Source organism: Theobroma cacao, chromosome 5 (genome assembly GCF_000208745.1).
Source record: "Theobroma cacao cultivar B97-61/B2 chromosome 5, Criollo_cocoa_genome_V2, whole genome shotgun sequence".
Taxonomy (NCBI): Eukaryota; Viridiplantae; Streptophyta; class Magnoliopsida; order Malvales; family Malvaceae; genus Theobroma; species Theobroma cacao.
The window spans coordinates 29,834,922-29,974,875 of record NC_030854.1 but is presented as its reverse complement, the minus strand read 5'-3'; the positions used below and the strand labels follow the sequence as shown (position 1 = coordinate 29,974,875).

General features: G+C 33.2%; 15 protein-coding genes, 1 long non-coding RNA gene and 2 pseudogenes across 26 annotated transcripts; 9 read left to right on the top strand and 9 right to left on the bottom strand.

The window, feature by feature from the left end:
• LOC18599278 lies at nt 949-4,899 on the top strand (annotated as a pseudogene).
• Nucleotides 5,559-8,528, bottom strand: LOC18599277 (flavonol synthase/flavanone 3-hydroxylase). Its single transcript, XM_018120770.1, has 3 exons — nt 7,989-8,528; nt 7,408-7,735; nt 5,559-5,951 (listed from the first exon to the last, which is right to left on the bottom strand). Exons 1-3 carry the CDS (start codon nt 8,453-8,455, stop codon nt 5,739-5,741), a joined length of 1,008 nt encoding a protein of 335 aa, XP_017976259.1. The 5' UTR covers nt 8,456-8,528; the 3' UTR covers nt 5,559-5,738.
• Nucleotides 27,099-28,048, top strand: LOC18599276 (protein TIC 20-II, chloroplastic). Its single transcript, XM_018120722.1, has one exon. It carries the CDS (start codon nt 27,197-27,199, stop codon nt 27,806-27,808), a length of 612 nt encoding a protein of 203 aa, XP_017976211.1. The 5' UTR covers nt 27,099-27,196; the 3' UTR covers nt 27,809-28,048.
• Nucleotides 28,846-36,056, bottom strand: LOC18599275 (putative RNA-binding protein Luc7-like 1). 3 transcript variants are annotated; one of them, XM_018122036.1, is made up of 14 exons: nt 35,741-36,053; nt 34,880-34,932; nt 34,324-34,492; nt 34,158-34,221; nt 33,025-33,104; nt 32,708-32,861; nt 32,275-32,336; nt 32,035-32,097; nt 31,261-31,319; nt 30,861-30,942; nt 29,760-29,806; nt 29,394-29,639; nt 29,070-29,132; nt 28,846-28,995 (listed from the first exon to the last, which is right to left on the bottom strand). In XM_018122036.1, the coding sequence occupies exons 1-13, from the start codon at nt 35,885-35,887 to the stop codon at nt 29,117-29,119; spliced, it is 1,242 nt and encodes a 413-aa protein (XP_017977525.1). In that variant the 5' UTR covers nt 35,888-36,053; the 3' UTR covers nt 28,846-28,995; nt 29,070-29,116. The 3 variants fall into 3 exon arrangements, with proteins under 3 accessions (XP_017977525.1, XP_017977524.1, XP_017977526.1); XM_018122035.1 differs by having other exon boundaries at nt 28,846-29,132; nt 35,741-36,052; XM_018122037.1 differs by lacking the exons at nt 28,846-28,995; nt 29,070-29,132; nt 29,394-29,639 and adding an exon at nt 30,514-30,569 and having other exon boundaries at nt 35,741-36,056.
• On the top strand, nt 37,651-44,886 carry LOC18599274 (ER membrane protein complex subunit 10). The gene is made up of 8 exons (XM_007029175.2): nt 37,651-38,065; nt 39,658-39,720; nt 39,816-39,911; nt 40,628-40,675; nt 42,585-42,656; nt 43,813-43,871; nt 44,160-44,250; nt 44,338-44,886. Exons 1-8 carry the CDS (start codon nt 37,751-37,753, stop codon nt 44,494-44,496), a joined length of 903 nt encoding a protein of 300 aa, XP_007029237.2. The 5' UTR covers nt 37,651-37,750; the 3' UTR covers nt 44,497-44,886.
• LOC18599273 (nucleolar GTP-binding protein 1) lies at nt 45,841-50,233 on the top strand. The gene is made up of 3 exons (XM_018121940.1): nt 45,841-45,992; nt 46,393-48,435; nt 49,997-50,233. Exon 2 carries the CDS (start codon nt 46,406-46,408, stop codon nt 48,428-48,430), a length of 2,025 nt encoding a protein of 674 aa, XP_017977429.1. The 5' UTR covers nt 45,841-45,992; nt 46,393-46,405; the 3' UTR covers nt 48,431-48,435; nt 49,997-50,233.
• LOC18599272 (iron-sulfur cluster assembly protein 1) lies at nt 51,391-53,947 on the top strand. Its single transcript, XM_007029173.2, has 3 exons — nt 51,391-51,840; nt 52,128-52,182; nt 53,365-53,947. The coding sequence occupies exons 1-3, from the start codon at nt 51,543-51,545 to the stop codon at nt 53,522-53,524; spliced, it is 513 nt and encodes a 170-aa protein (XP_007029235.1). The 5' UTR covers nt 51,391-51,542; the 3' UTR covers nt 53,525-53,947.
• LOC108662127 lies at nt 55,013-56,003 on the top strand. Its single transcript, XR_001927910.1, has 2 exons — nt 55,013-55,663; nt 55,764-56,003. It is a non-coding gene; the product is annotated as an uncharacterized LOC108662127 (long non-coding RNA).
• Nucleotides 56,591-57,447, bottom strand: LOC18599271. The gene is made up of 2 exons (XM_007029171.2): nt 57,051-57,447; nt 56,591-56,958 (listed from the first exon to the last, which is right to left on the bottom strand). Exons 1-2 carry the CDS (start codon nt 57,381-57,383, stop codon nt 56,791-56,793), a joined length of 501 nt encoding a protein of 166 aa, XP_007029233.2. The 5' UTR covers nt 57,384-57,447; the 3' UTR covers nt 56,591-56,790.
• LOC18599269 lies at nt 61,033-61,784 on the bottom strand (annotated as a pseudogene).
• On the bottom strand, nt 62,595-75,263 carry LOC18599268 (gamma-tubulin complex component 2). Of its 2 annotated transcripts, XM_007029164.2 has the most exons (21): nt 75,146-75,263; nt 74,819-74,880; nt 74,685-74,730; nt 72,707-72,841; nt 72,052-72,183; nt 71,486-71,569; nt 71,313-71,411; nt 71,101-71,192; nt 69,760-69,832; nt 69,532-69,684; nt 69,334-69,453; nt 69,116-69,169; nt 65,675-65,758; nt 65,399-65,473; nt 65,181-65,309; nt 64,617-64,742; nt 64,431-64,538; nt 64,002-64,064; nt 63,688-63,762; nt 63,164-63,366; nt 62,595-63,078 (listed from the first exon to the last, which is right to left on the bottom strand). In XM_007029164.2, the coding sequence occupies exons 1-21, from the start codon at nt 75,215-75,217 to the stop codon at nt 62,952-62,954; spliced, it is 2,112 nt and encodes a 703-aa protein (XP_007029226.2). In that variant the 5' UTR covers nt 75,218-75,263; the 3' UTR covers nt 62,595-62,951. The 2 variants fall into 2 exon arrangements, with proteins under 2 accessions (XP_007029226.2, XP_007029230.2); XM_007029168.2 differs by lacking the exon at nt 75,146-75,263 and having other exon boundaries at nt 72,707-72,792; nt 74,819-74,837.
• On the bottom strand, nt 75,950-81,051 carry LOC18599266 (putative metallophosphoesterase At3g03305). Of its 2 annotated transcripts, XM_018120499.1 has the most exons (5): nt 80,656-80,737; nt 79,986-80,162; nt 79,255-79,496; nt 77,139-78,710; nt 75,950-76,647 (listed from the first exon to the last, which is right to left on the bottom strand). In XM_018120499.1, the coding sequence occupies exons 3-5, from the start codon at nt 79,468-79,470 to the stop codon at nt 76,531-76,533; spliced, it is 1,905 nt and encodes a 634-aa protein (XP_017975988.1). In that variant the 5' UTR covers nt 79,471-79,496; nt 79,986-80,162; nt 80,656-80,737; the 3' UTR covers nt 75,950-76,530. The 2 variants fall into 2 exon arrangements, with proteins under 2 accessions (XP_017975988.1, XP_017975987.1); XM_018120498.1 differs by lacking the exon at nt 79,986-80,162 and having other exon boundaries at nt 80,656-81,051.
• Nucleotides 83,719-85,809, top strand: LOC18599265 (ycf20-like protein). 4 transcript variants are annotated; one of them, XM_007029161.2, is made up of 3 exons: nt 83,719-83,834; nt 84,699-84,883; nt 85,202-85,809. In XM_007029161.2, the coding sequence occupies exons 2-3, from the start codon at nt 84,702-84,704 to the stop codon at nt 85,647-85,649; spliced, it is 630 nt and encodes a 209-aa protein (XP_007029223.1). In that variant the 5' UTR covers nt 83,719-83,834; nt 84,699-84,701; the 3' UTR covers nt 85,650-85,809. The 4 variants fall into 4 exon arrangements, 3 of the variants coding, with proteins under 3 accessions (XP_007029223.1, XP_017976231.1, XP_017976230.1); XM_018120742.1 differs by having other exon boundaries at nt 83,735-83,834; nt 84,684-84,883; XM_018120741.1 differs by lacking the exon at nt 83,719-83,834 and having other exon boundaries at nt 83,853-84,883.
• Nucleotides 86,308-90,128, bottom strand: LOC18599264 (protein FAR1-RELATED SEQUENCE 5). Of its 3 annotated transcripts, none has more exons than XM_018120748.1 (4): nt 90,015-90,128; nt 88,719-89,368; nt 87,230-87,463; nt 86,308-86,677 (listed from the first exon to the last, which is right to left on the bottom strand). In XM_018120748.1, the coding sequence occupies exons 1-3, from the start codon at nt 90,052-90,054 to the stop codon at nt 87,275-87,277; spliced, it is 879 nt and encodes a 292-aa protein (XP_017976237.1). In that variant the 5' UTR covers nt 90,055-90,128; the 3' UTR covers nt 86,308-86,677; nt 87,230-87,274. The 3 variants fall into 3 exon arrangements, with proteins under 3 accessions (XP_017976237.1, XP_017976238.1, XP_017976236.1); XM_018120749.1 differs by having other exon boundaries at nt 86,308-86,566; XM_018120747.1 differs by lacking the exon at nt 86,308-86,677 and having other exon boundaries at nt 86,991-87,463.
• On the top strand, nt 93,699-101,347 carry LOC18599263 (beta-glucosidase 42). The gene is made up of 13 exons (XM_007029159.2): nt 93,699-93,850; nt 94,856-94,922; nt 95,113-95,171; nt 95,403-95,478; nt 96,225-96,299; nt 96,382-96,469; nt 97,868-98,093; nt 98,418-98,533; nt 99,433-99,647; nt 99,741-99,775; nt 99,885-99,987; nt 100,245-100,353; nt 100,912-101,347. The coding sequence occupies exons 1-13, from the start codon at nt 93,731-93,733 to the stop codon at nt 101,105-101,107; spliced, it is 1,485 nt and encodes a 494-aa protein (XP_007029221.2). The 5' UTR covers nt 93,699-93,730; the 3' UTR covers nt 101,108-101,347.
• Nucleotides 101,874-106,037, bottom strand: LOC18599262 (AP2-like ethylene-responsive transcription factor BBM). The gene is made up of 10 exons (XM_018121249.1): nt 105,791-106,037; nt 104,918-105,596; nt 104,713-104,795; nt 104,457-104,465; nt 104,265-104,353; nt 103,775-103,848; nt 103,623-103,673; nt 103,224-103,300; nt 102,456-102,965; nt 101,874-102,395 (listed from the first exon to the last, which is right to left on the bottom strand). The coding sequence occupies exons 1-10, from the start codon at nt 106,035-106,037 to the stop codon at nt 102,076-102,078; spliced, it is 2,139 nt and encodes a 712-aa protein (XP_017976738.1). The 3' UTR covers nt 101,874-102,075.
• On the top strand, nt 117,659-120,074 carry LOC18599260 (pentatricopeptide repeat-containing protein At5g66500, mitochondrial). Its single transcript, XM_007029156.2, has 2 exons — nt 117,659-117,716; nt 118,039-120,074. The coding sequence occupies exon 2, from the start codon at nt 118,257-118,259 to the stop codon at nt 119,910-119,912; it is 1,656 nt and encodes a 551-aa protein (XP_007029218.2). The 5' UTR covers nt 117,659-117,716; nt 118,039-118,256; the 3' UTR covers nt 119,913-120,074.
• On the bottom strand, nt 121,364-132,401 carry LOC18599259 (phospholipase A(1) LCAT3). 2 transcript variants are annotated; one of them, XM_018121828.1, is made up of 11 exons: nt 132,083-132,401; nt 131,079-131,170; nt 129,063-129,190; nt 128,770-128,941; nt 128,556-128,607; nt 127,042-127,142; nt 125,540-125,719; nt 123,805-123,962; nt 123,000-123,054; nt 122,680-122,733; nt 121,364-121,674 (listed from the first exon to the last, which is right to left on the bottom strand). In XM_018121828.1, exons 1-11 carry the CDS (start codon nt 132,300-132,302, stop codon nt 121,507-121,509), a joined length of 1,380 nt encoding a protein of 459 aa, XP_017977317.1. In that variant the 5' UTR covers nt 132,303-132,401; the 3' UTR covers nt 121,364-121,506. The 2 variants fall into 2 exon arrangements, with proteins under 2 accessions (XP_017977317.1, XP_007029217.1); XM_007029155.2 differs by having other exon boundaries at nt 128,770-128,905.

The following is a 139,954-nucleotide window of genomic DNA, read 5'->3' as shown; positions in this document are numbered from 1 at the left end:
ATATATATATATATATATATATGAAAAAGTCATCATCATCTTCGAATAATTGAAAAATAAAAAAATACAAAGAATATCATAATCTAATTTAATTGAATAATGATGACTTAAAAAATAAAAAAGAGACACATAATAATAAAAAAGAAAAATTAAAAGAAAGAATTAAATTATTTAAGATTATTTTATATTAACAATTCATAAAAATTTATAATTTTGAAATGAAAAGACAGAAATCTAAAAAAAATTAAGTAATGATAATCTAATTAAATTAGGCATAATTTTTTAATTGTTTTTTTTTTTTTTCTTCCTTATTCTTTCTCTTCTTCTCGTTCTTTTTTTGTTGGTGTCGAATAGCATAATTGTTTCTTTCTTCATCTCTCGCAATTTGATCTCTCCCTCCTTAGATCTCCACGCATTACTATGACTACAATTCAAAATTATTAGCACCAAGATATCCCCACCATATAGTGAATTTTCAACACAATTACAAAAATTTAATAAATTTACAATATTTTGCTAAAAATAATAACTCAAATCTTATAAAATTTTACTTGAAAATGCTTTAAATTTAAAATTGATCTCACAAAAACTTGGTTGAAGTTAGATTTATAATCTATTGTTTATGAAGTTAAATCTACTCTCACATGTGCTTCAAATATTCTATTCAGTTTATCATTTCATTAAAGAAGTGATTTTATTTTAAAATTTTTGTTAAATTTTGTTGCCATTGGGCTTTACATACAAAAACAAAAAAAGAAAAAAGAAGGTAGAGATGGAGGTAGTGATTGATACTAGCCAAAAGTAACAAATAAAGAGAGAAAAACTGTAAAAAGAGAATATGCCAAACAAATACAAAAAAAAAAAAAAAAACAAATACAAAACAAAGCACCGAACAGAACAAAAAAAAGGCCACGTTCACAAATCTTTTCACATAAAACCAAACCAAATATGCCAGTTGACAGCTCTTCCCCTTCTAGCCAAACCGTCTGTGTCACCGGTGCTGGTGGCTTCATCGCTTCCTGGATTGTCAAGCTTCTTCTTGAAAAAGGTTACACTGTCAAAGGCACTGTAAGGAACCCAGGTCGGTTTTCCCCTGTTTTTTGCATGCAAAGAGGGAGAATTTTTGTGTATATCCTTGTGTCCCAAGCTTTGGTAGTTAACCTTGTTATAAACTTCACCTCCTCGCCTTCTTTTTCTTATAAGTTAAAACCTTGTTAACCTTTCTAACTTCTGTTTCAGTTGACTACTTTTCTCCTGCACTTCTTATATATATATATATATATATGCTTGCAGAGCATATGGAAGATTTAGCGAATTTAGAAAAAGAAAGGAAGATACGTCCAGTCCCAGAGATTGATGCTTTCATGAAGGTCACCTGTGCATTTATTCTTCAGTGTTTACTCCTTTCCTGATTTAACTGTCAGATTCTTATCACTTACACCGTCCACCACTGCAGCTAGGGCGTTGCGTTTCAAATCTTAATGTCCTTAGACAGATGAGGATTTTACTAATTTTCTTATAGTTTTATTATAATTGGAATTCATACCAATTATTATTGATGGAATCCATTATACCTTGCATTTGTTCTAAGACGGCTTCATGGGAAGATTTGATGTATAATGGTGAAATTTCCATTCTCTATAGGTTATTCTCACACCGCAAACATGTGCACTGTAGGAGGACGGTTGGTTGAGGACAGTTAACTAATTGGTTAAGGTTTTTAATGCAATATAAATTAGTTCTACAAAAATAAAATGCTTTATTGAGGCTTATCATTCATTTTGAACTTTCATTTAGAGAGTTTAAAGGTTGATTGATTTTTATGATCCAATCTCCATTCTGTGATACTCCCCGTCAAGTTGTAACAGTCAGCACTATCCTTATGCAGGAGAGATGGTTGTTGGGCCGAGAAAAACTCTTTTCATGAATGAAATATCTACTGGACTTGATAGCTCTACCACATTCCAAATTGTAGAATATGTGCACAATTTTGTTCATCTAATGGAAGGAACTGTACTCATGGTTCTTGATCTACAGCCCGCCCCTGAGACATTTGAGCTATTTGATGATCTAGTGCTATTATCAGAAGGATATATGGTGTATCAGGGCCCTCGAGTAGAACTTTTGGAATTCTTTGAATCATTAGGATTCAAATTGCCACCGCATGAGGGTATTGCAGATTTTCTTCGAGAGGTATTTATTTTCCTCACTGCTCCTTCTATAGTTAGTTCTTTTTTAGGTACTTGCATAACTAGTTACAGTTTCCAGGTAACCTCTGGATAGGATCAAGCTCAATACTGGGCTGATCCTTCAAAGCCATACCTATTCATTCCTGTTTCAGAAATGGCCAACGCAATTAAAAATTTCAGATTTGAAACTCTCTAGAGTCAACACTTAGTGTTCCATGTGATAAATCCCGGAGTCATCCTCCAGCTCTGTCCGAAAAAAGATTTGCTGCATCAAAATGGGATCTTTTAAGAACGTGCTTTGCACGAGAAAAACTACTAATTAGCAGGCATAGTTTTCTTTGCATTTTCAGGACATGCCAGGTATGCCTTGGCTTGCCACATCTGTGATTGTTATATATGATTACCTCTGAATTTTACTTGACAATGTGTATACCAATATAACCATCTATGATTGGATAATATATGATGAACTGTTAGTCTGTTACTTCTGCCTTGTTCTTTTGTTTTTGGATAAATGGGCATTTTATTTATCCAGGAAGCGGAGCAAATAACCTGCTACAAAAAATTCTTCTGCTTTGTTCATTCTTTAATAAAGAGTTTAGAATTGGCTGAGTATTTCCTAGGAGGTCTTTTAACTTGCATCTTCTCTCCATTTGTTGACTACTATTACTCATCAACTTAGTACTATGATCCTTTATTATTTTTTCTTTTCAAGTTTTTCTAACTGTATTTCGCTTTTGAAATCTGTGTATTACGCATGTTTGAGGTTGCATTTGTCGGATTTGTCACAAGCACAACTTTGTTACAAACAAGACTACATCCGGTAGATGAGACTAATGGCAACCTCTACCTCTCTTGCCTTTTCTTTTGGTCGGTGCATAAGTTGTTTAATGGATTTTCCGAACTACCCCTTCTGATATTCAATGATAGCTCTCAGAAAAGCCTAGGCAATTATTCCACCTGATGACTCAGAAAAAGATTCTGTTAGGGAAGATAGTTAGTCATATTTGATATATGTAACATCAATTTAATTTGAAACATCTAGGGCATCTGTGCCTCTTTTAAACGAATCTGATCGTTCCTTCACAAAATTATCAGTTATCTATGCAGTTGAAAGTGAGGAGTTGAAATTAGGTGTTCCATCTGCTTTGCTGCGACAGTAAAAGGAAGGGAATGATTCTGCCATTTCAACCATTAGCAATGATTTTTCATTATGTCAATCACTATATGTTGATATGCCCAACGTATGTTTGTCTTGTGGTTTTTGGTTCTTGGAGTTTTGGATATCTTTCTCTAACGTAAAACCTTCTTTTTCCACTTTCCTGTTTTCTTTTGGTTGAATATCTCAGGAAATGAGTGCACATGGCGTACCTGAACGGAGATTGCAGCTCGTGTCAAATGTTAGTGGAGTATTCTCACCAGGTGTTCTTACAGCATTAGTCGGGTCAAGTGGAGCAGGAAAGACTACCTTAATGGATGTGCTTGCGGGAAGGAAAACTAGGGGATACATTGAAGGGGATATTAACATATTAGGGTACCCAAAGGAACAGAAGGCATCTGCCAGAGTTTCAGGATATGTTGAGCAAAATGATATACATTCTCCTCAAGTTACAGTTGAGGAGTCTCTCTGGTTTTCCTCCAGTCTTCGCCTTCCGAAAGAAATTAGCAAAGTCCAGAGACGTGTGAGCTGATAACTCTCGGCACATTTATATTTGTTTTAATCTAGTAGCTTTCACTGCATTTTTTATATAATTTTTCTGCAGTTCCCTACAGGAGTTTGATGAAGAAGTGATGCGTTTAGTGGAGGTTGATACACTAAGGAATGCTTTAGTTGGTTTACCAGGTAGCTATGGCGAATCAACAGAGCAGACAAAACGTTTAACCATTGCAGTGGAGCTTGTTGCAAATGCTTCCATTATTTTCACGGATGAGCCTACATTTGGACCTGATGCACGGACATCGGCAATTGTGATGAAAATGGTTCGTAATACTGTTGATACTGGAAAGAACTGTGGTGTGCAGTATTCACCAACCCTTTTTAAAGCATGTGATGAGGTGAGTCTGATTATAGTTTAATTTTATTTTTCAGAGTTGTGCATAATAAAAATTTTTGCCTTTTCATCTGAATTTGCCTATTAATTTTCATATGCAGCTGCTGCTTCTGAAACGAGGAGGTCAGGTTGTATATGGAGGAAAGCTTGGACCAAACTCGCAGATTTTGATAGACTGTTTCCAGGAGACCTTGCATTGTCATTGTTATAATCAGACTGATCATCTCATCAAATGCTTCCAAAATTTCAGTACTGGGTTGGTGACTACTGCACACCAGAGTTCCTTCCAGTATCAACAGTATTACGAACCGTTCTTATCACAATTGCGGCTGCCCGTGCATCAAGTCCAAATGTAGGCTTATTCATGAAAATAATGGAAGGATTTGCAACAAGCTCTGCTGCAATACTGAAGCGTTTTCTCTGCTTTGTTGATAAGCCACTGCTACCTGGTAAACCAACTAAAGCATTCCTTAGTGTAACAACCTCTTCTAAACGCATCACTTCTTCAACAAACTGCCGTAGGGAAGTGCAGAAAAATTATATGAAAAAAAGCAGTGAAAGCAACTAGGATAGAACAAATATAATGTACAAAGAGTCTCTCTCTCCTACAAAAAAATATTAACAAATACTTTGACTTTGCTGTCTTTTAAAAAAATTTGTAGCCTTCTTTTAATATAAAAAAATTTATAGTATTGATAAACTATTATTTTTAATGTTAAAAAGTAAAAAAAAAAAAACTCAAATAATATTATGAAACATAAAAAAAAAAGAAAAGATCGTAGGTATTTAAAGAACAAAAATGGACATAATTTTTTGAAATGTCTTAAAAAAAAAAAAGAGATGAACATTCAATTTAAAACACAAAGAGTATCAATTCGGGCAAACTTGAATAACATGAGTTTAATCAACTTTAATCTAAATTTAAATAGCCTCCTCCAACATGAGATTCATGGAAGGACATGGAGGCAAAATTATTTATTTATTTCTCTAATTAATGTGGGTGAGAAGCTGGAAATACATAAAATTTTATGCATGATTTTTATTCTCATCTCTTTTTTTTTTTTTTCGTTCAATTTTCCATCTTAATTCTCAACTTTGGTACCAAATATTATATACGTTGCAAAACAAGTTACCTTCATGTCAAATCATGCATTAAATTAAGTGACAAAGTTCAAATCATTAAATTGGTATAAAAAAAATCGGTTGAGAGTACCTAAAGAAGCAATCTCCAGATAATATTTACATATACTTAGAAAGAGTGAAATAACTATTGCCATGCAAATTGAAATTGAAAAGAATTTGATGATGAAAGGGATCATTATAATATATATTGAAGTTGAAATTTTTATTTCCATAAGAAAATATTCCTCCTGCAGGAAGATGACCAAATTGCAGGAGTTGTAGTGGCATGCAAACTCATACCAATTTATTTATTACTGGTTTTAGTGAGTGGTTATATAGAGTAAGACACTTAATGGGTAGTAAAAAAGGCTGATTATTACTGGGGCAGCTTGTTCAGTTTACAATAACTATAGTCCTTGAATCTCTTGGCCTTATATTTGGGAGGATTTTGTTCGTCGGCAAGCTGAGGAAGCGGCCCAACCACAAATTCCCCTGGCGGTTCCAAGAATACCGGCCATGACATCCTCGTTTTTTCCTTGTCCACTGTGGTCCTGTGCAGTACAGCCTTGTATTTTCCATTGCTTAGTATCTACAACATTTATGCAAATAAAATCAACAACAATTACATTGTATTGTACATTTGGCTTACATCCAAGGCCGGCCCTTGGGTAAAGTCATCCAAGGAAGGACTTTAGGTATCAAATTTAAATAAGTTTCGTAATTTTATAATAATTATAATATAATTAATTATATTAAAAATATATAAAAAAACAAAATAATTAATAGAATATTTATCTATTCCCTCATACTTAATAAATATCTATTTTCTCTCATTTTCACATGAAAAAAAATGTAAAAGTTGAAAATAATTAACAAAAGGACATATTCTCTTACTTTCCTAATTATGTGTCTAATAAATCTCAATTTTTTATCACTCTTATAATGTTATAAATTTTCAACTATTTTTCCTATTTAAAAGGTTTCTTCCTTTTTTTTCTTAAAAAATATAAAAAAAATGGATTGGCATCTGCTATGATTTCTTCGAAAGAAATTATATCTAAAATGAGCATAAAACTTAAATTTTGTGATACACGTATCATTCATAAAAAAAAAATAATTTGATGAGAATGTTGATAATGAAATAATAAGATCTTAAAAAATCATTTAGACTTAGATCAAATAATTTTTTCACTCTAAAATAGATTTGAACAATTTAAGATATATAAAAATATTTTTAGTTTTCTATTTAGCAGTAAAAAGTTAAAGTTATTAGACGATAATAGTTTAAAAAAATTACCTTAATCTTAAATGTTACTTAAAATATAACAACTATTCTTATATTAATAGTTTAGATTTATTTTCAAAACTAAAAACTTTTTAAAAAATTATACAAATAAAATATAACAGTCTAATCGACATTTTTACTTATATAAGAAGATTCAATTCTTTTCCAAATGCATGTATACTTAATTATATAAGAAGTCTCAATTATTTTCCAACTGTATATATTGCTTTTAAACTAATGTTAATAATTCTAGTAAATGTTACGTAAAGAAGATAGAAGTTTTTTAAAACTAAAATTAAATTAAATTTTATTTAAGATCAATAATGTTTTAAGAAAAATTAAATAGATTGACTATATTATCAATTGAAAAAAAATATTTGAAAAATTTGATTATAAAGGTTGAAATTTTACACCTCAAAAAGTTAAAAGAATAAAATTTTAATAAAATTATTTTTTTAATTTCAATAAAAAATGTTTTATTTGAATATTTTATTTTAAGCTTTTGAGGTTATTGAGCCGATCCTGATTACATCGCTGTCCACATCTTGACTTGAATGAAGATCCATGGATGGCTTCTCTTTTTGGTAAATACTATCAAAATTCTTTGTTTCCAATCTGACTTTTCCATGTCTATATATATATATGCCTTTCGAAATTCAAACAGTAGACGTTTAAATCCAGTTGGAAGTAAGTTTCGGAATTAATTAATGCTAGTAATAAAGAAAATAGAGCAAATTAAAGGACGAATAATTAAGGTAACCTCAATCTGGTCGCCAATGTGAATAATGAGGGCGCCAGGGATGTATTTGGCATCGATCCAGAGGCCATCCTTGAAGACTTGCAACCCAGGGACGTCGTTGGGCACAAGAACGGTTATGGCAGAAAGATCAGTGTGAGAAGCGACTCCCAGAGCTAGATCGGGACGAGGACATGTCGGATAGTAGTTTATCTTCATCAAATACTCCATCTCCTCACCTCCTGCTCCTTCTTTAATGGCATGGGGTGCAAGCCCTAGCCCTATTGACAGGCATTTGAACAGCTTGTCCACTACCCTTCTCATGTACTCTGCATACTCCTCGTTCACCGCTCTGCAACAACATAAATGAAGCTCGTTTCGTAACTCATACCATTTGGTAACCAAATTTACTTAAATTGTGCCCCCAAATAAGGCGCAAATAAAGTATGAAATAAGAAACAAAAGAAATATTTCCAAGAAACAAACATGCGACACGAAGCATGTATATTTCCTAGCTACTTTTATAGATCTTTACTTGAATTTTGCATGCATGCTTGATGCATAGTTATAAGAAGTTAATTATAAGTGGGAAGGGAGAACCAAACCTGTAAGAGGGGGGGTTCTGGGGCCAGAACTGGTAGTTGATGCGTGAAGGAGGCCATATCCTGTGGAAAAGGTGATCAGCCCAATTCTTCTTTCCTTGAAGATCTTTTCCAAGCTTGCTTCCATAACCTTCAATTGTCTGTGCACCACTTGGCTTAGCATACAGTTCTTTCTCTTCCTGTGGCAGATCAAAAAACTCCTTGCCCACTTGTTGTAGCTTTTCAATGAGATCAAAGGGTATGCCATGGTTTACAACCTGGAATATCCCCCAATCCCTGCTAGCATTGGCAATCAAACGGATAACCTTTTCCTGATCATGGTCATCGAGATCGATGACGGGGATTTCAGGGACCGGACCATGAAATGTTGTGATTGCAGGTTGTTCCTCCTCTGGCCGAATAAACTCTGTTGGGATACTGTCTTTAGTTAGAGACGACAAAGCAATAGCTTGGACTCGCTCCACCTCCATATTTTTCCTACCCAAAACTCCTTCACTCTCTTTCTTTCTCTCCCTTGGAAAACTGCTTTGGTAGGTTGGTCCAACGTTGAGTGCATGACTGCTGTTTTATAGCGGTGAACTTGTCTCCTAAGTTACATAAATTAATGCTTATCAAAAATAAAAAAAGTAACATACTGAATAAAATCATATTGAGGTTAAGGGAAAAGGACGTGCCCCGGACCAAAGAGACAGCGGCCTAAATAGACGTGGTGTTTCGGTGTTCACTTGTTAGAGTTGCCAACTACGTAAAGGACACGACGCAGACACTACTGATATTGAAGCGGGGGTCTAAGCCTATGCCCTATGGATTGGCTTTCGAGTCGAATCATACGACCTGATTTATGAACATACTTTTCAACCTATCATTTTATGGTTCTGGCAACAAGTTACTTTTCGTCACCAACTTTTGCTGGCTCTGCATGTCAGACTACGGCACATAAATTTCTCCTGCTTTTTTTTTTATTAGAAGGAAATAAAAATAATATATTTATGACCAAATAACATATGAAAATAAAATTTTCATAATATCGTTTAATAAAATTGAAACATTGTTCCTAATAAAATTTTGAAAAGCATCAACAGAATATTAAAAAGTCATATTTACAAAATGATCAAATTTATAATACACCTGAATAACATTGGTTTGTCATTTTTTCTTTAAAAGGTCTTTAATAGCCAAAATCTAACAATTTTCAACTGAATTATTTGAAAATTTCACATAGTGCATCTTACATTAAAAAATTTAAATTGATCCTGAGAGAGAAATGAACCAAATTAATGATGGAGGTGGGCTAATATGATGAGCCTGCAAAAATTCATAGATTCTCAGGCCACAAGAATACAAGACATAAGCAATAATTGTATACAAAATGCAGGAGATAAAAGATGGATCAAATAGGCTATAGAGCGTTGAGAGAGATTTCGAGTAAAAGCAGGAAAATTGAGAACAAACGATAGGAGACAATGAATGAAGTGCGTTTTGCCTTCGATTCTTGCCTCTCTTAGAACTTGTTTTGTTTGGGTTTTTTTAGCTTAAAAATTATTATAAAGTTCTTATAAAAAATTATTAATTTTTAAAATTAAGCTAAATCTATTTGATTAATTTACCTTTATAAACTCTTTTTTATAGATAAGTTGTTTGATAAAATGATTTATATAAACTTTAATTTTGATTAAAATTACCATAAAAGTATTTAATAAATAATTTTTTATTAATCACGAATTCTTTTATTCACAATTAAAAAAATTAACTTTTTTTTTATTTATTTAAAACAAATTTTTGAAAATATAAAAAGTATTTTTATATNAAAATTTTGAAAATATAAAAAGTATTTTTATATAACATAAAGTTTATAATTAATAATAAATCATATAAAAATAAAAACGAATAATATTGAGATTATTTTTAATAGATGAGGATATTTTTAAACAAAAAAATATTAAAACATTGATTTACTTTTAAAAGAAGAGAAGAAAAAGCTCATCTTAGGAGTTATTCCTGACGCTCTTTTCTTTTTTAAATTTTGTTCTTTAGAAAAAAGTTACTTTTTTAAAAAAAATTTCAAAATTCCTGTTTAGTTCGACTTATACTTTTAAGAGGTAGATAAGCTGAAAAATGTTAGGCCAAACATGCACTTAGTAGCTTTGAAGTTTTCACTAATTTTAACACTCTCACTAATTATGGTAATCTTGTTTTAGACTTTTATACATTGACGGATGAGAAAGGGTTTTTTTTTTTCTTAAATAAAATAAAATGGGAGGAATTTTTTTAGATAAAATATCATGATCTTCTTAAGTTTTAGTCATAATTTTATGTAAGTCCATTAGTGTTTGAAATAAATAGTTCATCTCAAACGTGTAAACAACGTTAATAGGTAAACGTACAATACCCTTTTTTTTATCTTTTTCAAATCTTTTTCACTATTTTTTTTCTTTTAGGTCGACCGGCAACGTTCCCTTACACCGATTGACCACCTCATGGGTTACGATATTGGCGCTCCCCAGATCCTACTGCAAGGTGATCGACTTGCAAGAGGTACGGTATAGATTTTTCTTTTTTTTGAATAGGAGAGAAAAGAATTTTAAAAATGAAAAATTATAATTTACATAGTGTGGTAATTTTTAAAATTAATAAAGGATAAAATTATTCGAGAAATATTGATACGTCATTAAATTAATGAAAATATTAACGATTGACTAACGACTGGACTTATGTATCTAGTGAAAGATATTCTTTTGGAGCGAACTGTCCATTTCAAATACTAATAGACCAGTATGAAATTATAATTAAAATTTAAGGGTCAAGGTATTTTATCTTTCTTTTTTTTATCATAAGGGCTATGATCAATGTGGCAACTAAAACTATTAAAATATATCTTTTTATAATTTTAAAAAAACTTACCACTAATGATATCTATATTAGGAATGTTAATGAGTATATTATATCAGGTATCTATAAGTACTAAATTTGATTATATGGAGTTTGAATATCTTATACTGGGATTTACATGAGTTTAGGTAATAATTTTACTACTCATCTCAAGAATGAGTAGGATACACGTTTACCCTTTGAATACTCGAATTTATATATATATGTACACAATAATATGAAATCTTTTCAAAACAAAATACAACGATATGAAAATTTGAAGGACAGCCTTAACCTGATTTTATATGTTGTTCTTGTTGGGATAAGCCTTGCAGCCAATTGGAATTGGTTAAGGCTTGATTCCAATCATGCAACAACATCATTCATATTAAATAATTAAAGGATTTCCTTCATCAATAAGACATCAATTATAACAAGTTATAAGTCTAATTGGATGAAGTCCATGAGATTAATATGCTTTGCAAGGAAACTGTAATGGGTTGCAGTTATGAGATCCTTATGCATAAAAGCGTAATTTCAAAATGTTCCTAGTCAATGTATCATTAAGATGATACATCAATGATACTTAAAGACTGGTACATTCTATATTCCTTACTTGAGAAGTAAGCAACCGATCTCATTGGTTGAAGTATAGAGATACTTGGAACTAGAATGTAGGTGCTTGCCTAGGAGAGTAAGTTCACTGAACATGACTGGTCATGAGAAGTGCATTTGGTATTTCACTCAAGTGTCTATACAATACTTCTTATGTATCAATTGTGTAAATACTCCCTAGACTTGAGACATCAGGTTGTCTTATGTGTGGAGTACTATGCTTTGATTTCATCCCTATTAGTGCCTAACCAAGGATGCCAAAACAGGATGCTTTTGGGTATAGTATAAAGCATGTGAAGGCAAATAAGTGGTCCAGATAAGAATCATCACCCCAAGTGATGCAGGAGACATATCTTAGTTGTTCTTGGTTGATATTAGCTTATTGAAGTCCTTGGTCATGGTGACTTGAAGATTATGAAAGGAGTTTCATAAGTCTTTATAAAGCTGATGATTAAACTTTAAGAATGAATATGGAGATCAATAAGAGTAGACACTGCACCATACTCTTATCATCTCCGTGATATATGATGAGGGAATGAATTACACTGAAAGGCTGATCACTGAAAGATTGAGTCAAATCATCTTGTCTCTTCTAACATTTAGGTGGCCATGATAGATTGCTAGATCTCAATCTTGATCTATGAACTCTAGGTAGTTAACTTAATCAATGATAAATTTAAAGTAGTTTAAATTTATCTAATTCTAAGTTTAACTTAAGAATTATATGTTGAGTTCATTGCCAATATGTTAGAAGCCTAATAGGTCACAAACCTAAAATGAATGTTGAAAATAAAATGAGAGAGGTGATTAAGTTGGACTTAATCAAATTAGAAGTTATGAGCTTCTCAAGCACTTGATTAAAATTGTTTAATTAAGTTGTGCCTAATTAATTAAATTATTTAATTAAATCATTAGGCCTAATTAATTAAATTGTTTAATTAAGTCATTGGGCCTAATTAATTAAATTAAACAATTAAGTTATTGGGCTTAATTGATTAAGTTTGTTTAATTAAGTTATTGGGCCTAATTGATTAAAATTTTTTAATTAAATTGTTTAATTAAGTTATTGGGCTTAATCGATTAAATTAAACAATTAAGTTAATTGGGCTTCTTAAAGACTTAATTAAATTATTTAATCAAATTATTGGATTAATTGGTAATTACAAAATAGTTTTGTAATTAAGGTTTAAAATTATCCAAGGTATAAATACCTCACTATAGCCTCCAAACAAGAATGTGGAAAACGGCTGAAAAGAAAAAAAAAAAGTGAGTGAACGGCACATTAGAAATTCTTTTGTCTTGCCATTCCTTGTGTGAAGAAAAAATAGTTTTTCATTCATTTCTTTTGTGTGTTTAGCCCCACAATTTTGTGTGGATTATGAATTTATGAAACTCATCTTTGCTAACACATTGTCAAGGCATAGCACTCCCAATCGTTAAAGAAGGATTTTCTCATTCATTAGTGTGGATCACCATTAGAGGCTGCACAAGGATTCCTTTGACAGCTTTGGTTTGCAACAACCGGGCTGAGGTGGTTGAGCTTTTTGAAGGTTGATTAGGTGGTTTAACAAAGAATTCATCAACTTTTATTATTTAGGTAAAGTGATATGATCACATACTTTTATTTTAATTTAATTTTGTACTTAATTTGATATGAAAGAGATCTTAGAAAGGTGAGGCGTAATTTAATTTTTTAAATTTATTTTTGTTGTGTTTTATTTGTATTTGATGCATGATCAGTCCTCACCCAACAATTCTTAACTTGCAAAAGTAATGTGTTCAAAGCCATCCTCAAATCTCAAAGGAAATTTCCCTTTTATCTATCTGTTTTGGTTTTATCAACAATTTAAATGGTTATCTAGTCTTTGGGCAATTTTCTTTTATTTAAGTTAGGTTTTTATACATATGCCCAAGGAGTAGCATTCAAGCCACAACTTAGAATTACTTTACATGACTTGATTAAGAAGAGAATTTTTGGGTGGGGAATTAAGGCGCATTTCAAATGTATTGATGTGTATTTATATAGCATGTATAAATATAGGGATTAAGGTGAAATTTATCATTATACTATGACTTAATATTGAACTTTGCTAATGTATTTTAATTTTATTAAATTTTATCACTATATTTTCAATTTTGTTGATATTGATATAAAGTAATGGAATTGGAATATTTCACGAAATATTTTGGTAATACAAATGACAAATTTTGTAACTATACTTTCAATTTTGATGATTTTGAACAAAAATATTATGGAATTAGAATATTTCATGAAATATTTTATTAATGTAAATGAAAATTTTCCATCACTTTTGTTTATTTTATGTTGAAAAGTTAATAAAATTAAAAATATAATGGTAAAATTATTCAATATTAAACCATAATAAAGTGATAAATTTGACTTTAATCCCATAAATATAAAAGATATCTACAAAATGGAAGAACAGAATACATGTAGGTGAATATGTCTCTTTAGAAATAAGGTAAGCAGAAATGAAGATAAAGTAAAGTAACTAAGGATATTTTCATCAAGCATGGAATCAATCTGTCTTGAGACTACATGTTGCCATAATGACTGGCCTTAAGAGGCATTGGCTATCACCCTATTACAGCCTCTTCATACTTGCAAGGTGCATCATCATTAATACATGAAGTTTGTTTACTTTGGCGATGCAGCCGCTAGGAAAGTGTGGAGGCTGCACCCACGGCAATTTTATGTAGTGGATAAAAAATAAAGAGTTTAATTCATTAATTCTGGAGAGGAAAGTGGTGCCCTGTTCCCCACAGTAATAGCCTTCATTTCTCGAAAATAAGGGAGGGGACCCAAATTGGACGATACGAGTTGATGGTGAAATAAAGGACAAGAAGGCGGTGGTGTGGCTCTAGTTGGGCCATGTATCCCTCGTAGCATTCAATACACTACCTTAAATTCGACAACCATAATAAATTGGGGGCTTTTCTCCTTACCTACCTCATGAACTCCATCTTTTAATAAAACACAATATGTATTTATAATTATATTATATTTGATCAAATATTGAAAATGTATCATATGATATGTGATATGTATTTTATAATACGGAAATATATCGTACGATATAATTGATATATTTTTTATAAATTTAATTTTAATTAATTATTAAAAATTTTATTTTTTTATTATTTTTTGAGTTAAAACATGAAAAATTATATTTTATAAATTTTAATCTTTAGATTTTAAACAAAAGAAATGCTAAAAAAATCGAATGCTCTTTTAATTTTAACATGATAAATGTTTTTTATTTTTTAATAAATAAATTAATATAAAATATATATTATTTAAAAATCTATATTATTAAGGAACAAGTTAAAAGTTTAAATTAAAAAATAATCATCTTTTCAATTTACATCCTGTAATCTTCAATTTTGTTAAAAAATATAATATTTTTCAATTTTTTTTATTTTACATGTATAAATGTTATTTATAATTAATTTTAAAATTTTTTACTATATATTACGAAACGATATGATACTCGATATTCGATTCTAAAAAATAAAATTTTGGTACACGATATGTATCTTGATTTAACAAGTATGTCTATACCAAATCTTACACAATTAGGTCAAAATCTTTTGTCCCTAGTAACATCAATCAAACCAATGTTTTTAGAGTCAACAACTATAGTAAGATCTAAAACAAAAAAAGGAAAAAAACATGGCAAGAGTTTTATCTTCATAAACAAATAAATTTAACACAAACAAAGCAAGTTGGAATCATGTACGCTACTTTCCACAAATGTTACGTCTTTGGTCTCAAAAGCTTAACTAACAAGCAAGTATTAAGAGATGGTTGGATCTTCTGTATTGAAAAACCCATGAAATTGATTACTGATTATTGTATATCACTGCAAAATCAACGCTATGGCCTAGTTCATCATGGTTTGTTATTGTAACATGATGATGTATGTTATAAGAGACTGATTGTAATTAAACCGTGGTATCCAGGACATTTGAGGGTTAGAAATTGGAGTTTAATTAAGTAGGAGTATAATAAGATAAAAAAATATTTGATATTATTTTATGTTATTCTTAATAAATAGATAGAATGAAAGACTTAAAATTTGTTAAATGAAATAGTAAGTTTTTGAAATGAATTGTTATAAATATTTTTGTAAATATCCATTTATATTTTGTATATCTAAATTTGAATGTAAATTAGATTAGATTAAGATTAGAATTAAGATTTAATCCATCCATCTAATTTCTTAGTATTATCTTCATCTTGTAAATTCTATTCAGTTAAAGGGTTATTAGCCTATAAATAGGCCCTTCACTTCATTTGTAAATACACACTTGAAAATAATCTTCTTACTCCACTAAATTCTTTCTCTATAGTTGTTCTTTTAAGTTATATTTCATAACACATTATTAGCATGATTCTCTAATCTCTCACGTTTTGATATTATTTTATTTTAATAATCTTCAAGTTTCAGAAGAATTTTAATGGTTGGTTTTTGATTTCTGGTTTTAGCAAATTAGGTAAGTGACTTGATATCTCTATGATGTTTTCATTCCCTAAAAATCAACCTTCATATGAATTTGTTGTTATGTAGTATATATTATATTTTGTCCCTTGATTGGAAAATATGATATTTTGGGTAATCTGAAAATACATTTTGTTTTGGATTCCATGTTTTTTTATGGCTAAGCAAAATAGCAAGCTCCTAATGAAAAATCATGAATCCATCTATCAACTGTAGTGAATGCGACATCATTAATAATTATGATCATAAACATGAAAAAGATCATACTTTACCCACCAGAAGTGGATGAATAATTATGAATCAGTCTATTCCCTATGGTAAATGCGACATCATTTACTAATTATAGTAATGGACATGGAAGAGATCACACTTTACTCGTAAGAAGTGAATGAATAACTTTACCCCACTAGAAGTGGATGAATGATCATAAATCTGTCCATTCTTTATAGTAAATGCGACATCGTTTAATAATTATGGTTATAGACATTGAAGAAATCACACTTTACCTACCGGAAGTGGATGAATAACTTTACCTTACCAGAGTTGGATGGATAACTTTTACCCCACTAGAAGTGAACGCATACTTTTTACCCCACCAGAAGTGGACAAATAACTTTACCCCATTAGAAATGGATGAATAACTTTACCCCACCAAATGTTGATGGATAACTTTTACTTCACTAGAAGTGGATGCATACTTTTTAAGCCACTAGTGGACAAATGCTTCTAATGAATACTTTTAATTCACTAGGAGTGGGTGAAAAGTAAAAGGATATAGGAAAAAGATAAAAATGTATAAAATAAAAAATATAGAAAAAATCTTATCATTGATGCGACATGTAAGGCCATTAGTCATGTAGTTATTATACATCTTGAATTTTATCAAGCATCACTAAAAACTAACCATGACTAAGTTGAAATAACATATTAAGATGTTGATTTTATTGCTCACCATGAAAAATGAATTGATCATATGATTAGTAATGAAAATATCTATTGTTGATTTTCTTGTCCACTGTGAAAGAGAAATTAATCATTTGATTGGTGATGAAAATATCCAAAAATGAAATTTCTTAGTAGTTTGTTGGTATATATTTAGTATAACTTTATTATGAATATGCTTTTATATGTTCTCATTTTATTAAATGATATGTTCTTATTATGTATTTTAATTCTATATTTAATGTTCTTTTATTTTAACTAGTAATGTATATATCTTTTTTTTATTAAAGAAAATATAAATATTCATATGATTGGATCCAAGATCAATGATGTAAATATATGTTTAGCAGATAATGTTACAACACACACACACACACACACACACACTATATTTTAAGACAAGAAATATTTTTCCTACTTAATAATAGAAGAAATCAATGTCAATACAATATTTAGTAGTACAAAATTAATTGAAGACTATAAAAGAGCTAATATTTTACTACCCAGAGAAACAAAGGCTCAAAAAATTTATTAAGTTTTAAAGATATTCATCTGAAATGGACATCATATTGAGGCAACGAATGAAAAAGACATCATATTGCATTTATTATCTCAAGTAGGAGTGTGTGTTGGAGAAATTATCCGTTTTGTTATTTGAACTGTACTACACAAATATTAGAATGAATGGAACTCATACTATAATAAATCAGAAGTTTACTAAATATTTTAATATTTGACATGATCGGTTGGTCCATTCGGGATCAATAATGATGCAAAAATGATTGAAAATTAATGCGATCATCTATTGAAAAATCAGAAGATTTTTCAATCTAATGAAATATTTATGTGTTGCTTGCTCTCAAGGCAAATAAATTATAAAGCCATCACTAGCTAAAGTTAGGACTAAATTTCTTAAAATTTTAAAATATATTCAGGGTGATATATGTGGATTCATACATCTACCATATGAATCATTTAGATATTATATAGTTTTAATTGATGCATTGACTAAATAGTCACATGCGTATTTATTATCAACTTGCAATTTAGCATTTTTAAGATTAATTGCCCAAATCATTCGTTTAGAAGTATATTTTTCTAATTTTGCAATCAAGACAAATCTTCTTGGCAATGCTGGTGAATTTATATCAAGTTTTTAATCAATATTACATATTAGTTGAAATAACTATTGAACAACCTGTTGTTTATGTTTATATACAAAAAGATTTAGCAGAATCGTTTATTAAATACTTCTAGCTAGTTGCAAGGCCATTGCTTATGAAATTTAAACTTTCAATTTTTTTTTAGGAGCGTCATTCTGCATGAAGTAGCATTTGTATGCATCATGCCAACGAGTTATCATAAATTTTACCATATACAATTGGTTTATGGTTAAAAACTAAATATTTCCCGTCAAAAAACTTTTGGATGTGTGTTATATGTTCCAATTGCTCCACCATAATGTAAAAAGATGAGTTCTCAAAGGAAGTTAAGAATATATGTTGGATACAAATCTCCATTTGTAATTGAATATTTAGAACCATTAACAGGGGATTTATTCACGAAAAGGTTTACTGATTGTCATTTTGATAGAACTTAAAGTTTCTTGGAATTAGCAGCTAAAAAAAATAAGCAGTAAATTAAACATTATGGGAAGAAAATAAGCAGCTAAAAAAAATTTCTTGGAATGTATTATCATTAGCTAGTTTTGGTCCTCACACAAATCAATATGAACTTAAAGTTCAAAAGATAATTCATTTGTTAAATATAGCAAATCAATTTCTAGACGTATTTACTAACCCAAAGAGAATAACTAAATCTCATATACCAACTACAAAAGCTCATATTAGAATTGATGTTTTTGTAAACAAGGCATGCCGAAAGCATGGAAAACCAATCGGTTCTAAAGGTAAAATCTTAAAAAAAAAAGGAACAAATATTCAAATAGTTAGAAAGAGGAAATAAAAACTCTAGAAGAAACCCCTAACATAATTAATAAAGTTCTTAAAGAAATTCAAATTCCTGAAATCAATGAAAATGAAAAGATCTCAATAAATTATGTAATGATAGGGAACAGATGAAAACGGAATGAAATAAACGTCGAAGATATTTTTGTATATAATGTAGCGCTCAATATTATGAAAGAAAATGAGAATCTTGAACTTATACATATTGAAGAATGTAGAAATAGAAATAATTGACCAATGTGGGAAGACGTAATAAAGGTGGATTTGAATTGCTTGAAGCACATATACTTCTGAAAAAATTTATTCGATCAAATTAAATAAATATGTTTATGAATTAAAGCAATCCAGACACATGTGGTATAATCACCTTAATAAATATTTGTTAATAAAAGGTTATAAAAATGTTCCTGAATACCCATGTGTTTTTATAAAGAGATTTTGATGTGAATTTATCATAATTGTTGATAACTTGAATATTATTAGAACTCTTGAAGAGTTATTAAAAATCATGGATAAGTTTAAGAAAAAAATTGAGATGAAAGATCTCAAACAAATAAAGTTTTGTTTAAGTCTTCAGATTGAACACTTAATAAATGAAATTTTTTTTCGACAATGAAATTATATAGCCAAAGTGCTAAAATGATTTATATGGACAAAACACATCCATTGAGTTCACAAATAGTTATAAAGTGATTAGAAGTGAAAAGATCTTTTTTGATCTTGTGACGATGATGAAGAACTTCTTGGTCCTGAAGTACTATATTTTATTGCAATTGAAGCACTAAGTATTTTGCTAGCAATACACAATTTGATATATCATTTGTTGTAAATATTAATGTGATATAGTTCTTTTCTAACTCAAAAACATTAGAACAAAATTAAACATATACTTCGATATCTCCAAGAAATAATGGACATGGGTTTATATTACTCAAATGTATCAAAATTAAATTTAATTGATTATGCAGATGCAGAATATTTATTTGATCCACACAAAGCTTGATCCCTAACAAGTTATTGTTAGGAATTTGAGAATATGGTGCCCTGGAATACAAGTATATTCTCATGTTTAATTTTATTTAATTTATTTGTAATGAAAGTACATTTTGATAAAAAAATGAAGAGTTTGTTTTAAGTAAGCATTCTTTATCTAGTTATTAAGGTATTTGATTCTATTAAGATACTAATATACATTTATATGAAGAGTCATACATAGAAGACATGTATTTTAATTGAATCAAAAAATTGTTCGTAGCTATATAAAAAAGTTGGTCACTTTATTATGTTAAGGTTGGTTTATCCAAATTACTTTCAACGAAACGAATGTAATTCACTTCAAGGTAATGATAAGTTTCAAATCATCGGAATGGTTGACTTCGAGTAAAGACACTATAACATGAATGGGAATAACGTGAGAATCAAATTTAAGTTTAACCGTTATTTAACTCTTGATCTTACACTTATGCATTTGCTTATGGTAAAATCGAAATCCTGATAGACAGTGGACTCGTATTTTATTTCCTTATAATCTTTGATATACCATGGGCATGATCATCATAAAGCGTTGATCTAGACTCCGCATGTTTAGATTATAATTGACGTGAACATCTGAGAACATATATCTAAATAGTAGAGTTTATAGCATTACTATCACTTCTAGTGATTTCAAGAAAATTAGTGATTAATCTAGGCCCAGTGGATTGATGAATTAGCTACTCATCATTTCTTGATACTTAAAAGATTACATCTAGAGTATTAGATCACTAATTGAATGAAATCTGAGACTAAGGGACAAAATTGAAATAAAAGGTAATGATAATTTCATTTTTTGTCATTAGATAGTTATGAGGGTTCACAATATAAGATTTGCAATTAGACAATCAATATTGAATATCAAATATTGAATTATTTCTTGTAATTATAATTAATCCAAGAGTGTAACTATGAATCTATGGTGGAGTGATTTCATGATTAATAAACTTGAATTATCTTAATGAGATTAAGAATAATTCTAAGTTTATTTGTCACGACCCAAATTTCGAGCCATGGTCGGCGCATGGGCCCAATGGGCATAGCCCACTAAACCCAAGCAAGCCTATTTATGTGACCTATTCATCATTCCATCAAAAGTTCCTAAAGTCACATTTCATAATTTCAATTCAAAATAATGCTAACCATTGCCAACTCATAGTGGCATTACCAATCAAAATATACATATATTGTCTAAAGCATACATCTTAATAATTTACATCGGGTTTATCTATACATAATAAAAGGGATACTCGACTTCCAACGGAGAAACCCAAGCGAAAGTACAATTATTGAATGTCGAGATACTTACCAAGGAGACGAATCTGAAAACATGAAGTTGAACACAGTGAGTATAAACCTAGTGAGTGAACAAATGAAGGGAACAAGCAAACGATAAAAAAAGTTTAAAAAAATCATGATGCACTTATTTTAAAAAACAATGCAATTTAGTTTAGTTCTTATTAATACCCCTCATTAAACCCTTAATTGGTTAATCACTTGATGATGAAGGATCCATGCACAATAAAGAATTTAGAGAGTGAAAACTTTAGTAGCATTCAAGCAAGTCAAGCGAAATGACTGATCCTCGTTGTAGCAAAATTTGGGCACAAATCATCAGCTGACCGAGGGTTTCTCACTAAAACCCTCATTTCAAACTTAATTAATTAATTCCTTGATGTTGGAAGTCCATGATCAACTATGATGTTAGAGAAGTGGAAAATATGGCAGAAACCAAACAAGGTAGCAAGCACGACAGAAGGTTTCTCGCTGCAGTGAGAATTTATTCTCGTTGCAGCAAGTTTCAGGACTACAGCTAGCCTCCCAACCTGAGAGTTTCTCGCTGTAGCAAGAAATAGAACACCAAGAAGAAAGTTCTCATTATATCAAGAAAAGACCATTCTACTGCAATGACAAAATCAACTTGAAAATACTTAGCAATTTCTAAGGTTCAACATGCAAGATTTCACATATATTAATACCATATACCATATTCATGAACTTTCTATTGCACAAATATATATGTATATATATATATATATATATACATATATAAACATCAATACCACCACCGCCTCACCCAGCTCATGTGCAACCCCCACATCGCGCACATAGCTGGAGTCATCGTGTGCATCCCCCACATCGCGCACAAGCAACATCATCATCCACACTTTTGCTCCCGTCATCACTGACATGTGCATCCCCCACATAGTGCACACGCACGGTTATATTTATTACACAATATTAACTATCGATACACAATATATATATAAACATCTTATATGAGCACAAGGATTCATCATATTGCACACTTACCACATAAAATGTTTTAATAAAGGCTTGTCTCATACATAATATTTAAGGAAAAATCAAATAAAAATCATTCACATGCTTCATCCAAATACCAATACATTTCCCAAAATATTTTAAATGCAAGTTCACTCACCTTGGTGGATTTGTAATTGAATTTATTTTCAAAATTCTTCCAATCTAATAAGGGAAATCACTCCATCTCTCTCTCTACACGTCCAACTAGTGAGTGAATGTACTTAAGAAAGACTTTTGAAGGCTGTTGAGGTGTAAAAGTGGAAGAGCATGAAAAACCCTATAAAAAGATGTAGAAAAACATGAGAAATAAAGTTAATTTGGGGAAGTTTTAAAGGTTTCAAAGGATATTTCCATGAAAGGTGCAAAGAAACATGGAATGGAGAGAAGGATAGGAGGAAGAAGAAGAAGAGAAGTTGTTAGGAAACTGAAGAAAAGCTACTGGAGATTAGATATTTATAGTTAAAGTTTATCCAATTGTCATACAATTTACAATAATGCCCTTAACAAGGCCACTTGTCTTCCTCCTTTCCTTTATTCACTCTTTTTACTCCTTTAACACTGAGACAAAGTCCATAACAGTCTAAAAGTACTCGAGTTCACGAAAACTTAAAAATTTAGGCTCGAGATTGTAGACACCTCTAAAAAATAATAATAAAATATATAAAAAAAAAGAGAGGAATGGCTGAGCGTATGCCCAGCCATCCCTTCCCCAACCACCATGAGTGATGGGGCTCTGGCTACCAACTCCTTGGTGCCAGAACCCCATTACCGGGTTGTCCAAATTTTTGGACAACCCCATTTTTAAAAGAGGGGGGAGCAAAAACAAAAAGAAAAGGGATTAATCTCCTGCAAAAAAATCCCTCCACCAAAAAAATAAAAACACAACAATTAACCCAAAAAAAGCCACAATCAAACACAAAAAGATAGAGCAAAAAGAAAAAAAGAAGAAGAGGAAGAGAGAAGAGGAGAAGAGTGCGACGCCAGCAGGGAGAAAGGAAAGAAAGAGAAGGAGAAAGAAAGAAAGAGGAAAAAGAAAGAAGAAGCCAGCCGGGGAAAGAAAGAAGAAGAAAGAGAAAGAAAGAATAAAGAAAAAAGAAAAAGAAAGAGAGAATAAGGGAGGAGCGGCTAGAAGAGAAAGAAAGAAAGAAAGAAAGAGAAAGAAAGAAGAAAGAGAAAAGAAAAAGAAAGAGAGAAGAAAGGGGGAACGGTTGGGAGAGAAAAAAAGAAAGAAAAAGAAAAAGAAAAAAAAAAGAAAAAAAGAGGGAGAAAGGTTCAAACGGTATTGTGCTTTCTTTTTAAGGAAGAGAGATTTTTTTTTTTTTTTAGGTTTTCAATAGCTCAATTAATTGAAAGGCTTGGTGGACTGTACACAAATTGTTTGGATCATTGTTAGAATCCAAATCAGGTAAAAATCTAACCCTTTTCTTTGTGAATGCATTATGAATTATGTTACTTGGGTTTGGTCCAATTTATTAGGTCGAATATGTAATTAGATGGTATAAAATTAAGCTAAATTATTTAGTATAGTGTCCTAAGATTTATTTTAGATAATATTTTAAAGTATAGTATTAATAGTAAAAAAGGAGAGATGTCTAAATAGAAGGAAATATTTATAGTATAAATATATTAGATACTTGTAAGTATAATAAAATATAATTATTATAAAATTACAACGATTATTTTGAGTGACTCGATGATAGAATTTCACTTAAAAAAGAGCAAAGAGTTGCTTTTTTTTAGGGTGAATTTCTTAGGTGCGGAGTTCGGAAGGATTTTCACCGAAGCGTCGGGATGAATCCGACTTCAGCACTCCAATACTTATTAACTCAAATAATCATTGCTAAAAGATTGGTGGCGACTCCCACACCACATTATTTTCACCGACGTTTGGCGAATGGGTTCTCGGACCCGCACGTTACGACAGAGATGCAAAATGACCAATTTGCCCCTACCTTGGAAATCATCATTATTTATATTTCTTTCGTCATTTTATCCTTATTTTCATCATTCATTTATGCCTTAGGCCTACTTAGGCCTTAACAATGTTTGAAAGCATACTTCTAAGGGCTCACTAAAGAAATGACGAAATTACCCCTAATTAGTGATATTGCGTCTACTTCTAGCTACGAGTCTATAAAGATCAAGGTCTCACATTATTGGAGCTTGGACTATCTATGGCCAAATAGATTCCCCACTTAACTTCGTAGAATTCAAGTTGTTTAAGTTGGAATGCATGTTTTATTTAATTAATTAAATTTATGTACAAAAATGATAGCTTTTACATGTTTGTCTTAATTTAAAGAAAAAAACATCTTTTGTCTTAATTTAGATAAGAAAACATGTTTGGTCTTAATTTAGACAAGAAAATATGTTTCGTCTAAAGTTAGACAAGAAAACATGTTTCTTTTAATTTAGACAAGAAAAATATGTTTTGTCTTAATCTAGACAAATAAACATGTTTGTCTCTATTAAGACAAAACAAGATGACATGTTTTTTTTTAATTATAGACAAAAGTTGTCTTAAATAAAGGTAATACTAGGAGGATTCTTACAAAATGAATATAAACATCCATGTTGATAAAATGAGACTCAATTTTTGACTAGAATTTTTTTATTTATTATTAATTTTTTTAAATAAAAATAGATAATAATAAAATAAAAATTATTATTTAATAAGGAGTTTATTTTATCACAGACTCTAAATGAAAATTAAAGAATTAAATTATTTATTTTTTAATTTTAATTTTGATAATTATGAAGCATGTTTGATACATTTATAATTCTAAATAGATGGTCAAGATTGATTCAAAGGTATTTGATTTTGATTAAATCTTTAAGGTAAGAGTTTTAATAAAAAAGATAAGATAATTGAAGAAAAGAGTAAACGTATCTCTCTTGAGAAAGCTTCTGCCACCACTTCTTTCTTTCTCTTCCTAACTTTGCCGCATTCCTTCTTCCCATTCTTGGTTGATTTTTTAGAAGAAAAATAATGATTAATTTTTAGGAAGAAAAGAGAGACAAAATCGGTTGCCATATTGCATAGCATTCCACATCTTGTCCACTTAAAGTTCAAGTTGAAAAGTATTCTTGAAGAAGAAATGGTAAGTTTGTTTGGTTGAGAAATTAATCGTTGGTGTCATGGTGAATTTACTACAATTCATTAGGTGTTCAAAAATAAAAATCTTGAAATAAAAAGTACGTTTATCCTACTTTAATATATTCTTATTTTTTAGGATGTAATTATGTTACTGAAAATATGAATGATGTGTTTTTCCACTTCTGTAATTGAATTGTTTGCATTTTTAGAAAAGAAATTTTTTTGAAATTCATACTTTACACAAACACATCAATGCACTTAGATCCAACTCTATCATTTACTTGTTCACTTGTAGAGGTACGACCATTTCATAATGTTATGTAAAACAAACTATATTTGCTTCTTCTTCTAACTTTGTAGAAATTTTGAGAATTCATAAGGAAAATCGTTGTAGAAATTTTGACCATTCATGAGGCAAATCGTGCATGTGTTTGGTTAAGATATGTAACTCAATGTATTCTAGAAATATGTGGCTTGTCAACTAAGAAGGAAATGCTAACGATATATAAAGATAATATTGTTTGCATAGCCTAGTTAAAGGACAAAACATTAAAGGCGATTAGACAAAACATATTTCATCAAAGTTCTTCTTCGTTATGATTTCCAAGAAAAATGTGATATTAATGTTCAGCAAACCTGTTCAAGTGACAATCTATTAGATTTATTCACCAAAACTTTTATTACTGTAACATTTGAAAAGTTAATATAAAATATTGAAATATATCATTTTAAAGATCTCAATAATGCAATCATCAGGGGAGTGAAATACGCACTGTACTTTTTCTCTTTATTAAAGTTTTTCCTATTAGGATTTTCTTAATAAGGTTTTTAATGAAACAGTATTTCAAAAGCATATTTTTGAAAATAATTATGTACTCATTTTTCTTCACTCAGATTTTTTTCCCATAAAGTTTTTTCCTAGTAAGGTTAAGGTATATTCTTAATATCAATAGATATTCAATGGAGAGATTTATGAATATTTTTGTAAATATCTATTTATATTATGCATATTAGATTGAATTAAATTATGATTTAATTAATCCATTTAATCCCTTTGTATTATCTTTTTTTTGTAAATTTAGCTAAGTAATAGGTTATTAGCCTATAACTATGTCTCTCACTTTATTTGTAAATACACACTTGAATAAGATATCCTTACTCCTTCTAAATACTTTTTCTATAATTGTTTTTTCAAGTTATATTTCATAACAAAAATAAATAAGTATAATAAATAAAAATTTTGTTAAAATAAAAATTTTAAATACAATAAATAAAATTAAAATAATTCTCACAATATTTAAACTTAACACAAGAGTTTTCTGTCACATATTAATAATTTATTATATAAATTGTAACATCATAAAATGTTACTTTCTCATTTTATTTTCTTTATCAATACCTTTTCTAAATGTTCTAAATTTTTTTTATTTTTTTTAACATTTTATACTTTTCATTTCATACTCTAACATATTTTTGTCATATTTTTATTTTTATTAAAAATAAAAAATTATATTATAAAAAATATTTTTTATATAAAAAATAACAAATCGAGCTTAAAATTTTATCTAATTTTCATCACTTATGTTAAATATGAATAATTATTTTTAATCAAAAAAATATATATATTAGAATTTTTATAATGTCTTAAAAATAAAAATGAAGTGAAAAGAACGAAAATAGGACAGAAAGAGAATATTTAAACTAAAAAAAACGAAGACAAAAACAAATCTAAACGATGCGTTTTTCCTCTGAACAGCCCTAAAATTCGCAGTTATCACACGGAACCGAGAAAATTGAACTCTAAAAGTCCATTTTCTTTCTCCTCTCAGAAAGAAAAAGAAAATGGCGTCTCTCTGTTACTCTCTCCACTTAGCCCCAAAACTTTCCCGTAAAAACCCAAAACCCTTCCCCAATCTCACCTTCCTGAACCAATCAAAATCCAAGGTCCGACTTGCACGAAGACCCACCATCACCCGCATGTCACTGAACCCAACTCCGGCCACAGATCGCCTAATCTCCGCCGCCGCCTACACTCTCCCGTTCTTCAACTCCCTCCAATACGGCCGCTATCTCTTTATTCAATACCCTCAATTGGGTACCCTTTTCGACCCTCTTATACCCCTCTTAAGCCTGTACAAATCCGTCCCTTACGCCAGCTTCGTCGCCTTCTTCGCTTTGTATCTGGGGGTGGTTCGAAACCCGAGTTTCAGCCATTACGTGAGGTTCAATTCGATGCAGGCGGTGACACTGGATGTGCTGCTGATTGTGCCGTTGTTGCTGACGAGGATACTGAATCCTGGTCGCGCCGGGTTGGGATACCAGGTGATGGTGTGGGGGCATACTGGGGTTTTCGTGTTTAGTTGTTTGTGTTTTGTTTATGGAGTGGTTTGGAGTATCCTGGGTCGGACTCCTTACTTGCCCTTCGTTGCCGATGCTGCCGGTAGACAAGTTTAGGCTTGTTTGTACGGTATAATTCTGTTCTCACCACAAATTTGTTTTTGTTAATTTGTTTTTTATGGAATGCATTTCTGTTTAAATGCAACGGCTGAAATTAGAGGTTTATTCATATGTAGGCGAATTTTGTCTCTGTGCAATCTCCAATTTGCTTTTTGGGGGACATGCATTCTAGTCCAATAGTTTGATTGTATGCTCAACATTGTAGCAGAGAATTTGATTTGCAGGATTTTTTTGCCACTTGCTTTTTGTTATTTACTTTTAATTTTTTTTAAAAAAAAAGTTGCTATAAAATGAAATCAAAGTTTAAAACAATATTATAAACTTGTAATTGTTTATAAAATTGATAAATAATTATAATGTAACCTCTATTGTAACATAATCTATCTATCCCACTTCTGTTGATAAATTGCCCAGTGGTAGGCCGAATTTTGGCCTTAATAGCCTCGCATTTCCCTAGTAAACGAACCTTAAAATTACCTAGGTTTCATTTTAATTGAGACATATGTTCAATATCATGCGGAATAAAATAAAGAGGTACCGTCTTTACCCAAATGAAAATGGATGTTTTCAGATTCGGAGTTTAGACCCGACCATTCACACCTATTCTGAGATTCAAACTCTTTTTTCTCGTAAAATTTTAAATTTTTATTTTTTAAAAAAAATTTAACTTTTTTATAATTTAAATTACATTTTCCTTACCTCCATAGCATATTGGAAAAAGTATTAAGTTCTTATCTTAGAACTACTGCCCTGCCCTGGCAACAGTAAATTAAATGTCCATAATCTGAGTGTCACCCTGAAGAGTTTTTTCCACACAAGTTCCCTGAATGACCACCTGACTCTACCCTGATGCATAACACAATAACCACTGTTCGGCCTTTCACGGCTCCAAGTTGAGTCCATAAGTCCAACCAAACACAATTTCTCTTCTTTTACTTTCTTTCCCCTTTCGGAGAGGTAGGTTTACTAAAGCATGCAATTGCAGACAAACCAATTAATTCTACTTCAAAAATCTATCGTCATAAGAGAACATATGGGCATAAAGAGCAGTTTGGAAAAGCTCTTCAGAAAATTCACAGCAGTAATCAGTAAAAGTAATTTTTTTAACATAAAAGTGACACATACCTCTTAAAAATTTTAGTCAAGAAACGAAGCAGTTGATACATCCAGCAAAAAAGAAGAAACTGCCAAACTCCGCAAAAAGCATCAGTACAATCACACAATTAAATATTAATCCCTACATGATTTCACCACTGACCTAAACAACACTGATTTCATATCCATCCACTTGATAGCAACAACCATCTAGTATCGATCACGCCTGACAAAAGAGAAACAAAGTTTAAAGAATAATCAAATACCTTATCACAATGTCCTAAAATGAGAGAGAATTAAAGAATAATCAACATCACTCTCAGAATGTTTTTTATATCATTATCTACAGCAGGAATAAGGCTGAGCCCCCTGTTGACTATCCTTTGAAAATTTACTTAAGAATATCAAATCATCATTTTAAAATCTGAATTCGTGCATAAATTGGCAGGAAAACAAGCTTTATAAGACCTATACAACGAGCAACTACCTGTGGCGATCATAATCCCTAGAACGTTCCTTAGACCGAGAACGTGACCTGCGACGACTTCTTGAATCATAACTGCGTGAGCGCTCGTAATCTCTCTCACGATCCCGATCATATCCACGATCTCGATCATAATACCTGTCCCGGTCCCTGCTCCTACGATCATAATCCCTCCCTCGGTCACGGCTATCTCCTCGGTCATGATCCCGACTAGATTCTGTGTCACAATCCCTACTTTGTTCCTTTGATCTATTTGATCAGTAACACAGAACTATTAGAGGAGAATGAAAGAAAACTGAACCATCTCACCAGGCCCCTTTTCCAAATAAGATAAAAAAAAAAGAAAAAGCCAGAAAAGGTATAAATTACCTTCTGTCATCATGCCGATCAAGTTTGCGGCTCTTGTTTCTTTCTTCCTGACAAAAATAATTACCAAGAAACTGCTGCTGAAAACATTCTTCAAATAACAGAAAACGCCACCTAATTTTTTATGTAATTGCCATAAGGACTATAAGGGAAATTTTCTGATGGTAGGCATAAATCAGTAAGCCGTAAACCATTACACTGAAAAATAGCAACGTAAAAGCAGATACAACCTCCAAATACCTCGTATAATAACTTAAGCAACAAAACTGAAAGCACCATGCACCGTCTCAGAACATCTGCATCTTCTTAGCAGCAAAATGGAACAAACTACGGAAACTAGTTTGGAAACCAGCACTAAATTTGATCATATGGCACCAGAGTGTAAAATACATCGTGCATGCAGTTCTCGATTATTTTGCAAGTTATATTTCACTTTCTGTAGTCCCAGTCAATGACATAAGTAAAGAGTTGTACATTAGGTTTGTAGAATACAAATTTCTTCTTCTTCTACTTCCTCCACCCCCTCCTCCGCTCTTTTTCTCTCCTATATTAATTGTTTCCTTACAGCAAGTGCATTATGTGTTTTAATAATAAGTGAGTGCCAGTGTATGTCAGATCTGACCAAATCCCAAGTTCAATATGCAAAGGTACATCTATGAAAGGATACTCTGTTTGTCAGAGTCCAGTATCTAAATTATAACCAGAAAGATTAGAAAATGGGAGGGTATTATTCATCTCCGAGGTTAGAAAAACTCACAGAGGGCACACTAACTGAGAATCGGTATAGAAGAATGTGAAACATTATACCAGCACCTGAACCAACATATTCACAATACCAACTTAAGGATGTCTCAAAACAAGATGAATAAATAAATAGATCTATCCTACAAAGCACAGCAGCATCTGTTTGATAAATTCATTCAATTCACTATCAAAAAGCATTCAAATGACATCTGATAACTAAAACACAACAGTTAACACTGGGATCAGAAGAAGTTGCAAGTGAACTCTGTTAATTGTGAACATCTTCATGGCAATCCCTATTTGTATTAATTTATATATATGAAAAAAAGACAACATTACTGAGTAAAATAATCATCTTACCTGAAGCTCAGCTAGTTTATCCCGGATTTGCATATAGCCTAAATGAAGTTTGCCTCCAAAATGATCTGCTAAACGTCGGTCACTGAAAGGAAGAAAGAAAATCAAAATACTTCACCTCAGAAGATAAAAATACATGAGACAAGCACTTAATTGCTTCCTAATAATTTATTATCTAGCAATAGCATGATCTACAAGCACATAAAACAGAAAAGACGCACATTATGTAGCTGCAAAAGTTATCCTCGTAAAACTGGGCCCAAAAGCCTGCTGGTGACAAGGAGGTATAATAGTCGGGTCAAAAGCTGAAGCACTTGAAACCCCAAACACTAATTTCTTTGAAGCCCTCAAAACAAGCTAAAATAACATGGTAATAGCTAGGAGAGACAGGATCAACATTTACCTGTCATAAACACTCAAAAATGCTCCACAAATGTCACAAACACGAAGCTTTTGATCAGTCTGTACCAACCATTGCAATTCAATGGATAAAATAGGAAACGTTAGAACAGATCAGCAGATGAAAACAACCAACACCTAAATGCTCTGAAATTAGAATCATTGAATTGAATGGAATCATGCAGGGTAATCATCCACAAATCTATCACGTCTTATCCACAAATTTTAGGACGTATTAGTATGTTATGACTAGTTTTATATAATTTACCCAAGAAGCTCATAAAACAAATTAGGAAGAACTAAGGCAGTAGCCTATGAAAGAAACAATCATCTTAAATGATTGTATCCTGTTTTTTCTTTTTTTCACAAACCAAAACAAAACCAAGCTCAACAAGTCATGCAGATATACCCAACTTACCTGTCTCAGAACAGAGACATCTCTGTATCCAAAAGTGAAGTCAAATAAATGTTTTAAGTTACCGAGCAGGAGGAAGCAGAATGCTACTAAAACTCATGTACTATTTCAACATTTTGATTTTTAAGGCTCTGATTCTAAGCTGCTTATAGCAATGCATTGAACTAATTTCAGCAAGTCTGAGCTTGCATATGCATCTTTACATTTATGTGCAGCAAATTATTACAGTCAGGATGGACAGGACCAAGTTTTACATTCCAAACATCATCTCAATGTGTGCGCTGTGTGATTTCAAACAGCACCCTAATTCCAATTTACATATTAAGTTGTATTTGGTTTAGATAGATAGGAAAATGGACTCACGATGCGGACATCAGCAGCTGTGTACTTCGAGGAATCCAGAACAGGCTCTTGTCTGGCAGGTAGCTGAACAGAAAGGGAGAAACCATTGTAGACAAAAAGGATATTTAGCCAAAGAATAAAAAAAGATAACTGGAAAGGCCTTTTTCTTTGCCAAAATAAGTTAAGCATGAAAATTGAAGTAACAAATATATGAAAAATTCAAGAAAACAAAAGAGATGCCAAAAGTCAGAAATTGAAAACCTTCTTAAGCGCTTCAGCCTCTTCCAATGCTTTTTGTGCTTCATCCACCATTCCTTTCTCACCTAAACAATCAACAGAAAGCTTAGAGAACTACAATTAAGCAAAACTGGGTAAATAAGAAAATAAAATAAAGCAGCACAACATTGGTTACTACATTTACAAATTACTAAAACAGAAAATAACAAGCATAAATCCTTATCTCAAGGAATATGCTCAGAACTCAACTCATCAATAAAGGGCTAGCAGTTTCTATCAGAAGAAAAACGAAATAGAGGCAAAAATGCACAGAACATAAGCAAAAAGTGGTCAAATTGTTAATTTCAAAAACAACTAACTTAAATATGGCCATTATCAATCCATAAACATACAAGCATAACCGATTTAAGTTTTAAGTTGAGATATCATTACGAAGTTTGATAAAAAAATACTTTACCAAGATCTTCTGCTTTCTTTAGCTTCTCATTGATCATCTCCTGCGTACGGGGATCAGGTGCAGGTACAGGTAGAGGTGCCAATGCTGGTGGATTTGGGAGGGGTTGAGGCAGCGATGCTCTATCTTTGTTGAATGCATCCAAAAGCAGCATGGACTATCCCAAGCAAAAAATGTCACAGGTGCAATGCAAGAGTCAGATTACAATCTTAGAATCAAGATCAGAACTACCCACACAGCACAAATCAAGAAATTTCATTCATAGCATTATCATTTTCACTGGTTTTAATTCCTAAAACTCCAAAAAAACTATAATATACCTGCTTGTCTGCTCTTTTGGTTCTAAGTTCTTCTACTTCTTCCAGAGCTCGAATCTTAAGATCTGTCTTGCCTTCAAGATCTGCATAACAAAAGCAACCATGTATGAGTGGAAAATTTATAAAATTCTTCCATTACAATCAGTAATTCCAGACAAACTGCAGACAATTGCAAGGAAATGAGCCATTAAGAATTTCAAGCAAACAAATGCCAATGATAGTTCACACTTCTTTTTCAGAATTAAAAACCCACACATGCATACACATACTTTCAATCTATTTTACTAGAAAATTGCAAATTTATAGACTAAACACATCATTAACACTCAGTTTCAACATGCTTAACTCTTTACCAAAAGAAAACTTTCATAAATTATTACAACCTATAAATGTGCCTTTAAACCAAGGAGAAATAAAGTATCAGTCTATTATTCATCCCTCTGCTATTTTACACACTACCATATGATCTAGATGATTTACCAGATATCTCGGCTAAATAATAACCCTATATATAATTAAAAAACAAAACTTTGAATTTTCTGCTGAATCCATCCAAAAATATATGATTCTAAAGTACCCATCCAAATCTCCCTGTTTAGAAGCACCCTTAAACAGTGACTTTTCACTTCATTCCATCTATAAGCTACTAAAAGCACCTTAAAGTTAAAACATAGGGGGGAGAATAAAGTCAACGCACCAAAACAGTTCATCCTCTCTACATGAAACCTATAAATCTGTAAAACCTATCAAAACATTCAACTAAAGCCTCAACAGTCAATTGGATGGCACCTAAGACAAATTCTTTAGAGGAAGAAACCATGATTTCTTAACAACAACACACTAAGTTGGCCTCCTATGACTGTAAGACATGAACATGCAAGAAAAGAAACATACGTACATAAGAATAAAAATGAAATAAATTCTTAAACATAGTGTCAGAAATTGAGTAATTTAAACTGAATTGAAGTCATGAATGGTTAAGCAATAAGATCCTAATCATAATATATAAAAGTCTGATGTTTGCTAAGGTCATTTTCCATCTGCAGAATATTAAAAGGCTTAAAATAACAATTAATCACATCATGAAATATGTTCAAGCAAAAAATAATTCCCATGCCAGTTCAAATACACATTACCATGTTGATCAGCTTCTTTCAGTTTCTCCTTTATTTGCTTTGACAGCTCAAGTACTTCAGGCGTCTGCAATGTCAACAACAATAATTTTTCAGAATCCACAAAAAAAAAAAAAAAGGAATAACATCAGATAAAACTAAGAAGGTGCATTAAGGAACTTGGCCTCACCTGTGTAACATCAGAAACTGATATAGCAATAGCAGCTTTGGCATCCTCATCTTCAAGACGCTTTAGAGCTCTGCCAATTTTCCTATCACACTCAACAATGAGTCTATCAATGGCATCTTCCAATTCTCTGTCATAGTTATCAACACCTTTTGCCTTGGCTTCTTCATATCTAGAAAGAGTTAAGCAAACAAATACACACATACAATCTACCAGACCTTATTGCTTTATAGCATAAGGATACGCCATCTGCTAATGGTCCATTAGCATGCCACTCAGACTCTTCTTTCTTTTAACATAGCCATGTTAGAAACATATCAAATACTTTAAAGTTCAAACTAGAGGCTGGTTGAAGATATGTTGGAAATAAAAGTCAAACATACCCACGTCCAACACTTGCAACCAAGTCTGAGCAACATGATAGAGACCTCGCCATTAAAATTTATGACTAAAGAATACCTACTGATGTACTCCAGGGCTCAAGAGAGTACATGTCAGACATTACTAACAATGTTATGTCATTACAACTGATTGATAACAGTAAGAGTTAAAAGGATACTCTTTCCTCAGCTGCAAAGAGTGGACCTTTGGGCATGGCCCCATATCCATTTTCTGAGACCAGATAAGAAACAAATTTAGATCAGCAATGTTAAGAACATAATAACTTCACTCAGAAAAACTAGAAAACCAACATCAAGAGCTCCATTCCAGCATGGTACTAAAGCTGAACATTAAACAGTCAAAACCTAGCTAATGATGGCCACAATTGACCTACCATGTAACTGAATACAAATAGCATCTTTAGCAATAAATGATTTCAAAAATTTAGCGTCATAATCCTTTGTTCTTCCCTAGACGTCAATGGAAAACTTTTAGTGAAGTTTTATTTGCTTCCTTAAAAGTTATTAAAAGCAAAAGAAAAATCATATTTGATTAAAAATGAAAAAGAAATGGCTAATATGCAGCACTATCATCCTATGAAAAAGTAAAATCATGCATTTTTCCTATATATAAAAATGTCAAACTTTTAATTAGCTTCAGTATTCAGACACACTTTTTACATTTTCGTTGCTAGGCAAAAAACTAGTAGAACAACCCGACAGAAGCTAAACAAATAGCATAAACTAGTACTGGTACTTAAAAAAATACAGAATTAAGCTTCCATGCATATCCTTCCAACATATTTTCACAGAAATCAAAAGACTTTCCAAGCCTTCGCTTCCCTTACATCTATCACTCCACAAATCAAAGAAAAATCTCTCACTAAACTACAATTTATCAACCTTTCACAATCCTTTTTAGAAAAACATAATGAAAAACACAGATTAGGGTTGATCAAAACAAAGTGAATCTTCATAACTACTAATTAACGAAGCGAAAAGAAACTAAGGAATCAATAGTTAAATTTTTTTCCAAGTACCGTTAATTGGAAGAGCTCGTGAGGGCAAAGGCCGGACAAAAAGAGACGGCAAACATCGCGATCGTAGTACTTGCGATTTACTTCCCTTACGTCGCCATTTCGATTAGCTCCCATAAGCACATCGAGCTGTTTCCTCATTGCGTCCATTTTCTTCTCTTTTGGTCGATTTCCCCTCCTTCTCTTTCTCTCGGAAAGTGAAAGGGGAATATTTGAGCTAAAACACTCTCTTCTTTGTCTCTTTTTTCTTCTCTCGCAGAACAGTTAAGAGAGACTTTTTCTAGGGTTTGTTGTTTTAGGGTCGAGTATTTTTGGGGGCTCTGATGGATTTTGCTTTATGCATATGCCCTTGGAGTTTCTTATATTTTAAAGTAAGGGATGAATACTTTTATGTTTTTCACTTTTGTCTTCTTGAATTGCACTTCGTTCCTTTAATTTGTTGTGAGTTTTAATTTAGTCCGCAACTATTTTTGGCTTTATTTTGTATACAACAAGAAGAACAAATTATAACCAACAGAATATCGAGAAAAAATAATAAAAGTATTGAAGATACCCTACACAGTTAAATTTACCAGACGAAAATGAACAGATTCAATAGCTTTGTATTCTCCATCAAATCTAAATTAAGAAGTAGTCCTCCCAGCTCCGATATTATGGCCAGCAATCATATCCAACAATTCCAAACCTAGCCTTTGATCATTTCCATAATGTGATATACTACAGTTAGTTTGATCAAGAGGAATTAGGGTTTTCAACAAGTTGAATATTCGACAATTTTGAAATATTTTATCTGAAATCTATTAATAGGTAGAATATTCAATTTTTATAATTATTTGATTATTTTTAAAATTTTGCATCCAAACTTGAACTCTAATACCTTATTTATTATTAATTAATCATTTGAATATATTTAAACAAGTGATTGTGCAAATGAATATTTATTAAGTATTCAATTATCCAAATTCGTCACAAACTTAAATATAAAATATATTTATCTTATATAAGTTGGTCGAATACTCGATTAAAGAGTATCTATTGTCATCTATGAGATTAACATGAATTAGTCCATCAAATTTAAATTAAAATGTTATTCTCTTTGGCAATATAGCGGGCTTTAAAATTAGCTTGGTATTTCAAGTATTGAATTTGTCATATTTATTGTTAGCTTCCCTACGTATCGTAAAGCATTTCTATTTCCTATCGAAAGTTGTAGGATTATTATTTTATTTATCAATACGAGTTCCACAAAGTAAAATTGGAATTCCATTTGTTTTTCTTAAAGAGAGTTTTGTATTTGCCTCTGCCTTTGGGGTGAATTACATGCTCTTTTATGGAAGCTGTCACGTCTCATTTTAGCTTATACTAATTTTTCCTTTGTTCTTGCTAATTGTTTTAACAAAAGCTAACGCAAAAAAAAAAAAGTGTGCCTATATTTATACATATAATATATGTATTTGTAGGAATCCTTTTTATATAATCCTATTTGAGATGCATATTTTTAGATATTATTACATTTTCATATCTTTTCAATATAAAGTTTATGATATATTTTCTTAATTAATTATATAATACTGTTATTACATTGACTCTTTTACTCATACACAAAAAAAATATATATTGATTCGATAATATATCGATCTTAATATATTTTTATGAGGTGTCATGACAATAAAGAGTTAGGTAAATTTTAATATTAATTATTATAGATACATAAGACATGCCTAGTGTTTGACACTGATTTCAAAACTAAAACATATTTTTTTTCTAAATACTATATTATTTGTTAATTAAATCCCTTAATGAAACCGGTTGAACCGAAAATTGATCCGGTTCAATAACGGATCCAGTAGTCAAAACGTTGGTTCTAGGCCACCACCAAACGGAGCTTACTTCGCCTACAGTCTACTCGCATCTTAACCGAGCCAAAACGACACAAAAGTTTCCTCCAACGATTAATTACTAATTAAAACGCAAAAACTCTCTTAGAGAAAACGAAGGAAGCAGACGGCAACGATGAAGACGACCGAAGTCATAGTAGCTTTCATCCTCACACTCTCTCTCTTGTCGTTTCCTTCACTGGGATTCCAATCCGATGAGCTCCTCGTTGACGACGAAGAGTTCGGACTCGAGGGGGCTCCCCAGCCTCGGTCCCCTGAACCCATTCCAAGCCGATCCCAACCCGTCACAACTCCGACCCGGAAGAGGCATTCGGATCTCGACTCTGATTCTAAGATCCAGTTCTCTCTTGACCACGCTTTCGGTGACTCCGATTTCACTCCCGCTGGCACTTTCTCCGCCCGCCTCAAAACTTGGAGCCATGGTGGCCAGGTTTACTTGCTTTTCCCTTTTTCTATTTGATGCAAAATTTGACTTTTCATTGTCTTAATGCATTGTTTTATTTGCAAATCTCAACCCCATGAGAATTGTGCTCTAAAGTTTCATTCAAATCCTGATTAATTTATATCTGAATTACATGCCTTAAAAAAGCAATTTTGATCATTTCAGTTTTATTGACATCTATCAATGCATCATACTTGGGCTTTGTTTGGGTTTTACTTTTGCTTCCTATAAGGGTGCTAGAATTAAAAGCAAATGGTTTAAAGTCAAATCATAGTTGATTAAAAATTAAAAAAACGACTAAAATGTGAATTCTAACATAATATTCTGTATTAAAGTAAAATCATGCATTTTGTTTTTTCAAAAAATTTGCAATATTAATTTTAGTAAGTCAAAAATATTATTTAACTTTTATATCCCAATGTGCTTTTTTGCCTTTTGCTTCGAGAACCAAAAAGTAACAAGCAAACAGAAGCTTAGTTTTTAAAGGAATAAGAGAATCGAGTCAGCTTGTGGGGTGGACGCTGCTACCATAGGAACGCAGCTACGTCTTGTGGGAAGAAATTATAATGTCAACCTAACTATGTTAAAAGGGATAAACACCAAATTTGTCACTATAGTATGCTCAATGTTGAATTTTGTTATTGCACTTCATTCAAGTTGAATTTTGATGTTTTACGTTTATTTTGACTCAAATTTGGATAAAAAATAATGCAATAGTGAATGTGAGGTGGTGTAACTGTTATCTCAGATTGTTATATGAGATGGAGGTAACAAGATAGAAAAAAATTACTTCGTAGTAAAAAATACTAAAGAAAATAATGTGGCAACAATTGCCATGTCTATATTATGTCCAATGTGAAATTTCATGTCATATTTCTACTTCTTCAAACTAATTTAAATTGCATAAATAGAATATTCCATGGAACATTCCTTCACTGTTAATTTTTGCCTAAAATCAACCAAATAAAACTATGCCAGCAAAATTTAATGTAATTGGAGTATGATGACAATATTTAATATTGAGACATTGTACAGTGGCAAGTTTGGTATTAATCCTTGTCAAAGAGAAAGGCCTATGAGTTTTTGAAATTTAAGGGTCTGATGGACTGAACTAGTACTTGGTTTCTTACTATATCTTAAAAGTGGGGATTGGACTGATGTTGGAAAGGTCATTAGTATTACAGTGGATTTTACTGAAGCCTAAGGTCTTTATTTTTCAATTTCTTGCTAGCAGCTTGGCTTGTAACACCTGCTACCCCAAAATCCATTTGACAAAAGTCATTAAGTAAATTGTGAGATCAGTATAGCTAATAAGGGGCTTAGGTAAGTGGTGGCATCTATTATTGGCAATACCAAGTAAATTTATAATCTTTAGTGTAGAATAATTAGTTCTTTTCTCCTTTCTCCCTCCATTTCTCAGCAACCAAATGAAGTTCCTATGATCCTTGACCTAATGTTTGGAATGACTTAAGTTCCTATAATCCTGAACTGACTTTCCGTTGCACATGTTGTCATTTTCTTTTATTGTTGGGAAAAGCTCTAGTAGAATTTTGAATTGACTTGTTTCTTCTTTGTAACAGACACTTACAAAGCTACGATTTTCAAGGAACAGCTTCACTGATGAGGAGAAGGAAAAGTTCAAAGTAATTGCACATTATATAAATTTCTAATTTACTTGCTTTGTTTCTTTGTGAGTAGCCATTTTGCCAATGCTTTGAGTTTTAATACTTTCTTGCAGAATCTGCTTGAAAGTGATGACTTCTATAGGATAAGACTTCCATCTAATGTTTTGAGTCCGCCAGGGAGGGATTTTATTATTTCATCAGTGAAAGCAGTAAGTGCCACTGTTTGCTTCGGCTTGTTTGTTGAAATATCTAATATTATTGGTTTATGCTTTTGCTATTGGAATTTTTGGTCCCTTTTCTTTCTGTAGTTAAGGTCATTTGAAGAAGCTTGAAAGGCTTAACTGCTCTGCCTACATTATCCTGTTCTTTTAGTTTATATACAGCCAGGGTTTGACTTCTTCTCTTAAGGTGAAATCTGTAATACTAAAAGTTTGTGCAAATTATGTTTTTGGACGGAAAAAGTTTTAAATCTGACCACCTTTTTCAAATGCCTCTGTACTGAACTATTAAATCAGAATAAACTCATTGTCTTAAGCTATTGATGATATGTGTTTTTTTTTTTTCCCAATTTTTCTTCTTACTGTTTTCATAAAAGTATTTCTTCTTATTCCTTTAGATATTGCTTTTTAAAGAAACTCAATAATTTGTAATGTAAAGCAATGCTGATAAAAAATTAAAATTGGAATTTTGTTTTTAATTTGGAGCTTCATCGTCATATGGTCATACTAAGGAGGAAAATGAAGAACTGACAAATAGGAATTTGGTTTGTATCGTGGAGCTCTAGTTTCAAGTGGAAATAAAGAGAGGGGAAAATAGACATGGCACTTTTATTGTATTCAATTAGACACCGAGCTACTCTGATGTCAATTCTTTATTTCTTTCACTCTTTTGTATGGTTCTTACTGTTCTTTTTGTTTATCTGCAGAGATGTCTTCCGAGGGAGGGTTTGGATGAGCATTTTGTAATACACATGGTAATTTTCAACTTCAGTGACAAAAATTGATTATTTCTCGATGTTCTCACTTAATTATTCTCTTCTGTTCTCTCTCTTCTCTCTCTCTCTTTCTTTGTATGTGTGCCTGAATGTTCCTTTTATGTGATGGTGACTATACTTTATCGGGGGATTAAATTAACAGTTAATAAGAATGCAGTAGTTCTGATGAATCTTTTGCTGGGAGTTCAAGGAGTAACCAAAAAAAATGAAAAACTTCTGCAGTTCTTTTAAAGCCGCATGTAGATGAAGTCTCTATAAACTTGTGCTCTGTTGTCTCCAAGAATTACTTCTTTAATAGAGCCCTAATGGTTCTAGATTTTCATGTGCCCTTGTGAAATTTCTTGTCATTGAATTAGGATGCAGATCAGCATAGGTCTTATTCATATTTTGGTGACACCATTACTGAATCTTGGCAACTGCATTTGCAATCAGAGGATTAATCAAACATGAATGAACCTATGATTTAAGTTCTCTCTGTTTCTGAAATCTGCTCTTGTTCTCTTTTTTGAACCTCGAATAGTGCTGATATATATATGCATGATACTAACCAAATGGAATGCAAATATCTGGATTTAGGTTCTCAGAATTGTCCATAATTGAGAGTGGGTCAAGTGCCATTTGAGATATAGGTGCTCAACTGTGATCAAGAATACAGAACTCTGAACAATTTTATTTGGTTTCAGTCCTTCTCTTTCAACTTTTGACTGTTATCTTGGAATTGGATGCTAAAATTGGCAAAAAGGCAAAACAGATGGTTAGCCCATTAATGGAGCTGGTTATCATGAATGCCATGCTGTACTATTTTGGTTAAACTGTCATTAGATGGTAGATGATGTTCTCATTAGAATTTTAATTTCTTCAGCATGTGCTTACTTGTTCCTACTTCTTGATATTACCCCTGCCCCAAACATTTAAAAGTTTGATTTTTTCTGTCTTTTTGCCTTTAGTTACTTTTTCCTTTTGCAATGACATCCAAGCAACAAGGCTTTTTTTTTTTTTTTGAAAAAGCAACTGCATTTGGGTAAGAATGATTCCATTGTTTTTGTAGCTATATAATCAAACCATAAACCAAGCAGACTTTAGCATTATTTACCTGTATCATTATATAGCATTTTAGAGTGCAGGATGGCATTTCATTTGGTCTCTTGAGGATATCAGGTTATTAATAGGCTTTCCTGTTGTATGGCTCATTGGAAACAGATAGAATGTCTTTTTTATTCTAGGTTTTGATGTGTTAATTTGTGCAGTTCATCTGACACTTTGTTTTGCCTTCATAATGACTTCTTGTGATAGCATTTGTTGAGATATAAGTTTGGTTTGTGTGTGAACTACTCCGAAATTTATGCTGCTTAGATGTGCATATTTTGCGTGCTTGTTTGCACCATTATTACTTTCTGTGCATGTAGTAGTAGTTGATAATATAAGAGCAAAAAAAAATTACGGGAAAGATAAAGTAAATTTTAGAAGGAAGACATTTCAAATATAAGAATTTCCATCTGGACTCTTTGTTATCTGTGCTTTATTTGGTTTATGGCTTTTGCTGCTTACACAGGCATATGATGTATACTTGTTTGCACCATATTTACTCTGTATGTAGTAGTAGTTGATAATGTAAGAGCAAAACAAAATTAACACGCAGCATAAAGTCAATTTTAGAAGGAAGCCATATCAAATATAAGAAGTGCCATCCAGACTCTTTGTTAACCATGCTTTTTTTGGTTTTATGGCTGTACTAATGCACATTTCTGTACCATATTTTATACTTGGAACGTTTCGAGATATCTAAAGATGTCAAATTGCTAGTTCATATAATATCTTTCCTGATTGATGTGGACCTGACTGCCCAATCATTGTTAATCTCTTCCCTTTTCATTGCTCTTGTTTACAGGAGGGTATAAATGTTTTGGCAGTCAATTATGGTTCCCCTGGGTCATGCCCATATCCTCGGAATTTGAAACTTGTAAGTCAGGATTGAGCTCTTAGTCTGGTATTTCTTCCCTGTTAATTGAGCACAGTACAGAAACCTCTTCCTCCCCTGTAAATGTTTGGCTGTCGTTGCTTTTATACTGTATGGTTCTATCAACTTTGAGCCTGATTCTAAGTTGCTAGGGATAGCCACTAATTTCTCTCAATTTAGGGGAACCACAATTATGTCAACCACCATGAATTATGAAATAATTATGCTTAGTCTGCATAACCTGATGGTTAGTTGCTCTGATAATTTTGCTTTTATTCTTGCAACATCCTTTAACCAACATATGGCATGAACGAAAAGCATGGAAAATTTTTCTATACTATGCTTGCCCTTAAAAGTTATGGAACATTCCATTTTTGGTTTACATGCTAGCTTCATTTTGATGTCCCATGCAGATGAATGTGGAGTATCAATACTTAAATAAAAGTAAGCCAATTCAGTAAATAATCAAAAGGATGATTGAACCTAAAAGAAAAGTGAATTATTTCTAATTGCAAGGCCTCTAGAATCTAAATGAAAAAAGAGTGCATTTAGATACAAAAAGAAAAATTCACTTTTCTGAAGAAGAAAATCCATGGTTTTACTTTCATATGGAACAATTCTGTTTGAAAATTTGTTGCATTTCAGCTTGTTGCTCGCTTTTAATCAAATATGAATTAGCTTTGTCCTTTTAGCAAATTTTGAGGAAGCAAAAGCAAATAGTTAAAAGGATGTAACAAATGCAACAACCAAATGGAGTCCAATTAACTAATATGAAGTTGATTTTACGAAGCCTGACCTGTATGTAGATGAACTTGTATGTCATCTTTTCGTTGCTATTTTCAAAGAGCTTTGTTTCATCAAAATATTTCTAGTTTACCATAGGAGAGAGTTTTGCCTTCAGCACCTGTAAGCTGATCAAGTATTTAAAACTGCTACTTAACATAACTGTGACTTTAGCTTATTAGTGAGTTTTAGCATTCAGCATATGTAGTTGTTTGAGTTTTTTAGACCTGCATCAACTTGTGTTAAATGTAAAGTTCAATTGTGAATGTATTGATATGGTTGAACCTTGAAGAAGATGAGAGGAGATGCTTTTCTTTGAAAAAAAATTTTGTTGCATAATGATACCTTTATTTGCATTTTATAATCTCTATTTCAGCCTGCAAAGTGGTCCTTCAACTCACATACAGTTTTGAAGAACAGTGAGCAGGCACCAAGGTATGCTGCTTTTAAAGTTGTTCTTTCTAGTTTTTTTTCAACATCGGTATTATCTGTTCAGGGAAAACAGAATACTTTGTTAGTATCTCTCTCAAATTGAGATCATTAAACTATGTTTCTTTAATATCAATTCTGTTCAGAAAAGAATGCAGTACAAGCTTTTCTCTTCACTTTTGAATATACGATATAGGTGCTATTTTGGAAAATCTCAACATCTTTTGTTTCATTTCTGGTTGATAATTGTAGCATAGTTAGGTTGCATTGACTATGTCTCATTCTATTTTATAGAGCTCCTGTCTTTACTGAAGAAATTCTTGGTGGTGAGAATGGAGAAGGTGAAGTTGTGCCGCCACCTGAAAGGTCTTTCTGGGCTAAATACGTGAGTAGTCAAACTGTATAAACTAATTCTTTTGTTAGCCTTTACCATAAATTTTCTTTAGTCTGATCATTGAAATATGCATATCAGTGGATGTATTTGATCCCTCTGGGACTCATCGTCATGAATGCCATAACACAAGCAATGAATTTGCCTGAGGAACAGGCTGCTGGCCAAGTACCTGCTCAAGGGCAGCCATCAGGTGGAGCGGTGCAGCGTGGGCCTAGTTCTGCTGTGCGTAGAAGATGATGATAAGGTTGCTAATGTATACCCATTTGGAAGTACACTGGAAATCCATTGGGGACAGAGTTGAGATTCATTTCTACTAGGGTTCTTCAATTGCATGAAGATCGTTATGGATGTTTTATACTCTCCATGCTGTAGTGGTAACTCAAGCCATGTAATGAGGAAGATCAGTAAAGGGAAAATTCCAGGAAATTCTCTGATTTTGCATGAATAACCATGCAATTTTACTTTTAGTCTTAGAAAAATTAATCGAGGACAAACAACTTAGTTGGTTTGCCTTTTTCTTTTTCCTCTGAAATCAGAAATATTTTATGTGATAATCCCATTGATCATTGAATCATGTCCTATGTTTTAGTGATATGGCAAGATTTAGGGGTATTGATTTTTTTTTCTTTTTACAATTTTTCTTATATTGGTTTTTACTTTAATTTTTCTTTTTGCATGTAAGTAATTTGTGCATTTATTTGAGACATTAATTTCATTTTACTTTTAGAGCCTGATCTCTGATTTTTTTGACTATGTTCTTTATTTTGGTTTTCAATTTAGTTTTTTTTAACAAATTTATGAATTTACTTAATTTTTCAACTCACTTTTTGAAGACCAATATTTCAAAGTGCGATTTGTTACGCTGTTTTATGTTATTTAATAACCTACATTTTAAGTTTATTAATTGATTAAATTGTTCTGCTTTTCAAAATTTTCAATGTTAATTATGTTTATCTTTGGCTTTAAACGTTTTAAGTTAATTTGGTGAGTTATTTGTATATTTATCTTATTGTTGCTGAATAGAGATAAATTTGCCTTGTAATATTTTGGTTATTTACTTTATTTTGCATATAATATTTAGTTGCCTCTCTCTTTTAAGTTATTTAATAATTCACGTTTTCTAGAAGAATCACCATTTAAACATTCGAATTATAATAAGATAACAAGTGAAAATGAAATTTTCATAATATCTTTTAAAAAAATAGATACATTACTTTTAAAAAGTCTTTGAAAAACATTATGTTCTCAAAAAATATTAATCGTAATTTTCAACATTTTGACGTGTAATTCTTAGTTATGGATTGAACTTGAATTTTTTTCTTAAAATATGCGTATTTTTAAATCAAAAAGATATAAATATTTAACATTAAACCAAATACTCTAAAAACTTTATTTTTGAGTGAGTAGTACAGCAATCAAAGTGAGTATGGCACGAATATTAAAGGGGAGGGACGCGACTACATAATTATAAAATATTGGGCAGAAAATGATATTTTAAAAGTTTTGGGTGTCATTGTAATTATTCCTTTTTCACAAATATACTAACTGATATAAAGAAACCTAAAACCCTACCAACACCTCTCTACTCTTTGCTCCTTCTCTCGGCCGACAAAGCCGACTAGAGATAAAACTTGTGAAAACCGACCCTTGAAGGAGAACGAACCCAACTTTTTAAAATTTCAGTGGAATTTCTTTTCTGGGTTTGGAGGAAAATAGCTTCATAAGTGAAACCTGTGAGTATTCTCCCCTTTTTTTCAGTTTTGGTTGCTGGATTTTATTGTTAATTTCTGAGTCTATGCTACAAGTGGGTTAGTATAATGGAAGAACTGGAATTAATATTTATAGTTATTTTGTTAATATGATTGTTGTTAACATGCTTCACCCATGTAGATTAATCTTTTAGGCTGGCACAGTTTATCGTTTTATTAATTTGTGATAGTTTCTGTATACAGATTTTTGTGGGTAGTTTTTATTTTCTAAGGGGTCTTTTATTTATTTTTCCGGCAAGTGAATTTGTCTTCAACATTTTGTTTGCTGAGGGGTTGGCTTCCTTTGTCTAATGTCCATCCAGCATCATTTCACCATTGTTGCCGAAATCCTTTTAATATAGCCTAATTCATCCTGGTTTTGCAGACCAACAGTAAAAATGGTTCAATACAATTTCAAAAAAATCACTGTTGTCCCAAATGGGAAGGACTTCATAGACATTATTCTCTCACGTACGCAACGGCAAACGCCAACTGTTGTCCACAAAGGGTATGCTATTTCCCGCCTTCGACAGTTTTATATGCGTAAAGTGAAATACACCCAGCAGAATTTTCATGAGAAGCTTTCAACAATAATTGATGAGTTCCCTCGCCTGGATGATATCCATCCATTCTATGGTGATCTTCTTCATGTGCTTTACAACAAGGATCACTACAAGCTTGCTCTTGGCCAAATAAATACTGCGAGGAACCTCATTAGTAAGATTGCTAAAGATTATGTCAAGCTGTTGAAGTATGGTGACTCACTCTATCGGTGCAAGTCTCTAAAGGTTGCTGCTCTTGGTCGTATGTGTACTGTCATTAAAAGGATTGGCCCAAGTTTGGCTTACCTTGAGCAGATTAGGCAACATATGGCAAGGTTACCATCAATTGATCCAAATACTCGGACCATCTTGATTTGTGGGTACCCTAATGTTGGCAAGAGTTCATTTATGAACAAAATCACAAGGGCTGATGTGGATGTTCAGCCTTATGCTTTCACTACGAAGTCACTCTTTGTGGGTCATACAGATTACAAATACCTTAGATATCAAGTAATTGATACACCTGGGATTTTGGACAGGCCATTTGAAGATCGAAACATTATTGAGATGTGCAGTATTACAGCATTGGCTCACCTACGAGCTGCGGTGATGTTCTTCCTGGATATATCTGGGTCATGTGGGTACAGCATTGCCCAGCAAGCAGCTCTTTTTCACAGCATTAAATCTCTCTTTATGAACAAACCCTTGATCATTGTTTGCAATAAGACTGATTTGCAGCCACTGGATGGCATATCTGAGGAAGACAGGAAATTGGTCATGGAGATGAAAGCTGAAGCCATGAAGACTGTGATTGGTCAAGGAGGTGAGCCTGCAAACGAAGAAGGGGTGCTATTGACGATGAGTACTTTGACTGAGGATGGAGTGATTTCTGTGAAGAATGCAGCTTGTGAAAGATTACTGAATCAGAGGGTTGAATTGAAGATGAAATCCAAGAAAATAAATGACTGCCTCAATAGGTTTCATGTTGCAATACCAAAACCACGAGACCAGAAGGAACGGCCTCCTTGCATACCTCAGGCAGTTTTGGAAGCTAAAGCTAAGCAAGCAGCAGAGAAGGAGAAGAGGAAAACTGAAAAGGATTTGGAGGATGAGAATGGTGGTGCTGGTGTATACTCTGCTAGTTTGAGGAAGAATTATATATTGGCTAATGATGAATGGAAAGAAGATATAATGCCTGAAATTCTTGATGGTCACAATGTATACGACTTCATTGACCCTGATATATTGTTAAGACTTGAAGAGTTGGAACGTGAAGAGGGTCTTCGGCAAGCAGAGGAGGAAGCTGATGACTTTGAGATGGATGGCCAAGAATTATCCCCAGAAGAGCAAGAAGCACTGGCTGAGATAAGGAAAAAGAAAAGTTTGCTTATTCAACAGCATAGGATGAAGAAAAGCACTGCAGAGAGTCGGCCCATAGTACCAAGAAAACATGACACAGACAGAAAGTTCACAACAGAGAGGATGGGCAGGCAGCTGTCTGCTTTGGGGCTGGATCCTTCTCTTGCAATTAATCGTGCTCGGAGCAAGTCGAGGGGCCGGAAAAGGGAGCGATCAGTTGACAGGAGAGAGGGTGATGGTGGTGATGCTATGGATATAGATGGTAATGAACCAAACAAAAAGCTTCGTCTGAGGTCTACGTCACGGTCAAGGTCACGGTCACGACCTCCTACTGAAGTTGTACCTGGAGAGGGCTTGAAGGATTCTGCTCAAAAGGTTAAGGCGATTAAATTGGCAAAGAAATCTGTTAAGAAGAGGAACAAGAATGCTCGTCGTGGAGAGGCTGATAGGGTTATTCCTACATTAAAACCAAAGCACTTGTTCTCTGGGAAGCGTTCCATTGGAAAGACTCAAAGACGTTAAGACATGTAAGGCTATCACATGCATTGTTCTTAGTTTTACTTTTTCTCTTCATTTATGTTTCTTTTATGGTGTGCTGTCTGCCATGCATCTGCTAGCCGTATATGTTTCTTATACAAGGTGCATTCTCTATAAATCCTTGAGATGTTCTGTTTGTAAGAGCTACTTGTAGAAGTTGTTTTCCTTTTGGGTATGCATTCCGAGTGCCTGGAATTGGAATAAACTATTGAATACCAAAAAGAAAAAAGGATGGAAGTATGCTTTGGTGGGCAATTTCTTTTTTAATTTTTAACCTATGAGCTCCTGTTATACTTATGAATCACTTTTTATGGTGAATGGCCTAATTGTTCATCAATAAATTGGGTATATGTTTGAAGAGTGAGAATTGCTTGATCCTCTCAGGGTGCATTCTCTGTGTGTAGTCATTCTTTTATTGCAATCCAGAGACAATTTTTATGCATTTATAAGTCCAGTTGTACTAGTAGAAACTACAAAACAAAACCATGGAGGTGCAGGCAGACCATCCTTTTCAAGATGTAAATGCTTGCACCCAATCCTTTGGATGCTTCATCCTTTCTGACTGGGTCTCAATCCAATCAGCTGCGTAGTTAGCATGTCTTGACACCAAACTAAGCTTGGAATGTCTGATTTGCTGTCTTAGTCTTCCAATGTCTCTCAGCGCTGGCAGTAGCTTCCACTTTTTCTCTCTGTTGTTTGTCTTTTTCAATTCCCTTGTAAGTTCCTTCAAGTCAGATTCCAGGATCACTTGCTGAAAACCCTTCTATTGTGCCAAAAGAGGTCTCTTTCTCATAGCCTCTGCTTCCACCAACAGAGTCTGCATAATATTCCTGCCAATATCATCAATCACTAGACCAGTGTTATCTCGAGCTATGACTCCAATTCCAGCTGCCTTACTTCCCTGACTGAGCCATCACAATTGATTTTGATCCATCCTTCATGGGTGGCTTGCCACTTTTCTGTATCCAATGTTGTTTGCCAATTCTCATCTGTTAATCTGTAAGGAACAGCTTCTGAGGTGTTTAAAAGTTTTGTAGCTAGCCTCTGCTGTTGCTGTAATGTTGATGGGTTGGGAGAGAATGATCAAATACAGCTTCACATCTAGCCTTCCAAATTGTCCAACAAATAAAACCAAAACTGGTCATGATGATTTTTTTTAATCTTTCATTCTTGATATATGTCCCAGGTAGACAACAGCCAAGAAACAAACCCGTTCATCAAGTCTGTATTTATTCTCAGAACTAAATGAACCCCATCGCAAACCGTACTTGCTACCCACTGACAATGGAAAATAACATGCTCAGTTATTTCCTGATCAGAACCCCTAATTGGATAGCAGGGAGACTTAACCACCTTTCTCTTCAACAAATTGTTATATATGCATTGTTTGAATGTGGATGAATATGATAAATCTTTTGAATATATCAATTGGTGGAATTGATTTCATGATGCAGAGAACTTTAGGTTGTAGTTGCATGCATTCACTGTACCTTTTACCCTGTGCTTGCTTAACTCCTTAGATTGTTTATTGATGTGGTTTTTCTCTTGCAGAGGATCAAATTATGTTATGGGGAGAAGTTATACAAGAACCTTACATTTTATTTTTATGTTGAGAAACCTACTTTTTTGCTTAATTTTGTTGATCTGGGTGGAGATTGCACCCGATTATGGCTGTTGATGTATCTTTTGCACCCTTCTCAAGGCAGTTTTGAATTGGAGACAAGTTGAAATTTTGTCAGTTGGTTTGTAATTTATTCAAATCAAGGAGATAAAAAGTTTTCTTTTTCACCTAGCATGTAGTTAAATTGTTGCGGATGCATTGATTTTATGTTATAATTTTTTCTTAGTCATGGAATGAATCAGTAGGGATACAGACTGAATATTTGATTCAGAAGTTGTCCAATTCCTGAGTCTTGACTGCTTTGAGATGAAATGGGATAAGCCCCTGAGAGGAAATCTATCTGAACAATTATTTAGCTTAAAAAATGGGATTCAGATACGTAGTCGTCTTACGACTTTAGCGAAGGGTGCCTCTAGCCAATGGGTCCAAGTAAGTGTAACTCAATCAGCAAATTGGATAGGAATGCTGTAGCTTCGTGTGCTTTGACGAAAACCTTTTCCAGGGTGATCGGTTCCAAACGTTTACTGCAACGCAACCTTTCGCTAAAAAGGAAAACGTTTCCAAACGTCTACAGCAATGTAACCTTTCGTTATAAAGGAAAAGATAGCCTGTCCATTTCTAACCACCATTAAATTCACACACGATATAAAAGCTTCAACAAGTATTAGTGTAGTTATGTTATGAATTTTGTATCAATAAGAGATACAATAAATTTTAAGTTTATGAATAAAAATTTTCTTTCACTTAATAGATAGTTTTTAGTATCTATATGAATAAGAGATAAAATGAGTTTTATGTTTATAAATAAAGATTTTTTTTTACTTAATAGACAGTTTTAATATGAAACATTTATGAAATATAAAAATCAAAGTAAATTTCAATAAAACTGAATTTTTTTTTTTTACGTGTGAAAGAGTTAATAATATCAATATCGATGTAAATATCAAAATCAAGGTAAATTTAAATCAAAATAATTTTTTTATGGATGAAAGAGTTAATAATATCAATATCGAAATAAATTTGGATCAAAATGAATTTTTTTTTTTATAAGTGAAAAAGTTAATATAATCAGAATGTTACATAATAATTTCAAGTCAATAAGAGTTAATCTTATAAATAAAAACTTTAATCCACCTAAAAAATATACGTGCATGTGTCGGATGAATGCCGTAGGACATAATTTGGTAGGACCTTAAAAGCCGAAGGTAAAAATAAATCTGTTTATGTCTTCTTCCTGACAGGCAAACAGGTTAGATTTTTGGTGACGTCGCTTAATAAGAATCCAATCTAATCCAGTTATTCGGGAGACACACTGTCACACGTGTCTAATCGTTCAAACTCCAGAATCTATCCCTCGCCCTCCACGTGTCCCCTGTAGCTGACTCTTCAAGCTCTGATATCCGTTTACATACACATCCAGTGTTCCAAACCCTAACAGAACCTGGAACATACTTCACCGCAAAATCGAACGCCAGGATGTTGAGGCTGGTGTCGAAGAGGCTGCTCGGGCTAGCGTCACACGAGTTTCCACCACGGCCCGTTCAGATTCTGCCACGTCTTTACCACGAGAATGTCATCGACCACTACAACAATCCACGTAACGTCGGGTCCTTCGATAAGAACGATCCCAACGTTGGCACGGGCTTGGTCGGGGCTCCGGCTTGTGGCGATGTCATGAAGCTGCAAATAAAAATCGACGATGAGTCTGGAAAAATCGTCGATGCTTGCTTTAAAACCTTCGGCTGTGGATCTGCGATTGCGTCTTCTTCTGTTGGTATGCCTTTTTTTACTTCTGGTTAATGAGATTTGTTGGTGTAGATTAGTTTTTCATTGAATCTGTAATATTTTTTTTCTTTTTATCCTTGTTTTCTTCCATTAACAACTGTACGGAAGCATTTAACTCCCAATCCATAATTATTGAATCCTTGTTTGTGATTGTTATTGAAAGGCCTAAACTGCTTTATGAATAATATTCAATATTTGGTACTTTTCGGCTTAGTGCAATGGCCTTCTATTATTGCGAAGGAGCTGTGTAGTAACTTTGGGTTTGTCATGTTGCAGCTACTGAATGGGTGAAAGGGAAAAGCATGGAGGAGGTGGTAACCATTAAAAACACGTAAGTATTAGTTCCTTTTCTCGAAGTTAATTTATAAGCATATATGTACTCGACTCATATATTCTACAAGGATACTTTGTGGTATTGCTTTTCTCCTTTCCTTTTTGTTCATTTGCTCATCAGATAACATGCTATTATGCGGTTTTGACATCTGATTTTTGAACTAGTTAAGTGGAATTTGTTTATGTAATTAATTTATTCGTGCTTTCTGTTCCTAGTTTTTTTTTTTTCTCATTTAATTTAAACTTGGTAGTAGAAATGTAGAATCTTAATCCTTCTATGGGTAGATCATCTTCTTTGTCCCATGCTTTTAACTTCCTTTCTAGCAAGTTTCTATCTGCTCTTTCATCCAGCCATATCTGTATCTGGTAAGTGAAAGCACTAATTACTTGCATCTATAGACAGAATTTTGGTTTATGCTCGTTAAATTTCTGTAATTCTAGTATATTCTCTAATCTTTACGTGTAGATGTTGAAGTTTTAGTTTTTATATTATAGCACAATGTATTGAAGCTTAATTGTGGCAATCAAATCGTAGAAGACAGAGCGTCTGCTCAAATAAGGCTGGCCTGAGGATCAAAACCATGTTTAACATTGTGTATTGAGCATTTTAATGATTAATTAAGTTTCAGAGTATGATTTTAAGTATCAACCATTTAAAAATTGTAAAAATCAATATAAAAATACAATTATGGAGATATAAGAGGTTAGTCCAGAGGAAAATGTTTGATGTGATTGTGATTTTGCCATTGCAATGTGTGTATGGTGTGAATCGTAATTATGTGATTGTGTAAATAGATTATCAGAACTCACCTAAAGCAGAACATAAGCTAATTCATAGCTTTCATGGGATTCCGAACTGGTCTCTTTCAGGTTTGAAGGCAACATATAATCACATGTGAACAAATTAGTGGTAGGGTAACACATGGTGGAAGAAGTGAAGGAAATAGAAGATTGATGTAAAATAATGCTGTTGTGTTTTTATTTTTTGGTCAAATTGATGGTGTGAGCATGCAGGGTACACAGCCAAGTCCCTGTTTGCTTGTACTTTACCTTAGGTTCAACTCAGGGTTGTGTGTTTCTTTCTTTTTGTTCTTTAAATGTTCCCTTCAATCAGATTTAGTTATGGTGGACTGCAAAGTTTAGTATTTTATTGTGTTTTTACTTGCATAATATATTACAGGGAGATCGCGAAACATCTTGCACTTCCCCCAGTTAAGTTACACTGCAGCATGCTTGCAGAGGATGCTATCAAGGCAGCTGTCAAAGATGTAGAAGCTAAACGTGCCAAGTTGAATGGCAGTTCCAACGCTGCACCTATTGAGAAGGCTGCTGATGCCTGATGTCTCTGTATATGCCGAGGAAGAAAGTCTGGAGACTTGCTACACATAACTTATCTATAGTTAACCCCATCATTCTGTTAAAGTTGGGTAAACAGATACAAAATGGACCAGGGGAACTTTCAAGTACGACATACAGGACACGTATAATATAACCTGTCTAGAAGGGATGTTTGGCCAATGGTAAAACTATATATGTGATTGTGAATAAAGCATTGCTTCAATCCCGATGCAATCATTTCCACTGTTGAGTGTTATAGTCGACTGTTTGCATCTCCATCAAGGTTGAGGTCATGCAATTCACCCCTTTTTTTTTCTTTCAAAGCTCTCCCTATCAAGTTTGAGGCTATGCAATTTACCACATTTTCTTTTCCTTTCTGAACTGATGATGATTTCGGAATATAAAATGTTTTGCCGTTGTAAGCATTTATAGATTCGCCTTTTGTAGGTGAGCATTGTGTGCGGACTTAGCTGCTATTATAGTGCTCAAGCATGCTTTTTGCATCGTTTTAATTCCAAAGTACTGTACTGATATGGGGAAGCTTCATTATCGGCTGCTTGATCTCTAGTCAAAATTTGAAGGCCATAGATGCAGTAGCCATCACTTGAGATTTGCTGCGGAAAATTAGGTTGTAGATCTGCCTCAGGATAATTGTACAAATCCTCGGCCACTTTTTCATGGGAGCTTTAGATACAAATAACAACATGGCTGATCTCCACCTTAGTTGAATTGAAGGCTTGTATACATATAGTGATGATCTAGACAATCTGGATCCCAGGCACACTATTTTTGGAAGGTATGAACTGGGTGGATAAGTGGAACTTGTGTAGCTGATAGTAACAGGCCATATAAAGGTGTCTACGACATGACTGGATGGATGCATGTCTGGATACAGCCATGCATGCATGAGGTTCTTCTTTGGATGGACACGAGGTTCATGAGGCCAAGGAAGAACCAAGTGCATGAATTAAATTCGTGATGTTTGTAACAGACAAAGATGCTGGAGAAAGTAGATGGGTACAATACTTTTCAAATCACAGTTAAAAGACAGGAAATTGCACGTAAAATATTTTACTTATTAGAGGAAAAGTTCTTTTATGAAAAATATTTTACTTAAAAATTTAATTTTTTCTGTTATATAAAAAATTTTAAAAAAATAATTTTTTGTTTTGTGGATCCTCGTGAAAAATATTTTCCTACTCATCTTAAAAAATACTGTATGTTTTTCCTTAGCCATCCGTAAATATAATATGCTTATANTAAATTAAATGCTTATATATATATATATATATATATATATATATATATGTATATAATATAACTCATATGTTTGGTTAACGAATTTTTTGTTATTATTTCAAAAATCATAAATTTTTAATTACTTTGAAAGTTGAGGCAAATTTCATTTCAATGTAAACACTTTACTCGATTAGTTGAGGGCTTAGATTTCTTAGAAAACTTCTCTCTCCTGATTGAACCTACCACCATTCACATTGTCTTCGCTGTTGCCTTGGCAAACAGATGGGACATTATCTGCAATTAGATGTCAAAAGTGTCTTCCTTCACATGGTCAACTACCAGAACTTGTCTACATTGAACAACCTCCAAGATTCAACAAACCTCACCATGTCTCTCAAGGCTCTCTGTATGGCCTTTGCCAAGCCCAAGACCCTGGTTTGCTCCATTCAATCCCTTTCTTATTACCTTAGGCTTTATTTGTAGCTAGCACAGCTCGCTCATCTCTCTTTGCAAGGCATTACATACTCACGACACCATCTATTTGCTTGAGTATATATGTTGATCGATATTATCCTCACGGACAGTACTCAAAGCTAGCTATTTGGACAGGTTCATTCAAGAACTAGGGAATGAATTTTCGATGGACCTTGGACGTACCCACTACTTCCTTGGTATTGAAGTTCAACAGTACCAGGGCCCTGGGAATTTTCTTCAATCAAGCTAAAATACGCAGTTGGGTTCTAGCAAAGGCCAACATTGACTGAATGCAAACCTATATCGCAACATTGATGGTAGCCTGTAGTAGTTGGCTTTCACCAGGCTTGACCTCACACATATAATTGTGTGAACTATGTGTCTCAATTTATATATGCATAACCCATCATATATAATTCCATTTTAAGGTTGTTAAGAGAATTCCCAGATTTGTTAAAGGGACAATCACACGTGGCACTTGACTATTTATCTGCTAATCACCTAGCTTTATATGCCTTTCTAATGCAGATTGGGTTGGCTATACTCTCATCAGACGATCCACAACAGGTTACTGCTCTTTTCCTGGAGTTCAAGTTCAGAGAAACAACCAACAGTGGCTACATCTAGTGCTGAGGTTATGAGTATCAAGCCTCAGCTTCAACCACTGCAGAATGGATTTCTTATATCCAACTAATCAGTGTACAACTACTCCTATATAAACTGAAGAATTAAATCTTCACGTATCAATATCAACATTAGTTGTATTCATTTTCTTGTCTTTTTTCATTTCTTTTCTTCTCCGTAGAGTGCTTTAGGTGGGATTTGTTGGTGATATGTAGGCCTTTATAGTGTCTTATGGGGGACAAGCAATGAACACGAAAACAAATGGAGAACCAGCGTTGCTTACCCGTTGAAGATGAAGAATATATATGCATATTCATGCATAGAGCTGAAAGAAACAGAAGGCGTCAACATCAAACCAACGTCGTCTTGAGGACTACCAATAATATAAGCTCGTAGACCAAGAAATCAAAGCACAAATACCGTTAACATCGGTCCATTAATATTAGTCTTTTTTTCCCCTTTTTACATAATAGGGATCTTACTATTATTGTTTGAACTAAATATCCATATTTAAAACTTTTTCTTTATCCTTGTCCAAATATTATTGATTTTTAATAAGTTCAGAAAGAAAATTCTTATTAATAACCAATCTCATTGTAACCCAATTAATTTTATGCATTGCAATTTAAGAGGGTTTAAATCACACTGTTATTTTGTGATTGATTCATGATCAATGATTTTATTGAAGTTTGGAATTTAATTATCAACAGCCATTCATGGCAATATGAGAATTAATTAATGTGTTTGTGATCATTTCAGCAAACAAAAACCATTACAAACACACAAAATATAGTAAGGAACTAGTTTTGCAGGCTGCTGTCAAATTATTGTAGCTAATAGAAATACTAGTGCGTGCATGATCACGCACATTATTTATTCATTTTGACAGCCTCAGCCCTGGCCAAATGCGTAGAGCTAGCATGCAGCTTAATTATTTAAATAGACTTAGTGTTGCTGTTAATTTTGCATGGGTCTTGGCGGCTTCAATTTCGACGTGTGCCTTGAGGATTTTGCCTGGATCATTGTAGTTGCACTCCGAATCCTTCAAGTCCACAAGCTTATACCAATTTGCGTCAGGTTGATCGATACGAGTCCACACCTGCACAAGTATATACAGTCGATCCATCTATCATTTTCTTAAATTTAATTCTCAAATGATTAATTACCAACAGTTTAAGAAATGGAAATTACCTTGTTTCTTTCACCTTTGTTGCTCCAGGCTATGCACCAGTCCTTTTGGACCCCATCTTTGTGCTTGTAGCGATACACAACAAACCCAACTGATCCACCGCTTGAATTGTCAGGCGGTATCTCCCCGAAATGCACCAGCAAAGGACCATCTGAATCTTGCTCCCCTAGAACGAGCCGTGAGTACCCAAGCTTCCCCACCCAGTCTTTGGACACTACGAATGTCAGAGCTTTGCCAGTCTTATTTATTATCCTACAATCTGTTTGAGCCAGTGCATCGGGGTTAGCATTCTTTGCTGCAGCCAGCGCACCGGTGTTAGCATTCTCTGCTGACATGTTGTTGTTTGCTTTTTATTTTTGCCTAGAATATTGCTTCTGCTTCTGCTTCTGCTTGTGCAACAAATTAAAACGCCTTCCCTAAGCTCAATTATATACATCTTTGCCCACAAAAGGACAAGAACCCATTAGGTGTATATGCATATAAAGCCAAGTTGGGTGTGAAATAAACTCCTGTGTGAACAACGTGACTAGTATCTAAGTTAGTTAGTAACTAAACTGTCCCATCACGAAATTGAAGCACCTGGCCTTTATCCATCCACAAAACACTACAACAAATCGGAATTACAACTTTGTAAGGAAAATGCCCTTTGCCTTTGTTCAACGTATGATTAGTTAAGTACAGAAAAAGCTTGTTCTTTAGCCTCTGCACCTTCTTCCTTGCTTTCTAAGGTTTCATCACCTTTTTTTTCTCAGTCAAATGAAATTTGTATTAAAATTACTGAAACTACATTGTAAAGATCAACCCATATATGGGAATCAAGATAAGGATATACAATCCAGATACAAGCCCAATGATACTTAGTATCATTATGCAAAAGATTCACCTAAGGTGCATAGTACCGTAAGACAATGCAAAAGTCATAAGTAAATCAAAATATTAACGCAGCATCTCAACCCAATAAAAATATCAAAAGTTACCATAATGTTGAGAATATCGTATTTCCGTTAACTTCAAACTTTGTTAAGGAATCTGTAATACAATTATCTTCTCGTAATGTATGAGTAAAAGATATCATGCTTAATGAAAAAATAAGTGCATCAATCTCATTATATAAGTATCACTTGTCCTAAGGCCTCATATCAGTATTGGTCACTCATGATAGAGCATTCTTGGAGTCAAATTCAATAATCAACTTAGAGCTTGTAAAGGAGGAGTAGGAGAAAAAACGCACTACATGAAGAATGGCCATAAGCTCTGCAAAGTTGGAGTCTTGGATGCCAAGTGGGCCTAAGAAAACACCCACCACATAACCATCAGAGTTGCATAGGATTCCACCACATCCTGCTGGGCCTAGTTTATCCTTTGTTAAGCCATCTACATTGCATTTAAACCACCTTCAGATGGGGGTATCCAAGAGACCCCTAGTCGTGAATATAGGGAGACCATCTAATCGTTGTGTTTCGGGGTTCGAACCACCAGCCAATATCATCAACCGCATCAATGCCGTCACATGTGCACACCCAGAGCATAGATTGCATTCTAATAAGAAAATATATTTCGGACCCATCTCATATTTTGCTGTTAAAAACCGACTCGTTTTGAGCCAACCACAGAGACCAAAACATGGCACCACAAACTATCATCCACCGCTTGTGTGTGTCGTTTGCCAAGGCACAACTAGCCCAAGACTGCAAAAAAGATGATATAGTACAAGGAAAAGACCATGATATCCCCCACCATTGAAGAACAAGGCACCATACTGTCCAACTAAAATGGCATGTGAGAAGGTTGTGCGAACATGTCTCCAACTCATAACCACACCAAGTGCAGCACAGTTGCTTTGAGCTAAAGTCCAAACCCCTCCAGTGAAGGAAGGCTTTGGAGGGGATCGAGTCAAGAGAAGCGAGCCATAGGATGCTTTGAACCTTAGAGGGAATAGATAATTTCCAAATAGAGTAGAGCCATGAAATTTGACTAATAGGATCAGCATCAAGAAAAGAGTAGAAAGTTTTGACCGAAAAGTTATCTCTAGTGTCATACTTCCGTGTAAGTTTATCCATTTTGCTCGAAACAAGACCAATGTAACCTAACAATGAAAGGAGCTCACTATAAAATTCAACCTCCCATGAGTAAAGGTTACGACAAAAAGAGATAGTCCAATTGCCATTGTGCCAAATATCATGCACTCGTGCCTCCTTGTCCGTTGCAATAGAGAAAAGTCTAGTATACTCGAAGCAAAGTGCTTCATTTTCCGGAGCCCATTTATCAAGCCAAAAAGAGATAGAGGCACCATCACCGATGAGTCAACGGCATGCATAAAATCCCATAAGTGCCTAAACCCCCTCGATGGACCATGTGTTGACAATGCTTCACCAAGTCGATGACATTCTAGAAGGCCGAGCAATGGATGGAAGCCAATTAGATTCACCATTGCCATATTTCTCCACTATTAAGCGTCTCCAAAGAGCATCACTTTTCGTGCCATTTTACCACCACCATTTCGCAGGGAGTGCTAAATTTTTATGGCTAAGGCTAGATATTCCTAACCCACCATATCTTTTCGGTTTGCATACTGTATTCCATTTAACTTTTAAGATTTTATGTTTATCAAGGTTCCCCCCCTCCCCCCTACCCCCAATAAGAAAGCTTTCCTCAATTGTTCAAGCTTTCTAAGAGCGCCTTTTGGGGCCTGGAAAACAGATAAGTAGTACAAGGGCAATGAATTGAGAACAGAGTTAATAAGTGTTATCTTGCCACCGAAAGACAAGTATTTCCTTTGCCAAAGAGCAAGACGTTGTTTGAATTTGTTAACCACAAGGTCCCATGTGCTAGAGCACCTCGGATTAGCACCAAGCGGGATACCACTAAGTTTTCATCACTAAGCTTAGGCTTTGCAACATTTTGTAAACTAAACATTTTCTCTCCTCCACAAAATTTTTAAAATTTTTTATTTATTATATATTTTTTCTTTTAATGCTCCTCTCAAAATTCAAAATAGTTTTTTATTTAATAATTAATACAAATAAAGAAAAATAAAATGGCTTCACAAGCTCCACTCAACTTTATTCTAACCTTTTAAGTTTTTCTACACTTCTTTTTTTTTCTTTCCCTTTTGTCATTTCATTTTTCTTTACTTTTTTTTTATATAATTCACTACCGAAACACACTTTATTTTATTATTATGTGATTCTCATATATGAAAAATTAACGGAGGGCTTAATTGTGAGTTGGTCATAGCTTGGATTGTTGTGATAATCATGGTGTGAATCAAAAATTTTCAACACCTCTGTTCATTCTCTTCATTTAAAAACAATCTTAGATGAAGATTAGCTTTTTAATGTAAGTAACTTCAATTGGGAACATGCAACTTTAAGGAAAGTTAATTTGTTATATAAATTGTAAGAATGAATGAAAATACTTACAATTAATTAAGATTTGATACACTTATAAATTTGAGAGGATATGCAAAAAAAAAATTTAAAATATCTATGTGTGTATATGTATTAAAAGAAATACCTTTATAAATATATGTACTTCAAAGCCACCACTAAGTAAGAATATGAACAATCTATAAATTCTCAAAATAATCAATAAAGTAATTTTTTCCATGAATTCTATCACATAATAATTCAATAAATATATGAATTTTAAATTTGATTTTTTTAATTTAAATTACCAAATGCAACTTTAGAGGAAACTAATTGTACCCTAAATGAAATTAAAATTTATTTCAAATGGCAAGAAAGAAATTTACTTACAAAAATGTTTTTTATAATAACTAGAATTCAAGACAATTATCTTAGTTTATCTAGAATTTAAAACTATAGTAACAAAAGTAAAAGTATTTTTTTCCTCTTAAAAATCAAGGTATTTCCTGATAAAAATGGTAGCAAAATTATATCAAAACAATGAAGATATAAATTTTGTACATTAATTATCTATTTTGGTTAAAATCCTAAAGAACTAAAGCATATATAACAAAAAATAACTAAAAAGAAAAATCCAATGTTTTAACTTAATTTCCCCATGTTGACACAAGCTGCTGGTATGACCTGAAAACAGCATAAAGCTATGATAATGTCGACATTCCTATCATAACATGCACAGCAGAACCCAATCACTCGAATGCCCACTGGTTCTCCCTCCTAACGTCCTCTTCTTCCTCACGGCTGAAATCATTCTTAATGTTGAAGACCTTGCGAATCTCCTCAGGTGTCTTTCCCTCTATCATGTCAGCAACTGTTTGGCAAGTCAAGTGCAACAAGCTCTTCATGTTCAAATAGTTGGCAGCAAGGATGAGGCCGAAGAGGGTATTTTGGTCAACCTTGACAAAATCAGCATCCCACGCCTTTAGTTTATTCTCGGGGATCCTTTCCTTGTCGGTGTGCTTCTCGCAGTACTCCAGGACCTTGGCCATGATCTGGCTGGTAACGGTGGGGACAGGGATCTCGCGCAATCGTCTTCGATCATGTGCTTGATCGTCTGCAACTCAGCCGCCACCGCTTCCTTCACCTCGAACGCCTCTCCGTCGGAGCTCATCAACCTTATCTTCCTCGAAGTCGACGCCATTGTTTCTTCTAAGATTCTCACACCGGTGAGACGAACCCCCAAAAAGCCAGAGAAAAAAGAGTAAGGAGAGAGAGATAACGAAACCGTTAGTACAAAAGAAAAAAATTGTATTATAAAATTGTATGGATTATATAAGTGAAAAAGATATACATAAAAATTTAATCCTAATCATAATCTAATTTTAAGTAACTAACAATATTGTAATATAATTCTAATTAAGTATTATAGTGTAATTAGATAATAATGTAATATAATAACTCTAATTAGATAATTTGTATAATTATAATGGGGTTGAGCAAATGTTATTTTTTTTTTTCAAGTTATTTGTTGATTTTCTTGTACTACTTAAACTAGATTTTAATTAATTTTGTAATTTCTTGATTAGTTACTAAATTCCTTCTGATTTAAATAAATAGTAATAACATGATAACAAAATCATGCATATTATGATGTTGACAACAAAGATTGACTTGTTCTTCTTGAAATTTCATCAATCAAAACAAATGTTCCATAAAAAGAAGATTGTAGGTTTTTAAGCCAATGTTGGATTTTTATTGAATTTAGGCAAAAGGAAGTTTTAATACCTACTTTTTATTGCTACAAGTTTGTGTAGTCTTGAGGCAGAGATGAGGTAATTAAGTAGCTCATGCCACGTATAGGAAACTTCACTAGTCTTCCTACCAGATTAGGTTGTAGTAAAACCCTCGTATGCGCGTCATTTCTCTGACTTGAGGTTCCTTAACCGAATTCATTGAACTTGTTTCAGGATACGCAGTCATACATAAGACAATAACATGTTGGTTACGAATTTATGGCCGAACTACCTTTGCATTTATTATGAGAAAAAGCCTCAATTTTACAAAAAAATAATAATAATAATAAAAAAAAAGCAACATAACAAGGGAAGACATGGGATTTGTGAGAGGAAAATTACCTCTCATTTAATTTTATACTTAGGTCCAAACGTTTTTCTTATGTACCCAGCAAAATTAATAACTGTTGCACCAAAAAACTGATATCAATTCCTCTCTTTATATCATGGTACAGTTTGTTTTCTCAAACTAGAGACCTTAAAAAATGCCTGGTTAACCACACAAGTAGAAGATGAGTACATACATCTTGATTCTGATCAACATTATACGAGATTGAGCCCTCCTACCCCCCAACCCTCTTCTCTTTCTGAGGCAATGAAAGAGATACAAGCACCACACGAACAATAATCACTACGGTCAAGCACAACAATATATAGACAGAAAAGGCGTGACTAAGAGGTTCACATTCCTTATGACCAGATAATCTTGACGTAATTTACAGGATGTTAACAGATCTAAAACTTATTGATCGTTCCCAACACCTAGGATCCACTGGGCAAGATGCGTCAAATATGGTTCTGCTTGGGAACTGCTGCTCAAGATTGGTCTCAAACTCTGAAGCTCAGCATTGAATTCCCTCTCAAATTTACTGCAATATATTAGTTAAAATTAGAGAGAGAGAGAGAGAGAGAGAGACAGGAGAAAGAGCGAGAGGTAATTGTATCCACACTTACAGAATGGAATCAGTGACTGCTGAGTTTCTAGTCATGACTTTTTGCGCCTGAGATGGGTTCCTCGATTTCAACGGCTTGGACCTTTCTGAGCCAAGTGAACCATCAGACTGTTCCTCTAACTTGGGAATGTCAACAGATGATGAAATTAACCACTGTGTTGCTGCTGCATATTGTAGGCACAATGATTTCAGCTTCCCCACTTTCTGCATTACAAAATATACTTATTAAGAAAGAGACTCAAACAATAACAATGATAACTGAATTTCCCCCAATCAGGTCTCATGGATTCATGGGCTAATTCAAGCTCCAATGCTCTTTCAAACTTAACTTCCAACTTCTGTATTTTAGGTTGAAATTTGAAATATGTTTTGAATAACATCTCTAATACAACTTTTTTGTTTTTTTCATATGATTTTTAATACAACTTTAAATAACAATTTAGTCCACCCAGTAGAGACAGACTTGCATTTCCAAATTATTATAATCTTTGTCCAAAAAATATTGATAAATGATAAGTAACAAACCTTGAGCAATTCAGGCAAAAGAAGCAGACATTCTCTCAGACACTTGTCCAGGAAAAAATCATGATGCTGGATAACCTGTTACAAAAAGGATTTTCATACATAACTCATGATACACTAGTTTATATATATGCATGTGTGTGTGTGTGTATACATATGCATACATATATATATATATATATATTCACACACGCACACACACACATATGTATGTGTACATATATATATATATATATATATACATATGTATGTATGTATTTATGTATATTATATGCAAAACAGATATGCAGCATCTAGGAGTCTAATTAGGAACATACCTCATCTATGCTTTTTGCAGTCTGAAGTCTACCATGCATCACATGCCAATTGGGTTCAAGAACCTGAAAACAAGGATTTCAAGAATGTTACTAAAAAAGCACATGCCCACTAGCATCCTAGAGTCAGTTTATTTTCTCTTCTTCCTCTTTCTCATATTTTCAGCCTTTCCTTGACAAAAAGTCAAATCCAAAAGTCCTTCACCGAGCTAGTGGCCTTAACTACAATGTAATGCAGATTTTTCCCAGACGAAAAAAAAAGACCCTTGAGGTTCAGTCATACAAAAAAAAACTGAAATAAAGAGGAACGGAAAGTCAAAATAAGAATGAGCATGTGTCATATTAGACACATCTGTTTCCAGATGCTTTTCCATCAAGGCCTTACAAAAGTATTCAGAGCAAATATGGTGCAAAGGATGCAAAGAAACCTGCCTCAAATGTTAGATAATGCAGAAGACTGTTAATAAATCTCAGCATGCTACGACAGAGGAGAGATGATCTAGAGATGGCGGTTCCACGAGTATTAAGAGCACGAACTCCCTGCAGTATTTTATTGCAATTAGAATACAACAGAAAAGTGGTAAAGACCATACTACATGAATAAGTTCAAGTCTATACTTGATGCAATTGCCAAGCCCCACAAAGCTGGCGTTCCACATGTTTACAGTGAAAAAGGAAGCGGAAAATCAACTGGTATTTTGTTAAGGCTTTTCTTGATATAACAATTGACAGTGGCCACCGAATCTGAAAACAGACAAAACATTGTGAGCAGAAGAATAATATTTCCTGGTCACATCATGGAAATGGTGCTAAAAAGTGATGCCACCAACAGATTGCAACAAAAGCTACCTCCACTCAGAATTTTTCTTTTTTTTTTTTCTTAAATCACTCAGAACATATCACGGAGCAAGCACAAAGAAAGTACCATTCAAATCATGTAATCCTTACAAGTGATCACTATTTTTACCTTGATAAAAAATGTTAAACATGGTCTAGAAAATATTGAAGGAACTAATAATACTTTTAATAAAACATTTAAACAGTATGGCAAATCACATCATTCAAGAGACTCATCAGTGAAGCTTATACTCCAACAAGTAGGTCACTTAAATTAACTTGTAAATCAAAGGCTCCATTAAGAACACAAATTGTAAAATTAACTACAACAAAAGAAATGCATACCTTATAGCTCAAGGAAAATGTCTCAAGACCAGTAATGCTTATTGCCTCCTCTAGGTCATTACTGTCGGATACATTCCTGATGTCAAGATCCTTCAATGTGCTCAATCCTTTAAGAACTGAAGATCTCTCCTGAGAGTTCAAACATAAAAAATTATATGATGCAGATCCAATCCAAAGTTTTCCCCTACAAACAAACGAAAAAGATAGGAATCACTTACCACACAACACGTTAAGTCCTCATGACAAGGATCTGCCGCAGCAGCTGTGGTACGCAAAGCTAGATCCAGCAGAGACTACATTTTGTTTTTTTGAAAAAAAGGTTAAATAAAAAAAATAAATTCATATAACTCAGATGGCTTGTCTTTTTAATAGTAATATTTATTTTGCAGTTTGCCTTATTAAGCTTTAGCAAATAGATGTAGAAGTTTTGTTGTACGCAGCTTATATGGTGTGTAATCATAAAAAAATAAAAAAGAGGGGAAAAGAAGAATAACCTGCACTTTTTCTACAGAAATTTCATCATGCTTTTTCAAGAGCACCTCTCGAGCTATATCCATAAAATGAACCAAGAAATCACCCTGCAATTTGATAGCACCTGTATTAGAATGACTAAATAAATCATTAGTAAAACATATGTCTATCGTACCGCTCCTATGTAGAATCTCAATCTAAATGTTGGACAAGAATACGATCTTGATCTACATTACGGAAATCAGTACAATATGGGTTTTACTCATGATCCTGCTATTCCAGAATGTAATAATGGTGTGTTTGGATATGATCATTTTAGGGAAGAATTCAAATTGGAAAACAAATTTATTCTAGAAAGTCAATTACCTTGTTTGTCTAAAATATAGAAAGGATAAGCTATGGGATTTTAAGCAGGTATTTGATGGCCGCAAGATACCTGCTTCAAATAACACCTAAACAGGCATTATTTGAGAATGTCTGTCTCTCTTTTGCTTTTCTCTCTCCCTACCTCACCTCCTGCCCCTCTCTCTCAACTATCTTCCTTTCCCCTCCCTCTATCAAACCCTCCCTATGCTGCCAACTCAATACTTTTCCAGCACACCAACTACATGTCCAGTCACCAACGTCACACTTTCACTGCCACCAATGTCATCTTCTCAGTTTTACAATTTGCTAACACTTGTTTTTTTTTTTCATTTTTTATTCCTCTTCCCCTCTTTCTCTTAGAGCTAGTAAAAGCTGAGCCAATCTATAAGATCAGCACAACCCGCACAAACCCAACCGAACCCGACTTGAAAAGTTAACAACCTAAGCTCAGATTAATGCAACCCAAAAGCAACCTGGACCTGAATCAAGCCCCACCCATCTCAAAATGACTTGAAACTTAAAATTGAATATAAAATACTATATTGTTTCCTTAATTTAAATTTCATTTAATTTAACAATGATAAACACAAAGCAAATTATAAAAATTGACATAAACTCACTCATTTCAATTAGTTCCAAAAGGCCAACAAGCGACCTGAATAACCTGAAGTGATTCAAACCTAAAATGACCCATACTCAAGTGACCCAAAACTGAAATAACCTAAACACAAACTGACCTGATCCAAACTTTCATGACCCAAACCCACTCAAACCTGACCCAACCCACCCAATTGCCACCCTACCCGCTCTCCATCTCTCTTTTTCCTCTATTCCAACATGTATAGTGGCAGAACTGCTTCTAAAACAATGGCAATATCTTTGAATATTTCTATGTTACATTTTTATTATCTCTCCTCTTTCTCCAAACCAGTCTCTTCTACCAAACTTTTTCCTCTTTCCACAGCAAGGGATGATGATATATGCCTTATTCTACCAATTTCATGACCCAACCAGGTCCTAACCCACTCAAACCCTAGCCAACCTGCCCAATTGCCACCCCTACTAGCTCTTGCCCTCTCGTTTTCCCCTCTGTTACCAGCAACATGTATAGTGGCAGAACTGCTTATGCAACCGTGGCCATATCTTGGAATATTTCTATGTTATGTTTCTACTATCTCTCCTCTTTCAATCCAAACCAGTCTCTTATACCAAATTTTTTTCCTCTTACCACAGCAAGAGATAATGATTTATGCCTTGATCGAGTTGTCAAGACTTGTCAATGTGTTGTTAGCAATTAGGCGTTGTCTCCGAATAATTGAGAAGTTGCATCACAACATTATGATAGGAGAGGACAAAGACAGAGTGACAAAGGAGAGGATTGAGATGCTGCAGTTTTGATTTTAAAGTTTTACCCATCAATCGAGCTAATTCCAATTTGACACACAATCTAAACAACAATTTACAATTTGTGGCAATTTTTGTTGCATCATTTTTAATTCCCTTCATTTCAAAATTCTGAAAAATTTTGAAATATCTCACCCAAACACAGATAAAGGAATTAAAGGTACAGCTCCATCAAGTTTCTATCACTCATGCAGTGAAGGACGTTTTCCATACCATAATTATTAAAGGCAATATTATCCATAAATTACAATATTCATCTACTTTTGAAATACTCTAACTTCCAGTTTATTTTCTTTTTCCTTATGCAGAAAGTAACACTTTCTTTTTTCTTTTATATTCTTGTTTATAGAGATCATATTCTTCACCCAATGTTTCCTTATTTTAGCTTTGTAACCTTCTTGGACCTTTCTCCCCACCTATCATTGGGTGTCTCTTAACAATTAGTTATGTCAATTATAATATTAGCATTTTCAGTTTATGCTCCCAACTTTCTTACTGCATTTATCCATTTATTGCTAATAATACCATTTAATTACAAACTTAATTACAAATTATAGTATAAAATTTTAGTTAAAAGAACTCCATCAAATATAGAGATAGATAATACAATGGATGATAATGAACATGGTAAAATTATTTTTGAGTAATATAAAAGGGTATAATGGCCTACAAATTTAAGCACTTATAATGGCTTTGGACAAATGCATTTTACAGTCTTGAGAATCATCCTCTCATCAAATGCACTCAACATGATTTCACTTAAAAAAATTTTCTAAGAAGCCACTTATAGTTTTCAATCCTTTATGCAGTTACTAAAATGGCACTTAAATTATAAAATGAAACCAGTGCGATGCTAATACCACTACTATTGCTATGCACTAAAACTACTGAAGCTTTAATGTTTTATGTTTTACTTGAATGTTTGGACATACACTTTGAATTTCTGTGACATCTAGAGTTCTTAGATTACTCCAAGTGATTTTTCAGAATTTGTAGACCCTTACAATCTTGTGATCCAATTTTAATTTCAAATCCTTGAACTGACAATAAGGTCAAAAGAAATACTCAATCCAGCAGTAGAAGATGAAGCTTGCTCTTCTACTTTTTTAAACTCATGAATGAATAATGTTTAAACACATAAATCTCCAGAGCAAAGAAACATAAAACACATAAATCCCCAAAGTTCTTCAACAAAGTGAATGACTAATGTTAAATAGCTGAGGAACACTCCTAAAATGTTAAAATATGATTCAAACGTAGGTCTTGCTAACAAAGTAGATACAACAATACCAAAAGAGAGGGAGGGGGGAAGAAACAGCTTTTTAAACGCATGAATATAATATACACAAAGCTCTTCACCTAAGTAGTAAAAATGTTAAATTGTTGATGAACTATTCCTAAAAGGTTAAAAGATATGGTTGGAATAGGTTTTGCTAACAAATCAGAAACACCAAACACACCTTGACCAAGTGTGAATACCGAGTATGCCCCCTATCAAAAACTTGGCACTACTAAGATGCATGTTCTGTGAAACTAGTCAGCATAGTACACTTACATTCATCAAAGTTTAGACATGATCAACACAAAGTGGTCCCTATATTGACCAGTTAACCCAACCACGTCCAAAAACCATATAATAAGCAAATATAGTAATTGATTTTCATCCCAAGTTCACAATATATTAATAGATTTACCTGGTCAAGAAGAAGATAGTGCTTTATAGACCGCAGCTTTCCTATTAGATCATACTACACCATTAAAGCATGCAAGTCATCATTAGAATATATAGCCAAAGGTCCAGCAAATTCTCTGAATGGCAATTCATTGACAGATCAGATACATATAAAAAATTAAATTAAAAAAAATTGAAAAGCTAGCATGTAATTACTAAGTAATAACAATTCATGCTCACCTTTTCTTTAATGAGATTTAAGAGCTCACCACTGGCAAAGTCATAAGCAGCTTTTACACACTCAAGATAGTGATGGTTGGATCCAAAAGTCATTAATTTAGAATTTTCAGACACAGGGACCTGCAAACAATATCCAGTCAGAGGTATGTCATAATGCAAAAAGGAGGACAAATGAGTTTCGTGCTTAAAGAATCAAACCTGAACATTGTGCCCACATTCTCTCATGACATTCAGATATTTCCCTGTAGTCAATATTATACCAGCAATATTTGCCAGGAAGCTAGGAATGTCCTCCTTGAGACTGTAACGTTCCCTCCAATATTTGGCTTCATAATCTTGAGTAAGGCTCTCCTAAAAAACCTAAAATATATAAGCATGCAAAGCACAAATTTGGAGCACAAATAAATGTGAATAAAATAAATATACCTTTTGGAGAGACTTGTTCTCAGCAATAAAAAATTCACCATATGGATCATCAATCACTCCTTCATAGATCCACCTAAAATCATTGGAATTTCTTCATGATCAAAATTTCAATTATAATGCTTCATAAAACCCTCATGCAAAAACTAAAAGAGTAGTATTCTCAAATCACAACTCTTCAGGAAGTAAGAAACTTAGCAAATTTTCATGTTGAACACATATCAACCAGCTCTGAAGTAAATCTAAGATTTAGCAAAAGGAAAATCTTTAAGCAAATGACATAAATCTTCATGACAAGTAAAAGTAAAACATTTTCTAAGGATAATGTTTAGATCTAAAAAGAATATATACAAATCATAGATAGATGTCAGAGGGTCAAGCTAGAAAACAGATCGTGAAAGAATTAAGTCATGAATGACATTTGACGCATGCAACTTTTGGCCATCAAGGTAGAACCTCTACTCTAAAACAAAATGCCCATCAATAAAATTATTGTTGAATAGTTATACATTTTCTGTATAAGTTTAAATTTTGACGATGCTTAGACCATTCATAGCTGTCTCAACCAAAAAGAAACATAATTTTCTTCCATGCATGATTTCCTTGTCAGGATAATGCAATTTGCAGAATAGAGTGCTACTTATCATCTCTAGTGACATGGTGACCTTTTCATCACTAACTATACGATTTTTTGCCATTACTTCAACTCATTTATATCAAGGGTGCCAACTAAATATAACATGGATGGTAATAAAGAAAGCTAATTATCAATTCAGTAAAACACATATGACCAGACCACAAAAATGAGAGCAACCCCTTCACTCCATCTAAGACCAAATTTGGGCTTCGAAAAACAGTACTAACCCTGCCTAACAATCATAATCCAAGCAACCCTCTCCGAAAACCAAACCTTCAACCAACACAATCCTAGCATAAATCCACAAACTCTGACCAAAACCTTTATTTCCAACTAAACCTGTTCAATCATTACATTCAAACAGGCCAAGATGATCAGACCTGCCACATATATACGTATGTTTAATTTTTCTCGTTCTTATTTTAGATAGTTTTTCCTAAACCTATAAAATAATATATATATATATATATATATATATATATATATATATAAAACAGTGAAATAATTGACAAAATCCCTTAGAAACACATGTCTCCACTCTCTAACAACATATTTTGTTGCAAAACTAGAATGCGCAGCCAGAAAAGCACGAAGTTCTTTGAAGCATAACAAGGTAAAATAAAAACTCTTGAAACATAACAAAGGAGAACTTTTATGCATAGGTCAACAACAAAAATCAGATAAACAGCAGGTATTACAGGGGTTACCTTTCCAATATGCTAAGGTATGCATTGCTAGCAGATTGGGTCATTTTCTCTAGCAATGACCTCACTGCATTATCACCGGCCATAGCCTTAGCCTGAAAGCAAATAGTCAAATCAGAGAAGAGGAAACAAATATCAAATTCTTAACTTACAACACTGTAATAAAATAAATAACACTATCTTCCCATATAAATCAATTAAGACAATCATCTCACCTGGCTCTGTAACAGATTAAGCACTGCAGAACCTGCATAATTATTAGCTGAAGCCTTCTGTATCACTGTGGACAATGCTTGCATGGACCCCATCATGGGCTGCCAACACATGGGAGAAAACGACTTCAGGGAAACACTCTAGAAACTGAAGCATTAAGCTAAGAGAGTCAAACCTGACAATAAAACCACAATCCTTGAATGGAAAGTCTTCCAAGTCGAAATTGGTGTTCAAGCTGTGCAACCATGGCTTGATAATCCTGATCAAGAAAGTTGGCACAAGGTGAAGGAAAAAAATTATACAGAATGTCAGACAAGTGATCATGAAATTATCTAACACCAGAATCAGCTAAAATATGAAGGAAATCAACATAGCAATTGTGTAGATATGGATGATAAGTAGAACATTAACATACTGACCCAGGAACTGTATGCTTCCACTATAATTGATATTGAGTCATAAAATTGGTAAAGGAGTTGAAATTTTCTTTTAAGCCCTATTTGAACTCCAAAAAACCATTTTCCATTCACCTAATAGACCCCAAAGATCACAATTTTCCAACAAATAAGCCCATCATTTATCACATTGAATTAGATAACAATAGCCATTGCAATCAACAATAATGTTTAAAAAGATGGTGGAAGAACAATCAGTCCCTGTCACTTTTTGAATAGAAAGAAATAAGAATGAACAGCAGTGCAATATAAGCTAATCAAAAGAATTGTAACCTAAAGAACCTACCAAAAGGAGTGCCCTCAATGCAGCAGCAAAGGCATGATTGACTAGGCCATTCTTGAACTGAGATCTGGACTCAACAAACTGGTCAATCAAGAGAAAGCTCTCACACAAAGGAAATATCCGTCTTGCAAATTCCTGCAATGATCTCTCAATCAGGTAAAATAATTGTTGAAGGCAAGTGACAAAATTCACACATTTTAAATTTGCAACCCCATCCTGTCATTGATTAACGTTCACTTTCTAATATAGGCAGGAAATTATCAAAGAATGGCCTCCAGCATCCTCCAGGATAAAAAAATCCATGGAGCTGCTGGTTGATCGATATGCTCTCAAATGAATTTTGATTTTTTTTTTTATAGTTTTTTAACTTGAGCAATGTTCTGGACTTTAGATCAAGTCCACTTCTAGAATCCCTAGAGTAATCCACAGCCAGACAGGAAGCTATGAAAAGGTGCATTGAGTTACGGAATTGAACCCAAGGCTAAAACAAATGCCTCATTTCATAGGTACTGAAGCATAAGCCATAGGTTCTCCTAGCAGCATCACAAAGCACCAAGGTTTTTCAATCACCATAACAGAAAATTCCAGAGACAAAACAATTCATTCACAAAGGATAGCATAAACACTTGATTGTGCCAACAGAAGGAAAAATTTTCACCTGAAGTGCTAAATCCATAGATGCATCAACCTGGAAAGTAACAGCATCATCCTTTCCATGCACTCTTTTGATTGAAATGTATCGTCCTTCAATTCCAACCAAAGCAAATAGGAGATCATCAATAACAATAAGTTCCTACAAACCAAGTTAACTGATTAATAACTAAACTAGTTGCAAAATCCTCATAGGTTAAACCACTTCATAAAAACAGAGCACAAGTATTAGATTAATAGTAATTTAAAGTAGAAACCATGCAAAGCAGAATGCAGATTACTGTACATAATGAAGACAACATGTTGGTGAACAAATATGTGTCTTTGTTATTTATAGTAATTAGGAAAAAACATGAAAAACATGCTGGCATGTTGTTGAATTTTTCTTTCCAAGGATGTGCAACCCCAAAACACCTAATAACCTGGTCAGGATTCAACATTTTCACCCAACCTCATGCAAACTAGAAAGAACACCAGTTTAGAAAAATGATCAACTTGTATTGAAAGTGGCAAGACAAGAGAGAGGCACTGAATAAAAGACCACAATTCAACTCATGAGTCACAAGTACCTAAAATTAAAATCCCAGCAATAGACATATAAGATAAACTACAAACTAATTAGATAATTCCGTGGTTGACATCACTTCATATGCCAAAAAACAAAAGATTAATTTGACAGTCCAAGGAAAAAGAATATCAGGTGGGCCGAATTTTCAAAATGTGAAACTGCAATTCTGAGCTCCACATAAGCCAATCAACCAACAACAGCACAGGAACCCTCACTCTATCACTAGAGCACAGCTCATGCACCATAGCACTACACGCATCCTATCTTACACAAAATTTACAAAACACATGACACAGTAAAACCTCTATAAATTAATATTCTTTGGGCCATGAAAATTTATTAATTAATCAATATTATTTAATCAATAAATTAATAATTTATTAATTTATACATTAATTAATAAAAAATTAATTTATCAAGGTATTTTTTTATTTTTTTCCAAAAATTGAACTTAATACATGTATTATGTATTGTGATTATACAAATATTACCTAATTACTGAATTTTGATATACCATTGTTCTATGTATACTTAATTAATATACTTCGTGAACATTAAGTCAAGCAAAAACATCATATAGTATCACAAACGGTAAAACTAAACACAGTGGCTTCTAATCTCAAAGGTATAAAGAAATCAACAATGACAAATAAAATGCGCAAAGCATTGCGTAAGTACAACATAGAATATCCAAATTGCACCCAAAAGCAATTGCAACAGTGGGTGACAGAAAAGTTTAACTTGCAAGTGAGTCGAGCAATAATATCAAATACGATCAAGAGATCATCAAAGTATTTATCAACCAACATTGAAAAAGGTGATGCCAAATGATACAAAACTGCAAAATTGCCTGAGCTAGATAAGGTTCTCTATGAGTGGTTTGTTCAATACCAAAAAAGGTTAGAAATGAGGTCCAAAGAAACATCAAGTTCAAAAAAAACAAGTAACATTGAAATCATATTTTACAAAAGCCTCTTAATTGAGTTATGTATATATAATTTTTATGTAAAATGAGATTATTAATTTATATATCAAGTGGGACCTATATGTTTTTTTTAAAATGTATTATCTTATAAATTTAGCAAATTATTAATTTACCAAATAAATCCCAAGCCAGGACCGGCCAAAATTATTATTTAATCGAGGTTATTAATTTATAGAGGTTTTACTGTACTTCTTTCATTACAAACTCAATATTGTCTCCAATCAGTAATTAGTAGAACAAAAACATAACTTTACTAAGTTTTAGCCCAAAAAAAATCATTCCACAACAGAAGAAATTTACATTTTGCAATAAGCAATCAATTCAAAAATAAATAAATGTTCCACTTCTTTTAACATCATAGAATTGTAAAAAAAATAATAATAACAAATTAGACAATTGAGCAGGAACTAGCATAGTTCAAGCGAAAAATACCTGAACCGCGGCATCATAACAACCAATTGGATTTTCCAATCCAGAGCTGATTAGAGGCAAAAACAAAAGGATTAAGCTTAGACAAAGAATTAAAATGAGGAGAGCCATAAAATAAAGAACTGAACATTAAATACCTGCACGAATCCAAGGAAAAACCCTTCGCATCAGCTGCGAACCGAGATGTCCCCTTTATTTCCTGAAAGGACCATTAATCTACCATTACCAACTAAAAGAAGCTACATTGGAAAAAAATGAAAAAAAGAAATATTGCTAGGTTTTTGGAAACGTGTTACTTTTTTTTTCTGATTGTTTCTCCGGAAAGCACAAGGGAATGTACAAAGCAAAAAAAAAAAAGTTACAGATTTAAAAACATTTAAAAAAGAAAAGAAAATACGCGAAATTTTGGAAATGCAGTTCTATTTCCGATTGTTTCTCGAGAAAGTGAGGGAAAAAAGGAGGACCTGGTGAAATCGGCCGGTGAGGAAAGGTCTATCGAGGTTCCAGCGAGGGGTGGAAGGGCAACTGGATTCCATATCTCTGTCTTTCTTATTTTTATTTCAAAAGATTTGAATCAAAAATGTGCGAAATCTCTGTTCTGCTTAATTTTGAGTTCTTTGAGTCTTTCACAGTGCGGTTATTCTCAATTTTTCACTGCGTAAAGTTAAAATATACGCAATAAAAAAAGTCGAGGAAAGTAAAATTTTTTCGAAAAGCTATAACATAAAAAGAAACATGTTCTAACTTTTACTTTTTCCTTCCGACCAAACAATAAAATAAATAAATAAAGAAATTCAATTTTATTAGTTTTAAAATTTTAAAATTAACTAATTAGAAAAGAAAATAAAGGGATGTTAAATTGAAATGATAAATTAATTAAGTATGTTTTAGTATCGAAATAGTTATGCTACGCTAATTATTATTTATATTTAAACCAATATATAATGTTATATTATTAAGAAAATCAAAAGAAAGATATAGAAAAGATGAAGGAAAAGTTTAACGATAAGATATATCAAGAAAATCAATTATACAAATTAATATAACCAAATAATATGATTGGAATATTTAAATATACGCAATTCATATTGTAACGTAAAAAACTTTATTGTTAATTTTATGACTTAATTAATTATGCCTTATTAAATTTATTTCTAAATATTTTAAAACTAAAACAATATAAGGCATAAGAAGGAGAGATTTAAAATTTGGAAAATGTTTTTCCCTATTAAATTTCAGAAATAAATAATAACTAATGAAATATTTGCAAGAACTAAATATCACTAATAAATAAAAATAAAGGTTTTACAAAACATTAATTAATAAAAATTATAAATTGATATCCTAAACCACAGTAATTAATAAAGTCTTTGATTTCCTGTTCAATTGCAATTACTAGAAGTTTCAGGCTATGTGCCAACAATTTAGTGAGAAAGAAATTGCAGTATGCCTCAAGCCAGTCAGCCACCCTACCTTCCACCCCAAATCTCTAATAAATAATAACCAGAGAGAGGGGTCAATACAATATATAACAATTGTTTGTCCTTAGCTGTGGTACATGGCAAAATTGTAATCAGAACCCAAAGGTTCCATATCCAAGGTGAATAGAGCTTCCCAAAGTTTTGCTTACTAGTTGTTAGTCAGTATTAGATTAACTATACCTACATTTTCACCAAAACCAGGCCTTCATCCATGTTTTCCATTCGCCCTGCCTGTGTTCAGCTTTGATATCTTTTTCATGTAATCAGAACTACATCTATGGTAGAGCCAGAATTAGCATCAAGCGTCTGCAGGTGCGTGTCGCATAGCACACAAAAAATTTTGGAGAAGAGAGAGCCAATGGTGCTTGTTAAGCCCCCTTAGTTTTGTGGATAACATAACCCAATAATACTGGAATTCCAAGGCTATACACCGGAAAATGAAGTAATGGATTCATCTCATAAGCTTTCATAAGGGCTCTGCAATTCTGTAAGAAAAGCAACACATTCAAGTAAGAGATAGGTATAAGGGAAAATAATGGATCTTGCATAACTTTTGCATTAACAGATAGGGGAAAGGAAAAAGGCAAAAGATACTTAGAGCCTCAGAACTTCAGACAGTGGCAGTTGCCAGATTTTAAAGATTCACTACCAAAATTCAAAAAATCAATACATCTTAATTCCCACATTAATTTTAACATAGTGTCATTAGTGAGTTCTATGAACTTAAAAATATTAGCGGACTAGAAGATTTAAATGCTTAGCCAACTAAATTATTGGCTGCAATCTTTCAAATCATAGAATGAAACATATAATACCAAGAGTTACTACTATCCTTTGTAGAAAAGCAATCAAAGTCCATGTGATTCATTCCCACCAATTTCTAGACGAGACAATACTAAGAGGAGGAGCCAATGTGCATCAAGTACCTCAACATCCACTTTGTTCCAAATAAACTAATACGAGTTAGAAGATTTACCTTGAAATGCTTCCAACAGATTGCCAAGCAAAGAACCAAAAGGATTGACCGCATCCAACGCCCATCAAAATGGAATTTTGATCTTCTATTGCCTCGGGAATCATACCTAAGAGATCTCTTATTCAGTCTACTGTAGTCATCTGCTTTCTTTCCTGAAATTGATAGAAAATTATCTCTATGGACAGCTCTCTCAGCTGCCAGAGCTCCCGCGAAGAAAATAGCTGGTAAAACCACAAAGATGAGATGAGGAAGAACAACTACCATGATATCGGGAGATCCAATATAATCATTTCTCTTATTATTGGAGGATTTCACCACCCAGCCCATGTATGTCATGTATCCCCTATCTCCACCATCAGTGAAAACTTGTCCCACGAACCAGGGAAATAAAACAAGGTAGAATAAGTATCCCAGGAAACCAAACCATGCTATAGGAACCCTGCAGAGCTCTTGCAGAACCCATGCTATGCCATTTATGAGGCCTTTTGCAGCGAGAAAATTCTTGTAAGTGTGTTGTTTCCTTGAAAATATGAGAAAAGCTCTTGGGATAAGAAGAAGTAAGAGTAGAAAGTACATAGTCAACCAAAGAATTGGGTAATACAAGGCCGCCCATTGACAACCCATGACAAAAAACTCCTTCCAAGTCCACAATACCTTAGCATGAAGCCCATTTACAGAAAACGGTCTTAGTTCAGTTAAAGTTGTTCGGCCCATGATGTCGGTTGCTTCTATTTGCAGCCAGAATCTATCTGCAGAGGGGTCTTCAAATGCTTTATAATTCCAAGGAACTGAGTAAAGATCTCCCCTAGAGGATCTATCTACATGCTTGGTCATTGTTGCCTCCATAACATTATCAAGATTTCCATATCTTGAATCATAGATTTTAGCCACAACTGACACAACTGGGGAAACAGAAAACACAAGAGCTCTCACTGTCTCATAAGATGAAGGAAGCATATGTTCACATTCATACTCGTTGTGAGATGAAGATGTTGACATGAAACGTGAGTCAAGTGGAAATGTGGGTATTATAATAGTCTTTTTGGACCCTGACTTAAAGTCTATACCAGCAAATGAAACATGACCTCTATCAATGGCCAAGATTCTCATGGCTCTACTCTTCCTCCAGTCACCCATCTCCCATTCCCAAAATTCTTCAACCGGTGGGGCTCCAAATGAACAATTCTTAATGCCTTCTGAAGGTATTTGATGTACATTAAACTGGAAAAACTTCTGTGAAGACAGTAAAAGATGATTTGACAAGTGGTGCCTCTTTAAGTTCTTTCCAAATCCTGAATGAAGATGCCCACATATATATGCTGAAAGGGAATGCTTGAGGAAAATATCTTTCAGGGTCCTTCCAGATTGTGAGGATGCTGAAAATGAAAGAGGGAAATGCCCAAAAGTTATCTTGTTCACTGGTTTAGCTGATTGAGAATCCCATTGTGCTAGCTCCAAATCTATTTCAGTCAATAGTTGGTCAGTTGGATGCCCAAAAAGATTAGTTGGGCCTCGTAAACCAACAGACATTGTGCTGTCCAACCCCACGAACAGATATTTTTGCTCACCAGCCTGGTGATGGTACAAACAAATAAGATAAATAACCAAAAACTTTCCTATGATTAAAATCTTAAGAATGGACAAACACGCCTTTGTGCCTATGCCATAACAATTCATAATTGAAGTTTTCAATTTGGCAAGAGATTCTGAACCCATGATCATTCATATCTTTGCATCATGAGAGACATAAAGAGAACATTAGAGTTCATTGCACTTTCCTCATGGAGTTATTAACTAATTATCTACAGATGAGTGAAGCAAAACATACAAAGCAATGGACTACTTCGAATATTTGCATAATATGAAAGCCAGCAATAGTAATATTTCCATGAATTTGAAATTCAACCATTAATGCCAAAAGATAGCTACAGGAAAAAAAAACAAAAAACCAATTACTCAGGCTGCATAAAAGTCTGAATAAAATTTGCAGAAAATGAGTTTATGGGAACAAATGAGACTTTTATGTTTCCTGTTAACATCTACCTTTCTGTTTCCAGCTAAACCCAAAAATAATAGATAATTAAGATAGAGAGAGAGAGAGAGAGAGAGAAGGGACCTGAAGAGTGATGCTATTTACATGTCCGCTTCTTCCCAATTGCCCATTGATGCTATACTTTGAGTAGAAATCAAATGAACCACCAACCACTGGCACACCAAAATTATCATGATTCCCTCTAAGATCATAGAAGATGCTCTTATCAAATCCACTCCTTTTCACAACATCCTCCATTATATTCTTGTATTCCACCCATTCCTCTTCATTCTGCCTCATTACTAGCAAATCCTTGCTTTTCCCATCTGTCGATTGAAGACATATTATTTAAGATGAATCAACCAGTGTGATCACTAATAAAGGTGGTGCATAACACCATAACGATACATACCAAACAAATATATTGTGGACTCTTGTCATATTGCAATAAGTCATAATCTTGATGACTTCAGGAACAAGAACTATAGCCAGGCAAGGCAGAGTTAAGGAATTTACCATCCTAGACACCTTGGATGCATTTGTGACCTTAAGTTGTTACACTAGCAGGATCTTATGAGAATAGACAAAAGGGACTTGAAAAAGTTGGAATGTGTTTGAAATTAAAAGGATAAAGAAATGCCTACATTATCCAAGTTTCAGGCTCTGTGCCCTTTTGATACTCAATGCCAGTGGGAATAAACAATAGAAACCAAATTACTATTTCAAAAAAGAAGTAATATGGTTGCCATTTCTTTTTCTCTTTTTTAAGAACGTCATATAAATTCCTTCAAATGCGTAAAAATAGAAAAATTTACCACTGATAGCCCGTGGATTTTCTTCTGCTCTCAGGTTTTCAGTCCAGGTGAGAAGATGACACTAAGATGAAAGTAGATAGACATAACAAGCACACTAGAGCACAGACCATTGTGGCACATTGTTATGCCTTTGCAGCAACATTCTGACTAAACTATTGCCTTAACAAGCATCAACATCTATCATATGGAAAATTATAATCAGAGTTGGAAGCTCATAGATGCACATAGAATTTCTAAACAGAACATTTAATTAACTGGATAAATTAGAACAGTTAAATCAAGCTAACACATAATTTCCCCAACCACAATATGCAGTAACAGGCTCTTTACCAAATCCTACCCGCATCCAAGCAAAGTTAACAAATAGCCTACTGATACAAAGCCATTGAATTTATAGACTGATATTATGAACAAGAACATCCATAAAAATTCAATTTTAAACAAAAATTATTAAGGACGACCTGCATATAATTTCCTTCCCCATTTCAAACCCAAAGTCAGCCATAACAAAGGAAAACCTTCCATACAAACAAAAAATTCAACACAAACCCAAAATTCAGGATCATGATTTCTCATAAAACAAAGGCTCAAGCATGAAATATTCACCCATCGAGCCAAAATCATCAAAGTTAAAAGAAAAGAAGAAGGTAAACGAAACATAAATTTAGACCTGTGAGATCACCAGTGATGAGGACAAGAGATGGGTTGATCATGGAAAGAGCAGGAGGCAGAAGGGTCTTAAAGTCAAAGGCTCTGTCAGGATGGTGAACACTGAAATGGAGATCAGAGAGCTGAACCACCCATACCACTGATTCTGGACCACCTTTTACATCAATGACTGTTCTATGAGGAGAAAATGAGGATGTTTGGTCTTGTTGTTGAGCATGATAAGTGGGTACTTTCAGGCATAACAAAAACAGAAGGAAAATCAAAACGAGAATGCCCATGTTCCCAACTATCATTTGTTTTTCTCAGAAATGGTGGTCTTGCTTTGGTTTGGACTTTGGACCCTTTGGTTCCCTCTTCAATGAACTAGCTTTATGGATGTCGCTGGCAAAGTCGTCTGTCAAACAAAAATTATATAAAAAAAAAATACCACCTCCATTTTTGTGTTTCAATTTTCAATGACATATTATGTTTTTTTTCATTTCAATTAGTATTTTTAATTTTATCAAAAAATTATAAAAATCCTTAAAATAAATAAATTAAATAACTTTATATTACAATTATTTTTATTAACATAAGACTAAAGCCTCCAAGTCGGGCTCTGCTCCATTTATGGGCACCTCTATGATAAGATATTGTTTTGTAATTTACTCTGATCCTTATTATTTGACCCTTTAATTTTCTTTATTATTTTTTTTAGTTTTGCAATTAATTTTTTCGAACTTCTCATTTGATTCTTGAGTTCTTTTATTTATAAAAAAAAAAATTCTCCAATACTTTTTTATGTATTTAGTATATCCAATTTCTTAATTTTTAATGTACTTTTTTTATATAATTATTTTGACACTTTCAATATATATTTTGAATTTTGCTTTCATGTGATTTCTTTTTTTATTTTTTCTATGTCACTTTAGTTTTTTCAATTACAATTTTGGACATGATCAAAGGAAATCTATTTTTTTTTATCAAAAACATAAACTAATTGCTAATTTTATCCTCTTATTTTGAAAAATTGAACATAATTATATTTATTGTGAATATTATTTGAGTAACACTAAATATAATAATATGAAAACATTTATGTCAATTATGTTTAAACCTTTTTTCTGAAAAGTATGTTTAAACTTATTTATTTATTTTAGATATTATTTCATTAGGTATAATATTTGAAAAAACTCCTAAATTATTCAAAAAAATTTAAATAAGCTTTTATTATATTACTTTTGATCAAAACTTATATATTTTTTAAGTTGGATAAAATAGATCTTTCTTATAAATAGTTAACTAATCATCATTAGTTAAAATACTACTTGTTATTTTTATACTCATGTGATGTTGATGTAAAAAGTAAAAATGACATATAATCGTATTATCATGTCACATTAATATGATATATTATCATTTTTTAAGATATATCAACAAACCACATATCACCACGTGAAATAAAAAGACAAGTAACATTTTAATTAATAATTAGTCAATTATTAATTATAAAAATTTATTTAATTTAAAATAAAAATATAAAGATTTAATTGAAAATAATAAAAAATAGTTTATTTGGATTTTTTTTAAATGATATACAAATTTTTTAGATATTATGTCACTATTATTTAATTATTTATTAACTTATTTTTTGCTAAAAAACATTAAATTGATGTATTTTGACTCTAGCTATCCTTGCTACGAAATAATAATCCTATTGTGTAAAAATTAAAAATAAAAATATAATAAATAAAGGACATGACACGAGTATGATATGCTTATACATAAATTAATTTATTTAAATATAAAAAATAAGTTATTTTATGGTTAAAGTACTTATTTAATCTTTGTACTTTGACGTTTTCTTCAATTTAATTATTCAACTTAAAATCATGATAATTTAATTTATTAATTTTAAAAATTACTTCAATTTTGTCCATTCAATGTTTTCAGTCCAAATTAACTGTTATAGTGCTTACGTCAATACTGACGTGGCATGTGAGGTGAATTCAAGTTGTTAATATAACACTAACATGTCAGCATGTCAACACTTACGTGGCACCGAATGCTGACATGGTATGTGAAATGGGTTCGGGGTTACTAACGTGGTATAAAAGATGCTTGTATAATTAGAGTTTTTAAAAGTATAAGAAGACTCTAAAACAATGTAGTAAAGAAAAAAAAAAACAAGAAATAATCAAAAATAAAAGCTTAAGCTTGATGGTAAGGGTTTGGTGTACTTATTGGAGAAGAAGGAAGAGAAGAAGAGAGTGAAGTGGTGTATCGTAATATCCATTTGAATGAGTGAAGTGGTAGCCTACGTCAGCATCATAACGTCCATTTGAACGAAAAATGTTGGAGAAGAAAAGAGTGAAGTGGTAGCCCACATCAGTATCGTAACGTCCATTTAAGTGAGTGAAGTGGTAGCGAGCTAGTAGCATACATCAATACTGTAACGTCCATTAGAATGGAAAAATGTTGAAAGAATTAAATTATCATGATTTTAAATAAAGATATTAAATTGAAAAAAATATTTAAGTACAAGAACTGAATGGAAACTTTAATTGTAATTTTATATATTTTGAATATTAATAATTCAATAAATAAGTTTAAATGCTCATTCAGATGAAATATGTTAGAGAATCAAATTGTCGTGACATTAAGTAGAAGAACTAAATTAAAGAAAACACCTAACTATATGAACTAAACGAGTACTTTAACCATTATTTTATACATTTTAAATATTAATAATTCAATAAATAAGTTCAAATGACTTGCTAATATATGTAAATAAAGTACATTAAGAAAGATGGCTTCCAAAAAGGGAGTTTCCTGTTTCGGTTTGGTTTGTATTAAGTATTGGATTGATTAAATATTTATTAATGTGTTAAACTAGTAAGACGAGTCAACCTGCAACATGAATATTTTCATGTTAAAATACAGATACGATTATACAAAATATTTGTCATCCTCGTGTCCAAAATTGTTGTGGGTTGAAAACAAACCCGCTTCCCCATCACTTTTTCGTGGGTTTGATATTGGGCCGGGGACCCGAATCCATGCTAGCCCCAAGAAAATATGATGTCCATTTTCCTTTTGGTCATTCAAAACCTTTCTTCTGTTGCCGAGAGGCTCACCTGACCGCTCTCCGCTTCTCTCTGCTGACAAACTACGAAGTCTCAACACGTATAGAGATTGAAGGTTTGGGTTTCAAGTTAATTTCATTTTGCTTTACTCGATTGAATTTCTAGGATTAATTATGCAGTCATTTCTGTCATTACAAATTCAGTATGTTTTCTTTCTCCTCTTCATGCAATTTCAACTTTGGGAATCTTAAGAATGCCCACCAAGATGTTATTAGGCTCGTTGTGCTGTGCCTACCAATGGAAGGAACTTTGTATTTTTGTTTCGCTATAGTAAGCTGATAGGCTTTGTTTTTGGATGTTTATAATAGGAGTGTATTGAGCACTTGTTCAATGCCTTTCTTGAGACCGGCTGATGTTATTTGAAACGTGTCTTGTGCCAACTATGGTGATCTTGTGATTCGTAACATGTTTTTAGCAACGGAGTTCTATGAATTTTGTTTCTTTATATGATTATGGTGACGACTTTGAAATTCCAGAATGACTACATTGCCTTGCTTCCTTGTAGTTGGTGTAATTTTCTTTACTTTTGCCTTTGCCTTGCTTTTGAATTTATTATGCATCACTGTTTATCCTATCAGCTCGAACAACTCAGTACTTCCTTCTTCATTTTGACTGCCCATTAATTCTTAATATTTGTAACTTGCCACTCTAGAGACAAGTTTTTCTTAAGTAGTATATTTGGAAGTCATGTATGAATAAAAGTTTTCGGTGGTCCAATGATGCATAAGATTTAACATTTCGGTAGAGATTGTGATCTCTCTGGTGCAGCATGGGTTTTTTAGGAATAGCCTGGTGATTGACAATTTTGAAAGCACTAAAGTTTTCACACTCATCGAGGTTGGAGATATGAAGTTAATGGCAGAAAAGATTTGATGTTTTAAGCTTTAACACACTGAGTCTACAGTTTCTCTGTTTGCAGTTTATGGCCTGTCAAGTGGGAAGAATGTATCTTCAGGCAGGTTTGTCAATATTGGAGAATGAAGTCCTTGAAAGTTCATGTATGACCCTTGCGACTTGTGCAATACAGAGGTGGATCATTGAGCCTAGTATATGTGGACAAGCTTCAAAGATTGGCTTAAAGTCTGCACTGTTTCCCAAAAAGAGGTATAGTTTGAACTTTATCAAAATTTTGAGCTGCTGAAGGGTTTCTATGGTCAGAAAGGCCATGATCATGAAAGCTTCAGGTAATAGTACTAGCTAGCAAGATATCTCTCTTTGTGATGTTACATTATTGTTAACTCAACTATGACCTATTCCATTAATGTATAAGTAGACTTGAATTTAGATATGTACTTTAATTAAAAATAGAACTGGCTTCTGACTTAGATGCTGTTAGCTGATGTTCTGATTGTTCCCTGGTTATCTGAATTATTGTTAGATGCCCTTTTGAACAAGTCATTTGTTTTTCTCCCCTTGAAACAGTTTTTCAACAAGAAAAAGACATGGTTGGAAAATAGCCTTTGCCTTAGACACTGGTGGGGTTTCTGGAGATGGTGGAGAAGATAGTCTCAACAGTGACAGCTCTAATCTTGGTGGTACTCGACTGGGCAGGATAGTAAGTGCAGGCAGCAGACAGCTATTAGAGAAGCTGAACTCAGCAAGAAAGAACTTCCCCATGAAGGTATTTCTCCTTCTGTTGGGTTTCTACACGGCAAATGCATTGGCAACTATTCTTGGCCAGACAGGTGATTGGGATGTATTAGTTGCCGGGGTTGTTGTTGCTGCCATTGAGGGGATTGGCATGCTTATGTACAGAAAGCCTCCTTCTTTAAAGACTGGAAGATTGCAGTCGTTTGTGGTAATGGTTAACTATTGGAAAGCTGGTGTGTGCTTAGGTCTTTTTGTGGATGCTTTCAAATTAGGTAGTTAAAGATGAACTTCCATATCCTCTTCTGATAGGGTTGGGGGTTCTTTTTCAATGTATTCTGCATCTCTTATAACAGCCCAGGTTCAATTGATAGATGTGCAATTAGGTGAGAAATGTATCATAACTGTTGTCAATGTAATGTGCAAATAAATTTTTTTCGATCTTTCTCTTTCCCAGTTGAACCAAGAAACCATGCATTTCTTTTCTGCCTCGACGTCCCTGCTTCTCCCTTCTCCGTTTGTTTTTGCCCTTGAAGGGATATTTTGATGATTATGACTGAATTGCGGCAAACAGATTCAATAGAGACATGTTCAATTGTTATTGTGTTTTTATAGAGATGTTAAATCGTTATCATGTTTTTGTCGCCTATTGTATTTTCATAGACATTCAGGTAGATGTAACAAATGTGGCTTCCGACTTTCCATCAATAGCGTCTTGTGACCGCTAAGTTTTATTTGAGGTATATTGTTTGCTACATTCATACAAGGGCAGGCCCTTTTTACTGTTGTACTTAATAGGGGTTTGTATAACTGTCATGGCATGGTAAGTTTGGAAAACAGTTGTGCTGCTGTAATTCTCATCGAAAATTAACATTATTGTCTTATCTGTCAAAACAAGAAGTGAACATATGCAGTGGAAACAACCATTGATAATCACAGCCTTACAGGAACAAATTTAATCAGATAAAACAGAGCAGGAAGTGGTACAAAAATGCATTCACTCATCATCTCTGACATTTACTTCCTTATATTCTTTTGTGCCTTTCAAGAAACATTCTTTAAACAATTGAGGATCTAAGATGTTGAAATCTTTTGTTTGCTCTGATACAAATGTGTTTTGGTCTTTCCTTACCTTCTTCCTACAATGCATCTTTGGTTAAAGATGTGCATTGACCTTCAATCCCCGTACGTGAGATCAAACTGTTTGAGGCACGGTTAGCTCTAGGGAGAAACCTGCCAAACACTGAATAGAATCTTGCAACTCTACACTACATCAACAGACAAGAATGCATTGGCCCGACAAGCACACACCTACAATGGCGTTGCAGCTAAGAATTATGCAATCATTTCATTTGGCATTTCACCAGCGAGCCAGAAATGTAAGCTAATCTAGTTGATGAGTACTTTGGCCACACAGACACTAAAAACTTTAATCTTTTTTAGAGGAAAAAGCATGAAAACCAAGAATGCTCTCCAGTTTGCTCAATGCAGGAGAGAAATCAAAATGTCTTTTTGAAAATTCAACTACTAGAATTTACATCTATTTTTCAGATGTTTTGTGCTACAATATTTTGCTTGTTCTTTCGTATTTTAGATTTGCACACGATGCACTGAAAAGCTTTACTTGATAGCCAAAGGAAGTAGACTTTGTGAGTACAGAAAATTAAATCAAGCTAATTATTTTCCTCAATGAGTAAAATTTACAAAACTAATATACAAGGTTGGGCTCTTGGGAACTGCAAAACAAGAAACTGGACGTAGAATTAATCTATTGAACATGCTTTACGTGATAAAATATTCTTTTCAGCATGGAACAAAAGCCCAAAGGAATATGCACATTTTGCATTGCAATAGCAAAAGTACCTGAGGTTCAGAAGGTTAGCCCCTCCAGCTTCAATATTGTTCACACTATCTATTTTTCCCTTCAGATTCAATCTTATTCACGCTATCTACTATGTACTGGATCCTTTTTGATAGGCCCTGTGTGTGCTCCTCAATGTGATTGAATAGAAGGTCTATGAATCTTCTAAGTGAAGCGGAGCGCTTTCTTTCAACCAGAAGCTGTTGAGTTAGTTCTTGAACTCTCTTGTCTTCATTCTACAGGACAACAAATAGGAGAAGCAAAAACCATATGAGCAACTTAGTTGATTAATAAGGCCTAATGTTTACTTGGCCTGATTGTACAGTTTAGCATGGTCTCTAATCAAATCATATGTCCTAAAGCAATTTGTAACATTACATGTATGTCGGTATGTATGCGCATGCATAACAGAGGACGAAAAAACTCATCTTTTTAAACTAGCATCAGATAGCATGGACTTCTTACACATTTGATAACAAGTCCTCTAACTTTGATGAAAATTTATGTGACCTTAAAATTTGGAGTATAAGGAAATTTTACCCACAGTGTATAAGTTTGCAGAAAAAGTGATAAAACTTAATTCTAAATAAAATCAGAATGACAAGTGCACTTATAAGGCAAGAGATTGATGGACAAAATTAATTAATCCTGCACAAATATCAAAAAAGGTAGACCGAGGGATAGCCTAATTAGAAGCCAGCCTTCTCCTCTGAAATGAAGGTCCCAAGGTCAAATGATGCGTGTTCAAAGCTATATGGAGAAAAAAGAAAAAAGGAGTTGCAAAGACATGATTCAATCCTGCAGAAATGACAGTGCAAGAATCAGACAGTTCCATAACACACCAGAACCACCGGATTAAATCACAGTAAAATATCTGAAAATGAATTTCATGTAAAAGTAATTGAAGGAACTTCAGTTCCAAATCCAATATTCAAATTCCAAATTGCATGCTATTGAGTAACCGGAAACGAATTAAGTGATTACTAGCTTGCAGTCAAAGAGGTAAACTACCTTGCCGCTGGTGATTAAGCAATTAGTGGGAAGCCTAATTAAAGTAACAAGGTTATTTTATCAAAATTTAATGTGCTGTTGTGTTTTCTGTTTTATTTAATACGTTTTATTTTCTATTATTTTTAAATAAAAAGTGATAAACAGTAAAGCACTTTCCTATAACTCCTGATAAAGCAATAAGCAAATAACTTAAGATTCCTAGACAGGATGGGGATTGGCATCAATAGCTCAAGTCAAGGCAATCAAAAAATTTAGCGCAAAACTGGCATTTAGGTCAGGTAAACCAAGGCTCAAGGACATCTTCAGTTAATGAAAATTAAGAGACATCTTCATTTAATTAGATAATATTTGGTTTTCTTTAGTGTCCAAACTGAATTTGATATGCGTCAAGTACCAAAAGAGAAGTAGCCATTGTAGCAAGATGCAAAAATTGAAAATCATTACATAACAAATTAAATAACAACTTTAACAAGCACTTACTGGCATTTGATTGGAGATCAATGCCTTTTGAGCCTGGCAGCCAGCCAATGGATGAGTGTGCTCCTTTACGAACTTTGTAATGACCCATTTTCCAGTACTCATTTTCCTTATAGATATCATTGCTTTGCAACCCACCCTAGTAGGTGCCCGTGACCTAACATTCTTCACATCACGCCTATAAGGCTTTCGGTAACCCTCTTTGTTACATACAAGTGCTCGAGAAACAATGGATCCATCAATTTTAGATCGATTATGATAGTTCATACGGGTTATGAAACCCATCCGCATGCCATACGCACTATAAAATGCATGTGCTGCCGCTTCATTTTCGAACTCCTGACCTACATACGGTTCATCCCCTTCAACCACAGTTAACTGAACTCCAGAAGAATTTAGAGTTATTTTATCATTTTCTTCAACCTGGGAGCCATATTGAACAGAACTTCCGGCCATTGTTCCATCATTACCAAGTTGGTACTCAAATTTAGTTGCATTATCTAACACCTCACCACGAATATCATTATCAGTTTGTTCAAGTTGAACATCATTACCAAGCTGATGCCCCTTATCAGTTGAATCATCTAACACCTCACCACGAGTAACATTATCAGTTTGTTCAAGTTGAACATCATTATCAAGTTCAGTTTCCACTGCAATATATAAGAAAAAAAACAGCACGAAGGAATTACTTTCAATTCTTATAAGTATTAACACACTAACTGAAGCAGAAAGTATGTAAGTCCATCTCCACCCTCTACAATTAACCTGAGACAAAGATTTTCTGCTTAAAATTCAGAACTTTTAAATTCATTTCAATAGGAAACTACAATCGTCAAACTATGGTAGGTTCAAACAATTAACAGTGAATAATTTTTTTCCTTCTTTTGATAAAGTGCAGTGAACTTGGTAAATATATAATTAACATCACTTAGTGACATCATAAATACAAAAAAAAAAAAAGAACATAAAAGTTGGCAGAAACTCAACCTTTTTTATTTTATCTCATAATCTTTTCCATAAATCACATACATATCAGATCACCAAGATCACATGTTTCCACAAAATAAAGATTATAAAAGAAGGAGCTTTGAACTTAAAAAGCCCACAATTTTGATATTTAAGACAAACCCATTTCCTGATTCTAAAGACAAAATAATTACCAGCATTCAATTTTGGGTTTTGAAATTTATTCTAGAGTATTTACAGCCACTTGGATCAATCCTTAGACTAACTTCCCTCCAAAATTCTCATTACATAAGAAACATTAATTAAAATAATGTGGGAAAAAAAACTTACTGAATTTTATGGTTTTTACAGCTGAAGATCGAAAGATCATACACTGGGCTCCACATACATGCTTGAGAGAGTGAGAGAGAGAGAGAGAGAGAATTTTTCTGTTTGGTTAATGGGAAAAAAAAAATTCGAAGGAAACAGAGAAAAGAGCAGTTCACTGTCCGGTTCGTTACAATGCCACGTTTCAAATTATCAGAGCCGATGGTTCTGTCAATTTCCTAGGGGAACAGGAATGTGGACGGTTTAGATTGCGGGTGACAGGAATCGTCTATGATGTTCAAAGATACATTTGCCGATTCATGTGGGTCCTAAGAAGAATTTACAGAAATACAAACGAATAGTTTTTATTAACATTTATATGAAAATAATTGGATGAGTAGCAGTCTTAACTCTTAAGTTATATATATACGTGTAACACTCTCTTTTTATAGTAAAAAAGAATATTATTTTCTTTTAAATACATTAGAGAATTATTTTATTTGATTGAATATGTATCACTATATCGTGTTATAAATAAGAAAAATAATCATTAATTTGAGTTCATTGAAAGGGATCTAAAATCCAATTATTTGCCATAATTATATAAAACAAAACCCTTCTTTGTGTTGATTGAGATAAAAATTAAACAAGAAAGTCTATGTGTAAAGAGACCCAAATTAGGATTGCATATGATTGGATTTTGAAAAGTATTATTGCTTTTTAAATGTTAAATTGAACCGAACGGAATTTCATCTATTCGAATTAATTAAGTTTTTTGTTTTTGAATTCAAATATTTTTAATTTTTAAATATTATCTTTAATTTATTTATTTAAATTTGAAATAAAATAAAATATTTATTCCCTAATTATAGTTTTCTTTACTAAACATGGAACAATTTCATGTGAGTGGCTTTATGAGCACTGAGAAGCAAAGGGGACTGTTTGCCTGAGTCACCATCAGTTGGGTCATATCTAATTGTGTATTGCTTACACCTTGAAGACAAAAAGGAAGTGATGAACTCCTTTTAATTTTATATTGTCATGCCACTCTTGTTTGTGGGTTCAATCAAAGGACACTTTAAGCTCCTCTTCTTGCTCACCAAGTGTGAAATGTTCCCTTTCGTTTCTGGGATGCCATTTCTATTTTCTAACCAAGTTCCTTATATCTTATGAACAATCAAGAATATATATATATATATATAATTCCCCAAAGACAACCTACTTTTGATCCAATGCTCATGATTGTTTTAAGAGTTTTTTTTTTAAATTTATTTATTTGATTAACTTAATCTCAACTATATATTAATCAAAACTGCCTAGATTAATGTACTTCTTCATTGCTTAATTCAACTAAAATAGCAAAAGAGAGGTGAGTTAGTAGAGGAGTTCATGAGTTAAGTTCAAACCAAATTTACTGAACCTCATATTTTTAACAATCAATTATGATTTTACGTGTTTTATTTATTTAATTATTATTTTATCATTAAAAAAAGAGACACCCAAAATCGACCATTGTTTCTGAATGCAGGGAATTGGAAGAGAAGGGTAAAGCTGATTCCCATATGGTTGGAGAAGGGTATGTTTCAAAGCTATCAAAAATGGTAGGGTATACACAAATGTATAAGACTAAAGTTCCCACGTTAATTTCATTTGGGCAGGCATCCTATTCCAAAGATATACGATTTGACTTTTTTTTCCTTCTTCTTCTTTCATGTAAAGAATCTAACAGCTAATGCAAAACATATATAGATGCAAAGATAATGGGAATCAGAATTAGATGCTTGGAAAAGAGATATATATATATATATATATATATATAGCCTTTCACTGTTTTAAAAAAGCCAAAACATCACTTTTGAAGGACAAGCACTAACTAAATCCATGCCCAATTTGTCCATACATAACCATGTCAAGCAAGTATATATTTTTTTATATGATTATTATGAGATCCATATGCTTTCATAGTTTAATAAACATATGTTATTTTCTAGGTATTAAACAAATGATATTTGGGTAGATTTTAAACAATATTTGCCCCGTGATCATGTATCCTTTGAACTATCTTGCAAGATGTTCATCACCAACCAACATTGGATCACTCACAATTTTATATAACTGGAGAAAATTCAATATAAAATTTGATCAAACATGTGTATATATATATATATGAGAAAATTATTAGGAATAATCTTTTTTAATAAAGGCATTTCAAAAACAACTATTAAAATAAATTTAACTGTTTTTAGTCATATTTAATCATGATTTGATAAAAATACCCTTAAAACTATTTTAAATAAATTAAACTATTCATCACGATTTCTCTCCATTTGTGCTTCAAATTGCTCTCTCTCACCATTCCACTTTCTCTAATTTTATCGATTTCTCTCTTCAACATTCGTTTGCTATGCTTTTAATTTCTCTCTCTCGTGTTTTTATATTTCTCTTTCTTGCGCTTTCAAGACACCAAGCGATAGTTTTGATGTGCTTGGGTGAGTGGCTATTTGGAGAATTTGGTTTTTAGGTATTTTGGATAAAACTAAAATGGTAGAAATGATCACATATATTTGAAATAGCTTTTAATTGGATCGATTCGGACCTAGACACCAATAAACTCAAAATTTTGAAATTTATAAACCTAGGTTTTCAAAGGAAAATTTTTTCGATTTTTGGTCGAAATAGGTGTTTTAGGTAAAAAAATTTGTGTTTTGATTTATGAAAACATGTTAAAAACACTTTAGGCATTAAAGTGTAACAAAATGTTTTTGAATATAACGTGTAACAATAATACTTTTTCAACATAACGTGCAACAACAATATTTTTATTTTCAATATGGCATGTAACAACCTAACCATGACATGTCATATGTTTTTGTATATGACGTGTAACAATCTAACCATAATGTGTCACATGTTTTTGTACATGACGTGTAACAACCTAACCATAACTTAACCATGGCGTGTTATATGTTTTTATATATGGCGTGTAACAATCTAACCATGACATGTCACATGTTTTTCTACATGACATGTAACAATCTAACCATGGCATGTTACATGTACAAAAACATGACGTATAACAATCTAACTATGGCATGTAACATATTTTTGTACATGAAGTGTAACATCATAACGTATAATTTCATTAAGGGTAATTTTATCCAACTTAACTGAAAATAGTTAAAATTATAAAGTGAGTTATTTTTGAAAACATCTTATCTATAAGGGTTATTTTTAAAAATTTTCCTATATATATTAATTAAGACTTAAAGCTTTTTTGGCCACCATACCATTGAGATAAAGTATTATATGGACTTCAAATTTTGAACAATTAAATTAAAAGAAGTTGTAATATTTTGGTGAAAGTACTTGAAGTTGATAAAATTTTAATAATATAATTAATTTGTCTTAATTAATCAAGTTTGAAATTTTTAGAGTATGGATTATGTATATCTAAATACATAATTCAGGTAATTATTTATAAAAATTACAAATGCAATTAATGATTATATTTTGTATAAGAAACTAATAAAATAAATCAAGCAAATCAGTATATAACTGGATTACTATTATCAGTATAATGGACTTAGCTAGAGTTTATAGTTGCCGCCAAAATGCTTATGCGGCTAATTAACCACCTCCAAACAGTAGTGGGAAGCAAAAGTTGATGTACCCTTGGGGTATATAAACATATATAGGCTTATGCCTCTCTCACCATCACTCTCATTCCTTAACAAGAGAAAATGGCTAAGAAGAAGCATGTTTTGAAGGAAGATGAAGAAGATGGTTCCAGCAGCAAACAAGTCTCTCGAGCAGACTTCCCTCCTGACTTTGTCTTCGGTGTTGCTACTTCTTCCTACCAGGTTTCTTCTTCTGCATGTCTTCTTGTTCATGTTTATCATCTTATTGCTCACAAATTCTGATCATATGTATTGATTCTTTGTAATAACTTGCTTTTAAGCGATTTCAAAGGGATAATGATCAGTTTTTATCTTTATATTCCTTTTCTCTTTCACTGTTGATCATTAATCTGAAATGAGTAAAAGGTCTTCCTTTACGTCCATACACCCCTTTGTATGCTCTATATAAATATATTGGTTCAGTTATATGATTGATGATTGTAATTCTACTTCTATATGTCATTGCATAATTTTTTTTTTGTATCATACCCTTTAATTTGATTAATTCATAGCTTCAAATATTTTGGTAAAATTTTTTTGAGAATCATTATTTTTGTGGGATGGCTTGAATTCCCTTGATGCATCACAAAGTTATTTGACTTGTTGATGTATTACTAAAATAAGGATAAATTACAGTAGCAACCTTTTATGGTTTTAAGTTTTCATTCCAAAACAAGCTATGTCATTAATTTTATTTAACAAAATTATCACGATATATTAAATTCAGAAAATATCTTTTCCATTCACACTTAAAAGATATTTTTATAATTTTTTTAAAGAAAATAATTGTGTAACTCTAACATAGAATGAAATATCTTGGCAATTTTTAAATGTTCTTAAAAGGACATAATTAGTGGAGTCTCTGCTCACTACTTGAACCAAAGACTCTATGACTTGTCTTGTCTCTGATTAAAAGACATCTTTCCCTCCTCTGCATATATATATATATATATATATATATATATATATATACGGGCCATATCAGGGCAACTTGCTTGAAATCTTCTATATAAAAGGTAAAGAAAAGACAGAACAGAGTAAGCCTGGACAAAATCAGAGTATTTAATTTCCTCTCACTGCAACTTGAGTTGAATTGCCTTGAACAAGACACACATCACAGGTGCTGCTATCTATTTATTAGGATCAGAGAGATGATCGGGCATCAACCCACTGGTTTCTTGTTTTCAGATTGAAGGAGGTTGCAAGGAGGGTGGCAGGGGTGCAAGCATATGGGACGTTTTTGCACACACTGAAGGTACGCATACTTGAATATAATAAAAAGCTCCTCATTTCTTAACCCTAACATACTAGTATGTATGTTCTAAAATAGCAGCTGACAACATGTTCTCCTTCTTTGAAGATTTTATTTATTCATTGTCTCCCTTAAAAGCCCTACCTGCAAATGATACTAACTCAAGTTACAAATTTTTTCTTTGTTTCATTAGGAAAAATTATTGATGGAAGCAATGCTGATGAGGCAGTGGATCATTACCACCGATACAAGGTTAGTATTATAGGCATTAGCTATGGTCGACTTGCCTTTTTTGCTTGGTTTTCCCCCCATATTTACTCTGCTGACTGCTAAACTTTGGCAGCTTTTACTTTTGGCCTTTGCATACATGAGCTGATATGCCTGCATATTTTGTTTTTATATTCATGCCCACCCAACCATTCGCTTTTGCCTATTTGTAAATTTCTTTTCTTTTTAGTGTCTAAAATTAATGGTGACATACAGGAAGACATCGATCTTATATCTGAGCTGGGGTTCAGTGCTTACAGATTTTCCATATCATGGCCTCGTATCTTCCCAGGTATGCCCATCTGCTCAAGATTTTAGTTTTAGTTTTAGTCTCAACTTTGCAGATGTATCATTACCATGGTAGAATATAATATAGCATTGAGCATTCATTTGGCATATGCTTGTTTTCCCCTATACTTTTGATGAATGATACGTAGATTTGGCTAACAGAGACTTGATTGTCTGGTAATCCAAGTGGGTTTTATTTATAGAATTGAGTAAACTCCTAACAATAAACTATCTGTACTAATTCAGAGCTTTTCCCCCAACAAAAAAGAAATACTGAACCAGTGATCTGAGCAGCAATTGCTTACAATAGATAAGATTGTGGATTTGCTCTGTACTTAGATAGTGAATCAGGTGGTACAAATGTGTGTAAAAGCTGTATGCATCAAAGTTTCAGCTTTAAGATACCCTTAATTATGCCAAAACAAAAATGCTGGAATCTGCTACAACTCTGACATAGAAAACAGAAGGGCAACTTTAAACTTGAAAGGTGGGTGGGGGGAATGCCATGTGTACTGTGCCTCTAAGCCATGGGACTGCAATGGGGTATGGGTTATGAGTATTTCTTTGAAGAGCAAAACATTATAATATGAGGATTGTTTCTAATTTTAGTCCATGACTTCATCAATCATCATGTTCACAAAGAGTTATAGAACAGTCACTTATTTGATGACCTTAATTGCTTTATCTTTATAGTGTTACTTGCAGCATGTTCATGATAAAATATGGATACTTTTGCATTGATACTTGCAGATGGTTTGGGAACCAAAGTGAATGAGGAGGGAATTGCTTTCTACAACAATGTGATTGATGCCCTTCTTGAAAAGGGTATGATGCTATTTGTGCTTCATTTCTTTCTAAATGCAATAGCTGACATACATTTTAAAGAACATTGGCTTTACACTTACAGATATCGAGCCCTATGTGACTTTGCATCATTGGGATCTTCCATTGCATCTTCATGATTCAATGGGGGGGTGGTTAAATAAGCAAATTGTGTAAGTGTTTACATTATGAATAAATTTTTTTTTTTTTATTTTGGTGGAAGTTTTGATATGTTTAATGTATTTTTTTTAATTTACTTGCATATTATTATACTGTAAAAACAGAGAATGTATAGATTACAATATAAATCATATCATTTATCAAATATATGTCCTAATATCACCATTTACTATTTTTGTAGCATATATATAAAAAAATTTTTTAATACCTTTTTCTATGTAAGCGAGCATGCATGGATGCAATAATGTTTTAAAGTCATATTCTAGTTATTTTCATCTTTTATAGAATCTAAAAGAAAACTAAATTTATTGAATTGTTTATATCTCATTGCTTGTTTTAATATTTTTAATAGAATTTATAAAAAAAATCAATTATTGTCCTAAGATATTGAATATATAGTTATCAAACAAATTTTTTAATAGTACCATCACCAATCAAATCTTTTACTTAGAAAGCATATGATATAATATAACATATATCATTCAAAATTAATTCAAATTCAATAGCAAAAGGATGAGTTTAAATAATAAGAAAATAAAAATCACAAAATGAAGGAAAGAAAACAACAATTCTTTTATCTAATTCAATTATAATATATGAGGTGATGTCAATTTTTTTTTCACTTATTATATATTAAATAATAAACATTTGGTACTATAACTTTAGGCATGAGAAATTAATTCAATTTGGAGTCCAAGTATTTATTAAAGTCCCTAACTAGTGTATATATATATATATAAGGATTAGATAATAATGGAGAACACGTGAAAGAATTACCACAAAAAAGGATAATGGCAAACATAATCATTCAAATATAATAGCACAAGGATGACATTAGAGTAATACAAAAGTAAACATATATTAAAACAAAAAACACAAACTATATTAAATTGATACTATTAGTCAATGAAAATATCTTTATATTGCAGTTACCATGTATATATATTTAGCTGGACATAAAAGTTATTGAAACTCACCAATTATGTAATTTCATAGTTGTTTAAACTCTTTAATGATTCAACGGAATAAGGATTCTCATTAAGAATAAATTATTAATTGAGGAAAACTTATTTAAATAAGGATTTCAATTAATTAGAAAATAAATAAAAAATAATCAGCATTTTAATTTAATAAGAATTTTCATTATTTACACTTGTAAATTCGATACTTTTATATACAAAATAATGGTAATGATTTAAGCTCATCCTATGATAAGTTTCGTGCATGCTTTTTAGCATGAATGATTTGCTTCATCCATTTCTTTGTGTCTTGAGCATTAATGAAGGCAATATCTTATTGAATTATGCTTTCTTGGCGTGGCATTGTTAAGCTTTTCCATCTCATGCAACATTTAAGGAGTAATAGACGTTATTCATCTGGACAATGTCCAGAGAATACTTTGCTATCTATGCAGATACTTGCTTTGCACATTTCGGTGATAGAGTCAAGACCTGGACTACAATAAATGAGCCACTGCATATTGCTGTGGGAGGATATGATACTGGAACATCTGCTCCTGGTAGAAGTGAAAATTCATCAACAGAAACATATTTAGCTGCACACCATATGATTTTGGCGAATGCTGCGGCTGTTTCCTTATACCATAGCAAGTACAAGGTACAATACTTTACTACTACTGCGATTCTTCTTTTGATTAACTTAGTTACCTTTTTGAAAACATTCTATACTTTCATGCTGTTTTCACTTCTTCTTTTAGCATTTTCTTATTTTTGTTCACATAATGTAATGGCATGATCTCTTTGTCTGGTTTCTCGGCTGTGATTTGACATTTCAAATGATCAGAGTTGTATACAGAGATGCTGTCCAGTGGAAAGAACTAGTTATTTGCATTGACTGGGGAAAATAAACTAAAATAGTTGCATGGCTATCAAAGTAACCGGCTATTTTGCTGTTGCTGCTGTTGTTGTACCTATTTTGTAGGATAAGCAAGGGGGGCAGATAGGAATAGTGCTGGATTGTGAATGGGCAGAGGCTAATTCAGAGAAATTGGAGGACAAATGTGCTGCAGTTAGGCGTGTTGAATTTCAGCTTGGATGGTAGTTTCTCTCATACTCCATCAGTGTCACTATTTCTTCTATAAGAAAAGATTAAAGATCTGAATGCATTCACCTATATGCACTTGAATTGTAAAGCACAAAATAGAAAGAGCTTACTGTTTGTAAAATTCATAAATTTTCCATTGGAATTTAATTTTGAAGCATGCACCGTGAATTGTTTTTGAAACTCTGGTTGATCACACTTATCTGAAAATGGATATGTGAGAGCATCTGAATTTTATATCCTCATGCTGTTATTTTCTTAGTGCTTTTTCTAGGTACAGAGCTTATTCTAATATATTGCACACTGGGATTACACAAATAGGATAAGAAGCTGTTGATGTTTTTGACTGACCTCTGTGACTTAGAGGTTCTTGATCTATGATCAAATGCTGAAACTGTTTGTTTTCAAATACTGCTTTTCTAATCGTGTTTATATACTAAGTATCACAAAATAAATCCTCATTTAGCTGGAATTCTACATTTCTTTGTTTTCTGGTATGATCAGACACTTAATCTATTCCAATTCTCTTGTGACACACTTAAACTCCACAAAATGTGTAAAAATCATATGAACTAAAGGACAACTTATCATTGAACCATTGTGAGTCAAAAGAAGAAAACACTTAGCTCCACTGTAGAACGGTTATATGGGTTGCACTGCAGGCAGGTTATCTGAAATCCCTTATTAAGTTATACCTCTGGTTTTGCTTGTCAGCTTTTTCAAATTTTACTCACTGCAACTGTGCCTGAATCTGGTTTTGGGATAGAAAATAGCTCATGTTACATGTTAATTCAGGGAAACATCTTATTTTTGCCCCGTTCTTCCTTTTCAAAAATCAACCATTTGGAGACCTTTCCTGCTGTTGTTTCAATGTACGTTTTGTTAACTGCTACAGGTTCTTGCACCCATTGTATTTTGGCGACTATCCTAAAAGCATGCGTGAGCGACTCGGGGATCAGCTTCCAGAGTTCACAGAGGAAGACCAGGAGTTACTTAGTAGCTTCATGGACTTTGTTGGTCTAAATCAGTATACGTCAAGGTTAGTTTCTCATGCAGCAGAGAGTGCTGAAGAAGGTCATTTTCACAAAGCACAACAGATTGAGAAAATTGGTAATGATCATCACTAGAATTGATTTCCAAAATTTCGCAACCATTTAATTAGGTTCTTCATCATATCATTAATGCTCTTGCTTATTGATTCAGTGGAATGGGAAGATGGCGAGATGATTGGTGAAAAGGTATGATACTCTGTCTCTCTCTGTCATGGGTACATGCCATAAGTATACTTAGTTTTGAGAGTACCATATATAGAATTTCCAGTCTTTGAACAGATTTTCTTTATGGCAGGCAGCATCAGACTGGCTCTATGTTGTTCCTTGGGGCATGCGGAAGGTTCTCAATTACATAGCAGATGCATACAGTAATTTGCCAATATATATTACTGAGAATGGTATGCAATTCTATGTAAATGATGAATTATTGTGTCTAATTTGCATAGAGCAAGAAATACTTATGAATTTGATATGAAAATTCATGATATCCCTCACAAAAATCTCTTTCATGCTTGAAATATGGGAGAGTTTGTCAAGCGGACAATTTAAACTTCATTTTTCATACAACATAGTTAGTTTCTACAGGTCAAGAGCTCTTGTTGATATGCCTTGGATTTATAAGATATAATAACTTCGATGCCTGCAATTTATTTAGGTATGGACGATGAGGAAAATGACACTGCCCCTCTCCCTGAGATGCTTGATGACAAACTGAGGGTTCGTTTTTACAAAGGATACCTTGCTGCCGTTGCTCAAGCAATCAAGTAAGTAAATACCCTTTCCACCTGATATTAACCTTCTATCTCTGATCATATATATGTATATAAACCAAAAAGTACTTCAAATAAAGAACTAGCATTCATCTGATTAAAATATACATTATGCATAGATTACCTCATTGTTGTTAGAGTTAAAAGCATGCATTGACTGAGCATGCATTAATGTTATCATTGTGTTCTTCGCTATGTATTTTGCTTCATTGTACTAGTTATTAAGTATATTATACCAGTGGTCATGAGGTGTCTTTGTGCATGTTCAGGTTAATAACATTAGTCCATTTTGTAAACAGGTGTTAACCATATAATGCTTGTATATATTATGTATTTGCTGATTAATGAAGCATCTTCCTCCTCCATCCGCTGCTCTGTTTTTTCTTCTTTCTCTCTACAAAACAGTCAAAACCACTGTTTTGTCATTTTCTTTTATTTTCATGTCAATTGTTTCGTCATGGAGAGCAAATAAATCATTGTGAATTTGATAAAAATATACTTCAAAAGGAAGAAATGATGAAATTTTTCCTTTTCTTTGGGTTGCATTGACAGCGATGGAGTTGATGTGAGGGGATATTTTGCCTGGTCATTGCTGGACAACTTTGAGTGGAGTCATGGCTACACCAAGCGCTTTGGTTTGGTATATGTGGATTACAAAAATGGCCTCACCCGGCATCCTAAATCATCTGCAATGTGGTTCAAGCAGTTCTTGAAAGGTGGAGGAAGTAACAAGGACAATGAAGAATGACAGCAGATACAATAACTTAACTGCCAGCCACCAATTACTATTAGTACTTCAGCATGTTCATCTGGATGCTCATAATTTGAGCAAATAAAGCTTGTGGACCTTTTTCTTTTTTCAGTTAAGTCTTTGAATAAATGTGGCTGGCGATTATTTATCCGCCATCAAGAAATCCTCCTGTAATTGTTTCTGGTTATATCAATTTAACAAGCTCTAGATCAATGCCATAAGATGACATTTACTGTCATCAATAATTTTTCGGTGATAGTAAATAATAGGGAAATTGACACCGATATTGATAAGCAGAGGAAAAGAAAGATCTGTTTCAATCTTAGATGAAGAAATGAGAAAGAAGAAGTGGGAAACAGATGAAGAAGCGAGGAAGAGAGGAATAAGGTTGAGTAGAGAAGTGTGTTTTAATCGATCAGCTCTCCATGTTATTAAGATCCAAAGGTTAAAAAAGGTGTTTACACTGATGTAATGAATGATCCCTTCCTCCCCACATATCATATCAGACATCATGAAAAAACACTCCTACATGATGCACTTTCAATATGCCTATCAGTTAATTCCAATCACATGCATGCACTTAAAACACATGGATATATATGACAAATTTACAGAAAAGAGGAGAACAATCCCATTCTTTGTATCATAACTATATTATTCAAAATTACAAAGCCTGGTATTATAAAACTTTCCGAGGATCCATCTGAAGTTCCCAAAATTCATAGCCATTGAGGAACTCAACTCTCAAATGCTATTGCTGAACTTCAGTTCGGACCCTTAATTCTAAAATTGTCAAATGCTGCAGGGTTAGAGGATTTAAAAAGAAAAAAAAAGAGGCTGTCAACAAAAGGGGCCTATCTTCCTTAGTTGAATTAGTTAATGTAAGGAAGAAATCAAAGTTAAGAAATCAGATATGTATACATCCTTTTCTTTCCCTAGACCCATCTCTCTTCCAATCTCGTCTCTTATGTATCATTCCATACTGTGAAAGTTGGGGCTCCATGGCAGACAGCCATATTGCTAGACCTCTGTGCAATGGTAGGAACTGCAGTTGGCACCCAGTTGTTGCACGCTGAAGCTTGATCATATGAACTAGCCTTCACTCCACCTGTTGATGATTGCTGGGAAAGATAATACAAGTTCCTAGGATGATATGGATCAGCTGATCCATACATAGTTTCATAACCAAGTGTTTTCACTTCATTGTCTCCAAAGCCATTGCCTTGATTTTGGTTACTATCACTGGCTACTACTGTACCCATGGGGATCACGTATCCTCCATTGCCTCCATACCCGACCGCTTGGTAGCTACCACTAGCACCATTACTTCCAGCAGCATCTCCACCTCCGCCATTGCAATAGATGACAGAGTTAGAGCCAGAGCTATGCTCCATTGAAGAAGAGTCCATCGCCATGAGGTTGTGCAGAACTGAAGGCTGAAAAAAATTGTGGGTGCTTCCTAATTGTAGTTGATGAAGATCCTGGAAGGTGTGATTGGCATCAGAATCTTGCTCCTGCTTGCACCATACTCTTTGGCCATACGGGTAGTGCATGCTAAACGGCTGCGCTTGTTGAAATGCAATGGTAGGCCAGCCATGGTGTGCTGCACCATAATTGTTGATTCCATCAGTCAACTGGGAACTCATGTTATCGTCATCTACCCTTTGTACATCTAAAGCCATTTCTGCTTGCTCAACATCTTTCAATCGCTTTGCAGCTCCACCAATTGGCAATGTACTGCTCTCTAGTATGCTCTTAACATCATATCGACTCATATCAAAGTTGGTTACAGCATTCAGTCCTCGGAATTTTATTGCTGCAATGTCATAGGCTTCTGCTGCCTCTTCTTGCGTACCTATATAATTTTTTATCACAAAAAAACAACCGTCACTCGACATGACCATCTAAAACATCCCCTCCAAAGAAGTTTACAGTGTATGCTACGTCAACAAACAAAATTGATTATCGAGAGAACAAATCATCAAATTCAATGATTGAGTTGAGCAGTTCAATTTGCCAGTACCATTATTTGAAACTTTTCTAGCTATTCGCCAAAACATCCTATAAAGCTTAAACACGTATGAAAGATCAAAAATGCAGAACTCAAACTTACTGAATGTCCCCAAGTAAAGGTCCTTGTTTCCAGCAACTCTTCCAATCCTTGCTTGCCATCTTCCATGTTGGTGGTGCCTGTTTTCAACCAAATTACAATGTTAATTAGTATCAAAACCTTGATATTCTTCATAGCAAAGTTTCTACAATGAACTCATTAGGACACCAAAAATATGATAATAAACAAAGAACAAAGCCTGCATTGTTAATTATAATCATGAATTAAGTGTTTTTTAAAGAAAAAAAATTGTAATTTTTCTCTTCCCTTATAAGGAGAATATATTAATTCCAAAGTGCAAAACATCTAGCCTAGTGCAATTGTTTGTTTATCCTTTGTTAAGAGCCTAAGGTTTTATCACATACTGAAAATGATTATGTTTAATTTTGCATATCACATTACCTTGTGACTCCCCTATAGATAGATGCTCCTCGAGAAAATCCACTACTCTTCCTGCATCAAAACCACACGTAAAGTTCAACCATTCATGCATTTGATGTCTGTTTGCTCCATCAAAGATAGATTATAAGGCCATTGTTTGTCCAGTGCTATACCTTCGCAGAGACGCAACATACTCCTGCCTGGTCATGTGCTTCATTTCTTCCAACTCCTTTTCATAGTTGCTAATCTGTAATTAAAATATAGTGTGTGTGTGTATATATAAATATTATAAAAAAAAGAGAAGATTTACTAATAATGAACAAAACCCATAAATTTAGGCAATATTCAACCCAAAAAAACTACCTTACTTTTCTCCCATTACATGACAAAATTCCTATTAATGGGGATGCCTTTTAGGAGCACAAGAACATGTACAGTTGCTCAGAGTAATATAAAACTCCCAAGACTTTTTTCCCCCCATTTTGTTTGGCTAAAGTAACTGCATGTCAATGGCAGTGAGAACATGGGGCAAATTTACAGGAACTCGTTTTCCCGAGAGAATGAATCCAAATGTACGAAGAGAGGAGAAAAGTAGGCAATTAATGCACTATATATCAATGCTTTAACCTTATTCCAGTTTGGGGAACAAAAGTGGAAACTTACAGGGAAATTTGTTGTTGTTGTGGTTCCCCAGTACTTCAGTGCTGCTAAATCATAAGCTCTGGCTGCCTTTTCTTCTTTGTCATAGCCTCCTATAAACCAAAAAGAAAAAGCATGAGAAACTTCATCAAACTAAATCACCAACTCACAAATGGAATAACCTAATCTCAGGAGTGTTTGTCCTTTTGTACTTACCCAAATAAACTGCAAGTATGTTGAGGAAGCCCCACATCAAATCATGTGAAAATGCAGAAAATGGAGTCAGGAGTTTGTAAATAATAATAAATAATAAAAGTAAAAAATCATTCATTAAAAATGAAGGAAAAAAAGCAAATTCCAGTGCCTTGTGTATGTAGTGCTAGAAGTATCCAGGCTTTACCGACAAAGAAGTTTTTATAAAAAAAAAAAATTGATAGGAGGTCCATCAAGTAGAGCAATCACAACGTATTACCTTGCCTTCCTTTACGGGTTTGTCCTTCTCTTCTGCAACTATTATCCCACAAATGAGCCTCATATCTGCCAGTCCATCTATGCCTGCAATAAGCAAAACCCTAAAATCTTTATAAAATAACACAAAAATAAAGGGCAAAATAAAAAATGATAACGAAAAACAAAAGACTTCATGGTTTTATATGCACAGAAAATAATAATATAACCTGGTTACACCACGGTATATGGAAGTTCGTTGGCCAAAAGTGTCAATAGATTTCCTTGGCATCGCTTCAATTGCACCGCTTTCGCTATCCATACCTGTCGGTGTCTTCTGCTGCTTATTATTATCAGAGGAAGAGCTCTCTCCACCGCTTCCGCCGCCAGTGCTTGAGGTAAGGAGGGGCAAAGGAGAGCCTGTTTGTGAACCAGTGCTCATTGAAAGAGACAAAGATTGTGAAGCACCGCCATTGTTTTTTGCCTCTGGTTGAGGCGGTGCTGGTTGGTTCCTTAACCAAGTCTTGATCATGGATAAACCAATGGAGCTACTGCCGTTGCCGGTGTTGATATTGGTGTTATTATTATTGTTTTTATTGTTGTTGTTGTCGTTGTCATCCCCACCGTTGCTTGTTCTTGCGTTAGTCGTATCCTCCGATGGGAGCTGCAATGAACAGTTGGGAAACATGTATTCTCCAGTGGTAGTGTTGTACATGGTGTTGCAACCATGGAGCTTATTCTGTTGATGATTGGAGAAAGAGTGGTTTCCGAGGAAGTTTTCAAGCTTTGGTTCCTGGTTGCTTTGATCAAGGCTCTGGCCATTGCATGAACTACCCATCAACATGGAAAGCTCTGAGCTTGTCTTGTAGTTTCCATCTGAGTTCATGCCTAAACCCTTCATATTCCAATCTGCAAGGGAAAAAAAAAAGAGACTACCAATATCAAACATTTGAATACTAGTTATTAAGGAAATGAAGTTTTTTTCTTCTTTTAATATGATTGAAAAACAAAAAGAATGGTTAGGGTTTTGGTGCTTCAGCCTTTGACATGAGAGAAAGATGAGAAAGTGCGGGTGTGCTTTGATGGAGCGAAGCAAACCGAACCTTGGGATTGATTGTTTCGGTTGAAGGCTTCAAGTATGCCAAAAGGGGGAGGGAGATTGAGAGAAGGGGCCGAGGAGTCCGAAGTGAGATCGAAACACTCGCCAGACACATCGGCTCCGGAGATGTCATCGGAGTTGAAACCGAGGCGAGAGACTGCGGTTTGAGAGTGATGGTCTTGATCAACAGTTTGTGATGGGAGTTCTTGAGGTGACAACGAAAAAGCCAACCAGTTGTTCATGGAAGCCATAAAACTGAAACGACAGGTTTGAAAGATTGCTGCTTTTATGGTTCACTGATAAGCAAAGAGAGATGAGGAATTAGTTCATGCATGAAAGTAGTACTAGAGGCGGAAGTGAAGTGACAGAAACCTTGGAGTGGTAAAGAAGAAAAGAAAGAAGAGGAAAGGTCAAAAAATTTGAAGAGAAATCATCTCTTCCAAAGCAAAAGATGAAGACTTATATAACCCGTTCATGAACTACAATCATAAATGGGGCACCCTTCCATTTCAAGGGCAGTCTTAGAAAATGATTCTACTAGATAGTTGGGTTGAGAAAGGGTTAGTCTTGTATTTGTCACGTGTGGAGAGAAACTAGTTATCAAGAAAGCAAGGAGGTGCCCAAATCACTATAAAAGGAGGATTTGAGATGATCTTTTCACAATCTTTCTCTTTTGAGACATCCTTAAAGGTCTATTACAAACCAAACTTTCTCTCTCACTTGCTCCCCTTTGTTTAGAAAGGATTGTCTTAGAAGAAAAAGAATATAATCAAAAGGTGGAGGACAGAAGAGTTAGAAAATGTTCTGGTTGCAATCTAAGAATAGGCAAGTTGAGCTTATCTTCATGCCTCTAATAGATAGTTGAAGTTATTTTTTATACATATACATAGCCTTACAAGGGCTAACACACATGGGTCATAAACCTATGAAAGCATGTGGTTTCGTAAACTTAAAACAAACTTGTATTCTCCCCCTTAATTTGGACTTCAAAGATAGACAGATATATCCATCCTTGATTCTACCCACCTTATAATAAAAATTAAATTACCTTCCAATTACTTTATTACAATGTGATCAAAGTGGCTCTAGAAGGAGAATCCAAGAATTAAATTGCAATAGGTCTATAAATATATACATGTATGTATATTATATATATACATATCTACTATATATTACTATACTATAGTGTAATGATTAAAATATAAATATATATATGGGATTGAAAGAAAAGCTTTTCTCTTTCTTTGCTGTGAAACACCTGTAGCAGAAGATGATATACATCTGACAAAGTGGGAGAAAAAACCCACACGCAGCCCCTCCCCACACCCATTTATTCATGCCCAGTTGGACATAAGTCATTTCATTGTCAGTGTAATCTGCTCCTACCACTCCCCCTAACCAACCCCTTTTCATTGCTCTCCCCTCTCTCTTTCCCTATAATAATTTTTTTTAATATTATTATGTATCAGCAGAGACCCTTCTTCAGCCTTTGCCCACAAAACCCCATCACTTTCTCACATTCCATCCATCCATGCCATTATTTTACTATTATCTCTAACTCCTAATCATCAAACTGCTCCCCCGCTACAAACGGGAGTCTCTTTTCTCTCTCCCTCCCTCCCTGCTGTGCACATAACAATAATTCATGCATGACTGACAATTTTTTCTGGGTTTTTTAAATTTTTACAATGCGAAGGAGGAGAATCCTGTGTATATTCTTTTTCTATTTCAATTAAAAAAAAGGGTTAAAAAAGAAAATATATGGTGAAGGAGGGGGCTTGCTGTTTGCACCCTTATATGAGGACACTAACCCTTGTCTTCCGGGTCTTTGAGTTTTATTTCATTCTCAAAGCTATTTTTCATTTTCCCTTTTTTTTTTTCCTCTCCTTTTCAGTTTTCAGGGACAGATTGGAAGAAAATCTAATTTTCATGTATCCAAATGCAACTCTCTCCCTCTTTTCAATGCTCTCTTGTCAACTCTTCCTTCTCTCTCTCCTTTTTCATTCGCTATATTTCATTTCATCCATTAAAAACTAAAGGGTATAAACTTGCTTGAATATGCCACGGCCTAGCTTTGACCTAGTTGCTCATGTCCCTCTTCTGGGGCATTTATCTTTGCATCATTTCCAAGTAATATAAGATAAAAAAGAGTATGATCCTAAGTATATACATGCTGAAACACTAGTACAAATACGTGGAAACGAATACGTATGATTTGATAGTATGAGTATGAGAAGGGGCGGTACGGAAGCAGTGGAGACAATAAATAGTTTAAGGAGGTGGAGGTATTGCAGAAAGGAGGAGAGAGATTGATCTCGAAGGGTGCAAAGAAACCCCACTGTGTAAGTTTGACCGTCAAGAAAGGAATCAAAGACGGTAAAACACATGGCCTCAAAGTCCTTTTTATTATATTTAAAAGCCTGCTATCTCCACTGTAAAAATAAATGCCCTCGGTAATCTAGTCATAATCATGCCCCAACCTTAGCCCTCTTCTTAGACAGAGAAACACTAACCCAAAAAGTCTTTCATTTCATGTTTTAGAGAGAGAGAGAAGATCTCACTTTTGACCTAGGTGCCATCCTCTCAGGGCTGGCCAATATTACCAACTCCTCCTATAAATTCATACATATAGCTCTGCCTGCAGTTACATTATCTCTAATTTAATTTCTTAGTGCCTTACTAATCATGGTCATTTTTAAATCGATCAACTCTGGTAATATAAGCTTTCTACTTTTTATAACTCATATGTTAACTGGCATTTATTTCCATATATAGTTCATTAATTAAAATTTCAATTAATGGGTGCCTATAAATGGGTAAGTGCTGATTAAGAATAGTTCATTTTTATGAGTTCTTAATTCAGATATTAAGTCATGGATTTTATGAAAGGTTTTTGTTGATATTGACATGTTGTAGAAGATAGTCAGTGAAGTCAAATATAAACAGAGTTATAAAAAAATTAATCACTTTGCGTTGCATTAAGAAATAAACATTAATTGATCAAACATGTTCAGAGCTTGTTGATGATTGGGCATATATACATTATTGTGTCTTTCATTGGTTGCTCGTCTTTGGGCTGTTTTGAATGTCTAAGGTCTTATGGTTTTTTATGCAAGGAATATATTATAGTGTAATGTGCTTTTATTTTCTTTTAAGAGGCTTTAGTATCAAGTGTTTTTCCCTCCAGTTCTTTGTTTTGGATTGTGATACTGTTTAAGTTTTTCTATTACTAAAAGTGACTGTATGAGAAAAAAAAATAGTTCATTTTGTTAATAATCGTTTTAAGGATACTTTTTAAAGTTATCATATTAATTAAGTTATATTTTCAATATAGAAATTTATCATATTAATTGTTAACTATGACATCAATAAAAAAATTATTGTCATAAATAATAACTTAATTGATCTTTAATAGTTAAAATACTATATTTAATTTTTTTTTTCATTTAATAGGTTATTCTCACTAAATTTAGAAAGTGATGATACACTAATTACAATTTTAAATCTATAAATATCGCATTAACAAGTGTCAATAGACACCCGTTCACATTATCTTAATTATAACTTAATATTTATAAAAAAAATTGTAATTAAGGCATTATTTTCCCTTAAATTTCATGTGGATTAGTTTATTAAATGAAAAAAAAATGTTGTTTAAAAGTATATATAGTATACCTTAACTAATGGGGGAGTAGTAGTACCTATAGGAAACAGTAAACAAAACTTTTTTTAATTAGTTACAATTATGTGGTTCAATTTTAAATGCATGTAAAGGTTAATAATTGTTTGAAACTATACATGGGATACCCTTTTTCTCATTTGGTGAACTCTACTTAATCTTTTAGTAGTTTCTATTAAACAAATATGGTAACTGTGAACCATAATTCATGATGTTATCAACTTTTATATTATTTTAAATTGCTACAATACTATATTGTGCACGGTTAAAACATTAGTTTGGTTACCTCACCAACTTCTCCAAACAAAAGATGTCAAGTTAAAAATCTTCCTCTATCTTTTAATATATTATAGACATATAGTGCCAATTATTTGCTCTAAACAGTCAGCATATGACATGCACCCATGAGCAAGAGTATGTTCTTTTATGTAATTCAAATCAAAACAACTACCAGCTATCTAACTCTCCAATAATATTTCTATTTTCATCTTAGGGTTAGGGTTAGGGTTAGGGTTAGGTTGGCATTGCTTCTGGGGTACGAAAAGCGCATTTTAACTGTGATCAATAACAAATATATCATCGATAAGTTATTTTATTAGTAATTTGTCAGTAAGATTTAATATTAATGAAATATCATATATTGTACATTACTCATAGGATATTTCGTTGATAATAATTTTTTTTATAGTAAATGAATTCAAGATCTCTAAATTTTAAAAAATCCACAATGTTTTCAAGTAAGAAATGTTTGGGTTTGAAAATTTTGACTGCTGGCAGATTGGATTGCCCTAGGGCAATATGCGCAAACCCTTTAGGACTGTGCACCCTGAAGAAATAAAAAGGAACTGTTTAGGACACATGAATGTGCATATAAAATAATGAATAGGGAGCAGAAAAAAAAACTTGATGTGTTGGGAGGCATCCAAAAGAAGTAGTAACGAATGCCATGTGTTGATATTCCGATTTTGTCACCCCAAAATGGAATGCCATGTGTTTCTCATGCCTGCTTGTGCCTACCAAACCCTTTTGTTTGTTGTCACATCCTTTTATATTATAGCCCCATTAGGGGTCTGTAAGCAAGTACTATGATTCTTGTTATCTTCACAAATATTGGAATTTGGGAACCCTTTTCAAGGAATTTCGAGCATTTATTTTTGAATTTATTTGGTCCCTTTTCAATGATGAGGTTATGCCCTCAAGTAGGCTACACTACTGATCCTTCGTCATTGCCTATCTTTTCATGAATATCTTGGAATCATTTTTCATCTTGCTAAAATCAGAACCAATATATTCAACTCTTACTTTCCTATTTAGGCTTTTATCCACTTCCATAAAATTAATCTTTTTACATGCATTTAACTTAATGGGATTTATTGTTTTATTAATAAATTGGTTCCAATTTTCACTCTCTTAAAAACTTTATTCGATAAAAAATAAATTGTTTTCCTTAATTACTCGCAAGATCTTTATAACTTTAGCATACGATTGACATATGGTGAGATGTGACCTCTATGCATATTAAGCATGATCACCTACTCAAGGGATCACTTTGAATTGAAGTAGTCATATATACTTAATTCAGCCACGGCTGATATGTTTTGGGCCAGTAGAATGGCCCATGGATGATTATTGGACTTGAAGTCCAGTCCAGAAATGCATGCAGCCCATGCAGTGCATGCAGCAAGTCCATGCTTTTGTTACACCGAGCATCCTCTGCCACGTAAACCTTTATTTCAATTTCAATCTGTGGGATCCACACCACCACGTGAGGACACCCAGAAAGCCTTTGGCCTCCTGCACTCTGCACTCCCATCCCATGTACCCACCTGCCACCGCAGTATTACCACAGAAAAAGAAGAAAAAAAAAGGGAAAAAGTTTTATGACAGTATCCTATATGTCCTATACACTTCAATTAATTGTTTTTTTTTTTATAGTTATGGTTTCTTCTTTCTTGTTACGTAGTGTCACATAGTAACCTCTTCTTTTCATAGTGCCAGTATTCCAATTTTAGAATTCAATTTTAAAATCTTAAATTTAAGGGTTAGGGTTTAAGATTTAAAATTTAGAAAGATGATCTTTGGACCTAAGTCTAATGTAAAAGTAGAGGTAGATTATTTATGGAGAATAAATTTAGATAGTGAAAGAGCGAACGAGGGCAGTAGAGGTAGCTTCTGGCATGCCCTTCTTCAACAGTCAAGTTTGTGATTATTTGTGGAGAATAGAGAAAAAAGTAATGCAGGTGAAAGAGATCTTTCCATGAATGTCTGGATTTATTTATATTTAGTGGGATTCTAAATATTATGTTGTATATTTTAAAATAAAAAATTATCTCTTCATAATAAAAAGTTATCTTACTTCAAAAGTTATGTCACATAGAGGAAAATAATATGACTATTTGATTTTGTGGGTGAGTTTTTCATATGAATAATTATGTCTTTTTATAAATTGATATTAGAAAAATATCTCTAATTTCAAAAATTATGAGACAACTGAAAAAACATTACAATTCAAAAGTTTAGATATAAAAAGTTATCTTTTCATATTGTAGTTCAAAAATTATGTTTTATGAAATAAATTATTTAAACAATACTTTTGTTCAAAAATTGTGTATTACAAAATGTAAAAGTATCTTTAAAATAAGTGTCTTGATTAAATAATTGTGTTTTAAGAAGAGACATTTGCAAGTCTACATAATAGATTTGTTGCAAACCATTTTGACACACAAAAACAAATAAGACTACAGTAGAAAAATCAAGAACAATAAAAGTTTTATGTTCTGAAAATAAATATAAACACTTGAATTCTCATCGTCTATAAAAAAAATCCAAATTCTCTATAATCTATTTAAAGTAAAAAATACACTCAAAGGTTGAACAACTTTGCAAACTCCCCGAATGCATCTAGCAGTCTACTTTTATAAAATGAGAGATGAAATTAAATGTTGACTTTATTATTTCTTTAAAGCTATTCGTATAATTTTTCTTTGCATACCAAATTCATCTTAAAGTCAATTTTACCATTACCTTGAATGGAATGTCACATGTCTTGATCAATAAGTGTAAATACATCCCAACAAGTATGATATTGCAACCACCAGGGTTCACTGGAGACGTGCAATAATTGAATTATCGTCACTGGCAATACTTCGTATTGAGCATCAGTGGGTGAAAAAGAAAAGCAAAGGATGATAAAATTGTACTTCAATAATTGTATTGACTGCAGAACAAAGGAGCAAGCTATATTCATTAGTTCTACCTCTTAATCTTTTGTCATTCTTTAGTGTTGCAATCAAAATTAGATCAGATTTATCGTTTCAAAATGAAACTAATGACTTTCCAGCTTTAATTCTAACTCTAACCATATACCTATGCAGCCTCGAACATATGACTTAATCATAGGCTGAAAGCAAGGTAAATTTTCCGGTAAAAGTTAATACAACCAGATAGGTTAATGCATATAGGTGATTAGGGAGGGTTTCGGGTATAGGGGTGGAGAGTGGTGACGACAAGACACAAGACCGGGTTACAAGCGAGAGAAAATGGTGGGAAGATTCAATGATAAGAAACCGCCGCCCACTTTGCTAAAGCCACGTGGCATTCGGTCAAAGGAATATTGTAAGAAATCGGATCACGTAAATTATGGTGGGAGGAACTGATAGTGGCCAACCATGGTGCCTGGGAGTGAACGACGTTGCCTCCAGGGAGAGTGAAAACCAAACACTGTTCTATAATTTACTTAATATGTATCAAAATCAAGTTTGAGAAAGCTAACCCTCTGTGTCTTAGGTTTGCAAATTTGTCTGTTTGTATGTCATTAGGCTGTTTGTTGTGGATTCGTATATAGTGCTTTTAATGTCTCTTGCAGAGTGGACTCATGATGATTAATTTATGTACTGGAATTCAATCACATTCATGATGCAACAGCCATTCATAAGATGACAGTTCACTCAGGCTAGCTCTGATATCTATATCTATATAGAGTTTCAGCTGCTTGAATCCATAACCTCAAGGCTATGCAAGCTACTTGATTGATTTCACTGATCGTTAATTTACAAGTATAGCAAAGGAAATAAAAGAAAAACCAAGACCAAATTGATTGTGGTTTGCTTAACTTTACATATGAATTTCTACTTCAAAAATATCCTTCCAACAGTACGCAATGCGCTATATACGTATGGTGTGTTTGATTCAAAATTGTAGAAGGTTTGAACTTTGAAGGGAGGGGGGAGATTTGAATTTAAGTTATGATATGTTTTTTGCCCTTTTATCCACTGTTTCCATGGTTAACTGACAAAAGAATATTAGTAAATTTTGTCTCTTGCTATCTGTTACAAAGAAAAGGAGAGAGAGGGAGAGAGAGAGATGAATTCATTATGAAGAGGAGATATCCAAAGTTAATTAATTCATTTGTTTGTTGTTGGGTTGGGATACTATATTATGTATTCAATTACTTTTGTAGTTCTAGACACAAGGATACAAGAATTAGAGGTTATTATAAGCTCATATGAAGCACAACAACCAAAGAAAAGAGTTAGTAATATTCAAAGCAAAGTGCCAGTGGGAACTGGGATTGCATCGGAGAAATCAGCGGAGCACCCGTGCCTTCTTGGAAAGAATTCCTCTCTACGTCAAAATATATATTGCCAATTGCCATTGCCATTGCCATTGCCATCCTCTCTCTCTCTCTCTGCAACCTTGTTTGCACTCTTATCCATGCAAATTTATTTTTATTTCTTAATTTAGGCAAAAACCAAAACCCTCTTATACCTCAAAAGAAAGAAGAGATTTCCAAGAAAAGTAAGACTTTAATAAAGATGAAAAGAGATCCTTCTCCCATGCCCCCTCCTTTGCTCCCCATGCCTTGTCTCTCCATATGTTAGGTTTTCATAAAATTTTGTTTGCATGTATCTTTAATTACATGTATTTCTTTTTCCCTTTTTCTTTTTGAATTTCTTACTTCCCATTAAAATCTTAAAGCTGAAACTTGGGCTCTCAATTGTTACCCCTCCTTAGAATTTGATGAAATGTTGGTAATGTTTACTATCCTTTACTAAAAGGGAAAAGTAAGTTAGAATTTGATGAAATGTTGGTGTAGTTGTTAGTATAAGACTACACATTCACCTACAACTAAGATTGGTATTACAGCTTTAGGATACTATTGATTAAAATGGCATATGAATAAAGACATAAAGTCAAGTCAAAGAAAGAGATGGGATTTGGGCCTATTAATTTATTTAATTATAACACTATAAAATAATGCATGGCCTCATGCGTGTCTGTGTGGCTGTCTCTGCTATCTCAAATAGAATCCTCACATAAACTAACAAGCTCTAGGAATGCTCATTCTTCCCCTCTTTTTCTTGGGGTTTTCGTTCACCTTTAATATACTAACCCCGAAACCCTAAGTAGGGTTAGAAGTTCTGTTTGGGATTCAAACTTTTTTGACTTGGACCCTACTAAACTTTCTATTCATTTGCTATAATTGAAGAAGATTTAGATCGTAAAAGAAATTATTACATATAGTTTTTTATAAAAAAAGAAAGAAAAGAAAAGAAAGAAGGAAGAGAAGCTCAAAATTTTTCTTGAAGATTGCAAACCCCATGTTTTGGATATAAGTGTGTTATATTATTGAAACCCCATTGCCTATGCTGATCTTTCCTTGGCGTGTGTGTAAATTTAGTGTTTTTAATTTCTTTGTGAATTGAAACAGACAATGCATGAGCATGTATACACCTAGGCTAGCTGCATGCTATTCCGTATGGCTAAAGCTGATTTTCCTCCCATGTGTATGAATTATGACAATCAACTTGTTGTGCATGTGCAACCCACATTTGTTCTTCAAGTTGCAAAAAGAAATTTCCCTAGTGAAGCCCAAAACAAGTAAGCCCACTCGACAACTTCTTGTAAGTAATAGTTTGGTTGGCATTTAGTCTACTACCAAAACAAGCTTTTTCCGGCTAAGTACCACAAAGAAACAAGCTTTCTAGGCCCAGTTTAAAGATCCCCAGACCGATGTTCGAATAGGCCTAACTCACGTTAGGAAAACACTATCAAAGCCTAATATACGATCGTTACTTTCCACTAACTATAGATCAGTCTCCAAAATTTTCATAATCTTTCTTATATGACAAATCTATTTGTAATTAACAAGCATTTAATTAGCACAATTCAGAAGATTCGAACATATATTCAATAACTTATAATTTAACTTAAATTTAGCCTACACAAGCCATCATAAAAATACTTTACTAATGGCAGTGCAGCCCTAATTTATTACTCAAGCAAAAAGCTAGGAAACTTTAATTGATTTTATCCTTATTTATTTCAAAATATGAACAAATATACCTAAAATATATATTTTGTCTTGAACAATAAGCCATCATAAAAAAACCCTAATATGTATTCAGAGAATTTCACGTAATAATATGTATATAAATAGATATGTAATAGAGAAGCATACATGCATGCACTACACATATATAGAATAACTACAAATTAAAGTAGAGCCATGGAAAATCTCCTTGAACTATCATGGCTTATGGCTTTGCAACAGCAAAAATCGAAATTTTATGAGCCATGTGATCACTGCCAGAGTTCGAGGACGTCGACCTATTTTTGCAAAGATTGCATGATGGCATTTGTTTTCTGTGAGAGATGCAAGAATCGTTCTAGTGACCACGGAAATCATGATTATTTTCAAGTATATAACTTCCTTCATTCCTTTACGTAGGTGTATAACATATGTAATATATAATTATATTTCACTTCTAATACAAACCTTTTTTGGTTTCAGGTATTCAAACCATCATACCGATTGGGAGTAAGGGTTCATGACATGCAAGGTCTGTTTGATGTATCTGACATTAAGAACCACACCCACAATCGTCATACTGTTGTTTATGTTGACCTAAAGGATCAATGTGCATGTCGAAGAGCAGGTGGCTCAGTAACAAGGTATTGTTCGATCCAGTGCAAGGTAAGAGTTTTGTTTCCTTCTTAATTATATGTACTTACTGTGATTATTTTAGTGTTGGCATTGTTTTATAATATAAGTGGAATAGTCTAGTTAATATGTATTACGTACATGATATGATGTAATTTTGATTTGCAGGTTGATGATGAAGCAGCTTTGTGTGTCCAGAGTGCATATGATCAATTTGCAGAAGCTGCAGCTGTGAGAGCACGCCATAGGAAAGGAGCACCTCATAGGTCTCCTTTTTATTAGCTTAGTTTCTATATTATATATGTGCTTCTAGGAAAGCAAGTAGTAGGATTAATAAAGAGTACCTCGAAGGTCTCCCTAGGGTTAGGTTTTTATGGTCAATAATGTTCTCAAAGGAAGGGGAATTAGCAATGTTTTCGCTTTCCTTATTGAGTAGTAGGAGTAAGACTATATATAGCTATGTTTTCTTCTCTATTATTTCAAATTTTAGTATTTTATGATATATTTATATGCTGCTCATCTTCAAGAGCTTGTATTAATGATATATTTAGGATTAATAAAGATTTCTCGAATTTAAGATATCTCAAATTTAAATCATATCAAGTTTGAACACTCACCGTAGTGTAGTTTAAAGTTTCAAGTGGTTTTCATGTAGCCATCATTGCAGCATAAGTTTAATGATTTCATTTATTTGGATGAATAATGTCAAATTAATATACTCTACTAAATTAATAATTTTTAGATGTAAAATATGATAAAACTATCAAAATTGAAAAATTGATAAATTTCAATATATTAAAATAAAAATTATCTCCAATTTATTAATTCATTGATTGTTATACATTTTGATTGGCATAAAATATTATATCTGAGCTTTTCAATCTTGATTCTATTATTTTTAAATTTACTTTTTTGACTATTAAAATCTCTTTAATATCTTAAGTAGTTTGTAACATTTTAATTAATTATTTATATTTATATGATTGAATAAATTATTCAAATTATTAAAATTATAGCTGAGTATGCAATATGTCCATTTAAAAAGCTTTACATTAGTATATTTATTATAAAATTTTATGAACATAATAAATACTAAAAATACTTAAAGACAACTGCCCTGGCGGCCTGACCCGACCCAACCACCCAACCCTTTCCTTTCCCATCCCATGGCCCAAAACCCCCTCCCATATGAACCGACCCAACCCACGGCCCAAAACCCCCCTCCAATATGACCCGACCCAACCGTTTCAGTTGGATTTTGCACAGAGGATGCAGAGGAAAACAGAGTTGTCATGCTGATTTTATCAGGCAAGTCTATCCATTTTTTCACCTTATGACTCTCCATAGCTTTTAGTGTTCATAAAATTTGTATACTATATTTTGTTCTTGGTTGATGAGAAAAGAAGGGAAAATTTTTAATTGAGTCCTGTCTTATTGTTGGGTTTGATTTAGTAGTTAACTTTCTCCTGTGAGATTAAATTTTGTATCTTTGGGTTGATGTGTTTAACTAGAACTGTGTGTGGAGTGGAAATTCATTGGTTCTTGAGTTAAATTTTTTGATTGTAGAACTTTATCTCAGTTTTAAATTTTGTGGGTATATCTTCTTAAAAGCTGAGGTTGATTTTTGTAGATGGTTTCTTCGCTTTGAAAGACCTTAAGCCTCAACCATTGAGCTTGATTGTCAGTCTTTTGGCTTGTTTGGCTCTCATTCACTCAGCCATTGACCATCGTGGAATGCAAGCCCTGGAAGCTGGAAAAACCGACCTCTCGGACTTGCCCAAGTTTCTTAAGATCAAACTTAATAAACTGCAGTTTCATGGATAGAGTGGCCTTTGGTCTCGTAGATTTATGTCTGTGTCTTATTGTTGCATTCATTATCTTAGTTACCCGACCGGAAACCTTCGAGCTATTGCTCCAAAGGAAGTCTTGATGATAAAGCTTCAGAAACGATATGCCCACATCCGCCACTCCTTCGATGAATTGCCCCTTCAAGATATCTATTCATTGAATAGTCAACTTGGCTCGTATGTTCGTAATGGCAACATTCAAGCAACGTGGACTCTCTTTTGTCACATGCATCTTTCGTGCTGTGACCTTAATGCATATTCTTTTTCATCAGTTTTGAGTGCCTGCTCTTCTTTGCCGGGCACAAAACATGGAAAGCAAGTGCATGGACTAATGATTAAGACAGGTGTGGATGCGGGAACAGTAGCCAAAACTGCATTAATGAACTTGTATTCGAAGTATGGATGCTTGGGTGATTCAGTTAGGGCATTTGAAGAAATTGAACTGAAGGATGTTGTGACATGGAATGCTTTGATTTCAAGCTTTTTGAGGCAGGGTCTTGCTAAAGAAGCACTTGATGTTTTTGCGACAATGAGAAGGGAAAGAGTGCAGCTTAGCGAGTTCACTTTGTGTTCTGTGCTAAAATCTAGTGCTTCTTTAAAGGCTTTTGAACAAGGAAAGCAGATTCATGGTTTGGTTGTTGTGTTCGGCCGTGATTTAGTGATTCTGAGTACTGCTCTCATTGACTTTTACTCAGATGTGGAGTGTATTAGTGAAGCCCTGAAAGTTTTCTCTAGTTTAAACAATATGATGGACAATGTAATATGCAATTCTTTGATAAGAGGATGCATTAAAAATCGAAAGTTCAGAGAGGCATTTTCAATTATGAGTAAAATGAGACCCAATGTTGTTGCACTTACTAGTGCTCTTGGAGCTTGCTCTGAAAATGTAGATTTGTGGATTGGAAAGCAAATCCACTGTGTGGCATTACGTTATGGGTTTACTGATGATACACAGTTATGTAATGTTATATTGGATATGTATGCAAAGTGCGGGAAGATTTTGAATGCAAGATCATTATTTGATGGCATTTTACACAAATGTGTGGTTTCATGGACAAGCATGATAGATGCATATGGGAGTCATGGATATGGGCTTGAAGCTCTTGAGCTGTTCAAGCAGATGAGGGTGGAAGGCAAAGGAGTTGTGCCCAATTCTGTAACATTTCTTGCTGTTTTATCTGCTTGTGGGCATTCAGGGCAAGTTGAAGAAGGTCGGAAGTGTTTTAATTCAATGAGGGAGAAGTATGGTCTTAACCCGGATCAAGAACATTATGCTTGCTTCATTGATGTTTTAGGTCGGGCTGGTCAAATAGACGAGGCATGGTCTCTTCTAGATGATATGATTAAGAATGGTATCAAGCCTACGGCTCTAACATGGAGCGCATTGCTAAACGCCTGTAGTCTTAACCAAGATATTGCTAGAGGTGAGTTTGCTGCGAAGCATCTGTTGGAATTAGAACCAGATAAGCCTGGGAATTATGTGCTTCTTTCAAATTTCTATGCTGCTGTTGGAAGGTGGGATTCTGTTGACAACTTGAGAGATACAATGAGGAAGAAAGGGCTAAGTAAAGAAGCAGGAAGTAGTCGAGTCACTGTTAAACGCTACAATAAAAGTTGTATCATTAGAGAAAATCATATGGCCAGGGCAGTTCTTTGATAATATACAATCAGTTTTCTTTCATTTTCATTCATTTACTTTCAGTAACTTCTCGTGAACAGTACCGAGCAAAAAGAAAAAAACTTCTGTTGAATAGTGTACCCAGTCTATTATAAAATTTTCCATATATCTAATTTGTTTAAGTGAATAATTTTTCCTGCATCCTTTCCAAGGTTCTATACAAAATAGAGAGCAAGCGTCGTGAATATAGATTTGAGTCAAGTGTTTCTCTGTTGTCGTATTAGTGGTGGAAATGAGTGCAAAACTTGTCCAGAAGCCGACAAGCTAAAGATCTTGAGCAACCTTATGTCAAACTTTCGCATCTTTCCTAAAATAATTTTGTTATCACCTTTCATCTGCTTACATTTTTTTAGGTAAGAAACTTGAGCACCAAAACAGCATATGATTCTTGCCCTGCCTAGGAACGGAAAGGATATGAAGTAAGTAATTCCCTTTCTGCCCTTTTAGTTTTTTTGGAGCATTTTGAGAATATAACAATGTTTGACCTGGTGTTCTATTCATTTTGAAACTATCCATTGAGCATGAATCATATTTTACAAGCATAAACCTTGTTTCTTTATACTAAATTGCTTTATTTTGGTTGTACATTTTGTGCTGAAATGGGAATTGCTTTATCCACATTTCCAAAATCAAATCCTTTGGATTTACAGCTTTGTTTCCACTCATTCCAAGTGGTAGTTTTGGACCTCGATCCTCATGGAAGCCATAGCTTACACTTGTTTTTCATTACTTGCATTAAATTAGCTATGCCATTTGTGGGCTGTGTACTTAGGGGGACAATTTGATTCTTTCCTCCTAATTCTTGTAATTTTGATACACTATGATCCTCCTGATTAATCAATTTTTATGTGAGAATGAGACAGCTGATAAGAGAAATAGATTCTTCTTTTGATTTCCCTTATCATCCCTCCCAATGAAGGTGTTGGTGTTTTGAAAGTGCTTTCTTTTCTTAAAACTCTAAATGAGTTCCAAATCAATACGTATTAAAAAGATGAACTAAAGAAGTGGAGATTGAAATTGTGATAAATTCTCCTGCGTCAAATGATCCTAAAGAGATAGAATTTAGATTCTCTAAAGAGAGGGCAAAAAGGAGTTTGAGAGAAAAATAAATAAATAAAGGTATTTTGGACTAACAAATCAAATGATGCACTTGTTATGTTACCATTAACGTAAAGTGATTTTGGGACGTAAAATGGAAACAGTTGTGTCCGTTCTTCAAAACTCTGCTTGTAAGAGGGAGAAATAAGAGACGGTGAACCTTGCAAGATGAGAATCATCCTGCGCACCCTGTATGGTTCATGAATTCATGTCTCATGGACCTAAAACAATGAGTATTAATCCCTTTTGGATGAATGTTTCCAAATCCTTTTTTGGGGATGAAACTGTTTTATCTTTTATTATCTATGCAATTGAAAAGGCAGGAAAAAATATGAATGCATCAACTTGATATTGATGTTGCTATATATAATGAGTCTGTATACTGCTTTTATTTGCATGATCATGGACAATGTTTGATAAATACTACATGTTAAGACTAACATGTTCAAGCCATTAAAAAAGTAGCAAAAAATTTCTAGTTTGAAGAAGCATCTGCCACTTTGGAAGTCTTTGAGTACTTCCTGGTGACCTTCTGCTCAACACCTAACCATTTTTGAATAAGTTTAAATACTGTTTTGTCACATAAAAGTCCTCGATGACTGGCAGCAACTCCTGCTCTCTCAACTGCAGCAAATCGATCTGCCTGAAAGATAGAAACTTTGTTCGGTTAATGGTACATGCTGGAGAAAAAAGTATTCATTCAATATTCACATAACAATGGTTCATCAAGTAATGAAGAAAACCACTTGGAAATACCAGATGGAACAGCAACAATTATAACAATCATGATTTTGAACTCTATTGCCTTGATTCCTGATTGTTGACTACTGTGGTAACCAGGGACCTTGCTCCTGATATAAGATTACCTTCTCAAACAACTGATAGCCCACTGATGATAACTTGACATGCTTGGCTTCAATAACGTATAATTTCATATGAGGCAAGATAAATGATGAGAACTGTAGGGCAGAGAATGAGAGAAGGGGAAGGCAACTTTTTCCAGTCACTGCCAAAGAGGTCTATTGAATTCAAGCAATAAATCATTCCTTCAAAATTTAGAAGGATTCTGAAACTACTTAACCTATATGAATATTTGTTTGCTTATCCTTTCATACACTAAATTTGAAAACTCCATGCATCTTAGACAACCCCAGAATGTTGACTTCCTCCTACTTGTGTTGACACGGTTAACTATAGTTTATATTTTGCTGCATCTGTTATCCTGATTCTCATGTCATGATGTAGTATATGCTAGATTGTGTCAGGAGAATGATTTGGAAGATATTAAGACAGGGTTTTGAATGAATATTAAATATGGTATATTTCCTTGTTGGTAAACTAAGACAAGTATAGCAGCTGTCTAATTGTAAGATACTATTCATTTTGTCTAGTCCCTTTTATAATATGTTATGAACATAGAAATGTATACAAATAGAAGCTAATTAGTCTTTCAAATTCCTTTCATGTTCTCATACTACCACGTGCCATGTCACTAAACCTGACCATTTTTCTGCAGGTACATAACAATCAAATCCTTGTCTAATAAAAAATGATTTGCTGAATTTCAATTATGCCAAGGACCATCACAAAGTTTCTCTAATTAAATTCAGGTTAATAAATGAATTTAATGAATAGTTAAAGAGAGTACCATTGCTGATTCTGCAGGAACAGTTCCATCTCCATCTACGTAAGTATATTGAGGCTGGAAAAAACAAGTACAGAAACAGTAAGGATACAGAGGGTGGTACCTTAGTTTTGATGAATATTGAGCCAAATCGGGAGGAAATTCTTGGGTACAAAAGAGTAAAGAAGCAGTTATAGCTGGGATAGACAGTAATACATTATAACTTATAAGGGGGCTAAAATAACAATCTAGATTTAAGCAGCAATATTGTTATGGTTCAAATCATGGGCTAAGGATCAAGCTAACATGGAATTGGATGCTATAAACTCAAATACAAAACTCACCATTGTGTGACATATTTCTGACAGGTCCCCAATTGGTGAAGTTTCTGTACCATAACTGCAAATAAATGTCATATGCGTTAATAAGCCAGTCTTTAAAACTGATATAAAGCAAATTTCAATTTCTTCTTTCAAATGAAAGAAGAAAATATTTTTGTGTGAACCTTTAGTCTTTTTCTTTTTTTAATTGCAGAGGGGGAGGAGGGTAATTCAACTTTAAAATTACTGAAATTAAGTTGATCTTTGTACATTTGGTAACTAGAATTTAGGAATTATCAAACAAACAATTCATCTCTGATATGGATCATTAGTTCCCAGTTAAAATTGTACTAATATCAAATTGAGTAATGCTATTTGTCCCAACACTTTTTGTGGCATATATTAATTAACAAATTCAAGGATGATATCTACCAAATCATAGGAGTCAACCATTCATAAATGCATGTTTAAAGTTGAACCAATAGGGACGCTAATCCTAGAATAAGGCCACAACAAACACCAAACAATGCCAATGCAGAAATATAACACCATTTAACAACAACCTGGGATCTCACCAAATTTCAGTTAAGTTAAAACACATGCATAAGTTCCCAATTGAAGTTTACATATCTCAAAATTGGATCTCTTGAATTTTTATGTAGTTAAATGCTATAATTATTACATTTTACTTGCTCTTAATCTTGTAATTATTCATCATGTACAGAGTAGCCAAAAACAGGTCAAGGATTCTATTTAGAGACTTCATATCCCTCTCAAATGCTCTTATAATAAACAAAATCCTAACTGACAAAGCAATTCAATCACATACCAAACATCAAATGGTGTGTCAAAAGATGTCCCGTAAATGTTATAGAAGCAGATTCCACTTGGTAGTTTAGCATTGTTGATAACTTTGCGTGTACCAGCAGCCCAATTAAGGATGGAAATGTTGAAAGGTAAAGCTATTGTATTCCCACCATAATTTAACTGCAACAGCACCCAAAAAAAAAAAGTGGCAGCAATAGGCAAAATAAGAATTAAATATTAGATTATAGAAGGTGCACAGAAGAATGTGAAAAAACAACCATAAACTCTACAAAAATTTTGGCAGCAACAAGACTGATATTTAGAGCAAAGAACCCTAAACAGACATGAGTAGCTTAACAGATCCAGTAAGCAATTATCAATCATATCTAGAGTTAAAAGTCAGGAATTCTGTTACATATGACAGAACAAACACCCCTTTTGTTGAGAATTTTGGCAGCAAGAAGAAAAACTTAAAGAGTAACACGTGAATTGTAAGTTGTAGAAAATAGTGACCTGACAGACCTGCTACAAAAGAAGTAACCACCATCTGGGATTTCAATAAAAACTTTCATTTTCATCAGTTTGGCCAAGAATTCATACTGAAGGAACAGAAAAATTTTCTTCCAGGATTGTTGCTACTTCAAACTGGCTTCTCATTCCACAGCATGAAGACTAAATCATTTTTTTTTTGTTGGTTCGAAGCATAGATAAAAGTGTTATTCTTTCAGCACTACTCAATTAATCAAGTTTTCATTTCTAGTAACTAAAATGTATGCAGGATATTACATTGTGTTTGGATTGGGAGAAGTATAGAGGGAGAAAGGGTTAATTGAGTATGTTACTCAGACTCGGGGGTAAGTGTGGGATATGGGCATGTGTCCAACAATGGTATGCTCAACTTTTTGCAAGTTTTTCTTTATATCTGGAGAGTCAGACCTCCATATCCATGTTCATCAGATAGGCACCCGACACAGGTTCTTCAAGGAAAATGAAGAGTCTGAGCAACATAGTAATTTGAACAATAGAATGTTAAAATGCTTTCTGTTTAAATTGTTTTTCTGGCTTATCCTTATTCTATTTGAGTCCAGCAAATCTGTCTACAGAATTTTGAAGTCAGTAAATTTCCCTCCATCACTCCTGTCCCCTTAATTATTATTCTTAATCATGATTTGCTCTAATCTTCATTTAGTTCCCATAGGCATCCTAAATAAATAAGATTTAAACCTGGCTAAAAGAACATTTATATTTTGTCCAGCTTAGAGATAAGTCTATGAGAAGTGATCAAGACCTACACTTCAATGTTTCCAACACTGAGGTACAGTTTTCTTATTTTTCAAGCAGATATTCCCTTAAAGCAAGAAAATGCACTTACAAGAGACTAAGCAGAACTCTCCATGTCAGTTAAGACATAATTACAAAATAAAATCACTCATACTTGTGATCAAGAAATTCCAAATGAAAGCAGAGATGGATCAAACATCTCTTGTCAAGGACCAATGGCTTGTCAGGTTAAGTATCATAATTTTTTTAAACAAGGTATACAAGCAGGGAAAGAGAGAGAGACAAGGGAGTAGTGCAACAAAAAAGGTTCACCACCTTCATTACAAGAGTTACAGTGTTCTCAAGCTAATTTTCAAAAAAAAAAAAAACAGTGTTCTCAAGCTATATGGAAAGCAAAGTTCTTTTTCTTTTATGAAGAATATGTAAAGCAAAGGTTTTTTTTTTTTTTGAAAGATAAGTAAAGCAAAGTTAATCACCTCATTATGCCTCAATGCTTCATTGAAGAGAACAATGCTTTCAGTTGGGCTGTACGACTCCAGTTTAACAGAAGTTTCCCCATCTTCAGAATGCTCTCGCCAAACATTAATTTGTGGTTGCATTTTCCAACTAAAATCTGGATTTGGCAACATCTCGTAGACTGATGGGCACTCAACCAACTACACATAAAACAAAAACCATAAATAAACAAAGGCTAATGAAAGTGCTAAACCAAAAATTGCTGCCATATTTCATCATGTGGTTATTGAGGTGGGGATACTAACAAATAACAATTAATGTGATTTTCCTGGATGTGCTCTATAATATGAACGAGATGCTAAACCAAACTGTCACTTTGCTCATAGCATGTAAAGAATTAACCACAATCATAAATAATATTGAAGCAGCGAGCAGATGAGTTAGTCACCATATTAAAGAACTGTTAGACAATCAAGTCAGAGTTCACAAAAGTCAGTTTGAAGTACAACGTGAAAGTAACCATTCCCAACATTGCATTCCAGGGTGTACAGGAAGCACATATACTTATCTCAACAAAAAAATTTCAAGCATCATGTAGTAGAAAATACTCCCCAAATTCAAATGTCCTATTTAATTTTATTTATTCCCTTAATTGTTGTGAAGATTAGAAGTAATTTACAGAAAATGTGAAAATCAGGCATAAAATTGAAAACAAATAGACTGTCATGAAAATATTTGGACATTAGAAAGAATTACTTCCATGTTTTAGACATTTACACTCTACAGGTAATAGGACTTATATTTCAACCATACAGTAATTAGAGCAATTGCGACCATTGCGTAAGCAGAAGCAAAAAGATGGTAACAACATAGTAATTTGAATGGTACAGGTGGCAGTAGTTGTGGTGCTAGAAAAATGTGGCTACAGTAATACAGTGTACATGATTATTTTGTTCATCTACCCTAAGTTACACTAAGTCAACATGTGTTTTGCCTTTACTTTCCAACAATTCAAATTATTTACACTTTTAACCAGCAAAAACCATATTTTTCTTACCCAAAAAATTCGGCTTGCCAAAAAGCATTCCTCAGCCAAGCTTACATTTCTCTTTATATCTCTATATAAAAGAAAACTTTATATTTCTCTTCATATAAACTGGCTTTTCAGATATAACCACATATCTAACCCAATTATGCCCAAAACAGCCAGCATATGACATGATTTTCCAGCTTTAGCTTCAAGATAGGCATTGAACACTTTGGAAAGAGTACCTTCACTAACATAAGCATCCTCAACTTAAATTTTTTGGGCAAGCAAATCCCTAAGCATGTCAGATAATTACTATGCATTAACAGAATATTACGTGGGTTAGATTGATTGCTAATCTGACAAACAAAAAAGAAGAGAAGCACTTAATGATAAATTGGTATCCATCTTCAACGCTTTTAAGATATCTTCGTCTTGAAAATCAAATATCCATTTGTCATCTACAAGGCCAACCACTCTGAATTTAGAAATTACCAGTTGGTGCATCGTCCACCTTGATACAAAGAAGTAGGCTTCAAAACCTTCAACAAACTGCAATCCAGTTAAGAGAGAATCATTGACACATCCTGGGGCACCTGTTAAGCATATTTGAGAATTTGTGATAACCGATTGGATATTAAAGGTGGGATGGAGGGGGAAGTTATCCAACGATATTACAGGATGACTAGCCTTTTTCAATTTTGAGATATTGGTCCCTTTTGATATACCATCATATGAGACCAAGCAAAAGCAAACTAGTGGGATGAGCACTTAGTTGAGTCAAGCAAAAGCACAAATTCAACCTTACAATCTTCATGTAAGGGAACCCTAAATAAAATTAGCATAATAAAAAACCACAAGAAAGGCTGAATGGCAGAAGTTGTTGCTAACACAAAAAATGTAAGAAGACAGATGAAATTGAAATAATATCATCAGGACTTCCACTACCAATCTATAGTTCAACTTATAAAGCCAACTCACTTCATAGATGTAAACAAAGTTTGGAAAGTTAAGACACATGTCATGGGTTTACGTGCTCAAGTCATAGCAGTTCGATAGGAAAATGGCAACATGAATTATTCATGTGGTGAAAAGTGAAAGCATAGGCAAGAATGATACATGATATTTTCTGATTATTCAATCAGTTAATGCAGCAATGAAAAGAAATTATTTGATGGTGCCATAATGAGTGGAGAACAATATCAAGGAGAAAAAGGAAATTGAAAGAGTAATACTGTAAGATCCTGTTTTAAACTCAAAACAATGGAACACTAATAGTGCAACTATTATAAGTCGTGAAAAATATATAAATATATTGAGTACAAATATCTTAGTTATATGCTGAAGATTAATTATCAAGGGAAGCGGGTATATGCATCTGCATAATTATCAGCCTGGCACTGCTTAGCATGATTGTCAATTACAATGTATCAAAAGTAGCTAAAAATCTGTAGCCAAAGAGAATATAAAAATCTCTGTTGCTAGTCTGTTTAACGATAATTTCATTTTCCATCATTTAGAACGCATTATATTTCAAGTCGTTCATGGGACACATTCTAACAACTTTTCTCTGCAAAAGATAATAAATTATGTGTGCCACTAAGAAGAGCAAGAACAAAACATCAACGTATAAAACTTAAAGCAGCATGAGCTTTCAATATTATTGCACAATATACACCTTTCACTTACAATCTTGGAAGCTCAAAAAGAAAAAAAAAATATCTTACATTTGTTAAGTAAGCAAAACTTTGATGGTGGTAAACGTCCCTTAAGTAAATTTGCCACTATCTTTAATAATTAAGAACCAAAACAACCACTAAATGATCGCTGACATGGAATAGTTGTGGTTTCCAAATCTCTAGGAATGAAAGCAACGTTTCTAAAGAATCTAAAGTAGACACGTCAAAGTTATTTGTCAACTCATGTCCATCATATGTGCCTACATTTTGCACTAAAAAGCTGCAAAGTGCATGTTTCTAAACTCAAATGCTTAATGTGCAGGAAATTACCTTGAAAAGGGCACGCAATGGTAATCCACTTATTTACATATTTGGAAAATACCTGCCAATGAACAATTAACTTATCACTTCTATCAATGAAACAGAATGCTAGCAATCCTCCCATTGAACAATATCAACTTTGATGGGACTTCATTTTTTCTTCAAAGCTAACACGAAATTTATAAATGATTTTCAACTAGTCACCAAGAGAAAAACTGCGCACATCATTATGAAGTGACAAGAAACATAGCACCAACAGTCCTCCCATCGAATGTGAGATAATATTAACTTTTCTGCCTCCAGAAGCCTTGTGTGCAGTTTCCAACTTAACTTTAAGACCTTCCATTAATTTGTCAATCCTGCCAATAGTTAACATGCATCCATGTAACCAAAACCTATATAGAGCAAGATCAAGGAAGTTCAAGTAACTTCCGGGCATGATCTGAGTATAAACACAACCAGATATAGTCATTTATATAACTAAAAATCTTAACTGAGCAGTTGAAAATGAGTTACCTATTGCTTTGGCGGAAATCATAACCATATCCAAACAATGTGGTTCCTTTCTTATACCCACATCCAACTAGCATATCAATCATATCATGAAAATGATACACCTCTGTCAAATGCATAAGTTTAACTAGCTGGAGGATCAAGAGATACGATATCAGAAATAAATAACAGATAAAGATAGTTTGATCTTGCAGTTAAGAGACAAGGACTGAAAACACCCAAAATAGAATGAAGGAACAACCTCTGTCATACTATTTAACCAACAATCATGTCTCACATTGAGTAATGGAGATTAAACTTAACTATTCCAACCAAGCCAGCCCTTCCAGTTTCCAAATATGAATATATATATAATATGCACAAAAAGTGATCGAAGCAGATGGGGAAGCCTTAATAGGATTTATAAATTTATAGATTGTCAGATACAACTAGCCTTAATAGGATTTATAAATCTATAAATGACATTATATCCATAGTTTGTCAAATGCATGCAAATAATAGGATCAAGCCTTAGTGCTCTCCCTTGCACCAAAAAAGAAAAGTTGCATGCAAATAATTATCACATGAGTAATGACCAACTTACAAGGCCAGATCAGAAATGGCCACCAACAGACTTGAAGGCTTGGAAGAAGTTTTCTTCCTTTTTATATCTGACAATTTACTCAAACATAAGAGGAATTTAAACTTGGGACTCTCTTGGGGTGTAAGCCTGTTCTACTGGATAGAGCTTTATGGGAAGAATGAGTCTCACAACAATGATGTTGAGCACTTATCATGCAGAATTAGAAAAAAGCCCTGCCATTGATCTGATATCAGAAAATAATGAAATAAATCTAGACGACTATAGACATCCTTACAGAATTCATTTCATTCTATCAAGCTTGAATCTAGCAAGGAATAATGATGTCCCAAGACCAAAACAACAATTGAGATCTGGTAACACATCAAACGATGTAGTAAGTAAGGAAATATCAACAATGGGATTGTGAATTCAGGGGATGAAATGCTGAAAAGTAGGGAACAAAGAGAAAGATGGCAATCTATGAAGCATCAAAGCAAGAGAGATTAAGCAAGACTAACACCGGATTGCTATTCAGGTGATGATCACCGAATCAAGAAGAAAAAGAAAGGTGACCCCCTGTCTGTTCAAAGATGTGTTTTCACTGACAAATTTCCATTCCAATGAGGGTGTGTTACATCAAGTTTGAAATAGATACTCAATTAAAGTGCAAGATAGGTGAAACAAAAAATAACCGACAAAATCTGTATATGAAGACAATTCAAAATTAGCTGCAATATCAGCACAGAGCAAAAATAGCAGGAAGGGAGAGAACATTTGTCAAGACAAACCTATAAAAAATGAAACTTAAGAGGGGCAACAAGGGTTACAACCGTGCGCTGTCAGCTATGGCTCAAACACTTCCCAATATAGCTCCTTCAGTCAATCTGTGGTGGAGCAAAGAATAACAAAGTTGAAGCAGCTAATCTGCGTGCACACTCTCTTACACAAACTTATGCCATACATGCCTTTAGGAACAAGGACTGACTCTCTTCTTGAAACACTTCTACCAGATCCCCTCAAGGAGTACAAAAATAGGTGATCAAGCAACTTCAAAAATACAGATGTACTCAAACAACTTCTGATTAAATGGCAAAGATGAATTTTCAAAACTTGCTAGAAATGCTCATGAATTTGACCCAAAAATATGAAAATGATAAATTCCCAGAGATTGACTGGATACACTGAAGCTTTTAAGAAACTTTGTCATACATATAAATTAAAATTGAATTTGAGACATTAGCACTCGGCAAACTAACGCTTCTTAGGATCTTGAATATTCAGCCTCCACCCTGTTTAAAAATTCTATAATAGATGTTTTATAGTTTTGACAAAGTCATGGTCTCCAATGTGGTATTTTAATTTTTTTATTGAATGCAAACAGAACACTTCATTGTGCTTAAAGGACTACATTGCTTCATCAAATAGCAAGAATTATTAAAGAGAAGAGCTGATTTTACCCAGGAGGGATCCAGTATATCGATTGCATATAGCCCATAATCATCATCAGGGACCAAAATCTCGATGTCATCATCTAACGATTCAGTATAACCTGAAAATAACAAATCCATCAACTTCAACACAAGCGCTTTAATGCCAAGGAGAAGCTTCATTTAGACAAATCCAAACAAAAAATAAATAAATAAATAATGATTACACGTATCCAGTATTTAAAGGACAATATTACCAGTGGTAAGCATACCCATAATTTCAAGCTTCCAAACATTTCAAACTGGAATCAAAGGAATTAACCAATAATATTGTACAAAAAGTACCACATGAGGAACATTATGAGAAGAGGGGGAGCTGGGAATGATCAAGAATAAAGACTTTCCCGTCAGAACAATCAGGACAATAAGGACTAATTATTTATCGTTAGAAAGAATCAATATGAATAAGTTTGTTGGTTGTCTTTAGTTGCTGAAGCTGCAGGAAGCACATTGCATACTCTGTGAAAGAGTCATTTGAGTAGAGATATCAGGTGATGGAGGTTCTGATCTAGGTCTATAGGAAAGGTCCCATTGCTTATACAGGGCATTGTAAATTCCTATAATACCTGTTTCATGACCCTTGTGACTAAATGAATAGAAATTACAAAAAAGATGGAGGGAAATATCCAGACATAGAATCAATTATAATAAAAAAAATTCCGATTCAGCTAAGATACTTATTATTTTGTTGACTTAGGCAGTAACCAAACAAAAGCCAGCATAAAAAATGTCATACTTAATCTTTCCCTTCATGTTTTCATATCAAACAAAAACTTTACACAGAAAAACAACAAACTTCATTGTTATACAAAACCCAATTTTTAACCTTTCCCTCCTTGTCCTCCACTTTCCCAAGAACCAAACAGGAAAAAAACAAAAACAAAAATATACATAACCCAACAAAGAACAGACATTTCTATACGTACAAAACATGCATGCAAGCTAACGATAAAACAAAAAGAAACAAAGAGTACCTGTTTCAGGATTATACAGAGACCAGAGCTTCTTCTTGAACTCCAAATCGGAAAACAGGATCCGAACCCAAACCCGGGTCTCGAATCCGAACTTCTTCCTCTTTGAATGAAGAATGGACCCTCCCATTCCGGAGACAAGGAGGACCGGGTCTAGTTCCATTTCCGGTTCTTCCGAGCCCCGAGACCCGAAACATGGGCACAAACGGAGGTCTCCCACCATCGTTTTTACTAAGATTTAAATTCGGGTTTCGGATCTTCGGGTTTGACCGAGAGAGTGTGAGAGTAGGGTGGTAGTTGCGATAATGAAGTAAGAAGTCTTTGAGTAGGTATATATAAATGAGCGTAGAAACTGAAAAAGGTCGGGATAAGACTAAGGGTGGATTAGATTTTTGCACTTTTGCATTAATTGACCCTTATATTTTTACTTAATTCTTATCTTGCCCTATTACTATTATTTTTTTCATGTGAGACCAATGTAATGATTTCTTACAAATCATAACATTTTTTGCAAATTAGGGATGAGTGTTAGGTATAGGTATGTATTTTGTTTCATTTTATCTACAGAAAATAGCTTCCCAAAATCTGGTTATATGTTAGATTTTATATATATTTTTGTAGGATTAATGATAACTAGTTGGAAAAAAAATGAAAATAATATAACCACCCATCAATTGCTGTAAATCAAACTTATTTCATTACAAATATTTATTAAAATTGGTAGCAAATGTGCATTATTAAGAGATAAATTTTGTAAAATAACATAAATAAAATTTTTTATGGAGTTTATAAGTTAAAAATAATATTATGTGTTTTTTATATGTAAAAGTATCTCTTGCCAACTATATCTTTCATCGGTAAATCGAAATGTGATGGTCTATGAGAAGGAGATTCTCATAGATATATTTTACACCAAATATGAAAAATACGATATCTCTCAATTAAAATACAAAAAATGTGAGGCACATCCACTATATCAAACGTAATTTTAATCAAGAATCGAAAAAGACCTTTCAGTGACGGAGTCAAGATTTTGTGATTGAGGCTGAACAAAAGGTGAGTCAAGTAGTGAGGTTTGGAAAATAATTTTACTACAATAAGATGTATTTTAATCTCTAAATTAATTAAAATTAATTATTAACTAATAATTGTGAGACATTTTATCAAATAAAAAATATTTTAAAAATTAAATTATAAATATATATTATAAAATTTTAAAATTTTAAAAAATAGAGGTTCCTACAAGCCCCCCGTTTTCTCTGCCGCAGTAGCTGTGATAGTAAACAAGACTACAACAGATGAAAGACAAAAGGAAAATATTTAAAAAAGAGGTCCAAGTAAGCGAAAAAAAAGTGACAGACGTTAACGGCTGCCACGTCTTTTGCCATGCAGTTAGCTCGTTTACACCAAACCGTCATAACTGCAAGAGTGTATCTCTGACTCTCTACAACCGATAGTCAAAATGCAACCGCCACTCTGTTGAGTCTGAGTCTGTTACCTTGACTCCCTAAGAAATCAAAATCCCAATTTTATCCTTTTTCATTTTGGTGAGATCAAAATTCCTGAAACGTGGCTATATGTCATTAGCTGGACTGAATGGTCCCAAATGAGCTGCATGTGGGGAGGGCTAAGTGGGGACAGACAAAGATTTTCAATTGGATAGGTTAACAAGGAATCGGAGTAGGATATCCTTTGGAATTTTGCATTTGCTAGAAACAGTACAAAATCATTTCAGGACAAGAATTTAGTGTTATGAATGTGACCCACCACCTATATAGACCTTCGAGATTTATTATTCTACAATGTACTGAGACTTTGTGCACTACATTTGATAAGAATATGATTTATTTTCTTTCATGAAAAATGTGACCCACCACCAAAGAGTAAGCAATTTAATTAAGGAAGTAATGGATATACTTTTATAAGCAATTTAATTAAGGAAGTAATGGATATACTTTTATCCATTTTTATCAACAATTGCCTAGTAAGGCAATCACAGAGATCATCTAGGACCCAAACTCCTTCCGAATTCATTCTTTCATGGCTTTGATGATGAAGACAATATGATGCTACAGGATATTCTTAATTTGACTTCCTTTAAACTAGAAGCATTGATGGTTGCTGTCATTTTAGAAGCTTAACTATTTTTTAATAATTGTATGTTTTAAAATCTCAATACAAAACATAGAATAGAGGATTTTCTACAATCTGTTTTCTATTCATTCATCTTTCTTTATAGGAGAGGCTTTGTGAGTAATCTGTACAGAATGTTTATGTTAAAAAAATAATGTATTTTATAAAATTCAAATATTTCATATTGTCAAGATACAAAAGAGGTAAGTGCTTTATATATGATAACCCAGTATGAGTTTATTGCAAGCAAGGAAAAAAGATTGGGCTCGTATGCATACGAGATTGGGTTAAGTTTTGAGAAAATGTAGATCCCCTCCTGCGCGTGAATATACATGTTGGTTGGGTCTAAGTAAAATTTTATAACTTGAAATTATTTTTCTTTTCCGCCAGTGATAGTTGAAATAGTCTTAGTGACTAAGTACTTATTTGACCTAACTTAGTTTTAACTTATCTACTTCTTAAAAGTAGAAGTTGGGGCAAACACTATTTTGTTAAAAGTTCTTAAAAAATAGTTTTTTTTTTAAGAATCAAATCTTTAAAAAAAGAGCTTATAAAAAAGCTCATGTTTGGAGCTTTCTCTTCTCATTTTTTAAAAAACACGTCAGCTTCTTAGGAGAGTTATTTTTTTTCCAGAAAAATTCTCTCTCAAAAAATACTTCTCTTTCTCCCTATTGATCACCTTCTCCTTTCCCCCTTTTTACAAATCATTCTCTCCTTTTCCCCCTTTCTACAAATCATCCTTTTAGAGTTTTTTTTCTTACAAAAATTAAGAGGAACGAAAACCCAAAAATCAAAACTACATTCAGATATTATTTTTTTTCTTTCTGTTTTGTTTTTCATGCTATTTTTTATCATTCTTTTTATTTGGGCTTTGAAAAGTCTCTTTATTATTTGATATTTCTTAATTTATTGTCTGATATGATAATTATGTGATGTTTATTTGTTATTAACTTTTTTTTATGTATATAATATTTATTGATTATGATTGAAATAAATCAAATAAGTCAATAGTTGTTGAAATAAATTAGATGAAAATTGAGAAGTCAATATTTATGCACGTTTGTGATAATTCAATTTTGAAAAAAAAATTTCTTAGGTATACCAATAACTGCACAAATTGATAAATCATTCCACATGTACGAAATATCCAAACATTTTATCATCCATAACAAATTAAACATATTTGGATTCTCCACCAGGCATCAAGTGCCATTAAACCTATGTGCCCACATATCAAGTACCCTTAGGTTGTTGCTTTTGCAACTTGCTTTTTGCATCATCAAACATTGGGAAAAATGCAATATGATTTGTTGTTACTTTTCTTACATGCTTTTAACTTCATCAAACATTTACTAAAAATGTAAAATCGCATGTTGCCGTTTTTACTACTGGCAAGCAAAGATCTTGCTTTGCTCTGCTACTTGGATTAAACCAAAATTTTATTGTTAGGTATGGATTAATCTAGTTTTATATTAATTTTTTATTTTAAAAAAAGGATAAGATCTTTTTAGCAAGAAGCCATTGAAAGCGTTATAGGTATATGGCAAATTTTTTTTTTACTAAAGTTCTTGTAATTAATCAAACTGTACAAAAAACACTTGCAAGCATTGCTACTATTTTTTCTTCTTTTGACAGGGGATAAGACTAACTTAAACACAATACCTACAACTTTCATCCAAAAATGCTTAATTGCTTTTATACAAGTTGTGTAGTTCACCAATTTTAAGAAATAATGATGGAAACATCTCTGTTTTTATCATATTAACCAAGTCTTTTAGAGTTGGAGAGGACTTAAGAAATCATTAAGATGATTTGCTCATGCAAAGTTCGAACTTAAAAGATACTTCTTGCGAGGAATTCATATCATGAAAGGAACTTATTGATATGGAACAAAGGCTTAGAAAACTTATAAAGGATAGATGCTTCTTTTTGTCATAATTGATAGGGAATAATCATAGCAAAGAAGTTAAATAGGTTGATGTCTTGTGTACATTTTGATAATAAATCAAACTGAATTCAGGGTAGTTTTTGAGGAATAGGAAAAATTTACAAACCATGATATAATATGAATTAGACATTAATTTAACATTATTGTAAGTTTATCAAAACAGTAAGTCAAAAATAGCAGCATTCATTTTCTAAATTCTGTTGATTGCATCATAAATTTGGGTGTTTTATTGTTTGAGTGATGACACAACATTTATTGCTTTATATGTCGTGTTGCAGTTTATGGCTAGCCAAGAAATGCCTCCACTTAATTTTGAAATTTCAGATAAACCAAAATATAATGTAAAGTGGGATTTGATCACTACTAAAATCTTACTTCAAGTTTGTACAGATGAGATTCGTAAGTGTGAAAAACCAAGAATTTCATTTAGAACTAAAAGATAGGAAGTTATAGTACAAGAATTTAATACTCGTGCTAATAAAAATTATATCAAAAACAATTAAAAAATAGACTGGATAGTCTAAGGAATGAATGGACGTTATGGAAACAATTGAAGGGTAAAGAAACAGGTTTGGGTTGGAACCATGAGACGAGAACCATCGAAGCTGATGCCACATGGTGGGAAGCCAAAATAAAAGTAAGTATTTTAAATGTTATATGTTTCATCTACTATAAATTATTTTACATATGTAAGTCGTTTAAAAGTTTTTTTCTCTTTAATGTTTGTGTAGGTCAATCCAAAACGTGCTAGATTTTAGTCTCAAGGGTTGAAACATGCTGATGAATTGGAATTTATATTTAGGGATACAGTAGCCACCAGTCAAAATGCATGAACACCAGCAATGGGTATACCAGTTGAAGATAGTGTCAGATCTACAAATCTAACTCCGTTATAAGACAGTGTTGAATTTGATGCTGAAGAATTCAATTGTGATGAATATGACAACTCTATGGTAAACACTCAAATCAAGAGGAAAAAAATGGTGCCAGAAGAAATGGGAAAAAAAAGTGGAAAAGGATAAGGCAAAAATTGGGATTGCAGCAAGCTTGCAAAAAATATTAGAACGAGTATGCGAGGCAGCAAAAAGTCATAACATAGCTAAAAGTGTTGAAATTTCAATGTCATCACAAGCCATAGGACAATATAGTATTCCAAAGTGTATTCGAGCAATGAAATCTCTACAAAATAAGGAGAGATTGAGTGCAGATGAATTTAATTTTACACTATAATTGATTAAAAAGGAAGAAAATAGACTCATTTTTTTTTTGCCAAATTTAAGTGATAAGCTAAACTGGATTCAATATAGCATAATCTATCAAAAAATTGTGGTGGGACTAGTTGATTAGTTTAAGATTTGATTTGTTTATTTTAGGTTGATGTTGAACTTTAAACTATTTTCTTTTTGTATTTGTGTTACTTGTTATGTCTAATTAAATTGGTGTTTGAAAGAATTTGCCATTATCCATGTTATATTTACTTGAATTGTTATTTATACTATTTGATTTGTTTCAAATAATATTTGTGTTTTTAATTGATATACTTGGATTTCTTCTTATGTATTTGATATTGTCAAACAGATGTCTTCTAATGAAGTCAAAGCATTAATACAAGTTGTAAAGAGAAGAAAATATGCAAGGTTTTATCAAAACATGTATGGAGGAGCTACTATTGCAATTGTATATCACATGAAATACTTAATGAAACAAAGATATAGATTCAATTATTCTGATGGATGGAATTGGGTACGTGAAACTTTACAAACTCCAGGTGAAAGTTATAGAATGTTTAGGATGGAATCACATGCTGTATTGCAACTTATAGATACATTGATAAATAAGGGATGATTACATCCATCTAAAGACATGACAGCATTGGAGGCGGTTGCTATGTTTCTTTGGACTTGTGCACACAACGAAACAAATCGTAATGTCCAAAATAAATTTGAAAAATCGAGACAGATTGTAAGTAGGAAGTTTGGTGAAGTGTTAGATAGTTTATGTTTACTGGCCAATGAAATTGTCAAGGCTTCAGCTTTTCAATTTGCAAAAGTTCCATCCAAAATTAAAAATGATCGTAGATATTAGCCTCATTTTAAAGGGTGCATTAGTGCTATAGATGGATCACATGTTCCTGCTATTCCTCCTGTAAATGATCAAATTCATTTTATTGGTTGAAAGGGATATCTAACACACAATGTCATGTTAGTGTATAATTTTGACATGCTATTCACTTTTTTGGTTGTTGGTTGGCTTGGCACTGCACATGACATCCGTATCTTTTCAACTGTGCTTGAGAAACGAAAACATATTCCCTCACCCTCCATAAGGTACAACTTATAATTTTTATTGTATAAAGTTTAGCATTCTATATATTTATCTTTTGATTTTTTATAATGAACTAATACTTAAACCTGTAACTCTTTTCTTAGGTAAATATTATATAGTAGATGCTTGTTATCTTAATATGAAAAGGTATCTAGCACCTTATAAAGGTGAAAAATATCACATTCCTGATTTTAGAGGTTGCAGCCAGCCAGAAGGTATAGAAGAAACATTCAACCATGCACATTCTTCGTTAAGAAATGCCATTGAATAAACAATTGGAGTTTGGAAGAATAGATGGCATATTCTACGTGATATGAAGCCATTTTCGTTGATAAAACAGGAAAAGATTATTGTTGTAACAACGACACTTCATCACTACATTAGACAGTGTGGTGTTATAGATGAGGAGTTTGACAAATGTGATTATAATCCCAATTATATTCCTGAGAGTCAAGAAGAAAGAAATAATGAGGAAGAAATGGGTTTATATACTTCTAGAAGAGCATTGGATTATAATTACATGGGTAGAGTTTGCAACCAAATAGTTGTTGCATTGATGAAAAATAGAAATAGTTAATTTACGAGTTATTTATAAATTATGTGTTACTTATGAATTGTTTGTGAAACTTTTTTTTATGATTTTTTATTAATTATAAACTTTATATTATCTAAAAATGCTTTTTATATTTTCAAAAATTTATTTGAAATAGAGAAAAAATAAAGTTAATTTTTTCTATTTTGAATAAAGAAATTCGTAATTAATAGAAAGTTATTTATTAAATACTCTTTATGGTAATTTTAACCAAAATTAAAGTTTATATAAGTTTGTTTTACCAAACAACTTATCTATAAAAAAAGTTTATAAAAAATAAATTTACCAAATAGTTTTAACTTAATTTTAAAAACTATTATTTTTCATAAGAGTTTTATAATAGCTTTTAAGTGCTTGTTTAGCTTGACTTTTTTTTCAGTTTATCTATCTCTTAAAAGCAAAAGCCAAGCCAAATAAGAATTTAGAAAAGCTCTTAAAAAAATAAGCAGTTTTTTAAAAAAAATAATTTTTTTTTAAAAAATAATTTTTTTAAAAAAAGCTTTACAAAAAGTTTCAGATAGGAGCTTTCTCTCATCTTTTTTTAAAAACATGCATCTTTTTTAGGAGAACTTNTTTAACTTAATTTAAAAACTATTATTTTTCATAAGAGTTTTATAATAGCTTTTAAGTGCTTGTTTAGCTTGACTTTTTTTTCAGTTTATCTATCTCTTAAAAGCAAAAGCCAAGCCAAATAAGAATTTAGAAAAGCTCTTAAAAAATAAGCATTTTTTTAAAAAAATAATTTTTTTTTTTTAAAAATAATTTTTTTAAAAAAAGCTTTACAAAAAGTTTCAGATAGGAGCTTTCTCTCATCTTTTTTTAAAAACATGCATCTTTTTTAGGAGAACTTTTCTTTTCGTTTCAAAAATGTCCTCAT

What these genes read in the sequence shown, in the direction of transcription:
- LOC18599277 (XM_018120770.1), bottom strand. Translation starts at nt 8,455, where the DNA reads ATGGAGGTGGAGCGAGTCCAAGCTATTGCTTTGTCGTCTCTAACTAAA. An exon ending in CAGAACCCCCCCTCTTACAG is followed by an intron (nt 7,736 to 7,988) that starts GTTTGGTTCTCC and finishes ATGTTGTTGCAG; the next exon opens with AGCGGTGAACGAGGAGTATG. An exon ending in ACATTGGCGACCAGATTGAG is followed by an intron (nt 5,952 to 7,407) that starts GTTACCTTAATT and finishes TAAATGTTGTAG; the next exon opens with ATACTAAGCAATGGAAAATA.
- LOC18599276 (XM_018120722.1), top strand. Translation starts at nt 27,197, where the DNA reads ATGGCGTCTCTCTGTTACTCTCTCCACTTAGCCCCAAAACTTTCCCGT.
- LOC18599275 (XM_018122036.1), bottom strand. Translation starts at nt 35,887, where the DNA reads ATGGACGCAATGAGGAAACAGCTCGATGTGCTTATGGGAGCTAATCGA. An exon ending in CAGTTTCTGATGTTACACAG is followed by an intron (nt 34,222 to 34,323) that starts GTGAGGCCAAGT and finishes TTGACATTGCAG; the next exon opens with ACGCCTGAAGTACTTGAGCT. An exon ending in AGGCTGAAGCGCTTAAGAAG is followed by an intron (nt 32,098 to 32,274) that starts GTTTTCAATTTC and finishes CTTTCTGTTCAG; the next exon opens with CTACCTGCCAGACAAGAGCC.
- LOC18599274 (XM_007029175.2), top strand. Translation starts at nt 37,751, where the DNA reads ATGAAGACGACCGAAGTCATAGTAGCTTTCATCCTCACACTCTCTCTC. An exon ending in CTTGGAGCCATGGTGGCCAG is followed by an intron (nt 38,066 to 39,657) that starts GTTTACTTGCTT and finishes TCTTTGTAACAG; the next exon opens with ACACTTACAAAGCTACGATT. An exon ending in ATCCTCGGAATTTGAAACTT is followed by an intron (nt 42,657 to 43,812) that starts GTAAGTCAGGAT and finishes TCTCTATTTCAG; the next exon opens with CCTGCAAAGTGGTCCTTCAA.
- LOC18599273 (XM_018121940.1), top strand. Translation starts at nt 46,406, where the DNA reads ATGGTTCAATACAATTTCAAAAAAATCACTGTTGTCCCAAATGGGAAG.
- LOC18599272 (XM_007029173.2), top strand. Translation starts at nt 51,543, where the DNA reads ATGTTGAGGCTGGTGTCGAAGAGGCTGCTCGGGCTAGCGTCACACGAG. An exon ending in GATTGCGTCTTCTTCTGTTG is followed by an intron (nt 51,841 to 52,127) that starts GTATGCCTTTTT and finishes GTCATGTTGCAG; the next exon opens with CTACTGAATGGGTGAAAGGG. An exon ending in GTGGTAACCATTAAAAACAC is followed by an intron (nt 52,183 to 53,364) that starts GTAAGTATTAGT and finishes AATATATTACAG; the next exon opens with GGAGATCGCGAAACATCTTG.
- LOC18599271 (XM_007029171.2), bottom strand. Translation starts at nt 57,383, where the DNA reads ATGTCAGCAGAGAATGCTAACACCGGTGCGCTGGCTGCAGCAAAGAAT. An exon ending in ACAAAGGTGAAAGAAACAAG is followed by an intron (nt 56,959 to 57,050) that starts GTAATTTCCATT and finishes ATACTTGTGCAG; the next exon opens with GTGTGGACTCGTATCGATCA.
- LOC18599268 (XM_007029164.2), bottom strand. Translation starts at nt 75,217, where the DNA reads ATGGAATCCAGTTGCCCTTCCACCCCTCGCTGGAACCTCGATAGACCT. An exon ending in TTAATCTGTTACAGAGCCAG is followed by an intron (nt 71,193 to 71,312) that starts GTGAGATGATTG and finishes ATTTGCTTTCAG; the next exon opens with GCTAAGGCTATGGCCGGTGA. An exon ending in AGGACTTAACGTGTTGTGTG is followed by an intron (nt 65,310 to 65,398) that starts GTAAGTGATTCC and finishes TTGAACTCTCAG; the next exon opens with GAGAGATCTTCAGTTCTTAA.
- LOC18599266 (XM_018120498.1), bottom strand. Translation starts at nt 80,947, where the DNA reads ATGATAGTTGGGAACATGGGCATTCTCGTTTTGATTTTCCTTCTGTTT. An exon ending in CATCACTGGTGATCTCACAG is followed by an intron (nt 79,497 to 80,655) that starts GTCTAAATTTAT and finishes TTCAATCGACAG; the next exon opens with ATGGGAAAAGCAAGGATTTG. An exon ending in TAAATAGCATCACTCTTCAG is followed by an intron (nt 78,711 to 79,254) that starts GTCCCTTCTCTC and finishes TACCATCACCAG; the next exon opens with GCTGGTGAGCAAAAATATCT.
- LOC18599265 (XM_007029161.2), top strand. Translation starts at nt 84,702, where the DNA reads ATGGCCTGTCAAGTGGGAAGAATGTATCTTCAGGCAGGTTTGTCAATA. An exon ending in GCACTGTTTCCCAAAAAGAG is followed by an intron (nt 84,884 to 85,201) that starts GTATAGTTTGAA and finishes CCCTTGAAACAG; the next exon opens with TTTTTCAACAAGAAAAAGAC.
- LOC18599264 (XM_018120748.1), bottom strand. Translation starts at nt 90,054, where the DNA reads ATGATCTTTCGATCTTCAGCTGTAAAAACCATAAAATTCA. An exon ending in TGTAAAAACCATAAAATTCA is followed by an intron (nt 89,369 to 90,014) that starts GTAAGTTTTTTT and finishes TATATATTGCAG; the next exon opens with TGGAAACTGAACTTGATAAT. An exon ending in TGATCTCCAATCAAATGCCA is followed by an intron (nt 87,464 to 88,718) that starts GTAAGTGCTTGT and finishes GTTGTCCTGTAG; the next exon opens with AATGAAGACAAGAGAGTTCA.
- LOC18599263 (XM_007029159.2), top strand. Translation starts at nt 93,731, where the DNA reads ATGGCTAAGAAGAAGCATGTTTTGAAGGAAGATGAAGAAGATGGTTCC. An exon ending in TTGCTACTTCTTCCTACCAG is followed by an intron (nt 93,851 to 94,855) that starts GTTTCTTCTTCT and finishes TCTTGTTTTCAG; the next exon opens with ATTGAAGGAGGTTGCAAGGA. An exon ending in TATACCATAGCAAGTACAAG is followed by an intron (nt 98,094 to 98,417) that starts GTACAATACTTT and finishes CCTATTTTGTAG; the next exon opens with GATAAGCAAGGGGGGCAGAT.
- LOC18599262 (XM_018121249.1), bottom strand. Translation starts at nt 106,037, where the DNA reads ATGGCTTCCATGAACAACTGGTTGGCTTTTTCGTTGTCACCTCAAGAA. An exon ending in ATATACCGTGGTGTAACCAG is followed by an intron (nt 104,796 to 104,917) that starts GTTATATTATTA and finishes TGCTTATTGCAG; the next exon opens with GCATAGATGGACTGGCAGAT. An exon ending in CAACAACAACAAATTTCCCT is followed by an intron (nt 103,849 to 104,264) that starts GTAAGTTTCCAC and finishes TTTTAATTACAG; the next exon opens with ATTAGCAACTATGAAAAGGA.
- LOC18599260 (XM_007029156.2), top strand. Translation starts at nt 118,257, where the DNA reads ATGTCTGTGTCTTATTGTTGCATTCATTATCTTAGTTACCCGACCGGA.
- LOC18599259 (XM_018121828.1), bottom strand. Translation starts at nt 132,302, where the DNA reads ATGGTGGGAGACCTCCGTTTGTGCCCATGTTTCGGGTCTCGGGGCTCG. An exon ending in GATTTCCGCCAAAGCAATAG is followed by an intron (nt 128,942 to 129,062) that starts GTAACTCATTTT and finishes TGCTCTATATAG; the next exon opens with GTTTTGGTTACATGGATGCA. An exon ending in GGTGGACGATGCACCAACTG is followed by an intron (nt 125,720 to 127,041) that starts GTAATTTCTAAA and finishes TTTTATGTGTAG; the next exon opens with TTGGTTGAGTGCCCATCAGT.